We start from the raw sequence: 144,179 nt of genomic DNA, 5'->3' as shown, positions 1-144,179 counted from the left end.
AGGTGAGAAGGGGGTTTACACATAAAGGGGGAAGGAACTCTCAAGTCTCCAACTCGACCCCAAGTGGCATCATTGTCATCACCTTGTTCTGATTTCATTTCATCTCTCGGCGCCACCAGCCCAGCCAATATCTGCGTATCCAGTTACAGGAGGCCCAACTCTTTTTATTTTCATGGGAACTCAAGGACAGAGAGTCTTGTGCAAAGATGAGAGGATATTTATATGAATGCACATTATGTTGTGTTCTCAGTACTCATGGACATTTAGCGCCTATCTCTGAATAGCATCAGAGGCTTTCAGCTCGACAGAGTCATTAATATCAGGAGGGTTTATGTGTTTCATATTGCCTCCACGCCAGCAGGGACCGCATGCCTGATGAGATGGTTAGTGTGGAAGAGGATGTAACATTCATTTTCATAGCCTCATTCACAGTTTGAGCTCAGACCACAGTGGTGTCCAGATTTAATCACTTTCTCTCCATAAAGGTCAGGCCAGTGGCCAAAAGCCAGCATAGCTCCATCGTTTGATTAAATGTATTTTTAGAAGATTTGTTTATTTTTTAGGACTTTTCATCTCTGATGTTGCAGCTTTTTGTTACAAGGTTAAAAACTGTTTTTGGCAATTTTTTATGAACTCTACAAAAAAATTATATTAGTTCTGGAAAGGCCATCTTAGTTAAACGTGGAGAAATTTCATGCAAATTTTTCAAATGCTTCACATTCAAACAGGTGCATCCCAAATAGTGATTGTGCAATACTCACTTTGCAAAAACTGAATCTTATGAATGTAAAAAGACCCCTGTTTTATCTTATTTTGTGTCATGCAAGAAAAATAATCTAATCAAAAAAATGTTTCAATAGCAAAATAAGCTTAGTTTGAGAAAACATATCTTAGTGACAAGAATGTTTTAACTAAAATGACAATTCTTGCATGTTTCTGATCCCATTGGCAATCTTTTGTTTTTTTTGGCTTGGTTTTTTAAATGTATTTACTATTTTTTACTCACGTGGATCTTTCAATGTTTGCCTAAAGTTGAAACAAAATTCTGTTTGAAGTTGAAACTGAATTCTAAATTCTGAAACTTGCCAGATCAGTATCAAGCAACCTAGACGTTGTTTGTTAGTTGTCCTACAGAGCCCGTAAACCCATTGGTTTTGAACTGCAGTTTCCTGTGTTTGTTTCCCACAACCATTTCTTATCACAAACCCTAGTTTCAGACGTTTAGGCTTTGCTCAGCATGTCTTAAGATCTTTTTAGTAACATCATTTTGAAAAGGTATTTAGGAAAGAGTGGAGTGCCTCTTTATCCCTTGTGCTATCTTAGATGACCCCACCCTTACATTGACGTGTTCTCCCTACCATGACAAAGCTGGATAAAGGTGGAAAGATTTCATGTAATCCATGGACACCAGTGAAGATCACAAATCATTGAAGAAAAAAGGGTCAGAGCACTGTCTAGTGGGTCTAGATGACCCAACTCCCAATGTTAAAGTGCCTAGGATAGCACAAGCGTTACGTGGATGCAACATGGAAGCATAAATAAATCTTTATATGTGACTAAGAAACTAAAAGAATGCAATGTAATATATTTAAGACTATTTATGACGGAGGACATGCTATTGTAAGCAGTGGAAAAAGTTTTCGTTAGATTTCCTACTGAAAGATGGATAAGTAGATTAGTATGAATACATTTAGTTTTTGGAGATTTAGGTTTTGAAAAATGTAGCAGCACGTTTTTTTTTGTTTTTTTTACTTTCCGGTTGAATTCATACAACAAAGTGATTTGCAAGGACCAGAGTTGGCCAACCTTGCCTTTCACAGAGTGCTTCAGGGTTCATGCCATGGTGCTGTGTGGATTTGGAGAACATATCTGTGAAATCGGGGTCTGTGGCCCACTAAAGGGCCATCTGATCTCTAAAGCAGGAGCTTGGTTCTTATAGTCAGCAGTAAGTGAAACCTGTTCCCAGTGGATGTTGGATATCTGTCAGGGGTGTCTTGTTTAATTTAACCAGGACCTTGAATGTACACTGGGGCAGTTCGTATTTGAGTATAGGGTGACTGAAATGAGAATTATGACCTCAAAGTCAGAAGCCATGGTTCTCTACCAGTAAAAAGGTAGTCTGTCCTCTCCAGCCAGGTCGAGAGCTACAGTGGAGGAGTGTAACCCTTGTGCTATCCTTGGCACTTTAACGTTGGGAGTTGGGCCATCTAGACCCACTAGACAGTGTGTTGAACATTTTTTCTTCAATGATTTGTGATCTTCACTGGTGTCCATGGATTACATGAAATCTGTCCACCTTTATCCACCTTTGTCATGGTAGGAATAACATGTCAATGTAAGGGTGGGGTCATCTAAGATAGCACAAGGGTTAAGTATCTTGGAATTTTGTTTACAAGGGAGGGAAGGATGGAGTGTAAAATAATCAGGTGAGAAAATACTAAAGAAGGAAACAGGGGAAGATGAAGAGGAGAAAGATGAAGCTTTGTCCTGAAATAGACAAAAATAAAAGGAACTTAATCACCAATAGTAAAGGTTGGGTTCTCAAATATGTAATAATTACAGTAGTAATAATTTAACACAATTGCTTGAATGTGAACATCAGACTAATGTCAGTTTGTGATTTTCTCATCAGCAGAGGAGACAGGTTTCCAGAAAAAAGGAAGAATCCAGCAAAAAGATCCAGAACGAAGAAGATGAGGGTCACAACGTTTTTTCAAGCACAAAAAGGTCAAATGATTTGACACAATTTTTATCATAACTCAGTTTATAAGTAAAAATAGACATTTCCATAACAGAATAACTAAAACAGAATTTTGTTTCGTTTTTTTTCAGCTGAATTTCACACTTCAAATCACACTATGGCTAACACCAAAGAGCTGTCTAAGAAACGAGGCTGGGAGGACTAAATGTGCAGTAGGTAAGCAGTTCGGTGTGAAGAAATCATCTGTTGGAGCAATTATTAGGAAATGGAAGAGATACAAGACCACTGATAATCTCTCTCCATCTGGGGCTCCCCTCAAGATCTCACCCTGTGGGGTCAAAATGATCACAAGAACAGAGAGCAAAAATCCCAGAACCCCACGGGGGACCTAGTGAATGAGCTGAAAAGAGCTGGGACCAAAGAAAAAAGGTTACCATCAGTAAAACACTACGCTGCCAGGGACTCAAAACATGCAGTGCCCTGCTAAAACCAGTAGATTTAAAGTTTTCCAGAGAGCAACTTGGGGATCCTGAAAAGGATTGGGAGAATTTCCTATGGTCAGATAAAACCAAAATACAACTTTTGTTAAGAACTTGTCATGTCTGGAGGAGATAAGATGCTGAGTTGCATCCAAAGGACACCATACCTTCTGTAAAGCATGGGGGTGGAAATATCATGCTTTTGGGCTGCTTCTCAGCAAAAAGGACCAGGACGACTGATTTGTGTAAAAAAGAATGAATGGGCCCATGTATCGTCAGATTTTGAGTGAAAACCTCCTTTGATCAGCAAGGGCATGGATGATGAAACATGGCCGGGTCCTTCAGCATGGCAACGATCCCAAACACACTGACCGGGTACTGAAGAAGTGGCTTCGTAAGAGGCATTTCAAGGTCCTGGAGTGGCCAAGCCAGTCTTCAGATTTCAACCCCATAGAAAATCTTTGGAGGAAGCGACACCCCCAAAACACCACTGCTCTAGAGAAGATCTCCATGGAGGAATAGGCCAAAATACCAGCAACAGTTTGTAAAAACCATGTGAAGAAAACTGTTGAGTGCTGTCGTTGCCTACAAAGGGTATATATACTTCAAACACAAAATGTAACAAATAGAAATAATAAAAAAACAAAAAAACACAAAAGCACTCATCTGTTTGCTCAGTTGTTGATCAGAACAAGTTGAAAAAAAACAACAACAAAAAAACAAAGGGTATATGACAAAGTAATGAGTTAACTTTTGTCATGGACCAAATACTTTCTTTGTACCATGATTTAAAAATAAGACAATTTGATTTTCTCATTTTGTCCCGTAGTTGAGGTATACCTATGATGAAAATTACAGGCCTCTCTCATCTTTTGAAGTGAGAGAACTTGCCTAATTGGTGACTGACTAAATACTTTTTTGCCCCACTATATTTATCTCTGAGTCACATTGGTTGAACTTTTGGTTAAAAATGTCCTAAACCGGAACGGATAAGGTTGTTCCGAATGAACCAATGTCAACTATGAATTGGTTCCGCAACCACAAGTTATGATATGTTTTAAATCGTAGTTCAAATGAATTGTTCCACCCCAATACACATGTTAAACAAGGAAGGTGGAGCCACTGTTCTCAGACTCCTCTTTTTAAATTTTGGAAATAATTATTATTAAAAGACCAGTGGGAACTTTTTTAAAAAAGATCAAAATATGATCAGAGTAGGACTTTAAGCAAAAATAAAAGCCATGAGTGAACTCTGCCTTATTTATTAAAAATCATGGTGACAGGACTGGGGCTGGTTCAAGTTTAAGTAGCACGTTTGTTATGTCAGCTATTCAAATTTAAGGGGAAAAAAACTACAAAAAACAATTAGTAATTCACCTCCTGTAGAGGTTTGACCAGAACTAATCCCTCATAGGTTGGTAACAATGCAGAGTTGGAGCAGCTGCCAGCGTACCCTGGCAACTTCCAAAATCAACACCTCAAGGGCTGCAAGAGTCATAGCAAGAGTGACTCATAGTCCATGTTTCCCAGCATGCTTTGCCACAGTGGTGCCCTTCACCCTGCGACCTGCCATAATGGCAGCATAGGGAGATGAAAAGAACCATTTGACATGGGCAGACACAGTCGCGGCGGCCTCACGCTGCTTGCTGGCTTTTCAAAAACAGCCCACATGGAGGGAGCAAAGACACAGGGCAGCTTGAGCAACAAGAGTCAACACAATCACCCACCAAAGAAATCATGTTCTTTTCCCAGCAACTACAAAACGATTGTGCATGCTACTGACATACCTGCATCTTTTTATGGTGTTCACCTGATTATTAATTCAAATAGCTGTGTTCATTTTCCTCTCCAGTGGCGCAGAATATTGCTACTTTAGTCCTGCTTCCATTAATGACTCAGATTCCTGCAGATGTTTACTGACCAGAAGGAGCAAAATGACAGAAGCAAAGACTCCAATCTGTTGCACAACTTTTATCGTCCAAACACTTTAGTCAGTTAGCCTGAATGTGTGGAAAAGCACCATCTGTGCCTGGAGCCAGCAAACACCTCAGTCATCATTCCTGCAGTCTCTGGCATTGTGACGATAATGGGACTTTAAATCAGTGCTTTGCACCCCCAGGGTTCATTATAGGAGGACGACCCATTGTGGTTGCTCAGTGACAATATCAAATGGCAGCTGAAGGAGGAGGGGGGGTTCGGGAGAAAGTGAGGCAGATGGTACTGAGGGATGACAATGATGCCATTTCACAGCGTATGCTCCACCTGTGGCGTGACGGAGGCTGTTGTTAGGGGCTGTTGATGCCTGCGGAGATGAATGCGACGGATAAACATGTTTCTCCAATCATTGCTGATTGAGACGTCTGGACAAGCACAAGCGGAAACTAAAAAGAAAAAATCCTTTTTTTTTGTCCAATCCAGACATCAGTGGATTTCTTGCATCAGAAAAAAAAATGTTTTTGATTAATTTGTTTTCTAGTTTAGAATTTTGCCCTAAAAGTGTTGTAACTTATTTTTGGATTGTAATTGGGGAACAAGCAGCCTAATTGTTGAATGTCTGTAAATTTTAAAGTGAACTGGAAGTTTAAACAAAGAACACACGACTTTCTGCAAGGAAAATTCTTTAAAATATCCTCTGAGCAGCACATTAAGCACTTCTCCATGACAGCATATGTTAAACCAGAAAAAATGATTTTTAAAGAAAGCCAGACAAGATGTTTTAAGACAGAACAGGTGGTTCCCAGTTCAAAAAGTGCAGGGATGAGGTTGTGTTTTCCTTTTTCCAGCAGCTATATATATATATATATATTTTCCTTCTGCTTTTATTCGCCATGAGGCTCACGTTCTGAGAGTCTTCCTCCCCAGTCTGCCAGCTTAAGAGCAGCATTATTATCGGCAAAGTGCTTTTCAAATCCGCTCCTGCTCAACACCAGGATGTCTTCTGCATGCTAATCCGCAGGGATACGGATCCATCACTCCTCTGTCGTTCTCTCATGCCTGGCATGCCTGAGACAGCTGGGAAAACAGCTTAGGCCGACAGTCTGCTCATGAACTGGGAATTTTAGGCCACCACTGCCCCGCTTCACTGCAGACCACTTTACAGTAGTGCAAAAACACAACGCTGGCTTGTCTCTGCACTTCGAGGTTGCACGCTTGAGCAAACGTGGGGAGAAAGAATGAAATTGCCTCCTTGACCACCGGAAAATGTCATGTTTAACTGCTTTTATGAAACTGACAAAGCTTGTAGATGCTCTGGAAACTGAGGAAAAGAGAAATACTTTGACTGCAGGCAGTTGGGTTTATAATTTGTTCCTTGTGGCATGGAAATTCTCATTTTGTGGGTTTTTCTTTGTGTCAAACAGATGCATACGTACGGTCTGAATGCCGTTCATGCACTGCATTAGCTCCAGAATCTTCCTCTGCTGTCATCCTCCTCATTGCAAAATGTTTCCTTAGTTTTATCGTTGCAGCTCTCTGCTGGCAACTGCCTAATCTTTTAACTTCATATTTTGAGACAAAATCACTTTCTTTCTTTCTTTCTTGGGAGCTACTGCTGAGGCTGATAAAGTACATTCTCACAACCACCCGGTAATACATCAACGCAGGAACATTAACATCCGATTTCAGCTTGAAGGGTACACCTCTTTGCATCATTTTTTAACATGCAGCCTCCTCAGCATTTTACTCCCCCATGGTCTGTAAAAGCTGCACCGTTGAAGTCAAGAATTCCACACAAAGGTTTTATACAGTCAGAGCAGCAAAAGCATTCTTTGTGTTTAAGCAAGGTGGCAAAAAAGGGTAATTTGATAATCACAGAGTGTAAGCTCCCTTTTATGATTTTTGACATTATATAGGAATTGTTTTTTGTTAATTTCTACTAAGTTGTATTGACTAATTTCTGTTCTGGGAACCCCTATCAAATTTGTGTATTTAATGTTTGAACACTTGTTTAGATCAGAAACCTACGTGTAATATAAACACTAGAGGGCGCAGACCCGTTGTTTCTTGTTGATGTAATTCAAAGAAGGATTACATTAAGTTTTGTTGTTACCGATTTTGTTAGTAAAAATTAAAGATGGACAGAGTAATTGCTTCCCCATCCCTCTGGTTACTCCCTATTGCTCCAATTGTAGGGGCATTTGAAGCTACGATAATGTCCAAAAGTGTTTTTTAAGGAGCAGCTGTAGTGACTTAGGGCTCGCTATCCCTTCATCGGTAGGGTGATCCGTGTGGTGCTTGTTCCACGGTGGGTGTGTTCTGGAGCACAGAAGCTTACATCTAAATATAAGTAATACGTCTTTGTTTTTGCATGACTTATAAAGTTATAAAACCAATGTTGTTATGTATTTTTCATGCAGTGGCAGCTACATGCTAACGTAGATGACCTGCAATGACATCATTAAGCGGTAGTAATGTCCCCATTTAACAACAGCATTTTTTTCATATCTCTCCGCTTGGAGAGATAAATGTAGGAATATAAGAAAAAGCTGTAGGGGTAGAGAAGCAATTTGGATTTAGCCTTGTTGTCATCCATACGTCACTCATACATCCAAGTCCCTGATCTGTCAAAGTTCAACTTGGTTTAACTGGCAACGAGCTTTCAATGGCCTTGTGTTTTGTACGTAGAGACCCAAACAAGAAACTTGCCAGAAACTTGCATAACTAAGTGTGACCGTGATAGTTTTAAACACGGAAACCTGAAATACATGTTTACATGAGTTTACATAGACTTTTCAACAGAATTGGCTGCTTGGTAATGCGAGTTGCTGATGTCAGTGTGAAAACAATCCAGGCCTCAAACTCCAACTTCCAGCTGGTTTTCCAGAAACTCTTCCTTGCTGTTGATTAGCTAGATCTGGTATGTTTAGCTAATAAGGAGCTTCAATGGCAGGTTGGTTGAAAAACCTGTTGGAGGCTTGTAACTACACCTGTACAAGATATGGTCCAAGTGAACAGAGTATGTTAAATTAATTAGATCTGATATTGTGTAGAACAATACTGGCCCGCACAAATGATTATGATTTACAGTTAAAGTGATAAAGCAACACACCATTCTCCATTTGTTGGATTGTAAAATTACAACATGCTTTCTCAAGAAAAGGTTTGTTCTTTACTTGAAAAGTCATTTATTCATTCATCTTCTAAACCCATTTTTGTCCCTTTCAGTGTGATGGGGCTGCCAGAGCCTATCCTGGACAGGTTGCCAGTCTGACGAAGGACCACAACCACACACACTCGCATTCACACCTAGGAACAATTTAGAATTACCAATTAACCTATGACGCATATTATTGGATGGTAGGAGGAAACTGGAGTCCTTGGAGAAAACACACGCAGGCACAGGGAGAACTCCACACAGAGAATTCCCCTATTAGTGATTCTGTTACTGGTCCCCCAGCCAAGACTTGAGCTGGGGCCTTCTTTCTGTGAGGCTAGGGCGCTAAGCACTGCGCCACCATGCACCCCCACCTTAAAAGTCTTTAAATAAAACTTTTGAACACTTGGAAAATAGTTTTGATTCAAAATTAACCAATTCAACAAGAACAAGATGGTTTTTCTTCCATTTGCAGACATATTTGCCTCCTCTTTCTTGGTTGTCACAGTGATGATTCCGTAACCATCTTAAAACTATCAATTAACACAGTAAGGGACTTCTACTAAAGTCTGTTTGACGCCTCTAGCTTGCAGGCTAATGAGATAAAGGGGAAACTCTTACACTGCAAATAACAGGCCCCTTATAAAATGAGTCAAATATTTTACCCCATTGGCAGATTTTCTTTAAATAAGCAAAAAAAAAATTTTTTAAACTGCCAATGAGGTAAGAAAAATGATCTTACCAAGAATTCTTCTTTAAAGAAAATAATTAAATTCACTAAGACATGTTTTCTCAAAATAAGATTACTTTGCTATAGTAAAAATTGATTACTTTTAAAAAGAGAATTTTTTTGGAAACAAGGTTCTGATTGGAGTGGGGTTGGTCATCGCTTAAAAATAGAAGAAATCCATTTTGTGGCAACCATGGAGCAAACTGCAAACATTTTGCATCAACTTTTTTATATTTCATCTTAAATTGATGAATCTTTGGGATTTAGTATCAGATTAAATCTGTTGAGTTGCTGCAAAGTCCTCTTTTGACCTGAGATTTTACTCTTTGAATGACACGTTTTACCTCATGCACCTTTAAGATTAAAGAGATTGTTAGGGGGAAGCCAAAGTGCTAATCTTCAGAGGACATTTAAGAAGTGAGCAGTATCACCAAGACTATTGGGAGTGCAGAGACAGAGAGGTTCTTTAGAGAGGAAGAGAGTGGAGGGGATAAATACAGTGAACAGCGATAAAGAGGTAATCATCTCCTCTCAAAGCATATTTTATCCAGTGGGGTTATTAGGAGGATGGAGATGAGTCAAATCCACACAGACGCCTCTCCCCATCTCCCTGTATTTACCCGTTCCTGATCCGCTCTCCATGTCCGACCTGCTTTGGCTCAGCGCCCAGCTCACTCAGTCTCAGCCATTCACAGTACTTTAAATGTTTCAAAGATTCACGCTAATAACTCATGAAAAGCCAATGCAATATGCAACACAGAAATTGAAGCAACGAGTTTTAATTAAAAGTTTCACTTAAGCTTTCTCTATTTGCTGCTATCATTTCACTGGAAAGGGAAGGAGCTTTTCAAAGATAGGGGGCAGTGCTCTCAAAGGAAGAAAACTGCCAGAAAACAGCTGACAGCACTCAAAAGTACTATAAAATGTCATTGAAATAACCTAAAGATCATACATTTTTAAATTGACTTTAAATTAAACCTGCTAAAAAAACATCAATCCAAGACGACAAAGATTCAAATCCCATTTAGAAAAAAATGATTTCAAATAAAAATCCTCCTTTAGGATACATATTTACCTTCATTTCAGCAGGTGACAGTAATTCACTTAACCCTTTCTGCTGATTGGATTTGCAGACCTGTGTCTGGAACTCGGCTCCGTGCTGAGGATGAATCTGTTTGCCTTCTGCTTCATGACAGAATTAGCTCTTAATAATAAAAGATTGATGTGAAGTAATGTTGTCATTACATGCTGCACTAGACAATTAGGTGCCTCTCTGTATGTTGTTTTCCCTTTGTAATTTTCTCTGCCTTTTATTTTTTCAGTGATTTTACTCCCCCCCTTTTTTTAGTACCATCTATTTTTTTTTCTACATTGACAAAGTCACCTCCTTCTATTAGTTTGGCTTAAAATCTACAGTACACAATTGTATATAATTTAAGAAACACAAACAGATGCTGGATAAGCTTGTGCTTAAGCCTTATGGTCACAACAGGTGGACACGAGGTGTCTGGGTACAAAAGGTGGTCTGCATGAAAGATCAAGGTCATAGACTGCTTGGTAAACCCTTAGGGCGAAAATGTTCATGCAGATATTGTTTACAGGCATGCTGCAGGCAACAGGTTGTAGCGAACGCTTAAACAACACGTAAGTGGTGAAGTAGGTGAGACGCAGCTCTTTTGTACAGATTTTTCTTTATTGACAAAATCTTTCTTTTTAATCCCTCCCAAATCCTGCACACTGCGCAAGCGGCCCGTTACTGCTGTTCTGTTTGAGTAATAAGTGTGTACTCCTTGCATACAGCCTGTTGCTGTTTGAAATTCGGAAATTAGACAATCATAGTCTAGTTTGTGTAGGCATCCTTTAGGCTTTTACGTATTATGTACACACCCCATGTGTATGGCAATTGCATGGGGTCAGTAAGGGGCCAGTTCGAGCACTTAATGACTAGAGCAAAAGGGCACCTTACAAATGTTTCCCAATACACTTACCAAACACACAGCAATCTAAGTTCCATTTCAATTATGGCCCTAAATGTGGCTGTATGATCCTCAAAGGAACTACAGGATACAACTGTGCACCCCTTAAGATGCGCCTCTCTACGCCGCTCAAAGGGGCGGACAACCCAAAAATCCTCAGCACCCTTACAGGTCAAACCCGTACAGGGGCATGTGACTAAGACTTTACGTCAGGGGTGTCCAAACCTTTTGCAAAGAAGGGTAGATTTGGTCAGGTGACAATGAGTGAGGGGCAACAACCAGCCTGACATTCTATAAGCCTCTATTTAATAAAATGAAAAACGAATGAAATATTTTATGAAATTTCAATTGCTTTTTATTTCCTCATATAGAACAGAAATACATCTGAGTACATTTCCCCCCCAAAAACTTTGAATTTTGTATTTGAAGACAAAAAACATGAAGAAAAAGTCTGTCTGGAAAAAAATAAAAACGTCATCAACATTAAACCCGGGTTCATATAAAGTGTAACTTATTTTTCATTATTAAATGTTCACTGTAAACTTCTAAATTTAAATCAAGTGAACAAGAAAAAATAGTAATCTTATTCAAAAGCAGTAATCACAGACACAGTTATTTTGTATATCATAAAAAAAACTAAATTTAAACTTTTCCTGGTAGCTCTTGCTTCCAACTTTACAGCTGACATTCTAGAAATGAGCTAGAAAGTGTAACAGAAGGGTTTAGGGGCAGTGTTTCCACAGGTTTATAACCACTAATTATATAATCTAGCCAATGACAATCAAGAACTGGCACACAGTTTTTAGGAAGTGTGGCTGCTTCTCCTGTAAAAACAGTTAAAAGTGGTGTTTTTGTGTCCTTTTCTTAAACTATTTTCCACTCTCCATTTTCCAACCTATTACTGAGGAGGTAAATTCTACAGAGGGTCTTGCTTTGGAGAATTTGTTTGTTTGGTTCACTGAAATATTAAAGTCATGACTAAAACATGAATTGTTTGTTTCTTAATGAGAAATGAAATAGTAATGTTGTTGTAGTAACCTAGTTTTAACCAATAGACAGACTAAATACCGTAAAGCTCAGTCGTATTGTATAATCCACATGTTTGACCTTTAAGTTTGCTTCACTTGACTCCATTCCATGCACCTAGGTCAGTTCAGAGTCCCATGTTTTTGCCAGCTTGAATGGGGAGGGTGGGGGGTATTCAGTATTTGAATTAACACATTCAGACATAGCACATTCAAGGCAAAGAGGCAGGTGTAAGTACTCCCTACACGCTACATTTTACATGCTGGATGCTGAATTCCATGCACTTGCATAATGACCATATTTTGAATTTCGTTGCAGCATCAGGTACAGGTTTGTTTGCATTTTCTTGCAAAGGAAAGCGATCTTCATGCTAATCGTCACGATAGGTTAAATAGGCCACAGTTCAGAGAGAAAGTTCACCTTTTATTGCTTGTTTGGGTCCAGATGATGAAACAAAAGTTTGTTACAAAGGAGTCATCGCAGTGATATAGAACAATTGAGCTATGTGACCGGAACTTCTTTTTTAGGGGTGGTATATCACTGTGGAATATCATTATTTAATCCAGACCCAGCAGCCAATCAGAATCAAGCATTCACCCGTGCCATGGTATGTTAAAAATCTGTGGATCAAATTTGATTAAATCACCCATGGTTTCATAATTAATACCTGTATCTTGTAAAAAATATTATGTTGCAAAAATGTTTTTGTGGATTTCATCAAAGGGTTTAAAAAAACATCTCAATTCCAATTAAATTGAATTCTCTGTCAATACTTTTTATGTGGGCTTTACAGAGTTACTCATGAGTCAAAAATTAATCCAGTATCTTGAATGATTTGATTATTTTTTTATTTTTATATTTGTTGTGTTATTTTTTTATCTGTTTAAATCATGTTAGATTATCCTTTTTTCTCTGAAACAGCTCTGAATCTTCTAATAAAATCAAGCATCACTTTATTCTTTTATGCCCTAAACACAAATATATATTTAGGATTAAAACATTGAAGCTAAATTCTTTTTTTGGTAACCTAACACATTTGAAAAAACAATCAGAACACAGTTTATAAAAGATAGCAGCTGCAACATCATCCCCAACCAACACACAAACATCTCTCTGTTCAACCTGGTCCACCTCCAGGTGTTCCCATTAAAGTCCCAGTTGCCTTCCTAAACTCCATCAACCACCCTGCTGCCTAGGCTGTACCCATGACAGTGCCTGAATGCATTCATAAACACTGGCAGGACTGACGTCTCAATAGGCTCCTTCTTCCCGCACTATCAGCTTACAGTCTATAATTACGGACAATCATCTCGGATCAAGAGCGTCTGCATGAACAGGCCAACATAACATCTGCTGCTTTGGCTGCCAGACCAAGGAGGACATTTATACTGAAAGGTAAGCTAATAGTGGCTGAGCGAGAGAAAAAGGGGAGGGAAGGGAGGGTTAACATTAACAGGTAAGAGAAGCCATTCAGAGAGCCACACACAGTAGAGAGGCTTTACCTTTCAGAGCAGGTGCCCCAAGATATTTCTTATCTCCCTCATGCCAGTGAGGAGTTCTTATCTGCAAAAGAAAGTACTCCAGGGTGTTGTGACAGACCTCTGTGGAATCATATTTATGTGCAATAGGAAAAATATTGGGTCTCAAAGTTTCACTACACATAGTACAGGCGGCAAAAAACTAAATTTTGTCTGCTGCTTAACTCCTGAAAGATTAAATGCTTTGTTCGTCACATTTTGTTCAGTTTTCACTTAACTAAAACCAGTTTTTGGGTCTTGGCTTACGGAAGTTTTGCCACATCCTAAACCATGTGTTTTTTTTTTGCTTTTTTTTTTTTTTTGTGGGGCGTGACTTATACTCGCTCAGGTGTGACTTGTGTGGGTTTTTTAAATAAATAAATAGGTTCATATATTTGTTATTTTCCCACTAACAATCGCTAGAGGGCACTGTAGGTTTGTCTATCAGTATTTGCAGCAATGCAGAAGAAGAAGCGCCATCCAAAACAAACCGACAAAGGACAAACCAAATGTTCTACTCCTGAACTTGATATTTTTTCTTATTATTACATTATTATTCTTATTTTTAGTTTTTCCTTCCTTGGGCTAATGCGAGTTAGCAAGTCATCAAACGGGCCACAGAGAGATGGAAGTACTACTTAAATAAAAAAACCATCATCCAAGTCAATGCTTCCATGAAGCAATGAGGCTAAAAACCTATATGGTAGCTCCTATCTACACGGAAGGAGTGCGTAGTTTATGAACAAATTTTGGTAATAGTGTTGAGCATTCAATTTGATGCACGTCAAAAGAGAGACACAGACACAAATTTGACGCACATATTTCAGTTAGTATAAATGCAGCATTACATTGGGCTTTGCAGTGTTGCTCAGAAGTGTTGGACTTTTCTCCCAAAAGTGTGAGTTATACTTCAGTGTGACTTAAATATGGTTTTTCCTTCTTTATTATAGAATTTTTTTGGCTGCTGCAACTTATACTCTTGAGCAACGTTTAGTCTATAAAATGCAGACTTACAGCTTCTTCCGTTTTTAAAAGTCCCTCTCATTTTGGTCCTCCATCAATGCTCATGATACAAGGACCTGACCCCTTGGAAACGCATGCAAATCTGGATATGCCTAAGCTAACATGTTGCCAGGAAGAGCTTACCTACCTGTGCAGGGGGAGGTTGCCTACATACCCCTTACCCGGAATGGCTGCAATTCTCTGAGCTTGTTTTTCTTTAGTTTCAATCTCAATTTTGTTTCAAGCATCCCTCACTCTCATTATTTAGGGTGGGCTGGGGTTGTTATGGGCATCTGGGATTAGTTTTTTGAAGGGAAACGTTTTTTTTTTTTTGTTTTGTTTTTTTTAAGATCGGTGCCTTTTCACTTTAGTTACTATTAATTCTTTTTTAGTAATAATAATAATAATAATACATTTTATTTATAATGTACTTTTCATTAAATGAAACCTCAAAGTTTTTCTTTTTTTTAAATGTAGTTTCTGCCTTAGTTTTGTTTTCAAGCCATTGTCTGTCTTCTGGTTTTCTGTTTTGCCAACTAGCTTCTATCTTGATCCATATAATTAGTTCATCACTTTTTTGGGCCATATTTGAGTTCAGTCAAACATGCGTTTGCCACATATGATCCTCAAGCAACAGGTAAAGAGATAAAACATTAGTAGAGTGTAAAACTCTCTAAACAGTAATTGAAGAAAAGACAATTATAAATTTAAAGTTTGCCTTTTTAATTGTTAGAAAGAGTATCTTTAGTTTTACAGACACTTTGTGTCCAACTGTTCGTCCACCCAAACTGTCACCTCATCTGCCTTCCTCATCTATACTTCCATTACAATTCAGTCTGCATAAACAAAGTTAATCAGACTCAGATGGCTGTAGGCTGTGAAACAAACCACGGCCCTGTGTTGGACCTACAAAGACATGCATTACTTCATTTGGACTTTGGAGGTAACCCAAGTCCAAATGTAAAAAAAACAACAACACACCAAGTTGTTGGCTTTGTGCACTATACAGAGCTGGCAAAGACATCATCAATACTCACAGTAGAACAGACCCATGAAATGCACACACACCTCTGTGAGACAGGGTTCAAAGCAACCAACGCACACCACTGGGAAAAAGGTCAAGTAATGCCTCATGATTCTGTGTACATTTTTAATCACAACCTTCATTATTTGTGATAATCAATAAGGCAGTAATACATTTCATCTGAGGCTGTTCCTATAAACAACGAAATGTTAATGAAAGTTGAGGTATAGATGCAAGCCTACCTCCCTCAGCTACATGCGGATCTTCTTGGATTTCTTTTGCAAATCTCACTTTGTAATCAACGGGGACACTTGCGAAAAATATTAAAATTTATCCGTACAATAATTTGAGCTAAGAAATCCAAGACCAGTGTTGTTTTTGAGAAAACAATTATATTTGCAAAGGTTTTGCATTCCATTGTATTTTTTACTTGAAATGCAAAGGATTGTGTCATTTGGTTTACTTCCACTACTTGGTTCACAGACCTGTGTATGAATTCACAACTGCTATTAAGTTAACCTGTAACTGAATCAAGAAACAGACAGACCTTATTTCATTGAGGTTTTAAGCCTGCTGTTGCAGTTGTAAGAAATAGCTCACATTCCTCAAAGAAGGTATGTGAAGGCATTTGGTTTTGCTTTTTAAGTTGACACATTTTTTATTATGTAAACCACTTTGTGTTACAAATTTATAAAAAGTACTTTATGAATAAAGTTTTATTTGATTTGATTTGAAAGAAGGGATTCCACTCTTTGTGAAAGAGCTATAAAGCTAAAAAAGTGTCATATATTGATGTATGAGTATTCAAAAAATCAAAATACACCTTTTTTCCACTTTGTAAATCTTTAACAATATGATCTAAAGCTCAAAAACTTAAGAATTTTAGATAACTTAATAAAAAGTCATTAAAGGTCTCCTGTGCCTGACTTTGAAGCCTCTGTCATGCTTCTTGCTCGAGCAACACCCTGTTTGACCTCGTGTTTAGTCTCGGAAAGGGGTCATTAAAGGCTTAAGCTGCAAGGTAATGATAATGTTGTGACAACAGAACAGGGGTGAGGTAAAAACTGACTTCAGGAGACAGCTGAGACTTCACTCAGGGGACCTACAGGGCGGTTAGAAGGAGGGAAATGATGGTTATTTGCACACTCTTGAGACATGGATATTAGGCTTGAGACTGGTGGAGGGACTTGATGACAGCCTGTTCCAAATTAGAGCTTGAGATGTGCTAAAATGAGGACGTTGCATTCATTTTTTAAGTGTTCTGCTTCTAAAAAGGAAGTAAAATAGACAAAAATAAAAATGTTCAAAATGCAGTAAATTTGCCGACAATTTTAATTTACTCTTATAGGAAAAGTTTAGCTTGAATGGCTGCAATTCAGTATGACGTTCATCCATTTGTTCCATCCGCCTCCCCCTCCTGACAGCATTCATTTTCATTCTGTGGCTTGTTGATTTTCCACTGTATAGCTCCTGGCAAGTTGAATGTGACAAAAATGAAGAGTAATGGGCTTTGTCTCAGTTCTTTTATCTTTGTGCAAAGGCTGCTTTTGTCACTGCTCTGATATTTTTTTCCTCCCCAGGAAAAAAAAACAATCTTCTTTGAGCCAAAAGCACTTCCACATGCTGTACAAGAGCTCCAGAGCTTCGAGCCAAAAGGAGAGACAGCCTCAGCTTTGGACTCCAGCCTGCCTTAACCTCTTTGTGTTTTCATGCAGCTGCACCACCCTGTATTTTATAGTGAGAAAAAACACCGCAGGTATGCCGTTCTGTGCCCACTCCGCAACACTACACACCCAACACAAGCTACAAAAAGATTAAGTCATTGAAGAGATGCTTTAATTCAAGGCTATTTTCAAAATGAAGCTTGTAAAGTCTGCACAAAAGTTTGTTTTCTTAAAAAATCAGCTACATTTGGAAAATGTAAAACCTTACCTGAACCCTGTAGACCAAACTAGCAAATCCCGACAAGGGATACATCTTTGCAAGTGAATTTTGATCAGATTAACTACACACAACTCTTCAGTGGACTAAAGATAAAAAGAGCAAAAGCAAACAAAAAGATTCTAGATGCCTATTGTTTTGGGGGAAAAGACCTTTAGCTCCAATTAAAAGAATTGAGAAAATTTGGGAAGAGTAAAACATGGCACAGGAGTTTGCAGATGATTATTAAAATACTATAATTAGAAAACTAGATTGATTATTGAAGACCCACGCCACTTTTCTTTTGATCGATCTATTTTTCCGTTTTAGCCAAAATCTAAAACCTGTGTTGTTTTGTAGGACAGAGTTTCTGCAGAGCGGCAGTAGTTCATTCACACCTGAGTCGTGGGTGGGAACGTTGGCATGGACCAACCCTGCCCCCGCTTCCACTCCCCATTAATGAGACGTCTTTGTTTATATTCTCTCCCACTAGCTTACAGCCCCTCACACCCCCAACCTGACATTGTCAGTGCAAAGAAAATGGCGAGTGTTACACGATGTTACCAGGTGGTTAGATCTGCCTCCTTCCAATGGAAGGTCAGGGGATTCATTTGTAGGTTAGGGTGCCCAAAACGAGCACTAAAAGAGAAGAAACGACAAGCATGAAGAAGAAAAGCGGACTAGCTAGTCTCAAATTAAAGCTAGTGGTTGTCCTTAAGTTGATTTCAGGGCATTTGAAATACTAAATAGTAAATGAACCCATTATGCTGAGTGTCAAATGGAGTCGTTTTCCGTTCACTGAGCTCGTGCTCCTTTACCTGCTAAATACTTTTTGTGATGAATGGTGATTTAAAATTAAATCTGTGTTTACCTAACAATCTATCTACTTCTTGCAAAACCCATTTATGCATCTAAAGAGATCATAAGATTTTTTGATACTATCCTTTTGTTGTGTTTTGTTGTGTCCTCACTCATTTTTTTAAAGCAGGTGCAAAAGCATGTCAACTAAAGACTGTCATGGCAAAACGTTTATAGTGAGACTTCTCTATGCAACAATTTTGGAAATTTATTGGATCCATTCACATAAACAACACACAGGTTTAAACAGACAGCGGTTTGACTACAGTTGCCACAAACAGGTCATGAAAAACTTCCTCCAAATTGTCAGCACATGAATCAAGACAGTATGACAGTATGACTGTGCCCAAGGCCAGTATTTCAGCACTCCCGATCTCTTTATCCATCCCTCCACCCTGTCAGCCACCCTTCTGTCTCATAAATGGGACAGTACTGCTTGAGGAGCCACGGCGCCTGGAGGAGGGACAAAACTATTATCTTTCTTGCAGCAGAAGCAGCAGCTCGTACAGTATCACTAAACAGGAGATAGCAAGTCGCAGACAAGCTGCTGCCCTCTGTCAGGGTGTCACCAAGTCTGTTTTTCCACTGTCAAGCATGTCCCGTTGTTGTGTTTTTTCCTGCTGGACACGCATAAGCTGAAAACAATTTTCTGGGCCAATGCCTAAGTGTGTCTGAGAAATTCAGAAAGTCTAGCCAGGAAAAGACATTTGGAGGAAACGGGGAAGCAACCTGGCTGCTGTAGCAGCATGTGGATGACTTTTGAGGAATTTTACTTTACAACCCCACCCCTCTAAGCTAATCTGAAAGCTGTCTGTGAGCAAAGGCACCCATTAAAAAGCTTCAACAGGAGCACTAATGCAAATCCCTGCATTAGGGTGTGTGTGTTAAAGCTAAAAATATGGAAATACAGATCAGCTACACATTGAACTCAAGGTGGCAGATGAAGAAGAAAACAGGATTCTTTATGTTACTTCAATGTTGTATGTTAAGACATTCTGTATTGTTCGAACTAAATTGCACTGTATGTAGAAATGTATTTAACGAAGTACGGGAACAAGAATGGACCTTTTATATTGAAAGGCAGATCTTATTAACAGAATAAATAATAAATAATAGACTAAATATTTGCATGCATGATTTTTCTAAATGTAAACCCTCTTTCTTTTAATTTCCAGCAGGACAAATAAAAAGATTTTTTATGTCACAGTGCAACCATACTTGAAAGATGAAGTGCAGCAGCACTGCGTGTACTAAAAGTCTTTTCACTCATTTCTCTTCAGCAGTGAGCCAAATGTAGCCTCATCCTCTTCTTCTGAGCTCCCAGATGGCATAGTTTCCTGCTGCGGCCATTGTTTCTCCGTGCTTCTTAAAGTCCTTCTTGCTTTAGTTGAGATATTTTGATGAGCTTTGACTTACCTCTTGTTCTTTTTCGCTATTTTTACTGAGTGTAAAACATAAAAATGCAGCATGACTTCTCTAATTGTCTTGGTTGAAATGTTCAAACGTTCTGCAGATTTTTATTATATTATATTTTATTATATCATATGTTTCTTTGTTAAAGACACCCTTAAGGACAGTCTCTGGTGTCACTTTTAGGATTCTAGCTGCACAATGAAGCCTAAAGTGGATATGGTATATTGACTGGAGTTCACTCTGATGACATCAGCAACCTTCAAAAAGTGGGTGACTGGGAGGGACGAAGTGAAGTGAAAGTTTTCTTGGGTCCACCAACCTCGAATTTTAGCATGGAAACAGTAAAAATAAAAGCACGACTCAAAAAGACAATTTCAGAATAAAAGCGCAACTCAAAACGAGGATTTCAGAATGGTGAGAAAACAAATCGGCAGTTGAGAAATATGATTGTGCTTTGGGTTGTATCTTTTGGTCGCAAATTGTTGATCTGATTGTGGTTTATGTAAACAATTTATTCCAATTGTGGATTACTACTGCGCTGGCTTTTACGTCATGTGTAGGCAGGTGGTGCTCCAGAGGAGGCCTTGGAGCGGCAATAGGACCGTACGACCGACCACATTCATGTGTGCTAGCACTGGAGAGTGCTTTTTTTACGGTGTGGGCTCCGGAAGAGGCTTCAGACTGTAGTAGTGGCGTTTCAAAGAATGCAGACGCTGGTTTCACCATAAACTCCTCATTTATTTCGAACACTCGGTTACTGTTGGCCGTAACCACGCTGTACAAAACAGGGTCAGCCTTCCCAACTAAAAAAACGAGCTTCCCCCCAGTCTCGCGGCTTTTCCTCCCGTCCCCCGCCACGCCCACTGTTCTCTGTAATCAACAGAGCAATTAAGCATCTAATAGAACATTAACAAAGGAACAGAACACGGGGATGCTACACTGCCTCCCCCTAACAAAGGCCCTCGCCCCGAGGGGCCGCAGAAAAAGTCCTTGAGGTGGCCTGGAGGCTTTCTCTGTCTCTGAGGCCTCCTTGGAGTGAGAGTGTGGGGTTGTGCTCGTGTTTCTGGGACCTCCAGCTGAGGAGCAGGGGTAGAGTTCAGGGAGGGGGCAGAAAGACAAGGTTGTAGAAGGGGGCCAGAATGTACGTCGGATGGGGGTGTCACATTTCTTGGAGGATGCTTTGGGGGTCCAGAAAACTGCTGAGGTTGAGCATCACCTCTATAAGGGGCAAGCCGGTCCAGGTGGAGAACCACCCGTCTCCCCCTAGGTGAGAGTTGGACCCTATATACTACCTCACCCAGCACCTCAAACACTTCACAAGGCCCAACCCAGTGGCAGTCCAGTTTGGGGCACCTACCCTTCCTCCGTTTAGGATTGTACACCCACACCAGGTCCCCAGCTTTAAAGTCTCTTCCTCTGGCCCTCATGTCATAGTCCTGTTTCTGCCGTACACCCGCTTTCTGCAGCTGATCACGAGCAAATGCATGGGCAGAGTCCATCTGGTCCTGGAGTCTCCTGGCATATTCCGGTCCTGGTGGAGCTGCTGGTGTGTCTGGGGTTCTACCAAAAACCATCTCGGCTGGTGTCCGTAGCTCTCGTCCCAACATCAACAGAGCAGGAGTGCACAATGTGGAATCCTGCACAGCAGACCTGTAGGCCAAAAGAACAAGGGGTAAATGACTGTCCCAATCCCGTTGGTGTTCGGCTGTGAGGATGGCAAGTTGTTTTGCCAACGTTTTGTTGAACCGTTCGACCAATCCATCGCTCTGGGGATGCAAAGGTGTGGTCCGTGTCTTTTGTATGCCCAGCTGCTTACACATAGCACCAAATACTGCAGACTCAAAATTTCTGCCTTGATCGCTGTGGATGATCTCCGGTGTTCCAAATCTGGCAAACATCCCAGCTACCAAAGCATCTGCTACACTCTCTGCTTCCTGGTCTGGTATGGCGTATGCCTCGGGCCATTTTGTAAAATAGTCCATGGCTACCAGAACGTAGCGATTGCCGTGGTCTGTGCGGGGAAAGGGGCCCAGAATGTCCACAGCTACCCTCTCCATTAAGTGCCCACAGCCAGCTGCTGGAGCTGGGCACGTGACTGATCTGACGGGCCCTGTTATGCTGTATAGAGATCGCAGCGACGGCAAAAATCTTCGACATCCCTCCTCAACCAGCCCCAATAAAACCCTTGTCGGAGTCGTCGAAGAGTTTTTGAAATTCCGAAATGGCCAGCTCCTGTAGTTCCGTGACAGGATTTTAGAACAGATTCTTTCAGGGAACTGGGGACCACAATCTGCCACCTCTCCTCCCCGTTGCTGGTTCCTTCCAGGCTCTCTGAAGCACCCTATCCTTCACTCGTAGAGCCCCGAACTTGAACAGTCTTTTGGTGTTCGGTGAACACCCAGCCACCTCCTCCCACTTTGGTTTCGGCCCAGCCTCCACCTACCCCAGCACAGGTTTCAGGTCAACATCCTGTTCCTGTTGTGCTCTCCATTCAAGGGGGCTGACGAGTTGTATTGCCCTGCAGATCAGGTCATCACGGTTGTCCATGGGGCCCAACTCCTAAACGCAGAGCTCTGTTTCCCGGGCCTCCCTTTTTCACAGTATCCGCATCCAAGAGGGCCACAGGGCCGCCGGGACATGGCATCAGCGTTGGTATGGTGAGCTCTTGCTCTGTACTCCACTTTGAAGGTGTACGGTGCCAACTCCTCCAGCCAACGTGCAATCTGTCCTTCTGGCTCCTTGAAGGACATCAACCATTGAATTGCTGAGTGGTCAGTACGAACAGTGAACGGTAGTCCACACAGGTAATACTTGAAGTGGCTAACTGCTCTCACAATGGCAAGGAGTTCTCTGCGCGTCACGCAGTAGCGCCTCTCTGCTTTGTTGAAAGTACGACTGAAGTACGCCACCACTCTCTCCCCTTTTGATCCAACTCGGCTCAGCACTGCCCCCATTCCTACCTCGCTGGCATCTGTATCCAGAATGAATGGAAGGTTGGGGTCCGGGGGATTAAGAATAGGAGACTCTGTCAAGGCTTTCTTTAATGAGCCGAAGGCCTGCTCAGACTCTGGTGTCCAGGCAAAATCCTTGTCTTTTCTCTGTAGGCCAAACAAAGGTGCAGCTATACAAGAGAAACCCCGCACGAATCGTCTGTAGTAGGAAGCTAGGCTGATGAAACTCTTCAGTTCTCTTAGATTGGTGGGGGTTGGCCAGTCTCTCACTGCTTGCACTTTCTCCTCCAGTGTGCTGATCCCATCTCCACCAATCCTGTGCCCCAGAAACTCAAGCTCTCCCTTCATAAAGCAACATTTGTCAGGGTGGAGCTTCAGACCAGCTGCTGCTATTCTCCGTAGAACCCGCCGCAGAGACCCCAAAGCTGTCTCAAAGGCGCCCCCGTGGACCAGAATGTCATCCAAATAGATCAGACATTCCTGTCGAGGGGTGTCGGCCAGCACCTTTTCCATTAAACGTTCAAAGGTGGCCGGAGCATTGCACAGGCCAAACGGCAGAACACGAAACTGCCAAAGCCCCCTCCCTGTGCAAAAAGCAGTCTTTGGTTTGGCTTCAGGGCTGAGGGGCACCTGCCAGTATCCACTCCGTAAGTCCAAGGAGGAGAACCAGGAAGAACCGGACAACAAGTCCAAAGACTCATCAATGCGGGATAATGGATATGAGTCCTTTCTAGTCACACTGTTCCTTTCTAGTCACACACTAGTCACAGAACCTCATTTTTGAGCTCTTCTTTTTGCTAACCATCCCGACTCCCGAGGCCCAGGGACTGTCAGACGGCTCAATTATGCCAGCCCTCAGCATCTCACCAATTGCATCATCAGCAGCTACTTGGTGTGCCAATGGGAGGCGACGGGGGCGTTTCCTGATGGGCCGTGCAGGGCGTTTCCTGATGGGCCGTGCATCACCAGTGTGGATTTCATGTTGGACCAGGTGTGTCAAGCCAACTTCCTCTTCAGACAGAGCAAAAATGTCCTTGAATTCTAACACCTGCCACAGCTCCTCCTGTTGCCCAGGGTCTAAGTTTTCACAGCTGTGTTCCCATACCTTTCTTAATTTAGTCAACCTGTCCAACTTGTCAACAGAAGGCTGTCGGGTTGAGGCAGGAGGCTGTGCAACCGTCGGGGGCTGGGGATGGTGAGGAAGCGGAAAGGTTTGAAGTGGGGGGTCTAAACGATGGTGTGCTCCTCTCACCTTAGCAGCAGGCAGTTGCGGTCTGGGTACCTGTGAAGAATGCACTATTAAAACTGTGGGGCCCTGGGAAAGGCCAGCGTGTTATTTCCCAGATCCAGCACGCAGGTGGCACCCCGCAGAAAGTCCAGTCCCGATATGCAGGGGTGCTGCACTGCTGCAACCCACACCTTAAAGTCCACAGAAAATTCTCCGATCTGTATGGCCACTGTCCTTTTCCCCAGCATAGGGGCGAGCTCACCGGTTACAGCCCGCAGTTTCACGATTGTAGGTTCCACCTGTGTTCCCGCAGGAACCAGGTCAGGTCTCAAAAGTGTAGCTGTGGAGCCGCTGTCAATTAAAGCTATACAAGGGGTCCCGGCCAGGGCGACAGGTATGTGACAAAAATCTCCTTTACGAGTCCAGCCCACCACCCTCAGTGACTCTGTGTCGTCATCTGTCCTTGGCCACAGTGAAGCCCCGCTCCAGCTGTTCGGCTGAGTTTCAACCTGGGGAAGTGAGGCAGTGGGGGACACAGAGGTTGGGGCCTGTGTCGTCCCATCTACACAGGCCTGGAGACGTTTCCCTGAACACCAGCCCGTTTTGGGCACCGCACGCTGATATGGCCAGGTTGGCCGCACACCCAGCAAACGGGTGGGTCCCGGCGAGCGCCAGTGCGCGGTGGTTGTACGGCCACGGCTCAGATCAGTTCAGTCAATTCATCCGCCCATGCTGGCTTTTCTTGGCTTGAGTCTGCATGCACCACAGTCTTTACAACTGGACCGGTGCCAGCGAAGTCGTTTTCTGTTGCTGCTGCTCCAACCATCTCTCGTTCCAGGGCCAGTTCCAGAGCCTCCTGCAGGCTGGAGGGACGTGCCAGTTGTGTCTGAATCCGCAGCTCTCTGGGGCTTATGGCTCTGATGAACTGATCTCTGGCCAGTTCACTCTGCACATCAGCAGGCATGTGGGCACATGCTCTCCTTGTTAGGGTTTCAATGTCATTGGCCAATACACGGAGCGGCTCACCGTCATGTCTTAGTCTGTTTGCCAACGCCGAACGAAGGACACTGGGTCTGCAACACTGTCCAAACCGCTGCTGTAGAGCACTGACCAGAGCTTTATAATCACCCCTTTCTGCAGGGCTGAGCAGCAGCAGGCATGTTAATGCTTCATCTGTGAGGCACATGGCCAGCTGCAGAGCTTTAACATCTTCTGACCAGCCTGTAGCCCACGTTAAAAGTTCAAACTGGGAATGGAAAGCCTCCCAATCCGCTTTGCCGGAGTATTCCGGAGTTTTCACCTGGAGTTGGGCTGGCTGGGCACCGCCATCTTTGTTTACATTCGGCCAGACGTCACTATCCACTGGCTTTCTTGCGCCGGCTCTGGCTGCCTCGCTGAAGCCAGCATCAGCAGCCATCTCCCTGGCTGTTTGTCTCAGATGGGTTACGTGCTCCGCAGCTTGCCTCAATCCCACCAGATGCCAAGAAAGACCAGCGAGATCATCATGCGTCATCTCCTCCTTAATTTTGGGACGGGCGTTGGGTTTTCCTCGCGGCGTCGCCATCTTCCCCGCTGACTGAGTTGCAATGCACGGCAAGCCCTACCAGACTAGCGGTGAGGTGAGTCAGAACTCAGAATTTCTCCCTTTTTTCTTTGATTGCTTTTACTTCTGACACCAATGTGGCGTTTCAAAGAATGCAGACGCTGGTTTCACCATAAACTCCTCATTTATTTCGAACACTCCGTTACTGTCGGCCGTAACCACGTCGTACAAAACAGGGTCAGCCATCCCAACTAAAAAAACGAGATTCCCTCCTAGTCTCGCGGCTTTTCCTCCCGTCTCCCACAACGCCCACCGTTCTCCGTAATCAACAGAGCAATTTAGCATCTAATAGAACATTAACAAAGGAACAGAACACGGGGATGCTACAATATAAATGTGCAGCCAAGATGCTCTGCGGCACTGACCGCAAGGATTTTAAGTGCATCCAAGGCTAAATGTTGTTGGCACTAATCCTAAAACTTCTTCCGGGTTCATGCGGCCAGGAATAAAACACTGGCCGCACATATTTAGAAAAGGATGAGTGAACAGGCAATTAATAATAATAATAAAAGCATGTTGAGAAGATCATCTCGCTCTATGCCAAAGCTTTGTTTGTTTTATATATTCTTCTTTATTCTACGGCCACTTGCAGTATTTTAGACAGTTCTGCGCATGTCAACATGATTTATTCAGATTGAAAGTGTGGTGTATGTAAATGTTTGATATAATCAGATAAGGTTTTTTGAGCCCATGTACACAGTTCAATTTTAATCCAATCAAAGATATTTTGCACATGTAACTGCAGCTAGTGAGCAAGTGTGCTGCTTTAACATGCAAAGTAATGTTTAGGCTTTTGATGATCTCAGTTCTCACTTTGAAGGCAGATGGGTTCCAAGCAGCACTATAGTGACAAAAGCAATTTTTACTATTAGTTTTTCAGCAGTTTATTCATCCAAATTCTGTACTTCAGGACTTTTTTAAAACAATCATGCTGAGATAATTTAGCACTACAAATCATGATTTTATCGGAAATGTTACATTAGAGCAGTTTTTAAAAAGGTTTAAAAGTCTAAAAAAAGCTCGTTTTTAACTGCACAAAGCTGTAGGCTCTTTTTTTACTGTATTCTGAGATGTAAAAGCCACTCAGTGCAGGTATTATTTACAGTCCGGTTATTACATATTTTTATTAACTCATAAATTCTTCGTAATATGGATAAATGGGTCTGAGCACATTATGTTGCTCCTGTGCTAAATAAAGTTGAAGGAAATTATCACCTACTTTCTCCTTTCCTTTTATCAGTTTACACGCAGGATGCCTGAATGTATAATTCAGTTTTTTCCCTTGTACTGCTGCACTGTGTAAAGATCATTGTATTGGAAAAGAGTCAAATTTGTTTCCACCTCTTTAATACAGTAAAGTCTTGCAAAGTGGTAACAGGAAAGCGGAGGTGTGTGAATGTGTCAACTGGAATAATTTACCTCCAGCTCTGCCCCCTCTGTTGCTCTCATCATAGCCTTAAGGCCCGTACACACCGGGACGAATATTCGCCAGGCGTTATTCGCCAGCGTTTTTCGCCACGTTTTTTGTGTTCACACCCAGGCGATTTTCGCTGACGATGAGCCGAGTGAACATGCAATTTCATTCCCTGACATTAGATGGCGCTTAATGTAAAACAGAAATACTCCTGTACACAAGGTGGCGCTGCGCAACTTTACGCTTCTTAAAGTCGCTTTTCACTCAGAAGAAGAGAGCAAGTATTTATGCGCTTGTCAGAATCATACAAAGAAAAAATGAATATTTCAAGCACCATTTGCTCCAACTGGTGCTTGGTTTGGGGATATTTTAGAATGTCCGTCATTATTTCTTCGCGGCTGTGTAGATGCAACTCGGCGTCTATCTTCTTCGCTGGCATGTGTGCTCAGCAAGGCAGTTTTGTGTTCGAGCGCCCCGAAGTTGTGTTTTACTGTAACTTTAGAGGCTCCAGACACGTGTGCAAAAGCGCCATTCTCATTGGTCGAATAGATTTCGACCGGTGTGCACACTCTCATTGGTGCCCTTTGTTTAGTCACGAGGCGTTAAACGTCGGCGAAAATCGCGCGCGAAATTCGTCCCGGTGTGTACGGGCCTATACAGATTTCCTTTCATTTTTGATTCTTGTCACACATCACACCTGAAACCTTCCTTCACCATTCTAACCTGCTGCACACATTTCTTCACCTCTTTCCCACACTCTGTTGTTTTGGACTGTTACCCTAAGGATTCAAAGTCCTCCACCTTCTTTACCTCTTCTCCTTGTAACCCCACCTTTTTAAGAGTTCCTCTTATTTACACACAGATACTCTGTCTTGCTTTCTGCCCTTTTATTCCTCTCTTTTCTAAAGCAAGCCTCCACCTCTCTAAATTTTCCTCCACTACCTTTTCCCATAAATTCATTGTGTGACTCATCAGTTTGATTACCTTTTTTTATATTTAAACCGTGGTTTCTCTTCTTCTTAAAAAGACGGAACCAGGACACTTCTACTCCATTTCTTAGGCATCCTTTCACTCTTGTTAAACAGTCCAATCAGGAACTCTACTGTCACTTCTCCTAAAAACCCTAATATGCAGATTTGCTATAAGGACCAACTGCCTTCCTTCATCTTTTTTGCTATTTCCTGCTCCACTACAGCTTCCTCTTTTACTCTGTGCTCTCAAACTATGTCTTTATTCATAAGCTCTTCAAAGTACTATCATCAGATGTTTTTAGCCTGATTGCTACATGTTTGTGTACATCTCATTTACAATGCATGGAAGACATGTTGAAGAGCTTTACAAAAAAATCAGTAACAGATCTCCCTGTCTGGGTCCATGCAATCATTCAGAGACTCTCCCTGCACAGTGAGCTTCACTTCTGCTGAGGGAGCTGCATCTGAATGACGGCCGGCTTCCACTGTGTTCCATGTCTCTGCAACCCAGTTTGAAAATTTACTCTCACAGTAACCCAAGAGTACGGTGGCCCAGAAGGGTCACAACACAACACAACACATTAACTTTACACACAACACATTAACTTTACACACAATACATTAGCTTAACACACAACACATTAACTTTACACACAACACATTAACTTTACACACAACACATTAACTTTGGCCCAGAAGGGTCACAACACAACACATTAACTTTACACACAACACATTAACTTTACACACAACACATTAGCTTAACACACAACACATTAACTTTACACACAACACATTAACTTAACACACAACACATTAACTTTACACACAACACATTAACTTTACACACAACACATTAACTCAACACACAACACATTAACTCACAACACAACACAATAACTCACAACACAACACATTAACTCACAACACGACACATTAACTCACAACACAACACATTAACTCACAACACAACAAATTAACTCACAACACAATAACTCACAACACAACACATTAACTCACAACACAACACAATAACTCACAACACAACACATTAACTCACAACGGAAGTAAAGCTGCAATGGAAGTGCTTTTATTCTGAAATTTCCACTGGGCTGAGTGGCTAACTGCCTAACAGAAAGTAACGTCACAGTGAGCTGTGGAGGGAGCATGACTAAGCTCCTTATGAAGACAGGCACACAGGTGAATTAAATCAGGTGATTGCACTGCTGTGATGAGCTGCCAAGGTGGAGTGGCCTAGGATCATGACACATACCCCTACAAGCTGGCCATGCCCTGCTCAGCTATGACGTTCTGACAACATTTCTAACAGTATTTAGAGTCATTCCAAACAGCCATCCTCTGATCAGGCTCATTAGACCCACAGCATCCTATTAGTCTAGTAAGTTGCTCAGATGCTGTTTCTCCAATCTGTGAAGACATAAACCCCACAAGGAGATGTTAAAGAGCCAGTGGAAATAGGTTGATTTCCTCGCCAACAACTTCTGGTGCAGGCGTCTTCTGTCGACCATGTCTAAAAAGTCTCTACTTCTTCCATTCTAAGTTAATCCATTCAACATACCTACTATGTGTCCTTTACTCCTTCCTTTCTTGTCTCTTGCTACAACATGCCTTCCACCTCTCCTTTCTAGATCAGTTGTTGTTACCTCGGGCTACGATGGATCCCGTAAGAAAGTTCTGTTTATTAATTATTTTAGCTTTATTTTATATTGAATTATCTTTTTGACACTACCCTCTGCATTTACCCAGACTTGGGACTGTTACAACGAAGCACTGGATTGTGCCCCCTTGTGGTTGCATTACTATTTGTGGCTCCATAAAATTTTTTTATTTCTTAAAGATCATAAATGATTTTTCTTTACTTGTATGATATGTTTTGGCTGCATTAGTATTTGATTATAACCTTATATATATATATATATATATATATATATATAGAATTACATGTTTTGGTTCCATTTATGTTATGTTTGTTGATGAGATAGTTTGTTATATTTAACTAAATAATTTTTCCAAGGAATGGGAATAAGAGGCTTTTGTAACAATTTGTCAGCAGATTAACAACTTATAATATATGTCCGATATGTCGGAAGATTGCAGGTTCGATTCCTGCCTTGCCCGCCCATGTGTCAAAGTGTCCTTGGGCAAGACACTGAACCCCACCTTGCCTCTGGTGGAAGGTTGGTGCCAGAGTTCAGCAGTGGAGCCGCCTCCAATGGGAGCCCCAGCATAACTTCCGGTGCTCTGAATGGTGTTACTTGGATATTGGTTCCTTTTAGTAATGTCTTTAACTTTCTTGCAAAACCAAAATCTATTAGTTTTATCCTCAAAGATTCTTCTTCAGCAAACATAATGTTGTCCAATTTGATATCCCAGACGCCGGGTACACCTTAGACCAGGGGTCAGCAACCTGTGTGCGGCGCATGCGACTCTCTTTGCTGCAGCTCTCTGTGGTTTTGTAAAATAACTATTATGTTCTAAGATTGTCTTGGTGCCTTTAACACCATCAAAATGTGCAAGCGGGCAAAATAAACTTGCAGAGGGGGGTATCTGCCCACTCCACGTGTTTTATTTTTTTCCTCGTAGTTTCCGCGTAAAATCAATGATATTTGGGCGCCCTGACTATCGTGTCAACCTGCTGCACCGATGACTGTATTTTGCACCCTCTGTGTAGAGTACACTGAGGGATGTGAACAGGTGAACAGGTAGAGAGGAAAAGCAGGTGGTGAGGCTGGGGAGGGGCTTTGACTCACCGCTTATGATTGCAGAGGATGTTGCGGCTCCCTGTGTTTTCATTTCTGTGGGAAACTGAGCCAAATGACTCTTTGAGTGATAACGGTTACAGACCCCTGGCCTAGACGGTCTGTCGCAAATCTCATGGAGGGGGAGCAATTGCGATAAATACCCCGACTCCCTCCCGGGATGCGAGCTGGCGGCCAGACAGAGACCCCCTGCAGGATGGGGAGCCAGCCTGCTCGGGCCTCCTGAACCTTATGATATGTTTTTATTTTCATCGAGACAATAATTATGAATCAGGTCCCCTGGTTTTACTCTAACAGCCACACAACCTAACTTAGTCCGCTATTATATTTTCATGTGAAAAAAATCGCCTAAATTATGCCTAAAGCCATTTTTACCCATAAATTTAGAGCCAAATCCGCCAAATTGGGCGGAAAAACCGCCAATCTGGCAACACTGCCTTGGGCAATGGGGTCACCAATTTCATACCCAGCAAAAATTACTTGTCTCGCATGTGATGCTTGTTTCACTGAATGCGGGTTCTTGAATGCGCTTTATTCATATGGTGTTGTATGGTGGACTTGGTGTCATATAATTTCAGGTGGGCACAAACCACAATTATTAATTTCTTCTTCACTATCAACTGTCAAACAGTTGGCACTTGGATTAAAGAGGATGCCATCCAGATGTCACTACCAAATTTGAGTCCTTGATTGGCAAAAAATCAACCTGCTTGCTTTTTAACGCCCATTCAGTGGCCACACATTGTGTATATAGACCAAAAAATGGACTTACGAACTTGCATAGCAACACATGAATGCAAAAGTTTTGTATCCCGAAGCCCGGAACTCTCATTTACGCTCGTTTACATAGACTTTTTTACTGGAAGTGGTCGTGTGGTCGTGCGCATTGCTGAGTCCAGTGTGAAGTCAGCATTACACCTCAAGATTAACCACCATACAAAATCTTCTTAAAGACTTTTAACCAAACAAACAATCTCTCTTCAAACTTCTCAGCGAGTAACCTCGTAAGAAAACCTACTGACAACCAAAAACCCTCTTCTCTCTGAGTGCACCTCCGATTATACCTCTGCTAGATAAGTTGTTGAGCTGCGTTTGTGGCCAGACAAGCTGCACAGCAGACTTGGGTCAAGGGATGGCGTTCACTAGGCTGTGGAACGTATCAGGGCATAAAACTCTCTGCTCTCAACACTCTACCACTCACAAAGTTTTTATTTTTATTTTATTATTTCAAGTTCTCTACAAAACACCATTACACATACAAAATGTCTTTTTCTGGCAGCCCCTTAAGAATTGTAGATGTTTGGTTTGTAATTTTCTTTTCACTCTAAAATCAATATCTTCTGCCGCAGTCTTGACTGAACCCGCTGAAGCGTGTTTCTTAACCTAATGGACCCACAAGTCCCCATCTGTTAGTGAAAGAGATCTCAACCGGGACTTTTTCTGTCTGTCCAAACATGGTGTAGTAAACAGGAAAAATCTTGTTTTTTTTTTCCGATTGGATTTCCATGAAACAAGCAAACAACTATAAGACAAATATGTGGCCATTAAAGTGTACATATAAAGACCAAAAACAAAACAGAAGAAAGCTACAGCATCTCAGTAAAAGATGGATGGTAAACATAAAAAGAAAATGACCCGATCCCTACATAGACGTGTTATCCCTACCATGACAAAGGTGGATAAAGGTGAAGAGGATTTCATGTAATCCATAGACACCAGTGAAGATCACAAATCATTGAAGAAAAACGGTTTAGTGCACTGTCTAGTGGGTCTAGATGACCCCACTCCCAATGTTGCCAGTGCCTAGGATAGTACAAGCGTTACAAGCATAATTTTGTTTGTCATTTTTACTCTACATAAATTCAAATGAGGCTGTATGGTGGCGCAGTGGTTAGTGCTCTTGCCTCACAGCAAGAAGGTCCCTGGTTTAAGTCCCAGCTGGGGGACCTGAACCAGAACATCAATGAGGGACCTTTCTGTGTGGAGTCTGCATGTTTTTCCCGTGCATGTGTGGGTTTTCTCCAGGAACTCCGGCTTCCTCCCACCGTCCGAAAACATGCTTCATAGGTTCATTGGGTAATCTAAATTGTCCCTAGGTGTGAATGTGTGGCAGCCCCATGACCCTGAAAGGGAATAAACAGAAGAAGATGAATGAATTAATAAAGTCAAATAAATAATTGGACGTATTTTACTGAGATTGATGATTGGGTATAGTCACTGTACATTTTTGATCCATTTTTTTTCTGGAAGGATTAAATAAAAATCTTGAAGAACATCAGATCCAGTAATCCACCAACGGCGGGAAGGGTCTCAGACTCCCACACCTGGGGGAGCTTGTCATGTCTGACATGACGCTGCTTTGATATGAATTGCGAGTGAAGGTGTTCTAACTCTTTCCTCAGTTAGAATATGCTTTTTTGTTGATTTACATTAACAGAATATCTTTTAAAGTACCACATTTGCTCTGATTGTTTTGATTTATATCTTTAATCTCTCAAAGTCGTCAACATTATGATACAATGTCCATATATCCAAAAATGAAAAAAGCTTTATGGATGATCTCATTTTAGAGTGTGTTTTATTGCTTTTGCTGCTGCTTTCCTTTTTCTGGTTTATCCGCTAACTTTGCTTTGGGTCAAATGATGCATACCTTCTTGAATAGAACAACTTTTGAACTGTTAAATAAAACCTTTACAACATTTGCCAGACACATCGACCTTGGACCATCACTGACAGAGAAGGCTAGATTGAAGAGAAACAGGAAAGAGGAGGCAGGGTGGATAGAACAGGGATATATGTTGTGGTTACTCATAAAATGGTGAAAGCTGAAAAGAAAACACGTTTTTAAGCACACAAAACTGCGATGGGACTTGATGAACTTTGGTGTGTGGGGGTGGGATAGACAGAGACAACAAGAGAAAGATCTAACAAGGTTTTTAAACAAATTTGGCATGAACGCGATGCGCAATGGCTTTAGGTTGAATTCATTTGCTACTGTGCCTGTGGGTTTGCTTGGACAAATAGTCGAAGGGCCAATTGATGCAATAATTTAGGCTATGCCCGAATTAATTCCCTACTCTATAACTACTAAAAAAACTATACAGTGGAGGACTGTCTACAGCTCTGGATTTAAAAAATAATTTGTACACCATTCTCACTTTTTTTTTAAGCAGTAAATATGACATCACAGAGTTCCTTAAATAAAAACCTAATAGATGTGAACATTTATAAAGAGTATTTGTGAATTGACTGTGTTCTGATGATGGAAACTTGGATGATTTATACAAAAATAATTAAAATAGGATACTTTTCTTCACATAAAAAAATGTTCAAATGCATAGTGGTCTATTGGCAATCTAGTGAGCATCAATGCACATTGTTTTTTTTCGCAGAAATTTCCAGGGCACTTGATTTTGAAATTTTAGATTCAGATAGTTCTACTAAATGGTGAACAGAATTCTAACACAACCAATCAAGTGAATAGAAATAAAAAAGACTCACATCCGTCTGCAGTTATCTCTTATTTTTTTTACTTTAGTAACACATGTGGAACCAGAACAAGACCATAATTTGCTTTTTTCTGACATCCCTTGAAAGTTTTAAACACAACTTCTTTACTTCTAGTTTTTTGAAAAAGAGTTTATATGCTTATCCAACTTCTAAAATAAGCCATTAAGAGCTCTCATAATTTGAAATCTTGTCTTATTGTCCAGTAGCTGCAATAAGATATTCTATTGTCCCACTCTCTGACCTTTTCAAACAATCATAGAAAATATGAAGTTATTAGGTTTTCTTGAGCTTCAGCTGGGCCTCACTGAAGATTACCTGGAACTAAATTGTGTTAGAGTGATGTACTTATTCTCTGAGCTAATTAAAACTGGAAATGACCTCTAAAGTTCTGCAAGGCATTATTTAGCTAAAAAACGTCAGCCACCAGACAAATAAATGCAAGAACTAGCACGCACACAGCATCAAGTTTGTCAGTCTGTGAGAAGGATTTCCAGATCTTTAACCCCTGACAGGATAAGCAACACTGGAGATGTATTCACAGCCCTAATCCTACCTTGGTGTTCACTCCACTGGGTGCCTGCATTTTTTATTTTCACATATTTTTCTGCTTTTTATCACATCAACCTCAAATGGACCTGAATCCTTTTTATACCCTCAAACAGCATCAGGATAACATTGGCCTCAGCAATCTGATTTATGCAAGCTTTGGTTGAAACAATGCCCTTTATTTTTAAACCAGATCTGTCATAATAAATGGATTGTGTGTCACCACCAATGTTCATTCTCACAGTCTGATCTGACGCCAATGTCTGCATGGTTGGGTAGGGGCTTTAAAACAATGCTTCTAAATAACTGTAAAAGAAAAAATATTATTTTAATTCTATTGCTCTTATGAATTCCAGTTTACTGTCTAACTTTCGTCATGAGGAGTCAGTCATGAGATAAACACAGAATTGTCTGCCAGTTTACCTCCTAAAATCTCCCCTGCACCCTGATGCAGTAGTTCTTTGCTTATCTCAGTGTCACACAATCCCCCCTGCACCTCTCACAATGTGAAACTGCTGCTTTTTCACAGCGCTTGAAGAGGGAGTACGAGTGGAACGAGCCCTCCGAGATTCCAAGCACCATCAGCATTAATGCAGCCGTTCTCCATCTGCAGTTACATTGTGACTCACGCCAAGGTAACCTGCAGCATGGTGAATTACACAATGTTTGGTACTGGTTTTCCTCTTGATCCAGTTTTCAGCATGTTTTGCTTGTTATCAGCCGCACACATTCTCTTTATGTGAAGAATAGATGAGCTCAGATGTGTACCTTCCATGATTTTAGATAATTACTTTAGAGCAAACATACTTCAAACCTTTATCCAAGGTTCAAAATCCAACAGGTAATTATGCATTTGTGATAGGACATAGAAGACAAGAACTCAGCTGGGTAAAACAAGAAAACTTGCACTAGTGTCCATGTTCACTCATTAAGCTGTAATCTCATCTTCTGTTTTACTGTTTCTCTCAAGTTTTGCGGAACTAAAGTTTTGTATCTTATTTAACTTACAATGACTTTTTTTTTCTTTCACACTTGAATTTCTCAGAACAGTCAGTGGAATTATCTGACCCTGAAGGTGTTTTTTTGGGCTTCTGGTTTCCTTTAACTTTTGAGGGTAAGGTTTATCTTCATTCTCTGATACAATTTGATATTAATTTTCCCTTAGCCAATAACTGTCAAAGTGGATGCTAAAACATTTGTGCCAACTTCAGTCTCATCCAACTTATCCAAAGGATTCAGGTCCATATGAGTTGGATGTGGTGGGAAAGATCCAGCAATCTTAAAAAAACAAAACCCCTCCTTCGCAATCAGATTGCAAATAAAACAGAATCCCCCCCCACCCCCAACTAACTGTCCAGCCACACAAAAACCCCAGAAAGAAACATCAGTGTCATAATGAATCAGACCCCAGCTTTCAGATAAAAACCAGACCTTTTTGCAAGACTCATAGTGTCATGTTCTGACAAGATGCAGAAAAGTTAGTTCAGATTGGACAACTGTACACGTCTTATGCCTTGTCTTTCAGAGTAACAGATTCAATGGCCTCTGTTCGCAAGTGCCTGCCTTGGAACTAGTATGAAGCAAACCACTTCAAGCAGCGTTTACCTCCAACAGCACACACAGATAAAAACCAGATTACCTCAAATTTCAATTGAAATTTAAAATGTGACCTTTTTCTGGTGACTTTAAATAGAACTATGTGGAATATAAATGTTGCATTTTTTGTAACTCCTCTATTCTAAACCTTCCTTTGTATTCTTTTTTAGTTTTAATTTTTTAGCTATTTTACACAATAAAATTGCTGCCAAGAATGTCATAAAATATTTTTTTATAATAAGGCTTCTAAATTAATTAGTTTTAGGGCTTAAACATTTTCATTTGATAGTGAGCCATTTCTCAGGAAGCCGCAGAAAATGTTAAAATGAAGTAAAATTCTAAAACATTGGAAGTGCTGAGAGCAGCAGTGCATGCTGAAACACCACAAAATATGTTTAAAACAAAGGGGGCCCTTTCGTTAATATTTATGAGCCAGCGCTACAGACTTCTGATGTGTCCACTGGTCTCTGGTATTGATCACGAGGAAAGTTCCATTTGCAGAGGCCAGAGAAGTCAGATATGTGTAGTCCAGACCCACAAGGTCAGTGTTGACAAATTAGTTTGTTGATGGGTCAGTGAGAGGGGTTACATGCCCCCCCAGGGAGGAGTTCTGGGGTCAAGTTTGAGCTAATCCAAGCACTCTGTGTTGCAGCACATACATTGGAAAATGCTCCTTTGCAGTGTTGCATCACATTTTCGTTAAACAAAATATGAGAAAAAAAAGGTTTTAATAAAACTGTATCTACAATTTGAGTAAAGGTAATTCGTTTTTATTTTTTTCTTTATGTGCTGCTTTCTCCTGAAAATTATTTTGTAACAATGCAAAGCATGTGTGCTATACATGAAAATGTGTTGTACAGGATGCTGTGTGTGTGTGTGTGTGTGTGTGTCCTTATTTCACTCCATTACCTCCCGATTGATTGAAGGGTGGGATTGATGTGTTAATCCGTTCTCCCGGCAGAAACAGTCCTGTCTTTGGAGACGCAGAAGTTTTGCACTCTCTAGCGCTAACTGGAAAATGAAGTAATCAAGCTGAGAGCTTGACGAGGCTCGTCGTTCGCCTTGTAGTTTTCTCAAAGCCTTTGATCAAGGACTGCTTAGGTTTCGAATTAACGGCTGGTTACCTTTCAGAGACCACACTAAGCACACGGCTACTTTGGGGATTTAGGCCGCTTTAATGCCTGTTTTCCAAGCTTATCTGTGGTATTTGAACCAATACGTTAGCAGAGGTCCATGGTGTGTTGCCAACCACCACACAAGTAGACATTGCAAAGCTCAGTAATGGTGATCGTCATGAAGTTTTGATTAAACATAACTGTTTTTTTTTGCTAACAGGAAAGTTTGGTGAGTTCTCGCACTTTCTTCAGACTGTTTTAAAGGCCCTGTCCAATCATCTTTTGATTTATTTTAAAAGCGCTCACAGTTGTCTTTTAATTATGGTGATGCCATTTTTATTCACACAAAAAAAAACAACCTGTGTTGTTTTCGAGGACATAGTTTCTGCAAAGCTACAGTAGTTCATGAGAATTTCCCCTCTAAGTTGTGGGCGGAACCATTGACATGGACCATGTTGCTCTCCCTGTTGCTAAGAGCTCCCTGTTTACTCTCTCTCCAGCTAGTTTACAGCCCCTTACAATCTTAATCTAACATTACCGGTGTAGGTACCATAACCATTCGGCCTGCAACAACCGTTCGGGGTCCTTCGACTAGTGCTGACGTTGCATTATGTGATTGGCTGTCCGTTGGTCTGATAACGTGTCAGATAGTGATTGGTCTGGACAAATGACTATACTACCATAGAAGAAGATATTATGGGGTCTGTTGTAAACAAACAGCTCAGACACAGAGCGAGATTATCTTCTAAACGTGCTTTTATTATTATGATTATTTTTAATTGAATTTGCAGCCAAATGGACTGCGGTCTGAACCCTTCTCCGGACTGCACACTATAAAAAAGCACCTTCCCTGCCTGCGAACACGAAGCTACGAGACTCCAGCTGCTCTGATCAGAGACACTGTTCGCTTGTGTGGAGCAGAAGGTTCATTCTGACAGCCATAGATCTTTTAACAAAGTGGGTTGTGGCAAAATCTCTTTAAACGTTACAAAGAATAATCTCAGACATAACTTATGAAGGAAAAGGAAACGTGAAATGAAAATTTGAAGAGCCCGAGCAGATCTCCACGCTACGTAGTTTGTCCAAGTGGGGTTACCGTAGTGTGACGTTATCCTCAGTCGAAAGGACCCCGAACTGTAGTTGTAGGCCGAATGGTTGTTACCTACACCAGTGCAACAAAAATGGCGAGCAATCTTGGTGCTATCCAGGCATTCAGTTTTAAACCAGGAGTGGATGTATCAGAATGGAGCGGAGAAGATGTCACAAATAAGCTCTTTTTCAAATAGCATTTTTGTAAAATAGAATAAACTATTACATTATTTTAGGGAATACCTTTGTCTGCTGGAGAGCAGGGGTTAAGCTTACCTTGTAGCTCAAAAAAAGAAAAAACCTGGCTTCACATTTTCCAGTGACCAATGCAATACTTACAGAATCTCAACGGTCACACGAAAGTGCGGCTGCTCCCACGATTCAAAGAAAAGAGCAGAGAAAGGTTAAAAGCTCCTGGGGCCTGCAGACACATTTTTCAGGGAGGTGGGTAATAGGATCAGGGCTTCCATAACTCCCCGGAGCAGCCAATCCTCCCTCGTTTCTGCCCGTTTAGCCTTCAAAGAGAAAGTTTGTGTGTCTGTGACGGCTGGTCAGGGGGTTAAGAGGGAAAAGTGCATTTTTTTGGTCACAAACTCAATTTCCTTGGTGAGCTGAAAAGGCCATGCTTTAAAACCCGAAGCATAAAGCCTGTTTAATTTGCCTCACATACTGTATCCTCCTGACCTGCTCCCTCTGGTGAGGATGAAGCGGCTCAGGGTTGCATGGATTTAGGATCCAGTCCTCCTTGAAGTCATAAACTTATGTGAAGCCCAATATTGAGGTTTTACACGCTTTGTTTTATACAAATGAGAGCAAATTATGATCTAATCTCAAATCCAAAACACATTGTGTCTATTTGTTCTATCTGAAAGTATGCTTTTTGGGATTTTGCAAAAAAAAAAGATGGACATTTCCAATTAACCCTCAAAGGGTCAATGAATAACATTTTATTATGTCTTTAAAAATACTATATCCCTGCGATGTCCCCAGCCGTCACCCGCAAGTGGTGGGGATAGGCTCCGGCAGGCCCGTGACCCCGAAAGGGAATAAACGGATTAGAAAATAAATGAATGAATGAATGAATATCCCTGGGATAAATGTTTATATAATCCTGATCTAGATTAGTAATTGCATTAATTGCTTACACAATATTATGATTCTTGTGAAAGTACATGCTTGACCGCCAAGTTTCAACATTGAATCGATCACATTTGAACTGTCTTTGATAATTAGAGGAGCTCAATTGAGATGCAGTGGAGCTGCAGTTCCTGAGCACCCACCGATAAGATCAGATGACAATGACTGAGTAGGAGACAACAAGGGTGCAGGGTCCCCGAGAGTGACCTCGGCCAGGATTCGCTCACCAGCTGCTGCCTGAAACAGGAAACCCTTGCACCTCTTCTGCCATTCACCTAGAACGCTTACCTTACACACTGCCTGCTCACTCGGCATGTATGTGGATGCAAATACCAACAGTATCCTTTACTAAAGATTCCCCTGCAACCAGGAACTCATTTTAAGGAAAACTGTTTCTGAAAACAACACATTTTGATTTGAATGACACTCTTTTTAAGTTGCTCTTGAAAATTATTCATTCATTTTCTAATCCATTTGTCCCTTTTGGGGTTACAGGGCAGCCAGAGCCTATCCCAGCCACTTGCAGGGGGACATCCTAGACAGGTTGCCAGCCTGTCACAGGGTCACAATCACACACCCATGAGCAATTTAGGGTAACCAATAAACCTATGATGCACGTTTTTGGAGAGTGGGAGTAAGCCAGAGTCCCCAGAGAAAACCCACGAGGAGAACATGTAAACTCCACACAGAATGGTCCCCTTGATGTTCTGTTTCAGGTCCCTCGGCCGGGGCTTGAACCAGGGGCTTTATTACTGTGAGGCAAGAGTGCTGACCTCTGCGCCACCGTCTTACAAACTAATGCTTTGCAATTCTGTTTTACTGGATTTTTTACAAAGTGAAACTTTGTCTTGATGCTCAACTTTTTGAGCTGTAAACTGTTAGGCATGGGGGGATGTAATGATGATTAGGCAACTCTTGTCATGCATGAATTCACTGCTGCACAAAAGTATGGAGAGAAAAAAAAGCTATGCTCCTAAAGCTGTGTCAAGTTTACTGGTATAAAACCCCAATGTTCACGTCCAAAACGTTTACACTAAAGCCGAATAAACAAGGACATTCCATTTGTTTACCCTGATCTTTTATACTAAACTCAGAATATAATAAGAGACCAAAGACTCGATATACCTATGTGGGACAATTAAATTTAAGTGTTCTTAGCCATAAAGCTTTGCTGCTCAACTTTTTAAGATGTAAAGTGGCAGGGATGGTGGTGGTGGGTTGATGATTTGGTTATTCTTGCTGCAACAGAACATGGCACCTCACTGAGTCATGCAAGAACTCACATGTAGGCGAAATTATAAGATGGAGAAAATAAAGTCAAGTTGCCAAGGCTTTGTGAAATTTGCTGGTATAAAAACCCAGTGTTTTTATATATATACGGGGAATTCCTCTTTTTTTGTATAGCTATTGAATATATAACTTAGAATATGATGAGCTAAGAGACTATAAAGACTTGATTTTTATTTGACTTTGCTGAACTGAAAAGGATACCTCGACTTTTCTGGAACAATGAGATTTAAAGGCACTTAGCCTTGATGCTCAACTTTTTGAGCTGTAAACTGTTAGGCATGGTGAGGGAAGGATAATGATTAGGCTGCTCTTGTTGCAACAGGACATGGGCACCTCATAGAGTAATGCACAAACTCACAGATGAAGGAATAGTATGGAGAAAAAAAGTTATATCGCTAAAGTTTGGTCAAGTTTGCTGGTTTAAAAACACAATGTTAATGACCAACAATTTTTACAAAAGACTTGATAAAAGAGGTAGTCTTCTCTCTTAATCTTTTAAATAAAATGTAGAATATGATGGAAAAAGAGGCTGATACTGACAAATAAGGTCTATGACTGATTGTAAAGTATGTAGCCATAAATCGTACAGACAATTAGAAAAGTCATGAAGTCAAGAATGAAATGTGTTTATTAAAATCTATACAGCCTCAGTGACGGTTATGCCATCAGCAGAAACAGATCCATTCAAAGATTGAACTTTGTCCTCTATAGAAACACAATCCTTTAGAAAAGAGGGAGCTGTCATATTTGTAAGTAGAAGGTGCTGTGTTTGTACCAGACGAACATTAAACAATGACCCCACCACGACACCCTCATTTGTCAGAGTGAGACCTACTTTTAAATAAAACATCAAACGAGGACAGGAGGGAAGGAGCCTGTTTGGTTGAGTTGCGTTCCTCACCTCAAAGGTTCGCCAGATGTGGTGGAATAAAGTGACAAATGTACTAGAAACGTTCCTGCTGTAAATCTTTACATCAAAAAGACCTGCTCTACCTAAACAGATAGTCTTAAATCCATTGACAAGGCCTCATAAAGACTTCCATCAGGTTAGTTCATCATGTTAGCTCCCATAAGTAACACTCATTCAATAGCCTTGGGTGATAAATAATTGCTTCGTGGAACCTTGACTTTTATTCTGTTGTTTGCATGCTGTCCCTTCAGTAAGCACTGTGGCACTCTGACAGCTTTAATTATTAACAAACTCCTTTTGCCTCACTGTGTACTCTCCGAGCGAGGACTTGTGTGGCGGGTAAATATGACGCCTCAACAAAAGAAAGCTGTAAACCTACAGGTTTTTGTGTGTGACAGAAATTTTATACAACTCTGAGTATGTAATGATGGCTGTTTTGTGAAGACAGAAAAAAAGTGAAACATTGTTTTCTTTTTGTTTGTTTTGCATCCATTTACTTTTGAGGGCATTAAGACCTCCAAGTGTGATGGGCCAGTGCCTGTAATGAGGGAGGGAGTAAACAGGGAACAGCTCTTATTTATTCATGAGACAAACAAGACTGCACAAAATGGGAATAAGTGTGTGATAATTTATTTAGAGCTATTTGTTTTAGGCCACCTAGGCCAAACTGGCTATCTAACGAGGACTCTTTATCCCAGCTCTCAGTTTTGGGCTTGTTTGTTTTAGATAAACTTTCAGAGTTTATTTTACTTTTTGTTGCCTATAGGTTTGTATTTAGAAATGGGATATAAAAAAGGGTCAAAAGACAAATCTGGCACAAATTTAGAATAAAGTTTGCAAGAACAATAGGAAAACCAATTGTAGTAGGATAAATTCCCGCTCCAAACCTCTTTTGATTGATTGTAAAATTGTTCCCAGTGGTCTTTTAATTATGATTATGCCATTTTAAAGCAAAATAATAAATAAAAACATTGTCTTCTAGTTTCCACAGAGCAGCAGTAGTCATTAGAAACGGTCTGGCATCAACTCTCATCAGCGACTGGGCTTTGGGTTTTTTCACCATGGTCCGAGGGCGGCCGTGGTGCAGCGGTAGGGCGGTAGGGCGGTCGTCCCATGATCGTAAGGTTGCAGGTTCGATTCCCGCCTTGCACGCCCATGAGTCGAAGTGTCCTTGGGCAAGACACTGAACCCCACCTTGCCTCTGGTGGTAGGCGGGCGCCTGTGTTTGGCAGCGGAGCGACCACCAGTGTGTGACTGTGTGTGTGAATGTGTGTGTGACTGGGTGAATGGGTCTGTGACTGTAAAGCGCTTTGTCCTTGTAGGAAGAAAGGCGCTATATAAGTATACACCATTTATTCCATACATACAAGATGTCTTCGGAGGGCCTTACCGCCAATGATTTTAGACTTGTTTCATGCACATTTCCTGTTTCACAAATGCATCTTTTAATCGCATTATCAAGGTCTCCTTAGTGAAATCAAATATAGCTGTTTTCAACCAAGGTTACAAGAGTTGATGAGACATAAGTGTGGCTAGAAACATATTTAACCCTTGTGCTATCTTAGATGACCCCACACTTGCATTGACGTGTTCACCCTACCATGACAAAGGTGGATAAAGGTGGAAATATTTCATGTAATCCATGGACACCAGTGAAGATCACAAATCATTGAAGAAAAAAGGTTCAGAGCACTGTCTAGTGGGTCTAGATGACCCAACTCCCAATGTTAAAGTGCCTAGGACAGCACAATTGTTACTTTAGTAGAAATCACCAGATAAAGAGGTGGATTTGTTAATTGGGTGATCCAAAGTCAGCAAATGCAAGAGAGATTTTTCAGTTTATCTATGAAATAAAACTTTGATTCTAAATCATTTATTTGGATCTTAAACATTGTACTCCAGCGCAAGTTAATATCCAATCTTATGAAAAATGCTCAATACTTTCCAATACTAAGCATTAGGATGTAAAGCCTTAATCGCATACGTTTTTCAACAAACTAATAACAGATTATACCTTTTTATATTAGATTTGAGATATTTGTTTATTAAATAGACTGTAAAGTTCTCTGGATTATTTCTTAAGTAGTAAAAAAAAATTATCATAAAGAAAAGATGAGACCTGTAAATACTGCAAGCTGCAAACGCAGACTTTTTTTGTTTTTGCAAGGATATTATTGCGACACTTGTCCAAGTTTTCTTGGTTTAATCATGCTTTGTGTTCAAATCAGGTTCAGTATTTACCTTTCAGTTTCAGTCATAACAGACTTTAATTGAAAAATAACTCTAAGCTTATTTAAGGGTCTGGTTTTCAGAGTGTTTGTGTTAGCTCATCAGTTTTAACACTCTTCCATTCTATCTTGTTTGAGGTCATTTCACTGTTTCATTTTCTCATATTTAAGTTTAGTCCTTTTTTTCTTCTTTTTGGAGTTTTTTATTGTCTACCTATCCAGATTAATAGTGCCTAATGTTTTTAGTATCACAATTACCTTTAAAATAATCCTTTTTTGATATGCATCAGTACTAAAATCACAAATTCTAATTAGACATTCATATATTCATATTCATTCGTTATTGCCTGCTTTAATACAAAATTTATTTAAATCAATGGAAAAAAACCTTTGGATGGTTTGGGGAAATTATTTGCTCCTTTTTGCCTTCTAATGTTAGGCATTTGAGTTAACTTATTTTGAAAAGCCAACATAGTTTAATGTTAATGTTTAATGTTTAATGTTAATGTTTTATGTTGTTTTTTAGTTAATGTTTTTTCAGAGGCCGACAATTCATAGTTATAAGCTTATGACCACAGATTGAGGTAATACACACACACACACACACATATATATATATAATATATTTGGTGAAATCTCCAAGGAATGGAGGGAAATGTGTATTTTTGAGGACCAAAATTAAAAAAACAAACAAACATATATATATATATATATATATATATATATATATATATATATATATATATATATATATATATATATATATATATATATATATATATATATATATAGACACCTTTTATATATATATATTCTGTGAATTTATGACTTCTTTTTTACAGAGTAAGCATGTTTTCCACAATATATTTACTTCAAAGAGTGGACGCAGTTCTGCTCTGTGACTCTGTAACTACAGTATATGGTTCCAGTGTTGACTGGCAGGGCCGCTTTCTGCTATGAGCAACCAATCTTTTCTTGCATGAGGAAAGTTGGACTGTTTCCCTTTGACAATATAATCTGGTTTAGAGTCCTGGCACTCTGCTTTTCATCCAAACCAAGGAAACTTTGAGCTTGACATGAACACATCTTTAATCTTGTGTCACAATCAATCATCACTTTTTAAAAACCAGCAGCTCTTTTGCAGAAGAAGGATGCGTGAAAAGTGGAGTTAGAACATTTTATATGGGGGGCTGCAAGGGGGGGGGCAGAACACATTGGAAGGGTGGCCAATGAAATAGAAGTAGAAGTCCGTTACAAAAACAGGGTGAAAATCACGTAAAATAGATTTTTTTTATTGATTTCTTAATTTTCGTCAATAATGATACCAATATTGACTCAAAAATTGTGGGCTGCTCCACCAGTTTTTTGCTAGAGGAGCAGATGCCCCCCTTAAACCCTGCAGCAACAGAAACGATACCTGCTTCCATACAATCTTAGTTGTAAATTTTGTGTTGTCTGCTGTACATTGCAAAGAGTGGCTCTGTGATTTACAGCTGCCATGCAAAAGCAACAGTTAAATGGTTTTTCATAATAAAAGCTTTTTTCCGTGGACTTATTTAAAAGTAAAACTTAAAATTAACCCATTTTAAAAGTAAAAAGAGGAGTAATCCATTTTGTTAGAGAAGGAAAAAATTCCATTGTGACCAAAAAATAAAAGGAAAAAAAAAAATTCTTGTCATCTCCAGAGAAAGTTTGATGATAAATTGAGGACTTAAGTATGCCACACTCTGTTTTATGTATCTTAGATTGGATTACTTGCACGCCGAGTGAGAATCAAACCGAAAGTTTGCCACTCAGTTCTGAAGTATTAAAATCTTTCTTTGGAAAGAACCCCTGACTGATGAAGCAAACTTGAACCTGAATGAATGACTCAGTCACCCTTTTTGTTGTTTTGATAAGGGCTCTACACGGAGCGTGCCTGGTGAAGATATTTGCCCAGACTAGGTCAGGGATTAAAGGCTTTTCTTATAGGAAGAAGAGAAAACAGAGGTTTGATCCCTTCCTTGTCCTTCCGCGGGGCAGAAGTGGGTGGCATTCAGCATCAAAGCAGAGGGCAGTATTTGTGAAGGACTCTGTGACACAGTGTTGAGCCACGTCTGCAGTGAGTTTGTCTGCGTGCGAGGAGATGAAGAAGCAAACCAGTCTGGGTGTGTGCAAGAGCTCTCAGTACTTTTCTCCTCTTCAAAGAAATGTGTCTTTAATCCAGTGCCGTCATCGTTTTGCATGGACCAAAATGCTCTGGGCACTTTGCATGCATATGCACATGTGAGCTCTCTCCCTTGTTTTTTCTTGTTTCGATGCAGTTTGGCCATCGTGACTGGTGCTTCTACAATGAATATTTGTGCAAAACAAACTCAGACTGGCATGTCTGAGGAAAGGTGAGGTTGGATTGAGGTTTTTGGGTTCTACTTTGGTACAAAGTACAGTCAGTGCATAACAATGGGGCACCAGTGAGGCCCTCAAGAAAAACTGATGGACCACCCAAATAAGTAGCCCCCTCTTTTCTAAATCCTGTTAAATTCCAATAAACCGTATAGACACCTTCAATCAAGCCACAAATGTAAATACAAATACATTCAATATGAAAAGAAAAAAAAAGATGGAAAGCAAACCTGCAATTCCATTCTCAACTTGTGGGGGCAGCATAATACAAAAAAGTAAAATACACACCTTTATTAAGTTATGGTAACCCTAACCCAGAGAAGTAAACAAACAATGAGGGTTCAATTAAACCTATTTAAAGTCCTTTTTGAACTGATTTCCGTGTGGAAAATACAGTTAAGTGTTTGACACTTTGTAAAGTTTGAATCTGCAATCCCATCAAGGGTTAGCGCTTTGGAATGTGAGAGCAGGTTTTCAGGTGCTCACATTAGTAGAAGAAATGCTACAAAAGCCAATGATAGACAAGGTAGCAGAGTAACCCTTGTGCCATCCTAGGCAGTTTACCATTTGGAGTTGGGTCATGTAGACCCACTAGACAGTAAACTTCACTTTAACCCTTTGCTTGACAGTTTTTTTTAGACATTTAAAAACTCCAGCATAATCTGCACAAATTTACAAAATCTGCAATTTGTAAATATTTATTTCTTAAAAAATTAACTTTCACAATTGTAGGCTACTTTACCCCACCATGCCTTGCCAAAAGCCTTTATTTTTTTTTAATCTTTCTTTAAAAAGATTTTTAATTAATTGGTAGAAATAAGTGACAAGCACATATCTGAAGGAAAGATCCTAAAGATTTTATAAGCTAAACTCATAATTAATGTGACAAAAAGCACTTCCTTAAATTAAAATGTCCATGCTTTATAGCTGATGCCGCAACTGATTTTCTCTCCATCACAGACTCAGCAGGTTCTGGCAGTCCTGTAAATGTCTTTCAGTCCCTGACATATTCTGTTAAAGCACACGTGACAAGAAATGTTAACACACATTGACCGTTCATTGTTAATGCTTTCATTTGTTTACTATCAGATGGGTCAGAAAGGTGCTTTGTTAAGAGTTAAAAACGTTTTTGTTGAGTCACTTACAAAACATAAAACTTAAACACTATTAATTTAGTGGTATTTGAAAAAAAATACACATTTTTGTTTTCTATCTCATTTGTACACATCATCAGCAAAAGTTTTTTTTTAAATATTTATTTTTTTAAGCAAGATTTTCAAACACTAATAAAACATTACTCATAATAATAAGAAAAAATAGTTTTTCTATCGCTGCATAGCCAAAAAATGATCAGGGTTACTCTTGTGGTGTTAATGCTTTGAGAAAAACGTCAAGAATGATTTCTGCTGGGCTTCTGCATGCTTTTTTTTCAGATTTAAACGTACACAAAAACAAAATAGGGTGTTCTTTTTTTTTTTTTGTTAAAGAAAAGGTTCTGAGCCGAATCCATTCTGACAGGACCGGTCTGCAGGTCGTCCCACAGCAGATGTTGTTTTATCTGTTTCTCTTTCATAGGAAGCTGCCCTTCAGAGAGTCAAGATGAAAACTGTCTGTGTTTATTACTGCTAGGAACCATCACCAAGGGGGCCCCCGCCGACCCGCCAAGGGAGGAATAACAAGCAAACCCGAGGAGTCAACAAATGGACAGCAGTCTACAGTTCGCTTTATGCAGAAGTCCCACTTCCTTTCAGCACTGGCTGTCCACACAAGCTTCAGAAATCTGTCGACTTTCAACAGGTCTCCTCCACTCATCGGAGTTCATTTGCTAAGTGGCTGTCAGTGCAGTTTTCCAAATAAGCCGGCCGACTGCAGGAGGAAAAGGTCAAGAGCTAAGAAAACATGTAGCTTTAGGAAGGGGGGTGGTTAGACATGAGCAATTCAGCCTCAAGATGTTAGTAATCTACTGTTCCTACAATATTGTCGTCTAAAGTTACTCTGTGGAGGGGCATTGGGGGGGGGGGGGGGGGGGGGGGGGGGGGTTGTATGTTTTAAGCCAGATCATTATTTGAAACTTTTTGCTCTGAAATTCTGATGATGAAATCTCAATTCAAAAGTCTCATTTGTTTGCTTCAGGGAAATAAAGCTTCACTCTTTTTAGGCAAAAAAAGTTCAGTTAAGGTCATGTACTTTAGTGAAATATAGTTTTAGGGTTATATGAGTATTTAAATGACACAGATAAAAGATTTATTGACTATCATTTGAAAAACACAAATGTGACTACTTCTGCCTTTTTATGTAAATGCGGTGCAAACAAAAATACTGTCATGGCAAGCAAGACGAGGCAGACCCAGGCGCTGGAACCCGGAAGGAAAACACAAGGTGAGTAAGTTGGTTAGTCAAGTTTTAATGACATTTGGAGTTGCTTGAGATCTTGATGTGGCTGGAGGCTGGAGAGCAGCGGGTGAAGTTGCTGGAAGTAGCTTGGGCTTGAGGCGAGGCTGGTGGTCGGATTTGGCTCGTGGCGAGGCTGGAGGTCAGTGATGGCTCGAGGCGAGGCTGGAGGTTCTTGGTGTTCCGAGAGGTTCTGTGGTTCAGGTAATCCGGTGACTCAGGTGTCCACTCGTGGTCAGAATGTCCTGAAGGCAAGGCAATGCAAGTTAGCCATGAACATGAACACTTGGACTAAACTAGACGAGAGACCAGGTTAGGCACCATCAGGGGCAACGAACTGGCAATGAATGCTGGTTCTGGATCTCCTTAAGTAGGCCTGGTCGGTCATTAGGTGAGTGTACACAGCTGGGAATCATCAGGAGCCAAGCAGAGAGGGGATGGGGAGGAAGACTGTCAGAGGCACCATGACAAATACGTCCAATCACAAGCTAGCTTCTAACGAGTTGAGTCAATCTAAATTGGCTGAAGGTGAGTGCCCAGCCAGCTGGGCACTCTCCCTCCTTCTTTTCACGTTCCACCATCCATTTTAGAAGAACATAAACACTCACCTGAGCACAGGTGTTAGCTCAACAGACTGAATGACTGAAATATTTCACACTAGTTGGTTTTAAGGCATAAGTATGCGTGTGAACACTATCTGTTTTGTGTACATGTCGACAGGTGGACATTTTTGCAACTAACAGGTGTGTTTATAACATTTGAGTGTGTGTGTGGACAGGCTCCGCCCTTTTTTTTTGTTTTTTTTTTACATTTGAACCTTACCATAATGATTAACAACCAGTAAACTTGCTGCTTTATGCTGCTTCATGGTCTTATCCCCCTTCCCCTCCTATTATCACCCCCTACCCCCCCTCTCTCTAACGTCCCTCTCTCTTCTTCCCCTCTTTCCTTTTCCGTCCGGTCCAACACCAAAGATTTTCAGACATGTTTGAAATTAATAAAGTTTGGCCTCAATTACAAAAGGGGTTTATTCAGACATACCTTTGGTTTGTCTGAAGATTAATAACCCCTCTTGTTAAAGTAAAATATGTCCAACCCAAGAGGCCCTCAGCTCTCATCTGTCTGCCTAGCTGTTGGACAGGACAAGTTAAAAAAAAAAAAAATAAATAAAATAAATTGGCTGAAGGTGAACTACAACAAGAGATGTGTTCTATGTGCACTAAACATAACCTTTTTTCACAGCCCTTCAAACAACACCTGAATAAATTAATACAACACAGTTTTTATCCACAAAGAACAAAATTGTCTAAATACCCAAAATGGCAGGTTTTTATGTATGAAGCTGTTGTCAGACACTTTATTTTTGTTGCTTGAATTAAAATGTTCTAAACAGAAATAGAAAAAAAGTTTCTCTGTTGAAGGGCATTTTCATTTATAATCTTAAATACCAAATGAAAAATATGAATCCAGATTGGATCCATTTAGGTAAAAGTATTGGACAGGATCATAACACTTAACGTTAGATGAATTTTTGATGTTTCGATTTGTGGATCATGTATCAAAATGCCCACCGAATCATGTGAGAAGAAAAGTTACTCAACCATGATATTGTAAGACCAAATGCGGCTTCAAATCCATCTATAGTTACCCAAAATAATATCAAAATATAAAATAAAATACTTAAGGATGCATTTACCCTATTTTCAAGGAGGATCCCTGGATTATTAGGCACACCGTCAACAAATGGTCTGTTTTTGAACTAAACGCTACACATTAGTTTCATTATTATGTTAACATTGAAACCGAAATTTGTAGTGAATTCATTGCATCTTCGGTCAGTCCACCCTCCCCATGAATCCTGTTGGAGTGGTTTGTCCTGTCGCTCCCGTGTCAAGTAGTTCGTCCTGCTCTCTTCGCTCATCCAACACTTAAACGATCAAACCTCATGCCCTCTCCTTCCTAACGGAGTCATGGTAAAATACATGTTTTGTGTCATGAAAGATGCTATGTTTTTGAACCTCCACAATTAAACTTTCGTTGTCTGTGGTGGTGTTATCTGCATTTTTTTTTTATTCATAAGTCCAACAATAACAATGAGAATGCCAGGGGAATCTGTGGTGTTACTCTGACATCAGTAAAGACAACCAGAATTAATCTGTGTATAAAATGCTCTGGATTATAAGAAACCGCTGTTATTTTCTTTTTTTTTTTAAATGAAAATAAAAATTAAGGCTTTTTTAGTGCACCTTATAGTGCGGAAAATATAGTATTTTAAAAATTAATTGATATTCTACTTTTGCTAATTCAGTATTCCCTAAAAATAGTCTTTTTTAGGTTAGACTCAGCCTCGTTTTAGCCTGAAAAACGTTCTCAAGGGCTACATAAGCGTTTAATGTCCGGTCACATGTGGTGGACAAATTACTACATAAATGTTTATATTGTGGAGCATCTCTTCTTGTTTGTTTCGTCTTGAAAACTGACATAAATTTGAGGTTTTGTTTTTTTCTCCTCTATAACCTTCACCTTATGGACCTTTTATTGCTCAAAAAGTGTTACAAAATGTTTTGTTTTTTGAACACATGGATCTTATAAATGCTGAGAAGCTGTTCGCCCCACTGGATTTTTCAACCTGAAGCTTGCTGTAAAATCTTAGTTTCCTCTGGTTTCTCTGTCCTGCAGGCTGAGATAAGCAGAGACATTATGTTCAGGTGTAAGAGAGTAGATAGGACGCATGCAGCTGAGGATTGTTGATTCTGCAGGCAAATGAGCCTGTTAGCTACGTGAGCGGCACTGAAATGACTTCAATGTTTGCACCAACTTCCTAAAGCTGATTTTATTTATTTATTTTTAGGTGGACTGGATACCAATGAAAAATGAATGAGCCGATGTTTCCTTATTCTGTTTTATTTAATGGGTGCAGTAAAAACCCAACAGCTTGAATAATCAGCAATGGTTAGCCAAAATCTGAAGTGCTTTTTAGGATTTTTGCATAAAAAATTAGCTCAATCAATCATTTTAAACATACTGATAAATGGTACACAGTCATTGACTGTATATGAGAACTGGAATGAGTGACCCCCTCCCCCCTTGCGTTCCAAACAGGAAGTGCTCACTGGGCCCAGGAAGCCAAAATCCCATAGCTTTCTATTGATAAATTAACAGCTGGTAATCAGTCATTTTATTTGAAAGAAGACCAATTTTGCTCAGTTACGTTTTTTTTAACAGGTTCTTGACATTCCTATTTTTTTCTTTCTTTATTGCAAGTTATTCAAGTTCTGATCTGCCAATCAGATGCCTTAAAGAAAGGATGTGGTCTCACATTGAATGTTTCATTGATTCTCCAAAGCCTGCTTTTAAGTGGCAGGGGTATGGACTTCCAATAAGCTCACTTCTGATTGGCAAGTTTGTTGCCATAAAAACAATGACTCAGACTTAGACCGATCACTGCTAACTAATGTCATCTGGGTCCTCTATGGTGACATCTGTATCGCGAAAAAGCGGTACGTTACAATGCAAGAAATAAAAAAGATTAGAATTTATTAAGCTGGAGAGATGAAATTTGAATTCAAAAAGTTATTTTAAACAACTTTTTTTTTTACTGTGACCTTTAAACTTTGCATTTAAATATATTCAGGAATAAAACAAAAAACAAAACCAAGTCTGGTATAGAACTAAGCACAAAAAAAGCTAAGAAGTTATTCCAAACATACAATGCTTCTGCACTTTCTGAATAAATACATCTCAAAAATACATATATATTCTCATTTTTATTATATTCTTGCTAGAAACATGTTAGAAGATAAAAGCATCTATGCATGTTCAAAATACAGCATCAGCTCAGTTAGAACGCACCAAGATTCGTTTGAAACACAATCTTCTGCTTTTACTCTTTCAAACTCTTTTTCTTTTTCTGTTTTGAACAAGAACAGTCGTTCATAATGCAAACCCTTCAAGAATGTATCAAAAATAGAAATTTCCACTGATAACTGATTAGAAAAAGCTTTGATGACAGAAAAACAAAAACGTTGCATATCTGCTGTGGAGAAATTTTTCTCCTCAACCATAAAAGTAGAATATTGCTTTAAATTAGTGCAGAAACGGGAGGAGCAGAAACACAGTAGTTAAGACTTGGAGAATATCACTGAAAGTTTAAGAATAAACGATCAGATAGAAGGTTACTGGAATAAAGTTTGAAACATTTCTTTTTTCCTTAGTATAAAAATCAAAGTAAATCTCCCTGATAATTTGATTTTTACCCGATTAAAAATGTTCAACTAAAGATTTTGGAAATGTATTTATGCCAGTGATACAGAAACTTTCAACTTTATTCCCAAAGTCTCAGACTGATCTTTGACGGGACTCCATCTGGATATTTCTGACCTTCCTCAGTGTTAAATTTAAAGACATTCAGTCATCCCAGCCAAAAAAACGCCCCGTCATCTGATAGAACTTCATATTGAAGGGTCTGTAGAAGTCCCGCAGCCTCTGTACCACCTCCGGATCAATGTTCGGATGAGTCCGTCCTTTGGTCTTCCCCAAGCAGTGTGGCTTGCTGCTGCCTTCTGCTTTCTTGAGGCACGGGAAACCCTTGGTCTGGTTGAAGTAGAAGTGTTTGTCTGTGATGATCCTCTTGAGGCCTAAGAAGTCCTGAACGCGACCCAGCTCTCCAGCCGGGTCACTGATCAAACGCTCGCCGCTGACAAACAGGATCTGCTCCATGGGGAAATACTGCAGCCAGTTGTCCAGGTGCTTGGCGTAGATACCGATCTGGATGGCGCTCCAGGAAGTGTCAATGAGCCCTGTAGTCCTGTTTTTGAAGGTGAGGCTCTCAAAAGAGGGAATGTCAGGCTTCTTAGACAATGTCTGTGTGTAGTCAGAGATAGCCCTAGTGACGGGGTCCCGCACTACCACGATTAACTTGGTGTCCCTGGACATGGCTGATATCCGTGCTGGAGCCTCTCTGGTCACAAAGTAGCTGGGGGTTTTCTCCATTGTGATCTGGCCCTCCAGGGTCTTGGGCATCAACTCCCTAAACAGACAAACACAAAATTTATTCAACATGCCATTCTGTCTGATGTTATTTAAGTAACAGAACAAAATAAGAAACACAAACCTCCCTTTATTAATGCTACTAGTTGTAATCTAACAGGCAGCAATAGTTAAACACAAAACCAATAAAGTAGACAGTGAATTGTACAGTTTATCTGTACTTTATTTGGAGCAAATCTGATTACTACTACTATTTAGTGCTGAAAAAGTACCAAAACAACATTTGTGTAGAAGAAAAAAAGAAAAACCCAAAATATGGAAGAAAGGATTACAACACAAAGAGGGCATGGTGATGAACACAACAGTTTCTGAAGATTTATCAGAATTTCACAAAACAAAGGTGATGAGCGCACTAAGCTGTTGAAAAGGGGTTCAAATCCTTCAAGGTTATAAAAAGATTAATTTAATAAATGACCATAGTGAGTATTTAATGGGGATAGTGACCAAATTTAAAATTATTTCTAGCTTAGTTGTAACTTGATGTTCTTTGAGATAAATATGTTATAGCTAGAACTGGGAGATATGGCCAAAATAAAAATGAATCCCCATATTGATTACATAAAATAAACTGGATTTTAAATCAATTATCCACCAGAGTCTATTTGACCACAAAGTATGGATTATTTAGCAGCTGTGATGCTTTTTGATTCTCTTAGACCAGGGGTGTCAAACTCATTTTCACTGGGGGCCACATCAGCATAGTGGCTGTCCTCAAAGGGCCAGATATAACTTATTCATGTAACTAAATGTAATAAAAAATAAATTTAACTACTGTTAAATAACTCATTATTTATTTATTATTACTTTTTAAAGTGACAATTACAGTTGCATAGAAAACATATGTTTGCTTGTTACTTTAGCATAAATCCTTTTAAATTTGATTCTGTCAGGTTACGTTATATGGATGGTGTTTAGGTCCCAATGTATAGGTGCCCAATCTGAAATTTCAAGTCCGATTCCCCCTAGATATGAATAAATAAACACCATAAATTTTATTTTAAGAAATAAAATGACATGGAGGGCCACATTTGGCCCGCGGGCCTTGAGTTCGACACGTGTCTTAGATTGCTCAGCCCGCCTGCAGTGGTGCGCTATGGCAACGTCCTCTGAACCCAAACATAGCACTGCGCCCCGAATGTGAACGTGACATAAAGGATGTCAATGACTGTTTCTGTCAGTTATAGGTAGGTCAAAAAGAAATTACAGAAGAGCATTTGGACTTTAAACATGACAACAAAGGGTTAAAAAAAAAGTTAAGGTGTGCAGAAAAATTGGATGGACAGACAGTTCTGGAACTGCGCGACAACATGGACATAACTACACTCAAAAATGGGAATTGTCCAAAATCAAGGGTGGTATGAAATCTTGCAGAATTTAAAACCCAACCATAATATTTCTAAAAAGTTTCAAAGAGTTTTTGAGTAGAGTTTGCGAGGAATCAACCTCCTGTCATGCTAAGAACACCGAACACATGGTAAAATCTTTTTAACTTTTGGTCTTGCAGCTTCTTCTGCTTTTAGTAAATAATTGACAACTATTTTCAATTTTTCCATTACTTTTTTCTTACTTTCAACTGTTAATTTAAAACATTACATGAATAAAGCCCTTTTACAGAAATAAAACTACCTCAGAGCTAAACATTTGCCATACTGTTCTAATAAAACTAAATTAACCTAAAATAAGTCGGAAACATTTTCTTATTCTTTATTTGTTTTTTTCTTTCCTCCTTTGCTACTTAGAGTGTGTGTTCACCGTCAGGACAGTGACCTCAAGCAAAGCGGGTAAAAGCAGCCTATGAATGATTAACATGCCCTCCCTCCACCATTTAAAGTCTCTGCAGAATACAGCTTTAAAATTCACCAAAGTACAGAATGCGAGCGTCAATTATTCATCCACCTGGCTGGTGCTGCTTACAGCAGGAGGCGGAAGGAATTGGCACCAGCTAAGTGGCCCAGACTCCTCGTGTAAAAGAAAAGTTTGCCACCTGTGGAAAAACTGCTGAAGCCATGAAAAAAAGATGTCCTCTGAAACTTCTCATTTAAACTCATCTCTGTAGTCTGCTGTTCCTGTGCAGAGACAGAAGCAAAGCTTCAACCCGCCACTCAGGCTTTCTGTACCATCATGCTCCGTTTAACAAACATGGAAGCTGATGAGGCAAAGGGCACTGAGATGTTTGCGGTGGCTGAGCTGTACACAAACAGCAAAAGCCTGAGCTGTCATCGCAGACGTGATTCCACTCAGGGGTTTCAGACAGTGTCACAGGAAACCCTTTCCTTTTCTGACATTGCAGCTAACAAGACAGCATTTTACAAATCCCTGCTGCACAAATAATGTTACATCTAGCAAGGTGGTTGAGGTGTTGAGGTGGAGAAAAAAGGTTTTAGGTTCGGTGTGATGAAAGAGGAAGCAAGAAATCCTGTCCGGTGACATCCTCGAAAGGTTTTTCTTTTACAGTCAACCATCCCATATGCCGGATGGAAAGGTTGACTTACAATATTATGAAATTTATAATGCGTGCAGAAGACACTGATTGATATGCTCATGAATTTTACTACTGCTCCACAAAAAAAAGTTGATTTAAGTAGAAAAAAAAAACATCTCTAAGTCTACAGTAAAAAAGGTTTCTTTTTTTGCATATATTCATTTACATAAAATACTTCAAACATAGTAACTACTAAAATACATGTATTGTAAAAAACAATTATCTTTGAATATTTTCAAAGCACGCATATTCACTAAAGAACAAGGGTCAGTGTGTTTTCGGGCTTTGATTTTCAGACATCCTAAACTGGGTGAACCAAACGAGGGTGACAAAGCCCTAGCTTGTGTTCAAGCAATGTGCTACTCCATCCCCTCTAAATCTACAGGCCCCTAGAGGCTTTTTCAGCAGCCGGGGTGATGTTCCTGGAGGGTATTCTTTCCAGTAGTCCCTGTGGTTCAACCATTTTTAGGAGCATCCACTAAAATGGTTGAAGTTTTTATCTTGTCAGGTAAAGTCAAAAGTGTTATAAATCCATGCAGTGGAAGGAAGTTGGCCTTGACAGCTTTACTTATGTTTATTCAAGGTTCTGGCTTCTAGTTGAGCTCAATAAACAAAATGTAACAGATCTAAAAGCTGTAAGTCAATACCTTCAGGCTGCTGTCAGAGCGTATCTAGTCATGCGGCTGAACATGCTGAGCGCGTCTTTCCTTAGAGGAACAGATCATGATGTCAGCACAAAAGGAGCAAAGAGGAGGTGAATGGCGTGCTACAGCATCAAAACAGGCGACCCAGTGTCCTCTCACACTGACCATCACCCGACCTCTCCAGTCCTCTCAGTATCTGCTGGCAGCTGTGCATGGAGGATTGTGGACATAACTCCTTTCCTTTTACATGAACCCTGCCTCACTGCAGTAACAGTCCACAGGGAGACTGTAAGCTGCAGCTGTAAAACAAACCCACTGTTAGTACTGACGATTTAGATACCACCTCACCTGCAATCTACCCATGTCTCAACCCACTGCTGCTTTGATCATGTAGATCTGGGGGGGAAAAAACTGTTCCCTTCAAAATACCTTAACAGCAAAACACAAAAAATGAGCATTTTTTTCTAATAAAGAAAAGAGATGAGCCCGCACTGAAGGAAACATCCATATTTGATGACATGGATGAAGCTTTTTCTGCAGTGGATGCACTCAGAATGGTGGTGTTGATGTGAGGGACCAGCGTGGAGACTGTTGAATGTGAACCTTAAGCTTCTCGTGTTTTCTAGCTTTCATCCTTTATGGAGAAAAAAAGGTTAAACTTTCAATTTGTTTTGGAAGAAATGAAACCTAATTGATTGTTTCCTCAGATTGAGCACTATGAAACTGTGACTGACATTAAAAGAAAGAAAGAAAAATCATGTAATATTACTTATGATGTGAAACTCTTTGGTTTCTATCCAGTGTTTGTCACATATGTTTAATTTTTTGAGTCTGAAAAAGTCTTGGTGTGGGCTATCTTGTGATTAGATAACATTTTATGTTCAAAGCAAGTTTTTCTAGTGACTTTCTTTGCATACTTTTCCTTCTCTGCCATCACTTGAAGCGTAACAACCAGAGTCATGTACATTTAGGCCTGTCTTTCCTTTTCTTTTCTATTGTCAGAATGGAGCTGTACAAGCCCTCAGAAAATCCCTGTTGGAGTGGGAAAGTAAATGCAAAACAATAAATCATAAATACATTTGCTGTGTTTTTTTTTCTTTCTAAATAAATAATGTTATTTTGATTATAATTTAAGTCTAAAATTTCTTCTACTGCTTTGTGATCTCTTGACACATTTGGTGGATTTTTGTATATATAGTTAAAAAAATGAAAATGAGGGTGGGTAAGCAGAATGAGACAAAAATAAATAAATAATGATAAACAAAACTCAGTCGATTTTTAGAGAGTTTAAAGAGCTTTGTGATTCCCTGAAGTGAATGACAGATCATGGAGGAGTGACTTTAATCGCATTTCATGTAGTTCCTTTATTTTTGGATAATAAAAGTAATATAAATCAACAATGTGTGACAGTTTAACAACCTTTGCACTAAGTGGTCAAGAAATTCAATTCAATTAAAATAAATCAAAAGAAATTGAAGACAATTTCCAAAAGTAAGGACATTAAGGAAATGTCATTAAATGATGCCTCATTCCAGTTAAATTTGAAGCTGGAAAGTAAAACCAAACAATCAAACAAAAACAATGTCAACACAAATGTGCACACAACGCAAAACTCATTTTGGACTTTTTGCAATAGTTAAATTCCTAAAACAATACAATTTACCAAAAAAGATCTCAATTCATTTTCATAATTGTAGACTTTTAACATTATTAATGAAGAATACATGATTAACTCAAATATGAGGAAAAGACAACAGGTTCGATCCTTTCAGTGAATGATGAGTCCTGTTTGGTTTGCACCAAAATCGCATAGAAAAAACAAGCTAAAACTATTTTGATCTCAGTTTGCCATCTTAAGCAGATCCTTTGAAAGTCACTATTCATAGCAAGCAGACTGTTTTTGTTTGCTCCATTACCTCTCAACCGGAGCAGAGCAGCTGCATCCCACACGTGTGACGAGCTTGCGGACAAGGACAACCATTAAAAGATCATTTCATAGTAAATGAGCTTCAGCTAATCAGAAAGTAAGTTGTTAAAAAGACTTGGAAAAAAGTACATTTCCATGACACCATAAAAAGTTATTTATAAAAGTTGGCAATTTATAGCAAAAAGTTGGCTGCATTTCCAATTAGGTTTTTTACCGACCGAACTAACTGCAAATGAGGGACTGTTGTTGTTAAGGATGACATTCTTTCTGTTATGCTTGAATTCTTTTCAAATTTAAAATTTAAATGCAAAATGAGGAAACAATTAAAAGGCGACAGACTACCTCTGACATACTTTTTCCTTAGTCAATATTTTAATGGGAGAGCTTAAGTAAGTAAGTAAGTTTTATTTATATCTGTGCCTTTCATAGAGAAAATCACAAAACGCTGAACAAAAAAGCAACACAATACAATACAATAAAAACACAGAAACAATTATGATGTAAAACAAAACTAAACAGAATAAAATACACGTAGAACAGAGATAACAATAAAACCAGTCAGCTAAAAGCATTTTTGAATAACAGAGGGAGGGCATTCCAGAGTCTGGGGGCTATTGCCTGGAACTACTGGTCACCTCTGGTTTTAGATTTTTGCTTAGACCCATACTGGTGTGTTTCTTTTCCCCTCCTTAATAGGGGCATTAAACGAGAGGAGCAGCAGTACGGTAGGTGATGTAAGAGACGACAAAGCGTCCAAATGCCCCAGATTTACAGCGAGTCCAGCCTTTGCTTTGATGTCTCCATAGCACGGCTAAAATACAACTCCCAAGGCCCATTGAGGCAGGGAAACAGGCAGCAGGATCCACTCAAGCAACAAGAAGGATCTCAAAAACCAAGGCAGAAAGAGCGAACATGAACCCAGGTTTGTCCTTAAATCAAATTCACTGTTTTGGCTTCCTTTCAAGTGTTGGAGTGGAAAAAAAAAAGGATAGGATGTGTTGGACATAACAAATAGCTTCTGTACGCAAAATGAATGACATGTTGTAATTTGACTTCATCCCTCTCATATGGAACTGACTATGTGGAAAGAGATGCCAGAAGTTTGTCATGTTGCTTCATTCCTTTCTCTGAGGCTTACTCAGTAACATACAGTCCATCCCTAAATGGCTTCTTTGTGAAGTTGTCTATAAAGTAAGTGCGTTTTTAAGAGTTTGATGCATCAGTGCTTCCTAGCTGAACTTTTACTCACAACCAAGCCAACTCTGCCAACTTTTCCTGACTGAAAATTATGTCAGACCATAAAAGAGTCTGAGAACGCCTTATTTTAAACTGGAATCACTTGAAATAAACGTGAAATTATGAAATGAAAAAAGTGAACCAGGAGATTAAATTACCTCCAGCTTGACTGTTGTCTTTTTCTCCTGTTTGGATGGGTTGGTGGGCATTTGGATCTCCTCCAATTCAGTCAATTGGTGGGAGTTATAAAAACACAAAGGCAAGTGGGCATGAGTGCTGACCACTTTAACCCACCAGCCTTTGATTCGTTTCAACTTCTTCCAGCAGGAGACCTTGGCAAGCAACCACCCCAAGGCCCCACCACAACCAGTAGATCATAATCTTGTAATTGGCTCAATATTTGCACTGTTTGCATGCCATGTGAGCGCAAGCGAGGCTTTAGGTGGCTCAGACCCGCCAGATATTTTCCAGGTCAGTGGACGCCAGCGGAGGTCAGAGGAGAACAGTGAAAGAGGAAGTGAGGGGGTAATTTGGAGTAATGGTTGATGTGTGGCAGCTGACTGCTTTGTCAGTCTTGTGTGAAAACACAGTCCTGTACCTGCCCTGCAGCCTGCAAGTGCAATCATGTCTCCAGAAAATGGCTATGTATCAGCTGGGAAATTGATGTGTTACTAGCGATAGCTTTTTTTAATTTTTTGGATTATATTGAAATGCCACTGAAAGAGCGTCCGTTGACGGGTGAGAAAAAGTGTCTCTTCATCTAAAGATAAGCAGAGGGACGGACCTTTAATTCAGGGATTAACCTGTGGGCACTAGAGATTTAGCTCCAGAGTTTACATTCTTTTGACTGCAGTAACTCTTCAACTGAGAGACAGAGATGGGAAGGACGTGCAACAGATAAGGGTGATTAAGGACAGAGATGGAAAGGTGCTAACAACCCAAGAGAGTGTACAGAAAAGATGGAAGGAGTATTTTGAGGAGCTGATGAACGAGGAAAATGACAGGGAAAGAAGGGAGGAAGATGTGGCTGTTGTGGAGCAGGAAGTAGCAGAGATTGGAAAGGAGGAGGTTAGGAAGGCTCTGAAAAGGATGAAGAGCGGAAAGGCCGTTGGTCCTGATGACCTACCTGTGGAGGTATGGAAGTGCTTAGGAGAGGCAGCAGTGGAATTTCTAACAAGGTTGTTCAATAGGATTTTAGAGAGTGAGAAGATGCCTGAGGAATGGAGGAGAAGCGTTCTGGTTCCGATCTTTAAGAACAAGGGTGACACGCAGAACTGCAGCAACTATAGAGGAATCAAGTTGATGAGCCACACAATGAAGCTGTGGGAAAGAGTAGTGGAAGCCAGGCTTAGGAAGAAGGTGGAGATCTGTGAGCAGCAGTATGGTTTCATGCCCCGTAAGAGCACCACTGATGCCATTTTTGCTTTGAGAATGTTGATGGAAAAGTACAGAGAAGGTCAGAAGGAGCTGCATTGTGTGTTCGTAGATTTAGAGAAGGCGTATGACAGGGTGCCGAGGGAGGAGCTGTGGTACTGTATGAGGTCGTCTGGAGTGGCAGAGAAGTATGTCAGAGTAGTTCAGGACATGTATGAGAGAAGTATGACGGTGGTGAGATGTGCTGTAGGTCAGACAGAGGAGTTCAAGGTGGAGGTGGGACTACACCAAGGATCAGCTTTGAGTCCTTTTTTGTTTGCTATGCTGATGGACAGGCTGACAGACGAGGTAAGACAGGAATCTCCCTGGACAATGATGTTTGCGGATGACATTGTAATTTGCAGTGAGAGTAGAGAGCAGGTGGAGGAACAGCTAGAGAGCTGGAGGTTTGCTCTGGAAAGAAGAGGCATGAAGGTCAGTCGTAGTAAGACAGAATACATGTGTCTGAACGAGAGGGATCAAGGTAGAAGCGTTAGGTTACAGGGGGCTGAGGTGAAGAAGGTGCAGGAGTTTAAGTACTTGGGGTCAACAGTTCAGTGTGATGGGGATTGTGGAAAAGAGGTGAAGAGGCGAGTGCAGGCAGGTTGGAGCGGTTGGAGGAAAGTGTCAGGAGTGTTGTGTGACAGAAGAGTGTCAGCAAGACTCAAAGGAAAGGTGTACAAGACAGTGGTGAGACCAGCTCTGCTCTATGGGTTAGAGACGGTAGCAGTGAGACAGAGACAAGAGGCTGAGATGGAGGTAGCGGAGATGAAGATGTTGAGGTTCTCCTTAGGAGTGACCAGGTTAGACAGGATAAGGAACGAGTACATCAGAGGGACGGCTCATGTTGCCTGTGTTAGCGACAAAGTCAGAGAAGCCAGACTGAGATGGTTTGGACATGTTCAGAGGAGGGATAGTGGATATATTGGTAGAAGGATGTTGGAGATGGAGCTGCCTGGCAGGAGGGCAAGAGGACGGCCAAAGAGGAGATACATGGATGTCTTAACAGAGGACATGAAGTTGGCTAACGTTAGGGTAGAAGATGTTCATGATAGAGTGAGGTGGAAAAGGATGATTCGCTGTGGCGACCCCTGATGGGAAAAGCCGAAAGAGAAAGAAGAACTCTTCAACTGTTTATGCAATGATGTAATTCAAACAAATACAGGAGCGGAGAAAAGCAGCCTTGTGCTGATGTGTTAATAATGTGTTGCATAACGGGTCTGCAAAGTGTTTCATACTGTATATCGGTGCAGAGCCAATGAAATGAAAAGCCCCCTTTCCCCGTGTCAGAATCAGCTGATTCACATTGATCGCGTATCTGATCAAAGACCTATGGTGAGTCAAAGAGCGTGAGTTATTTAGGTGCTGCCGGCGACATCTCCGGTGTTAAAGTGTTAAAGCCATGTCTTTTCCTGTAACGCCCAGTCATGCTGCATCTTGATTTTTTTGCTGCAACTATGTGACACTTCCAGGTGTTTTAGGGAGGCTGAGTGAAAGCAAAACCAACCAGCTGAAAATATATTTTCTCTTGGCATTAATCACTCAATCAAATAAGTCCTAGTCATGCTATAGTGAAAGCACAAATATTTAGGTGTTATTGTTTGGCCTTATGACATGCCCCAAGCCATAGCGCTTTCTGGTGAACCAAACAATGTTTACATGAACTTCCTCCATTCAAATTCTAACTAAGAAAGACGACGTCTAACTGATATCACCATGGATTCCAAGAAAGAAATAATTTCTTTGATTTCAAGGTCAAAGGAACTTTCCAGGCTTTGCTTTTATTTGTTTTGTATTCAACAACACAGCCATGCTGGTGTGAAAGCACTATTGGAGAGTTAATTACTAGTTTAACACAAAGAAGCCTTCAACTCAACTCAACAATTTACAACTATCCAAGGTTTCTGTTATTTTGTGTACATTTTACACATGATGATTTTGATTTCTATTAGCTTTGTCTTCCTTGTTTTCTCAGTTTTTCTCATCATATTTTAAACGCTTGATTCTTTTATTTTTCCTTCCTATTACAAATTTTCCTTCTGAATAAAGTCATGGAAGCTCTGACGCTTTAAGCAGTTCAGGGACAAACTGTTTCCAGATAAGTGAATTATATATAGTTAGGAAACAAAATGAGAGGATGTGATTCACTGTTTTATCAGACAAGAGTTTGATAAACAGCAGGCAGGAAAGAAAAAAAAAAAGAAACAAATGTAAGAAAACAACATCAGGGTCAAGGTAAATACCACTCTGTCAGACTAAAGATTTATTTTATTTCAAATGTGAAAAACTGCCATGAATTATTTAAGGCGGTTTTCAAAGAAAAAGCAGGAAATTAGACTTCTGTTTTTTTTTACATTTAAACTTGATAATTGAATTGTTACAGCTTTTTGCTGTTAGCATTTTATTTGACCAAGGCAGATGGAAACATAAAAAAACATGAAATGTGTCCCTGTGTGTTTTTTTTTAACTCATGTGGGAAACATGTTACTGCCTTGTTGTCCTCTCAAGACATTTTAGTTACAGTTTTCAGGTGCACTTAGATATCTTTTTAAAAACAAAAGTTTTGAGGAGTTTAAAATAAAAAATAAATAGAAAAAAAAAAAAATATATATATATATATATATATATATATATATATATATATATATTACACATAGATAGATCAAAACCAAAACTTAGCCAAATAAAAGCAAAATCTTTACATATTTCTTTTCCCCTTTCCAACTTTTTAAGTTTACTGAGTAAGGAGACAAAATACGTTTTTTTCTTTTTTCTAACTTGCTTGTGAATTATTTCATTTTTGTTTTCTTTTCAAAACAGTGACTGAGAGCAGCTGTGGAGTGTAGAACGCATTTGGGTTCTTTTGAAAACTCTCAGAATTCCAGATGCAGACTGCAAACTCAGGTCTGGGGTAGGAACATTTTTTTAATAGTATTACTTTTACAACTCAGCACAATTGATGCTTTAGACTAAATTAACAAAGGTCATTCTGTCATTTTTTTATATTTGTAGATTTTGACAGTTTTGCAAGAAAGAAAAGCAATGAAAAAGACAGGAGTCTATTTATTTAATTTTACAAAAATTATATACCTAACGTCATTCTCCGATTGTTTTTTTTCCTATAGCAGTTCAGATCAGTTCAACTCACTCAACTGGCCTGTAAATACATCTTCTCATTGCCTATCTGCGTGACTTAGGTGAGACCTAAACTGAACCGAATCAGAATATTTCTCTTCGTACTCAAGCATTTTTACCATTGTTTTTGTGGTCAAAGTGTCATTTCTGGCATTCAAACATGAGATGCCTTTCAGTATGATGTGCCGTACAAGAGTTTAAAACCTGGTTACAACCAACACTATTACCGCACTAATGCACATGTGTATGTTAAATATTCACGTCACATCTTTCTCGAAAATGTAACGTGTTCTGCAAATGTTCAGCTAAGAGGAACTAACAAATTGTCTCGCACAAGCCTCCACTTTTTCATCACAACTACTCAACTGCTGCTGTTTTTTTCTTTTTCCAGTTTGCACCTTTTTTTTTTACATATTTGTACATGTCAGTGTTAAATTACTAGCTAGCTTATCCAATCCATTCGTAAAAAGTTCCGCCGCAGGTGCAGTTGTTAATAGGCACAGAAGAAGTCACAGTGTCACCACAGTTGGGAACTCTGCTCTAAGAAAACACTCAAGATTAGGAGAAAAGAAAAAGAGATTGAAAATCTTTCTTTGTTTTTTTTTAGCAAATGTTGAGCCCAGAGGTCATCAAGAGCCACAGAGTACATTTGAACACACATAAAAAGATGTTTTTCTGGATAGCAAATATAAAGCTTTGAACAAAATCTCCCACATTCCCAGACAATTTCTTTGAACCATTTGTTTAAAGTTAAAAAGTTTTTAACATTGCTTGTAGAGTAAGACCCTCGCAGGAAGTGACTTTTTAAGGATTTATCATGAAAATATTTGATCCCAAAATTGTTTTCAATGTACCATGTTTTCAAATGTTCCCCTCAGTTAAAGTTAGACATTCCTCCCCTTTTTCTTATGGCCCATAAAATTGAAATATGATAGCAAACAGATCAATCTCATGAGTTCCAGTGAACTCCTTTCAGCATTTCAATTCTCAACTTAAGCCAAATTTGAATACAAAAATGTAAAAGCTCTGTATCAAATCCACGAAAGCCAAACTAAATGAGAATTTACTTTGACCCAAATGGGAGGCTTTGAGGGGCCCACTCTGCGATAATTACCCATGACAAAAGGCTGAGGCTTTTGTCTTTGGGACCATTGCCACGGTGGTTTTCAAGCTGCCGAAACCTTCAATATAAACATTTCAGGCAGCAGAATATACTGTCTAAGAACATGTCTGTTATGAGAAACATCTCTCCTGGCACAGATCCTGCCTGCACTGTAGAAATGAGAGACACAATGACAAAAACTAAAAGAAAAAACTCTGATTTTTTTGAACATTTCATAACATTTTCTGGTAAAAAAAAAAAAAACTTTCAACTTCTTCTCTATAGACTTCCCCTTTATTTTTTAAAGATGATAATCATTTGGTCTTTCCATTAAAAATTATAGTTTAGTTACAGTAACCGACGGATAACATGATCGCAATCAAAACATGTCGACACAACTAAACTATTGTTTTTCAGTAAAATATGAAAATGTTTCTCTTAAACCATTTTATATGTGCTGCAAAATATACAGTATAATTAGCTGTAGATCACCAGCATTTTTTGACACACGTCTACGAATAAGTTTAAGCAAAAATGAAACGAGAGCCATTTTTTGACCACAGTTAGCATTGAGAAGGTTCCGTAGATGTGTATCATTCACAAGTAAAACTATGACGAAAGATACTTTATATTTTCTTATATACAAAGACGGAATGGAAGTTAATGAAATGGAAAAAAGCCAAACTTCCATCTTTTCACAACTTACATCATCTCTGTTTTGTGGTTTTTAACTTTAAGCCAAATGGTTTTCTCTAAAGATGTTTCGAAAAAATGTTAGATGGGTGGAGGGTTGTATTTTTGTTCTACAAAACATTGTTGTACTGCATGTGAATTATTGCAAAGGTTACAAACACTTTTGCAAAAGAATAATAAGATACATTGATTTCCAGGCTTTTTGAATGGAGTTTGAAAAAAAAGCTCAATATGTTTTCAATTAAAAAGAAACAAATATTGGAATTCATCCAAAGACCACTGAAGGCTGATGACTGAAGTGAAGAATTTCAGATTGACTCACGTGCTGAAGTCTGATTTTAAACACACACAAAAAACAAAATGGGCGGATGTGGATTTGTATTTTTATTTTTTATGTTTATGCTTCCATTTCTTCTACTGACAAGTGTGTCGGTTTTTTGGGGTTGTGTTTTTTTGATCAGCAGGTAGGTGGACCATAACGCCAAATGTTCGAAATGTCTGATTGACAGAATCTCCTGTTCCCGCTTTCAAATCACCGCTATTTTGAAAGTTTTGGTGAGAATGGTTGGCATACAATGACTTACACGACTGGGACCAATCACTGCTTACTAACAACGTCTGGCTCCAACATGGCACCATTCTAACTGCAAAAAAAGATCAACGCAATTTACTCCATTTGGTTGGAGCCGGAAGTAAACCATTTTCTATGGGGGACGTCCAGTTATCTTATACAGTCAATGGATAAACTCAAAAAAGCTTTAAACTTATCTCCCGCCCTATTTTGGCTGTTGAATAAACTCCAGGCAACAGCCTGTCCTCCTTCAGATTTTAATTTCATTTTGCAGAATTCAGCAGATAACATCAGAGATCTACGTTGTCCTGTGAATAGATGTCTACGGTTGTGATAAATGAGCAAATGTGATACAGTCCGATGTATTTTAAACTAGGATAAAAGGAGAATGAACTACTTTCAAAGGTTTTGCATGAACCTTTTTGGTGTCCAATCAAAGCTCTTTACACTTTGTTTAATATTCGCTGGATAATTTTAATTCACAATAAATGGCTATGTATTTCAAACATTCTAACATTATTAAACAAATACTGCAGTGGCCCGTTAAAATGACCTTAGAAAACAATTACAAAATTGAAATAATAAGTCTTCAGCAAAAACAACTGTCTAAAGCCCAAAATGCAAAACTCAAAGCATTTTGGCTGTAGTTACAAACCAATAATGGCTATTTCCATCTTTTAAAACCCAAGAAGTCGACTTGGGTGTGGTAGTGAATGAAGTACTGTGTGTGTGTGCAGCAACATTAGAGCGTTTATTCGTCCGCTTTAACCACACAATGCATATTTTAAAAAGATGAAAAAGCTTGTGGAGATGATGTCACGAGCATCCTTAGAGCCCACGTCGCCAGTATGTCTGCTTTCATCTTCAGTTGGGTTTTCATCTCACATCCAGAGCCCAGATAAGCACATCAATGCGCTGATCATAATTTAGTAGTATATCTGCGCTCAGAATCGCTCTATACTGTACCCCATGCAAAAGCACAGAAATAAAACTTGACAGGTTGAAAGTCTTAAGTGTTGTTGGCATTCTTCTGCGAGCCGAGACTATAAATCGCCAGGGATTTTCGAAAATAGAACAACTTCTAAAAAGAAGTCATTGTTCTGTTCAAGTACTGGCATAGAGCGAAGCCAAAATTAGTCAGGTAGCATCACAGCCAGCAAAGCCAGACCAGACAGGCTGGCAGTTTGATTCACTGTGGACTCAGAACATCGTTGCTCTCAGGGTTATCTCACAGCAGCAAGCCGCTTTAAGTTTCATCTGCAGCCGTGCCGTATTTCATTACAGTTCTCGCTTTCTAACAGTACTTTGTTTCAGGACTCTTGGGCAGAGGACGGAAAAACGCAGTAAAACAATTTTAATACTTGAAACTTGATAGATGTTAACATAAAAACTTCCAAGTATTTGACAGTTAACTTTAAACAGTTTGAGGGGCACATGAAGTTGAAGCTTGCCTAAAAACTTTAAAAGTCAGTAAAAGAACAGCAATCATATGCAGCAGATCCAAAACCGATCAGGTTTCTGTTTAGACTAAGCAAACGGAGGAGAAAAAGAGAAGGACAGTGTGGGATGTTGGGCAGGAGAGTAAAGGAAAAGCTTAGTATACGAGCTAAGTGTCTAGCAGACGAAAGTATCTAGAAGTGTGGAAAAAAATAAAAATCTTTCTGAGGTTTCCTTTTTTGTTAATTCATCTTTTGCCTCCTCCTGCCTGCCTCCATACTCTCAGGTTTAGAATACAAAGTGGCTGGCACATCCCATGGCATCACTCGTCTTTGTGCCAAACCACAGTGAAGATCACCCTGGAGGTGCTTGAACCTTCTGTGCAGCCAGCACACAAGAAGTAGATGAGCAAAGATTAGCATGCACAAATGGTCCAACCCTATCACTTCTTTTGGCATAAACTCATTACAAAAAGGCTTGCACAACCACCATACAACACTTTCATATTTTGGTGTCAGGCATACATACAGATCAACAACACAATCCAATGTGGTCCAGAAATTTTACATAACTTTGATGCTTGCTTCCCCTAAACTTTTCTGAAGACTAAAAAATCTATCTAGTTTAAGCAAGTTGCCGAATGATTTATGCTCTTTGAGGCTTAGAACTAATGCAGTTCAGTAAGGCACGCAGGAAGGTGCGAGGGTTAAAGACATGGTTGAATGTGCGATTTCCATTTTGCGTCCTCTGCATTATCCATTAAATAAATAGCCTGAGGAAAATGGAACTTTATGCAGCTCATTTCTGTCGAGGCAGCACTGCTATAACGAAGAGCTGATGCCGAGACCACTGTGCTATCAGCGAAAGTTGGACCAGCTCCTTCTTATTATACCAAGCTCCAGTGAGGTGGGGCAGGAGGGAAAACAGGTTGTCGCTGAAGGAAAAGGTGAAAAATGACCCACTGTGGAATGTCACAGCAGCTAAACGGTGTAGATGGGCTAAAGTGCAGCCAGCGGTTGCCTGGGGCTGGGCTGTGTTTCAGAATTCAACAGACCTCCACTGAGAATCCAGGAGGCCCTATCGTGGCTGAGCTAAACTAGTCATGTAATGGGAAAACACCTCCTCTTACTCTCTAGACTGTGGAGAGGTAACCTTATCTGGGAAGCTGAGTTGAGGGCACAAGATAATATAAAGTCTAACAAGGAACTGCAGTCTGAGGGGCCGCTGACAATGTGCTAATGTTTTAGCCTGTCAGCCCTCAGTGAGTAAAGACGGATGGCTTTAGAAATAGAAAGTAATCATAGAGTGAAACCTTACTGTTGGGTTTAGGACAATGGATGTAGCATAGAGACCATTTCATTTTTCTTCTTGATATAAAAAAGCTTTGCTAAAACTTCAAGCAATTCGAGAACAACAACAAAAAAAAGCATCAGCTCAAAAGTAGTGAGGTAATCAATATCCCTAAATTACATTCTATTTTGTATATTCCCAGCATTATACTCAAGTTTGGTTGGACCACATCAGCACATAGAATCACCCCCTTTCCCAAGATAGAGTTCTCCCAAGAGGCGTATGTTAAGATCCTGATCCTACCTACTTAGAGTGCAGTCACCCAGTCTAACTAATAAGTACTGCTGGTGCAGCAACAAGGTTGTGATCCCTTGCTTGCTTCCTCACAGCAATATGTCAATGTAGAACATTGGCTGTAAGGTGAAGTCGATTTGGATATACTTCGAGTTTTGATACACCCCTAACTCTGCTGAGATAGCGTGGATCCATCCATGATGATCAGCCCACCGACTTAACAGCCGGCCTCTGGGGGTTAACAATGCTAAATCATAGTCTGGCAGATTAAAGGCAAATACAGCTGTTAAATAATTTCCAGAGGGAAAGTATTATTGACAAAAAATATTTATGCTGGCATCATTTTCTTAAATTTGCAATGGTGTAGATCTTAATAGATAGATTTCTTCTCAACCTAGCTTCACACTGTGACGTTCAAAGTGAAGAAGTCTAAATTGAATCTTCTCAGATTTATTTTGAAAGGTATCAGAACATACTGTACAATGAACTTGGTGCCCTCAGTTCTTGTCTTTTACAAAATAAAATCAAGCCCGAGCTGTTGAACACTTAAACACCAGAGCTGTCGGCAGCAACACCTAAATAACACAGGCTCTTTGACATGCCGTAACTATTTGACTGTTTAAGTAATCAACATGAAGCAGCTTATTCTCATGCGGAGAACTAATATGCAACACATTAGTAACGTAAAATGTTACATAACGGCACAAAGCCACTTTTCTCCATGACAGAATCAGCTGATTAACGTTGATTGCTTAAACACTTCACTACTATAAAACATTGCATATTTATAAAAGAATGTCAAGATTGGAGCTCCAGTGTCAAAGGGTTAGACAAAGGGTTAAACCTTACAATAAAAAATATTTCTATTACATTTTATCATTGACAACTGTTTACAACAACTATCACTTAACACACGTGCATCAGGCTTAAAAAGCCAACATGTGTTCATAAATGTACCTACAAAGCTGTTTAAAAGAAATCTGCTCTGGTGTTCATTAGCTCAAGTCTGGAATCCCCTAAAGTGGCTTTAGAAGAGAGCAGTTCAAAAACATCTGTATCCTGGTTGTGATGAGCTCTTGTTGATGATCCCTGTTCTCTAAAGTATAATATACAAGTCCTGAAATGCAAGCAGCGTTGATCCAAATTTGTCTAACCCGATTGGAAACATCTTGTTAATTCCACATGTTAAATATTTATTGTTTTCTAATGCATAATTGGTATTTGTAACCTATGCAGTAAAGCAAAATCTAGCTGAGTTTAATGGTGCATTTAGACTGGACAACTTTGGTCGCTTAAAGTGAACCAGTGTTTGTTTCCCGCAGTAATCCAGAGCTAGTTTTCAGTCTGAATGCACCCAAGCAGACCCTGGTCCAAACCCTCTCTGACTCATCTTTCGAGGTAGTCTTGTTTCGTTTCCAATCAGACTGAGCTCTGGTTTGCTCCGAGTTTTTCTCAGTCTCAATAAAATCTGTGCTATGAGCAGAACAACTGGAATTAACGGCCATAGCTGGGCATTGTGGGATGTAAGGAAACAGCCATGAGCCGAGGAGAAACATGGAGCAATGATTAGACACAGCAAGTCATTGAAATTTGGTCAGATGCATGCAGTGTCATTAAAAAAACTTTTAACATGATACACATTTACACATTGCTTCGCACAATCTATATGTAATAAACATGTATCAGAGCACCTTCATACCCCGCAAAATATTTGACTGGCAGATTCTCCTAAGCCTGCTATAAGTGAAAGGGAAGTGGACTTCAAACATGCTCACTCCTTATTAGCAGCAGTGATTGCCATAAAAACGTAGACTCAGACAACTTCCTGTCATCTGGCTCCAAAGTGGCGAGGTCCGTCTCGTGGAGAAATGGGGAATGAATTGGCTTTATTTTGCTGGAGCTGGAAGTTAGGCATTTTCTATGGGTGACGTCACACGCGATCCATCCAGTCCTCTCTTATTCAGTCAATGGCAGCCTTTGAGCATACCTTCGCCGTACCAGGGTAGCAAGTAAAAAGGGCCTTGAATACACCTTAACTCAACAATCTCCACCCACCTCAAAGAATAATTTCCATTTAAATAAAATAACTTTACAGTCTACAACTTTAGTTTGCTGCGCAATCCTTGTGCTAGAGATCTAAAACTGTTCTTTTTTATGTCTTTGCAGGAGAGATCACTCCTGTTATTAGGATCATCTGAATAAAGCCAGCTGATTTTGTTTGGCTTGTTTGGCTAAGCAGGAAAAATTTAAAGGTCATGGACTGGTGCCAGACAACAGCACACATACTTGGCTAATATTACACTTAGGGTGTAATACTTTTCAGAACAAATCTTTCATCAAAGATGTCAAAGATGGATTGAGTATTACCAGGACTGAATGACTGAAGACATCTAAATAATGAACAAAATAAGTTGACCAATTCTTTGATGTACTGTATTTTTTGGACCATAAGGCTTACTTAAAAGGATTGAATTTTCTCATAAATAGACCATGCACCTTCTTATACAATGTGCCTAACGGTTCTGCTATCGGTACTGGAGAAGTCACATTTTTTTGTGTCCCACAAGATATAAACGTTATCTGCCATATCTAACTTACCAAGTGAGTCAATTTTCCGTTAATTATGATGATATTAATTTTGCTATTCCCGCTGAAGAGGAGAGGTCTGTCTGCCTATTAGTGTGGACGGGGGGCAGGGCTGTTGTTCAGACAGTACCCGGCACGCACACACAAGACAAGGAAGCGCACACACGAGTCGATAATCGAAATCGAAAAACATTATGTTGATTAAGGTACGTTAGGTTTGTTTTACTATAACATAAAACAATGAAGTGCATTATAGCGGACTACACGCGTGATGGCAGCAAAAAAGGATCACAGTCCGTGTGGAAACACTTGTGTTTCACATACGACCATACAGTGTGGTATAATCTTCTAATAATGTTTTCTTTGTATTATTTTGAGGTGGAAAAACAACAGTGGGCTGAACTTTATCAAACTAAAATGTAAGTAGATTTGGCATTAATTCTTGTTTACTTGTTTGTTTGTACACATATCTATTTTACACTTGCAAGAATAGAAAAAATATTCAGGAAAACTCCCTCTGCACTTTTCTGTCACACTGCTTGAATTTTTGGCTGAAGATGTGCTGGATCGATATTAGGTCAGTGCATTTGATCGAATCGGATCCTTCAAAAAGACCAGTTATCAAATATGAATGAGATCAACAACAAGAAATTATGATATGAATTGAACTGTTGTTAAAAAGAATCAATATACCCATTCTGTGCACCGTAGGGTCTGCAAAATACAGTATCAGTTTTTATAATGGTACCCAAAGAAGTCAGTGCTATTAAAAAATGCAAAATAATAATAGTATCAAAATTTGAATTAATGTTTAATTATTTAAAAAAACATTGTTTATGCTGTATTTTCTACTATCAAATTATTTAGGAATGTAGTTCAACTCATTATTATTATTATTATTTTGTATTCATGGGTAATAATATTAGCCTATTCCCTTTTTTCTGTAACAAATAATCAAAATGCTTGCCAAAGCTCACTTGATTATAAAGTCCACACCATAACCAAAGCTCTGTGAGCAGGTTATTGCTTGTAGGCAGTGCCCCTGCATTTCTCCATGGGGATGGTAAATGAGGTGTTTAAAAGGGAGGAGACACAAGCCTTATGATTCATGTTATCAATCAGTAACCTCCTTTCAATTTTTTCACAATGGTGCAATTGCCCGAAAAACACATTACCATTGAGAGAGTTCCACAGAGAGTAATAATGGGTGCATTTTGGCGTTATGACTGAGTAAAACCCTACCAGCTTTTAATGACAGAAGTTCCTTAAATGTAGATTGAGACAATTATAATAATAAATAATGCTATTCACGAGCACAACTAGAACATATCAAGTGCAAAAATGAAAACAAGGAGGGGCTGGGTGTGCACAATCAGTCAAAAATAAACGTTCACGACAAAAACAGGCAAAGCAAAACGAAAAGTATATTAATGCCATTTATATTCATGACAGTAAAAAGAGGTTATTAAATGCTCCTTTCGATCACATTTGCGTTTAAATTACACCAAAGCAGTGCAAATGAAAACCGATAAAACAAATGAGAGGGATAATGTAAAATTTTGAATACAGATTGTGTTCATCTCATCTCATTAAATAAATGTATTTGTTTGTAATAAAAATCAAATACATTGTACCTGTATGTCTGCAAACATGCCTCTTTTGATCGTATACATTTAAAAGCATAGCTATTTGCTACTAAGGGATTATTAGTTCACTTTCAGTCCCAACAGAACTTATCTCCAGGATGAACTTCTACCAAAAATGTTCATCAAGGAGATTTAGAATCATATGCCGGCAGACAGCTGCCAAAAGTTTTTGAGTGAGGGGGCGGGTTGGGGGTCCTTTCAGCTGGATTTACTGTACGGCGTGCAGAGCCAACCCTGAATTAAAGCTAGACGAATAAAAGAAAAAAGGAAACAGTTGAGTAAAAACAGGGCAGTGAAAAGGAATATTCACTGCTGCTGGGCTGAATGGAAAATAATATGATGTAATAAATGGTGTGTCAAAAACAGACCGGCCCACGGCAGCCGCTAAGTCTGTGCATTTGCGTGCGTGTTTAGGCCTTTCCATTAATGCTTTTGCACATTTGGTGGAACAAATGAAGCAGTGGATCATCAGTGAGGGCTGCTATGGCTGAGTGACGCCTTCGCAGAACAATCCACAATACACAGCTGTCCTTAAGATCTAATAAATCTATCATTGCAGTAAATCCTAAACAACAAGATCCATACTGTTGCATCTAAATGACTCAAGTTGGTGTCTTGTTTTTAAATTAATTTGGAAAAATATGGGTTAAGTCTATATGTTCTACAGGTGATTAACGCTTGTGTACTTCTGCTATCTTTAAATCACAGCAGACACTTCATTTTTACAAGATTGTGGGAGACAGTTCTGTGACTTTACAGGCAATGCAGCATTAGGCATTAGACTGTCAAGCCCGGGACTCTGACAGCCAACTGAACAATTAGCAGAAGGTTGCTCAATCCGCTTTGCCACAACCAACCAATTTAAATCTTCTGCTTTGTCAAGATTGCCAGACTGATGAAGCCACTTTAATGAGTGATGAAATGTTTCAAGGAAAAAGATTTTAAGTCCAGATGGCTAGAATCAACTTCAAGACAACATCACCTGAATGAATGAGATGATGAGTGAAAACCTTCATCAACGCTTTGCCAAGCTTGTCACATTGTTTCATGGTGGCAACGATTGGTCTGTCATGGACCACATTGACAACATTTGTAGCTTTGATGCATATAGATAAAAAATAGCAAACCACTGGAATATATCACAACTCTGATCTTTGTATTTTAAGTGTTGCCAAAAACAATTGAAGCTTTGAAATTTCAGTTGAACACAGAACGTGGATATCTGTGACCAACTGAAGACAAAGCAACCTCTGAAGTGTGCAACAAAACCCTTTCAACAGCATTTAAATCATTACAAGTTCATAAAAGACAATATTCAAGTACACTTTATATCAGATTTTGATATTTTAAATAAATACACACTTGTTAAAGGCATTTCTTCATTCACTTTATCATTTTGCAACCTTATTCGCTTGGCATTAACAGCAAAAGCTGAAAGTAAAGATGCCAAGGTCATTGTGACCAACTGATTTATTGAAGCATAGTCATTAGTTGCAGTCCTAATGCTGACTAACAGTACATTATTTTAAGTCTTTTTTTTTGCTCTTGTTTAGTGTGACAGAGTGGTTATTAATAATTCTGGTTGAGTCCATGTGAAGAAAAGGGGGATTCAAAACATGTAGAGCAGCAAATAAAGCAGCAGGGCCACTAAACCCTCATTTGTGTTAATCAAACTTCTCTAAATTGTTTGTGTAATGAAATTACAGCTGCCAGGGAGGCCTGGGGGACATCAATTAAGCAGATAAGCAAATGAAAATAAATTGCTTTTTATCATATGTGCGTCCGCCTGCTTGTGTGTCCAGTAAACACAGGAAAAACAGGAAAAAGATTTTTTCTCAGTGATTCAGAAACCCATAAATTGCTCTGACAGTCACTGAATGCAGCTCCTGTTTATAGAGCTGTGGGAAACCAGGAGTTACTTCCTCTTCAAAGCTAAATACCCTGTAATACAACTTTTTTTTTTTTTACATTAATGACCAATTTTATGAGCATTAACAGTTGATTTTAATTGATTTTTTTCCTCGTAAATACTTCAGATTTCCTGTGATTTAAGTTTTTAACCTAGTACATTGGTTTTTTTGAATATAATTGTATGGCTACAATACACGGAATAAGTTCTGTAACTGGATTTTTTTAAACTGTGTCAATGTTTTTCTATTGAATTTACCTGTCCCTTTAAAATCTTAATCAACTATGGATGTTAGAAAAATGAAGCAGATAAAAACAAATGTTATCTGTACTGGTTGTAAAAAAAAACATAAAAACAGTCCAAATGGCTCAGATAAACATTAATAATCCTAAAAAAAACAATTCTTAGGCTTTTTCAAACAGAAAATGTGTTTTGGGTCTTTATTCCTTCATCTTTCAGTGAATTTCTGTTAGGATTGAGCTCCTCCCACTCCTACCGGGGAATAATCGCCTCACCTGTTTCCAGTCTCCTCATCAACCTTCAGCCTATTTATGGACTCCTCACCTTCCAGCCGATGTCAGTCCGTCTGCTCTCAGCGGTAGAGTACTGACCTATGCTAAACTCTAGACCTTGTCAAAACCATTTCTATGCTTATGCTCATGCCTATGCCAAGAATCCTAATCTACTGTTAATCTGTTTCCTTCAGACATTGCCTCCAGCATCCTCCACACCTTTGGTCTCATCTGCCGTCCAGGATCCAGCCACCTAAGCCACCACCACTGGGACTGATTAAAAACTCTTTTCCACCAACCATCTCTGTTCTGTCCTGCTTCTGGGTCCAGCCTCGTAAACTCTAACAGAACGGACTGACCATCATGGACCCAGCAGGCTCAGACCCCATTAACCAGACTCTGTCTACCCATGCCTCCACCCTGGACCGACAAGGACAGATGATCGACGCTCTGTCTAACAATCAACAGACCATCTCGCAGCAACTAGCACAGCTCCAATCTCTGCTTCAGACCATCGCTGACGCGACGCACTTACCTTCGGCTTCAGCTGCTGCTCCTCCTCCTCAGCCGCCTCCTGTGAGTCCCTCGCCCGTACATGAAGCACGTATTCCTAACCCGGATCCATTTTCCGGAACCACCGATCACTGTCGTGGTTTTCTCCTGCAATGCACTCTAGTCTTCTCGCAACAGTCCGCCATGTATTCCTCGGATGAAGCAAAGATCGCCTTCGTCGTTGGTTTATTGCGAGGTCGGGCTCTGGAATGGGCAGAAGCCTTCCTGGCTAATCGCAGCTCCGCTCCATTATCTTTTCAAGCCTTTTTGGGGCATTTCAAACAAGTGTTTGAAACTCCAGAAAAGTACCACGACTCCTCCAGGAAACTGCTCAGTCTCCGACAGGAGAGACGCTCTGTGGCGGAGTACTCCGTTGACTTCCGCATCTTAGCCACGAAAGCAGGTTGGGACATGCGAGCCCTACAGGAAGTGTTCTATAACGGATTAACAGATTCGATCAAAGCTGAACTATTGCATTATGATAAACCGGACTCCCTTGAGTCTTTGATTACACTTTCCATTCGGATTGATAACCGCCTCCGCGAGCGCCGCGGCTCTCGAAACTACAAGTCCCAGCTGGCCTTCCCGAGACCCACGACACGTCCGGTCACGCCCCCTTCTGTTTTTTCTTCTGCCGATATTCCTGCTCACTCATTAACCCCTGAGGAACCGATGCAGCTTGGTAGGACGCGTTTAACACCAAAGGAAAAAGAGGAGCGTCGGACAAGAGGAGAATGTTTTTACTGTGGCAGTAAAGATCACCAAGTGGCAGTCTGCCCCCTCAGGCCAAAAGAGAGAGCCCTTCAGTGATCATGGGGACACTGAAGGGCACTGTCTCTGACTCTCAAACCCCAGCTAGAACTGAATTCCTGGTCCCGATCCATATCCGCCCTCATCGACTCTGGTGCTGAGGGCAACTTCATCAATAAGAACCTAGCCCTTGAAGCTGGATTAACTCTCCTCCACCTGGACCCCTGCTTAAAGGTCAGTGCAGCTAACGGACAGACTCTAACTCTGATTCATCACCAGACTACTCCTGTTAACCTATGTTTTTCTGGCAACCACTGTGAGTCTCTCCAGTTTTATGTTTTTCAGGCTACTTCCTGCCAAATCATTTTGGGACGTCCATGGCTTAGTTTGCATAATCCCCACATTGACTGGCAGACAAACTGCATTATAAGTTGGAGTCCTTACTGTCACTCCACCTGTCTTCGCTCTGCCCTGCCTGATTTACAGACTACTGATTTGCCACCTGTTTCCCCAGACCTGTCTGGCGTCCCTCCGGTGTATCATGACCTTGCAGCGGTGTTCAGTAAGCAAAGGGCTTCCACCCTTCCTCCTCACAGACCGTATGACATTGCCATAGATCTGCTCCCAGGTGTCACCTTACCTTCTTCTAAACTGTACAGTCTCTCCAGACCAGAACTCATGGCCATGGAACGATACATCAAGGAGTCCCTCGCTGCGGGCATAATCCGACCATCCTCTTCTCCCCTGGCGGCTGGCTTTTTCTTTGTGGAGAAGAAGGACAAGTCTCTGCGGCCCTGTATTGACTACCGTCATCTCAATAACATCACGGTAAAGAACAAATACCCCTTGCCGTTACTAAATTCAGCCTTTGAGTATCTCCAGGGAGCTTCGGTCTTTACCAAATTAGATCTCCGTAATGCTTACCATCTTGTGCGGGTGAGAGAGGGAGACGAATGGAAGACAGCATTCAACACACCTTTAGGCCACTTCGAGTACCTGGTGATGCCTTTTGGGTTAACCAATGCACCAGCAGTATTCCAGGCACTCGTAAATGACGTGCTCAGAGACTTTCTTAATCGGTTTGTGTTTGTCTACCTGGACGACATTCTTATCTACTCCCCCTCTCTCGATTCCCATGTCCAGCATGTGCATTTGGTCCTCCAAAGACTCCTCGAAAACAAACTGTACATCAAGGCGGAGAAATGTGAATTCCACGTCCCCAAGATCTCGTTCCTAGGTTTTGTTATAGAAAAGGGTCATGTTAACATGGATCCCACGAAGGTCGCTGCCATTAAGGAATGGCCCCGACCAACCTCCCGTAAAGACCTTCAGCGTTTCCTTGGTTTTTCTAATTTTTATCGTCGCTTCATGCGCAACTTCAGCAGCATTGCACGCCCCCTAACGTCTCTTACATCTCCCAAAACTCCTTTTTTGTGGAGCCAGGAAGCTGAGGATGCCTTCAACCTTCTCAAGACCCGGTTCACCACCGCCCCCGTGTTGGCCCAAGCCGATCCATCTCGACAGTTTATGGTGGAGGTGGATGCCTCTGATACCGGGGTGGGGGCGGTCCTCTCCCAACGCACTCCAGATGGGAAGCTTCACCCGTGTGCGTTCTTTTCCCGCAAACTGTCACCCTCCGAGCGCAATTACGACGTTGGTAATAGGGAATTGCTGGCCATTAAATTGGCTTTGGAAGAATGGCGCCATTGGCTGGAGGGTGCCGAACTTCCCTTTATAGTCTGGACAGATCACAAAAACCTCGAATACATAGTTTCTGCCAGAAGACTCAACCCTCGTCAGGCCCGTTGGGCTTTGTTTTTTAGCCGGTTTAATTTTACTGTCTCCTTTCGCCCTGGGTCACGCAACGTGAAGCCTGATGCGCTCTCCCGCCTGCATTCCCCTGAAGAACCAGAGACCTCCTCTAGTCCCATCCTCCCTCCGTCCTGTGTGCTTGCCAGTCTCTCCTGGGAGATCGAGACCGCCATCCAGCAAGCTCTGGCCACTGATCCAGACCCCGGAGGTGGACCACCCAATCGCCAGTATGTCCCAGCATCGGTCCGGTCTCGAGTGTTGACTTGGGTCCATGCGTCTCGGTTCTCCTGCCATCCGGGGTTCCGTCGGACTCTACTCCAAGTCCAGCGGCATTTCTGGTGGCCTTCCATCATCTCAGACACTAAGGCCTATGTGGCTGCTTGCACCATTTGCGCCACCAGCAAATCCTCCCATCAAGCTCCTGCTGGCCTTCTTAATCCACTTCCTGTCCCTTCCAGACCATGGTCACACATAGCAGTGGATTTCGTCACCGGACTCCCCGCCTCTCAAGGGAACACTGTCATCTTGACGATTGTGGACAGATTCTCCAAGGCTGCTCATTTTGTGGCGCTGCCCAAACTTCCCACTGCTACTGAGACCGCCAGGTGCCTCACTGACCATGTTTTTCGGCTCCATGGCATTCCCTGTGACATTGTTTCTGATCGTGGCCCCCAGTTTTCTTCCCAGGTCTGGAAGAACTTTTGCCAGGGACTGGGTGCCACGGCCAGCTTGTCCTCTGGTTTCCATCCCCAAACCAATGGCCAGACCGAACGCACGAACCAGGATTTGGAGTCTGCCCTTCGATGCGTTTGTTCCCAGAACCCCAGTTCATGGTCTAACCATCTGAGCTGGATAGAATATGCCCATAATAGTCTGGTCTCTTCCGCCACAGGAAGGTCCCCTTTTGAGGCCTATTTGGGCTACCAGCCCCCTCTGTTTCCCTCTGAAGAGGTTGACTTAACTGTTCCCTCTGTGGCAGATCACATCAGACGCTGTCGCAGGGTCTGGTCGGCGACTAGACAGTCGCTCCTACGTGCTACACAGCGTGCTAAGACCTCTGCTGACAGGCGCCGTTCTCCAGCTCCACCTTACGCTCCTGGATAGGAGGTTTGGCTGTCCACCAAGGACCTTCCCCTTCACACAGAGTCACGGAAGTTGTCACCTCGCTTCATCGGACCCTTCATTGTAGACTCTGTCATTAATCCTGCCAGTGTCAAGCTACGTCTCCCACGCTCCATGAAGGTTCATCCGGTCTTCCACGTCTCCCGCCTCAAACCTGTGGTCTCCAGTCCGCTGTGCCCTCCTTCCGGACCCCCTCCTCCCGCCCGTCTGGTGGACGGCCATCCGGTCTACACTGTCCGTCGCCTTCTGGATGTGCGTCGGCGGGGTCGTGGCCTCCAGTTCTTGGTGGACTGGGAGGGCTATGGCCCGGAGGAGCGCTGCTGGGTGCCTCGTTCGTTTATTGTGGACCCTGCTCTGGTGCGGGAGTTTCGCCGCCTGCACCCTGACCGTTTTCGTCCGCCGGGTGGCGTCCCTTGAGAGGGGGGTCCTGTTAGGATTGAGCTCCTCCCACTCCTACCGGGGAATAATCGCCTCACCTGTTTCCAGTCTCCTCATCAACCTTCAGCCTATTTATGGACTCCTCACCTTCCAGCCGATGTCAGTCCGTCTGCTCTCAGCGGTAGAGTACTGACCTATGCTAAACTCTAGACCTTGTCAAAACCATTTCTATGCTTATGCTCATGCCTATGCCAAGAATCCTAATCTACTGTTAATCTGTTTCCTTCAGACATTGCCTCCAGCATCCTCCACACCTTTGGTCTCATCTGCCGTCCAGGATCCAGCCACCTAAGCCACCACCACTGGGACTGATTAAAAACTCTTTTCCACCAACCATCTCTGTTCTGTCCTGCTTCTGGGTCCAGCCTCGTAAACTCTAACAATTTCATCATATTCTCAAGCATCATGCTCCAGACGGAGCTCAAATAATCTGTTCAGTCTTTGTTTCATGCATATTATTAAGGAAATGGAAGCTCCAAACATGTAAAATACATTATTATAACTGTTTTTTATTACAATAAGAAGCATCCTGAATGGAAAATTTTCTGGCAGATAACTGTTATCCACTTAAAAAGCCAGGAAATGTCCTTTTTCCCCCAGAGGCGCGCAGTAGATAGTCAATAGGCTCCTAGAATGTCATGAATGAGGAAAACTGACATCCAGCTTAGCATTAAATAAAAGAGACAAGTCCAATATGTCCAAAGACTGGAGCTTTGCTGGATGTGTGAGCATCACAGGCGAGGGCCACAATGAGGAAAGACAGCAAAGTTAATGGATGAGATCAGGGCTTCCTGGTGAATAATGCAGCCTGGCTAATTGGCTGAATTAATAATGGATGGGAGTCTGTTTGGGGAGACAAGGGTGGGAGCAGCAGTGGATAAGGAGCAACTACAATGTTATTAGAGAGGACTTTGACTGCTGTATCTTGTACATCAGTCTATGTTGGTGGCTAAATAACCAGCCTCCTCCTCCTCCTATTGATGCTTCGACAGTAAGGGAGAATGTGACCATGTAGGAAGAAGACGTCAGGGTAAACAATCGTCCTGACAACATAATTACATAATAAGCCATGGCCCCGCAACATTTTTGACAGATAAAATGATTTGGGCTAACGTTGAGTCCTACAGGCTTCACAGTGATGCTTTGTCCCTCTTGTAAACAGACCAAGAATAAGCCAGCTGAGAAATTAACACAAACAGCATTAATCTTACAAATGCTCACACTACGCAGTTCAGCTAGAATTTCCTGATTGGAACAAGTGAGAGAACGACACAAAAACTTATCGGATCCTAGTGAAAGGAATAAAATACTCGGAATATAAAGGGATGAGAAAATAGATTTCTCGGTAAACTTGATTTATATGCCACATTCAAGGTGTCCCATTTCCAGAGAGGTGCATTAAACCAACCCATAAAAAAGTCCTGTCTTTCCATCTCTGGGTCAACACCTTCAATTCCCTGCTGTGATCGTTCAGGAAACCCAAGAATCACTAGCTCAGGAATTCTTCAAAGGATTTTTGGCACTCAAGAAGCATTTGATGCAGCAGACATAGAAAAGATTTACTTTAGCTAAAATGTGTACACCTGCCGCATGTTTGATGAAGGTCCAGGAAGGCACGGCATGGCACCATAAATTTGGAAAAGGTCTTTTATATCTTTCCTATAAGCATTTATGCGGCTTTCCTGCTGAGTTTTATAAAGAATTCTGGGAACAACTGGCACCAACATTTTATAAAACGGTCACATCTATTAATGAGAGCCAATCAATGCCACCTAACATGAACTCAGCCAACATAATTCTTCTTCTAAAACCAGACAAAGATCCCACTAGTCCTTCAAGCTATCGCCCTATTTCTTTAATCAATGCAGATGTAAAAATTATCTGCAAAGCAGTAGCACAGAGAATAGAAATAATCACTCCTCACATAATTCACTTCGACCAGACTGGATTCATCAAAGGCAGACACTCGGATGATAATGTCCGTAGACTAGTTAATATAATAGACTTTGCCTCCATTGAAAACCAGGAAATGACGGTACTATCGCTGGATGCTGAAAAAGCCTTTGACAGAGTAAATTGGAAGTCCCTTATTGCTGCCCTCCATAAGTTTGGTTTTGGAAAAGCATTCATCAATTGGATCAAAATATTATATCACAACCCCAATGCATCAGTTAGAACTAATAAAAATACTTCAAACAGGTTTTTTCTTGGAAGAGGAACCAGACAGGGCTGCCCACTCTCTCCTTCTCTTTTTGCTATATTCATTGAGCCTTTAGCTGCAGCAATAAGACAGAATGAGAGCATTATAGGAATAAAAACCAAACACAGCCATCATAAAATTAGTCTTTATGCGGATGACATATTACTGTTTTTAAGGAATTTACATTCTGTAAATGAAACAGCAATGATCATAAATGAATTCTCCTCCATATCAGACTATTCCATTAATTGGAATAAGTCTGTTTTATTACCACTCAACAGGAATATGGAACAAAGACTCACAATTCCAGTTAAAACAGGAAATATCAAATATCTGGGTATCTACTTTTCCCCCAAACTATCAGAACTGGTGCAGCTAAACCACACCCCATTACTGAAAAGCATACAGGACGATCTAACACGCTGGACCAACCTGCCTCTGTCCCTTATGGGCAAGGTAGTCACGGTTAAAATGAAAATCTTACCCAAGGTTAATTATCTCTTCTCAATGATTCCCACACAACCGCCATTAAAATGGTTCAAAACATTAGACTCATCCATATCAAGCTTTCTATGGAACAACCAACCTGCAAGAATTAGTCTAAAAACTTTAAAATCTGCAAAAAGCTGTGGAGGATTAGAATTACCTAACTTCCACAAATACTTTCTTGCAAATAGATTACAATATATCTTAAAATGGTTAAAAAATAATCCAGAAACCAACTCATGGTTAGACTTGGAACAGGCGTTATGAGGAAAGATCAACCTGTCACAGCTACCATTTATTAGCCAAACAGCTAAAAAACAGGATTGTTTCAAAAGCATTAATATAAATGCCACTTTAACAGCCTGGTGGGAATTTCTCAAAATATCAAAATCATCAATTCAACCGTGCAAAATGACACCCATCTGGAACAACCCGGACATCCTTATTAACAAAAAAATGATTCACTTCCCAGCTTGGCAAGCAGGGGGCATAAAACAACTAGAGCACATAATTATTGATAGAAGATTCATAACTCCCAAAGAACTTCAAGACAAATATGGAATAAATAACTTCTTGGAATATCAGCAACTTAAATCAAGTATTACTAAAAAGTATACATTTAAAGACGATTTAAAGCTACCAGATGTAGTTACCACTCTGATTAATTTTTCAATGAATAGAACTCTCTCCAAAATATACAAACTTTTATGTAATTTAGATAACAATATTGCCCTTCCAACAAAAAAATGGAATGCAGATTTGAGCATCAGCACAGATGAAAGCTTCTGGTCAGAACTCTGTCTAAACACCTTTAAACTGACAAAAAGTCCAAATCTGCAGCTAATCCATCTCAAAACTCTTCACAGAATTTACTACACTGGACAGAGGATGTTCAAGATGGGTCTCAGTAACTCAGACATTTGCGAGCACTGTGATAATAATCTACCCGACAGCTACATGCACGCACTGTGGTTCTGCACTCCTGTCCAGGCTCTCTGGCAGCAGGTATGTGCCGATTTATCAGTCTGGCTTAAGGTTTCAATCACTGCCTCACCGTCACTTTGTGTGCTTGGTGACATGAGTGCCATCGATATAGAAGAAGGATTAGCATCTATCATTTTCATAACTCTTTGTATTGCCAAAAAAACTATTTTAATAAATTGGAAAAACAAGAAAAATATAAACATAAGTCAACACAGAAATCTGCTGTTTGATCATATCAGCTTGGAAAAAATGTCAGCCCAAAGCTCAAGTAACTTTGAAAGAATTCAGTCTCTCTGGTCTTGGGGAGACCAGAGAGACTGCCTGTGCTCTTGGGGAGCACAGGCAAAGGGGGTGGTCCCTTTGCCTGTGCTGGGGGGGGTTGGCGGGGGGCCCTGCTCGGGGGGGCCCAGCGGCGCCGGATGGGCTGCCCATCTGCACCTGGGGCTGGGATCGGCCCTTCCCTGGCTCTGGGACGGGACGGGACAACCCTCTCGGGGCCCCCGGTCGCTCTGGGTGTCACCCGCTTCGGCTGCGGGGTCTGGGGTGGGGTGGGGTGGGGGGCTTGTCGGCCCTGTCCTGTGGGGGGGCGTTCTGGGGGGGAGGGGGGGCCCATTATTGGTACGGGTCGGGGGGGCTAGCGGGTCGTGGTCTCCGCTGAGGCAATCAGTGGTTGCCTCGGCCGGTTGGCCTCCTCGGTCCCGTCGAGGCCTGACCAGAGCTCCTCTAGGGCCGGCGTCTGGGGGCCTGGGCTTGCTCCGGGGGGGGCGACGCTTTCTGGCTCCTCTCTCTCTGTGTGGGGTGGGTGGTGCAGGGCCTGGGGTGTCGGCGCCTCCGGGGGTGGGGCCCCTGGGCTGGGTGGCCCTGGCCCCTTTGCTGGGGGGGGGGGGGGGGGCTGGGGGACGGCTGTTTGACCACCGGGGCACAGTCTACCAGCTGTCCCCAACTTACCCCCTTCCTCATATAACCTCATATTAGGGTGAGGGGGTGGGGGGTCTAGCCTGCGCTGCGCCTTGGGGGGGGGCTACTTGGCAGTGGCCCCCCTCCTATGGTTGCCGTATGGAGTGGGCCCCCCCTCTTTCAGTTTTATTTGCACCTTAGACATGTAGGGTCCTTGGTAGGGGGGGTGCTTGGACATCACTGCAAGCAAGCAGCAGATGTCCTCCTGGCACCCTACCCGCCAATTTTAACCGCACCTTAGACATTTAGGGCCCCTTGGTGTGGAGGGTGAGGGGACATCACTGTGAGTAATCAGGAGATGTCCCCTTAGTGCCCTACTCGCCAATTTTAACTGCACCCCCCTTAGTACACACACCCCTCCCCCTTCAAAATATTCAAACATAAACACACACACATGCACACAAACACCCTCTCAAACACCCATACACGCACACACATTTTACAAGGAAGGTGGGACCTGGGTCCATCTGTCCCCTACCCCTTCCCTAGTGGGGGGTGCGGGCCCCTTGGCGATGGCGGCCGTGTCCCTTGGGTGCTGGCTCCCTGGGCCCGGCGGTGCTCTCTCCGCGCGGTGGGGGGGTTCACATTACACCTGAGCCGGGGGTGTCCGTGTCCCTGGGGGGTGGGTCCTGGTCCTTGCCCCTGGGCGCTGGGCCCCGCCAAACTTCCAACATGGCCGAGCCTGGTCGGGCCATATTTATAACACCCCTTGTGGGCCGCCCTTTTTTCCCCGGGGTTCCCCCCTCCTGGGCGGGGGCGGCGGGCCCCTGCCTTGCTCCTACCTGGACCAACCGTGGGCCGGGTGGGTGGCTGCCTGGAGTGCGGAGCGGGTCTCCCTTGGGGGGGTCCTGGCTCGTACCTGGGGTCGGGGCGCGGGGATGCCCGGAACTCCTGGGTGTTGGTGGGGTGCTCGTCTGGGGCTGTGGGTGTCCCTCTCCGGTGGGGCCCTGCGTTGGGCTCTTCCGGCGCGGCGGGGGGGCTGCTTTCCTGGCTGGGCTGGGGCGGCGCTCTCTTTCCCTCCGCGCCTCCCTGCTCTCTGGCTCTGGGGGCCTCGCGGCGGTCCTGCTGGACCTGGCCTGGGTGGCGGTCTTGGTCGCCCGGGGGGCGGTTGTTCCCTGCCTGTTCCCGTATGGCGTTGGGGGAATTCCGGCTGCCGCTGCTGCTGCGGCGGGGGTCTGGGTGTGGGGGTGGCTGGGCGCTCCTCCTCCTTCTTTTCACATTCCACCATCCATTTTAGAAGAACATAAACACTCACTTGAGCACAGGTGTTAGCTCACCTTTGCACTAATAGTTTGCATGATTGAATGAATGAAAGATTTCACACTAGTTGGTTTAAAGGCATAGGTATGCGTTCGTGAACACTATCTGTTTTGTGTACATGTTGACAAGTGGACATTCTTGCAGCTAGCAGGTGTGTTGATAATATTTGAGTGTGTGTGAACAGGCCCCGCCCTTTTTGTACTACATTTGAACCGTACCATAATGATTAACAACCAGTAAACTTGTTGCTTTATGCTGCTTCATGGTCTTACCCCCCTTTCCCTCCTATTATCACCCTCCTACCCCCCCCTCTCTCTAACGTCCCTCTCTTTTTTTCCCCTCTTTCCTTTTCCGTCCGGTCCAACACCAAAGATGTTCAAACATGATTGAAATTAATAAAGTTTGGCCTCAATTACAAAAGGGGTTTATTCAGACATACCTTTGGTTTGTCTGAAGATTAATAACCCCTCTTGTTAAAATAAAATATGTCCAACACAAGAGGCCCTCAGCTCTCATCTGTTTGCCTAGCTGTTGGACAGGACAAGTTCAAAAAAAAAAAAAAAAAAAAAAAAAAAAGCATTTATGCATCCAATACATTGCTTTACAAGGTATTTTAAATGACTTAAGCTTGAAAGACTGATTTTTTTTAAATACACAAATGGTAATACATCATTAGTCATCCCTTTAAATCACATCCAACAATTGTTTCTTTTATTTTGTCACAAAACATTGAAACTTTTGACATAATCCTCATCAAATTTGATATGATACTATTTTGTGAGCTGGTGTTTCACTAATACAGATACTGGTCTTAGCATACATCTTATTTTCCTCTGTGTAAGTCCCATTAGGTGAGCATCAAAGGCATGTTTGAGCAATGATGCATTGATAAAATTTGGGAGATGACGTTACGTTGAGGTCACGTGGCTCAGGTTTGAGATACAGTTTACACTTTGAATTCACAGATATTGTGGTTTGGCTTCAGCATCACATAACCATGCACTCAAAATTTGTCTATAGCGCAGCAGCAGTGCATAGTGCTGCCTCTGAGACATTATGCAATCACAATGGTACGTATTTTTTGTGGTCACTCTATAATAAGCACTACACACTGCTAACTACATTAGGCGCTGCCTGGTATATCCAAACCAAAGGGAGGTTAGGAAAATTTAAAGTAGCAACAGCAACTGAGGAAAAGGACAGGTGGGAAACAAGCAGGATAGCAGATCTAGAGGATCCAGGTTGCTGAGAATATCACTTTTCTGATTTAAGATGGCTTCAGTTTGTACACTTTATGACTTGTGTAAATGAGTATTTATTTTTGCCATGACTTTTAGCACACCTTGTATTACAAACAATCTCTTGGGTTTTCCAAAACACTTCTAAAAGTAATTTTTAAAAAATTGGATAAAGCTGCAAATTTAACATAAAAAAGTTAGAAACGCTGTGAACTTCTCTTCGAAATATGACTTTTAATAATTTAAAATAACTATTTTGGTTAAAGAGAATACATTTCTTGTTTAAGTTATTTTAACTGAAGTAACAGAATCTGCGGTAGCTATTTATTTCTTCCACACTTTGCTTTCTGATATTCACTGCTCCGATTTTTCACTTTGGTTCACCAGAACTCAAATTTCTCCCCTTTTATTTACTTAAAAAAACAACAACACTAAAGAGAAATAGACAGTAGAGGATGGTCCCACCTTCTGTGTCTATCTTCCTGTCTAAAGCAAAGACATATCTAGTTACAGTAAAGTTACCAGTGTTCCACCTAAGATTGATTGAATTATGGTGTGGCTTCTCTGCACCTCCCTGTGGGCACATCAATCACAGGGCTCCACGCCACACAGGCCCTTTATCACTCTCTTCAATCTTTATGTAAAAAGATTCTGGTTGGGTTGTTGCACACCATCTATCAATAAACAAGTCAAGGGTGGCAAGCTCATTTTCTAACACCTTCCTCTCTTTAATCAAGCTGCCACGCATACGTAGGTATTTAGTAAAGAACACTTTTTCAAATTAATGTTCGACAGAAAAGCTGGATTTAAACAAGTCCTGCTTGACTTGAGATGGACACATACTAACCCTGTGCTTGTAATAAATTTGATTTCATCATCTGTAGAGCAAAGCCCTACTATATAGCTCAATGAATGGTTCCTTTGTAGCATGCAACCATTCAAAGGTGAAACACAATAGATTTGATGTAAGGCGTTTGTTTGAACAGCTGGAATTCTCCTTAAAAAAACAGGTAGGTTTTCGAAATGCGCTGGATCAACAGCACTTCTGCATGAGAGAAAAAGCTTCTGCGGCAGATTAAATGCCACTCTGTCATTCAACCTCCATTCACCAGCTCCATTATTAGCTATTTTAAAAATTGCACTGGATTTCTGGTCACGGTCTATAGTCCTGCCAAACCCTAATCTTCTGCATGTTTTATTTCACTCATCACCACCACGCAACTCTTTGTTCACCATTTCGCTGAAGTGTACAGAATACACTGGATATGAAAGTGTTGAAAGCTTGAATATAACATCGAAAGGAGAGGATGTTGGATGTTGGTCCATTTTTGTCCTTTGCCAAAGCCATGCCAATCCTTGAAATGGACTGAGAGAGCCACACATGCAGGAGCTTTAGGCTGCGCTGCAGTGTAACTCAACGTTTTGCATGGAAACAGGTTGGGCAGACAATCTGAGGTTGAGCCTGAGGTGCCGTCTGCCAAAGTTTTTGCCCATGTTTGCTGGCGGACTCTGCCAAGGCAACTGGCACAGCCCAAGCCACCAGCGGAGCAGGACAAAAAGCATTGTTTGTTGCCTTGCTGTCGCCACAAGGGCAGCTGCAGATAAGCGCACATCACACATGTGCATCCATGTCTTTAAGCACAGACATAGAGAGGGAAAACAATCCCACGGCTACCAAAAAGCCCATAAAAGACTCTTGAAAAGGCTTTTTCTGCTGAGTGAACAAATGTAAAAGATTTAATAAATGAACTTCCTCAAGTAGCAGACACTTTAACTGGTTTTCGATTTACATGAAATATCCAACCGTGCCAGAAGAAAAATACACGTACAGCAAAAAGTGATCTAAAGGAAATAGTTCTACAATATTTTTGAAAGGAAAACGAAAGACCCAGGAGAAGAGAGCTTCCTTCTTTTTATTGGTTCCCAGGCTTTCCACAGTTTTTTGTCTTTGTGAGCGTCTGCTCGTCTCTGATGGAAAATATGGAGGAGATCCCTGTCCTGTGATAAAGCTGCAGCCTCAGATACAGGAAAGAGAGATCCATCATACTGAGACGTTGGTTTACTGCGCCAGTCCGCATCATTGAGGGCCATACATGTTCCATCTGTGCATAATTGAACCAATTCCCCCTGTGCAGAAATAGCATGTTCCCAGAAATGCTAAAGCTCTTGGCAAATCTTCTAAAAGGCTAGACATACATGACCTTTAAGGATTGTGTTGTGGCGTGACTGCTGTACTATGAAGACCCAAAGATTGTCTCATCACTATAACACAAATGATCGGGGCTATAGGCTGAATTTGTTTTTGGATGGATAACATTTAACCTATTGACCTTTAAATGCCTTGTAGGGAGAAATACAGATCTAAAAAAATCGCTAAACATTTGTTTTTGTTCCATTTCTTCCTCTACATTCGTGTAGTGCCTGAAAGTAAGCAAATAACTGTGATGTTAAAAAACAACTATATTGGGTAAAATTCAGGAACAATAAATGTAACTGACATTCGTGTTTTTTTTTTGCTTCAGAAGTGTGAAACTATCTAAGATTTTCAGGTACAGTATGCTGCCTGAAAATAGATCACTGAGCTTCAGATGTAGCATAGACTCTTTTAAAGGTCACCTTCAGAAACAATCCATTGTTTGCTCTGCACCGCACCATTGCAGAGCTGTGTGTTTTTCTGCAGTCGAGCTCAATAAAACGTGATCTCAAGTGCCCATTTTGAAATATAAAACCTAAAATAAACGCCTTGTATCGTAAGGTCTAGAAGCTTGTAAAACACCCAACAGCTGCTAAGCTGACTGGCCAGGGGATACAAGAGGTCAGACAGGTTGCTGACTTGTGTACACATAACTCCAAAAGTGAACCAACAACTGAATCCTAGAAACAATGTAAGTTGATCCTATTGTTACAGTACCATATGTTGGCATGGTGACTCTGAGGGTGGTAGGTTCTGTAAAAGCCCCGTGACAACCTTTGTGACTGTGATCAATCACATTTCCTTTCTGCACATGCTCATCAAGGCTCCAGGAGGTGCTGATCCCTAACACCTGGAATATTTGCATCAAAGCAGCCCTTCCAGTGTCTCTCTTTGTTTGAGGACAACAAACAGTCTTATTTTTGATGTCACGTGAATACTTCAGGTGTAAGATCCAGGTGCCGTCTGCAAAGCACCCCTGCACCTGCTGCCTGTCTTCACCCACACATTGGAGGGCAGATTCCCAGGATGCCTTAGGGCAGCTGCTGACAGGCACTACTTTGGAGACTTCCCTTGCTTCTATCCATCTCCCCTTCATCGGGCCTCCTCGGGTCAGCTGCCAAGATGGTGGTGGCGATGGCGAAGGTCAAGGAGTTGGCAAAAAGAGTGTGGTGAGGGGTGGAAGAGGGGGAAGGGTCTGTCTTGTGGGTTTCCATGCATTCAACAGGGGGTGAAGCATCCCGGCTGGACAGTGATACTCAACAATAATCACTTTCACAATCCAAAGGCAGCGCAGAGCTCATGCTCAGCAAGATCACGTTTCATCATCTGTATGTGTGCGTGCATGCGCCCTCTTTTGCCCCTACTAGTACTGCTCCACTTACCTCATCCACCTGAACAAACCTGCCTCTGTGTTACCGTTGCTCAGCCCTAAAAAATATTAGATCAACATCCAAATCAGTATTTTTTTGTTTTTAATCAGCAAGCGTTTTTTCTTCAGATGCAGTAGACAAGTTCCTCATTTACAACTCATAGCCCTTAAAATAAACATTTACACTTCAGTCTTCACAGATGGCTTACAATTTCTAAAAGGTAAGCTTTACCTAAAAGCTAAACATGGCACTTTAATAAAAAGTTTCTCTCAGGTAGATGCAGTAAAACATCTCTCAATAGAATTTCAGCTTATTCCAAAATCAACTTTAGAACTAAATGTGTCAGACTACATGAAAAAATGACCATCCTAAGTTGTTTCTAGGGAGAGTAAAGTATATTTTATTACTGTGCAGCATTTTCTGGTGTCAAAACAAGATAAATCAAACATGGAATCAATTACAGGAAATGGGGGAAGCGTGTTTCCTAAATATTGACTGAGCCTTGGAGACTTTGCCAACAAATTCTGCCTTTTAACAACTATATAGACACACATCTGTAGAAACTGCATATAATGAGATGCACAGTGCGACAAACGTAGGATTTTCACAAGATTTGGGAAAGAAATTGTTTATGTTTTAAAATTTAGTTTAGTACTTCATAAATATGAATGAATAATAAACCTGCATAAGCAGGCCTCTTTTAGACCTGTTTTTCCAGCTGCAGGGAGATTTTACCTTGACACCTCAAAACAGCCACTCGTTATTTAATTTCTACAAATTTCCTAGGTGTTTATGACCAGCTCAACAATAAAAATGTATGTACATGTGCTTTCACATACAACATTACTATGCTGAAAAACTATGTTGGTTCTTAAAAAAAAAAAAAAAATCAAACCTTTCCCACTTGGAGCTGTGCAATTCTTTCCAAACTTTTGGCCTTCAAACTTTTCCAAAGTCGCAGAGGAAGGTGAAATATCTAGCAGCTGCAAACAAGACCAAACTTTGAAACTCTGCCACCTAATAAATTGAGTTGGTACGAGAGAAACTTGTCGTTCTCTTATTTTACCATCAGCACCTGACACTCTTTACTGTATTCATTTATATATATAAAGCTTACTAAACAAACTTGAGAAGCCTCAAGTGCAGGGGAAAAAAATCCTAAACTTTACAAAATAACTTTCATCCATAAATTTCAAATGCTGATGGGACACTTATCACTTACACAGAACTGTGTTTGAAGCTGTGAATTATTCTTTCTTTGTTCTGTGTTTAATTACATTTCAAGCTATCTTACCGCACTGACCAAAGCGGGAGACTGGAACCGGATCGCTGTACAAACACAAGCAGTCTCAACACAATACCCAGATTTATGATTCAAACCCCGTTTTTTATCATCACTGTGGAATCCCACTAAAATTGTACATCTTTTACAAACGCGCCAGCCCATAATTCATAATTCAATATAAACGAGTTTTTCTGGCTAAGCCTATTGTTTTTCTATGCTCTGAATCAGGAAGTGAAGCATTTGTGTTAATAGTAAGATTAGTGTTTTCATCCCTGACCTCCACAATTTAAAAGATTAAGAGTCCTTGAGTGAGAAAGGGATTTTCACATGTGTGTTTAGAACAAGCAGACCTGTATAAATAGTAAGAAGTGGCATAAAAGCACTTTGAGTGACCACAAAGAGCAAAAAGTTAACCTATATGAACAAGAGAAAGAAGTTACATTATATTTGAACTTAAGCTTCACAAGCTTAAGCAAAGATTGGATCGGTTATTGCACACACACAAAAAAAAAAGTCATTCTTGCAGCACTAAATCTATTTACATCTTGTACAAATCTGCGTGTGGTCACACATGTTTGGAAGAATAATTAACACACTAAAGGATCAGGTGAGACCTAATCCAAACGGTCTTTGGGTGTTTGGGTCTAGACGGCTGAAAGCTTGGGTGTTCGGTAACTTAAGTAGGACAAAAACCATAATAATGAGTACTCTGTCGCACAGGACTCTGCCTTACTTCACAGCGCTTACGCTTGACCTCCTTGTTCCTTCTGAGTGTCCATTTCCATGACAAAAACAAAACAGGTTGTACGTGGTAAGACAGAATCAAGTGGTGTAATGTAACACTGACTTGTGTGGGTTTCCTGTGTAATTAGGGGATGGGGATTTAACAAAAGACAGGAAATGTTCCATTATTATTTCTGTTTGTGTGAAACTGTAAATACAAAATTAAATCCAATAACACACGAAAAATGTAATTTATTTTTTGAATTTGGGATTGACTAATTTAGGGGTTCTAAATGTATAGGAAGGTTAAAGGCAGCTTTTCTTTTTTTCTTTTTTTTTTTTTTGTACGGCGGCAACAACTAAATCAACACTCGAGCATAAAAGCTGAGAAAACAACATAAACATCTCAAATTCAAGGTTAATCTTCCTTGAAAAAAACCTGAGAACCCACTGTCCAACGGTATTTTACTAACATAAAATAAAATCTTTTAAAAAAAATTAATAAGAGAATGACTGTTCTAGAACCAATTAGGATAAAATGACGAGAGAGAAAAAACATACAGATTAGTGAATGTTTTTCTGAAATTAGCTTTCTTCAAACTACAAATTAACCAAATTTATGCAAGACGAAATTGAACACTTTGTTTGTAAAATTTTAGCCCAGCTTTTTAAAATTTACAGCAGAAGGTTCAACATATAAAAAAACAATTAAAAAAAAAAAAAAAGTAAAAAATCCTACATTTTGCAGGTCAAGGGCACATATATTGATCTTTTTCATCAGGCATCAGTGGTGCATTCAAGACTGATTTCCTTGTTTGGAAGAGAAATTTCAAAAACGCTCCAGTGCCTCCCCATGTCACCCACTTCAAATGAACTCAACTTCATCAAATCCATGGAGGAGGCACAAAAGCTATCAGCTGGAGGACTCTTAGATGTCGTTGAAGAGCTGGCAACTCTCGCAGAGTAGGCCATTTCGTTTTTAACTGTAATTTATCCCTCCTTTAAACTCGAGGGGTCTTTCTGTTTAAAATGAGCAGCGTTAAAGCCAAGCGGCACTTGGGTCTAGCAGCGGTGCTGCGATCCAAATTCCAGGGAATCTTGGCAGCTCCTCTGGATAGATGGGACCCTCATGGATATAAAACCCCACAATGGATGAATAGGTAAACAGAAGGGTGTGAAAGAGTGATGGCAAAAAGAGAATGTTCACTCAGAGAGGCACAAAGAGGGCGGTGTGTGAGTGGGAGATGGGAGAAAAAACCGCGAGTGAGTGTTTGAGAGGGGGAGGCAAAGATTCTGAAGGGAGTTGTCGCTGAGTTGAGAGTAAAAGTTTTGTCTCTGAGCTTTTAGAGGTTGCTGTTTGTAGTAGTTAACTCAATCAAAAGGAGAGTTATGCCTCCCGAGACACTCAGGTAACCTTTCATTATGGCTCTAATTCTTTTTAATAACAGAGCTGCGATGTGGGCAATGCCCCATTAGACAGAGCCACTGAGAAGAAACGCCATTATTCCCCACAGGCCTGTGGAAATGTGAACGCAAAACACTCAGTCAAGTCGCCCTCACGCAGACAGATAAAATCAATTATGACCTGAACTCCAGCGGAGACAAATTATATCACTTTTCTTAAAAAACAAAAAAACAAAAAACAAAGAAAGAGTCTGCAATTGCAGATGTGTCTGAAAATTTGGCTTTTACTTTCAGTTTTATAAAGTGCTCCTAACCTGCTCTTGACACCACAAACCCGATCAAAAAGTAGCTTTTTTATCTGACTTGTATTTAATTTTTTGATTTTTTTTTTAAATCAAGTCAGGCTAGTCTAGGGAAACAATAACTTCACATTTAAGTTTATAAACTTTTTGAAGCTTTAAATGTGAATTAAATATTTGAAATTCTGGTTTTACAGATAAAAAGAGTTACTTTTAAGGTGTTGACCAGAGTTGTTTTCTTCTACAAACTGGTGTAAAAAAAAACAAATCTAATTTTGATAGATCAGATTTAACAGGGGGAAAAAAAGAAAAGAAAAGAAACACGTTTTCACCTTTAAAAATGTTTTTTTTTTGTCTAAATCAAAAGTTGTTTAACTCTTTAATTTGAGTTATAGTGAGCCGACTGATAGAATCAAATGAAAGCAAAACTAATGCAGCTTTAATAAATCAACAGGCTGTCCACATTGCTTATAATACAGCAGCAATTAGGCTACTTCAGAAAGTTGAGATGTTAAATAAAGATAGTAGGTTTGTCCAGACAAGCTCTTATCAGTGATGTATAGGAGACTAAAAAAAGGTTGGAACAACATAATCTATCATCGTGGCAATTTAATGACTAAAATAATATACAGGGGGAAATCTAGAACTCATTTTTGATTTTTTTATATATCCCGTTTCTTTTAAAGATTGTTGAACTCACCAAAAAGCACATGTTAATATAATATACAGGCTTAAATTATTATTTGAAAATGATCTTAGCTAGATTTGAAATAAAGATTTTTCAAATATTCACCTGTACCACTCCAGTCCGTTTCCATAGTGGCGGTCGAAGAAGTGCGGCTCCGCTCCCACGGCTCTGACGTCGGGATGAACCCGGAGAAACTCCAGCAGAGCCCGGGTCCCTCCTTTCTTCACCCCGATGATTAGAGCCCGAGGCAGCTTTTTGCTCCCCTCCCCGAGCGGACTGACTTTACCTGCAAACCTAGGTGGCACTTTTCTGGCGGCTCCCAAGTCCGGAGGAGGCAGCTGGAGGAACTCCTCTGTCCCCGCGATCACCTCCTCCGCCGGAGCCCCTGACGTGCGCCGGTCGGTTCCGTGGCTCATCACTTCCGAGCCACCGGTCCATCCGTACAGAAGCCTCTTGGTCCTCTCCGCAGCGCGGCTGGCGGAGGCTTTCACCGGTGAGGGTAAGGTGCTGCGGTCGGCGAGGATGTGCAGAAGGATGAGGGGGCCGAGGAGAGAGCCAAGCATGACTGCCGCTTTCCTTGAGGTGCTTCGGGACGGGGGGTCCAGTTTGTGGATGCGGCTAAAAGCCATACCGGTCCCTGGGTGGTCGGTGGAGAAGCCACAGCCATACTAAGCGCACATCACTAAGTCTTTTTGCCATGAAAAAAATAAACCCCAACAAAAACTCAAAAATGAGTCTGCAAACACATTTTTTTCTGTGGAACACAACTCCTGCAATAAAAAGCCAAATGATGCTTCAGTGAAAATAAATTCGAAAAGTTGCAGTTTCAGGTTTGCTCTTCTCAGGAAAGAGTCCCTGCCTCTTCTCACTGGAAGTGGGATGCAACCAGCCCTCAGACACGTGGATAGAGTTGTAAACTTGTCTTTCACATCCAGTTAGTTGACGTAAACCCTTCTCGACCAATCAGATTCAGGGGAAAGAAAGCAGGAACCAAGGAATTACGAGGTGGGTGGGAACACTGGTCAGACAAATTTTACACAGTAAAATGAAAACTAAATGGAATTGCAAGGCATATAAAACAGCGAGTAATAAAATAAACAGTTAGATCATAGCTATATGCTTAGACACTTCTAAAAAAAAATTAAGTTTCCTTTTTATTGTATTCTTATGTATCTTTAATGTATTTTTCTGCCGACTGCTTTTGTAATTGTATGCTGTTTTTAATTTTAATCCTAATTTAAACTTTCTTCTGTCTGCCTTTTATTGTGAAGCACTTTGGTACCCTGAAGGTGTTGTTAAGTGCTATATAAAAAAAGCTTAATTTAAAAAACGAAAACATTTGGCTATAAGTATAATTAAGGTTGAATTTTTATCACTTTTTATCAGAATTAACTACTGAAGCCGAAAGCCTAACCTTTTTTTGTTACCCATTTTCGCGGATCACAAGAAAACTCTGGGTTTTTTTTTGTTCTTGTAAAATACCAAGTTTTGAGTGCCGTGCAGTCATCCCATCTTACCCCTGTCATGCATCATTCTGTAACCATTTGATCACTGATGAACTGGACAACAACCACAGGATCACTAAAGTGCAGCCGACTGCGCGGCTGCAGCCAACCTTCTCCTCTAATGACAAGGACTGATTTGAACGTTGTTTATGACTGACAACATCAGCACAATCTCCACCTGAGTTAGACTACGAATAAAATGATCAATTATAAATTGATCATCTTCTGGTATTTGACATTTTCTCTGACAATGAAAATGTTTTCCTGCGGATTGTAGAAAAATTAATAAAGTATTGTAGCTAAGTTGGGCTGGGTGACTGTTTGGATTTCGCTACTGTCTGGAGCTCAGTGATCGCACAAAGCAGTGACGTCTGTTGGCTCCGGGTTCTGTCATTCAACCTGTTCTTGGGGGTTTGGGCTGATGGGTTTAGTTATCGACTAAATGAGGGAAGTAAAGGGAGGGTGGCTGGTGCATGAGACGAATTAGGGCGTTTGAGGAGCATAGCTCCACTGTTAATTCAAAAACTTGACCAAAAAATACAATTTTTTGGGGAGCTTTCCTTTTGCTGTTGTTGAGAGTTGTTGGTGTGAGCTGTGCAGTGTTTGGTACGGCCTGCAGAAACCACAAAATAAAAAACTTAAAACAGATTTCAACTCGGCGTCTCAGTACGAGAGAAGGAGAGACGGATGCTACACCATATTCTTCATTATCTCGTCATCACTTATCCATCTAATTTGAATAAAAAACTCAACAACCCTATGAAGCCCACTACATCCAAGAATTGACAAGGGATTAAAACCCTTTGATGAAATCCAAATGTTTTAAATGAAATACAATTATAATGCACTGGGCCATTTGGTAAAATTTTGCTCACAGCAATGTTATTTTAGGAGGCAAAAATACGACATGAGTGTTTTTAAGTAAAGTAAACACCTTGTTTATCCGTTGTCTGAAATTTGATACAAACATTTTTAACATGGAGTAAAAGTATTATGAAGCATTCATGACCGACAAACTTTGCATTCTTTTAATACAGCATGTAGTCATTTAAAACATGAGTAACATTAGATGATTTAAAAATCACCAGGAAAAGCCCTTCTACTGCCCCTAATGGAACGATAATTCACTACAGAGCAGAAAACATGGACCAAGTTATGTACAATGTGTTTAAGGAAAGTTCGATCATATTACTGAGATAGGGGTCTGTGAAATGCCTGTATTAAATATGATGCAAATGGTCATAAAGGTTAATAGAAAGTCAACAAGCACCAAATATGCTTTTGTAGAATCTTAGCAACTAAAAAGTCCTAGGAACATTCAAAGTCCTTCTGAAGATCTTCTAAAATCCAACAGGTCAAACGTGGCTTAAATTGGGCCACCAAAGAAGATGGCCTCTGCAATGAGATGCTGTTTATGACACGCAGAAGAACAAAAAGGATAAATAATGACAACGGGACACATTATTTCTTTACAAGTGGGCAAGAACAGAGCCAAATGTTTCACATCTGCTTCGGTCTTTTGAGTATTAGCATGAGAATGTGTAGGCAGTGCTTCAGTGCTGCGGCATACTGCTGCAAGAGAAACTGACTGAGGCCTCAACATTGGACTGCATTGCCTGTGCCAGATGTCCCCCGGGTTGTCAGGACAATGCAGAGGGGACGTCCCGCATTTAACAAATCACACCCCGTGTCTTTTCTTCGTGTCAGTGAGAGCAGAGGCGTTCAGCCTCGTCAAACCAACCATGATGACACTCAGCATTCCCCCACATGGGTCAATTGGCTTCACTTCCCCACTTATACTCACCTAAAAATGCACAAAAGGTTCAACATGTTATTTCCACTTAAAATAAAGTCAGACATTTTAAAATGCCTTAATTTGTTGGCTAACCAATGAGTTCTTCATTTGTTATAGAATTAATATAGTTTTTAACCTTTTAAGGGGTCAAAATATGAGTCAGAGGGGTCAAACATGATAAATGGAAGTCTGCACGATGCTCAATAGCATGAACATGTGTCTTTGGTCAAATGTTTATAGAATTTCCTTCTCGGATGCAACACATTGAACAAATTTTTTTAAGGGAAAAATTACAGTGTGAAAGTGAAAAATCTGAAATAAAATAAGACATTTTTAAATGTTAACACTCCAAAAATCTTTCCAAACCATCTGTTTATAATATCTCATTTTTATTTTGAAAAATAAATAAATAAATTAATAGGAGACAGTTTATTTAAAGCTGTATTTTTTCTCAGTCAGTCTTGGCTTAGTTACGCCGTCTCAGATTACTCTTGTTACTCATTCATTAAAGTGGCATTTTTATGTTTCATTTGCGCCGTTTTTCATATTTCAATGCTTAGTTAAACACGAAAGCAACATATCACGTGAAATAATCAAAAGCATAGAAAGAATTTGAAAAAATACTAAATATATTGAAGTGAAACAGAATACTTTTCTTGAAATTGCACATAAAATGTAAATTCCCATGTGAACCTAAAAAGTGGGTACTCTCATAAAACTGTTAGGAACTATTCTTAGTTCCATCGTGATGTCGTTAAAGGTCACTTGAAAATAAAGCTTAAGAATGGAAAACTAAATTGGCTTGCCCCAATTAGGTCTGAGTAGTTTTTCCAAAAAAATTTAAATCAATCTCTGATTTAAAAAACTTTTGATTAGTTTAATACCAGCAGTTGTCATTACCAAGGTCTAAGAAGGGGCTCCAAACACTGCAGCTAGTCTGCACATTGTTTGTGCAGTGACACACTTCCCCCAGAAAAAACTAAATGTATTTAGTGTGTAATTACACACCCAGCCATGGGTTCCTTCAGAAAAATGTGCAGGCAGTCTGAAGGGCATGTAAAAACGCAATTCAGCTTTCATCTTCACCGTTTATCCAAATTGCTGCACTATGGTTTCACTGACGTAGCCGGTGTGGAATCTTGGACAAGGAGTTGGGGTTTTAGGTCTAAAAAGAACACAAACTGTTTATCATCCATAGGCAATATTCTTGCAAATTTTTGCTTTTACATAATGTGCAAACTTCTCCAGGAATGCCATGGGAAAAGGGAGAATGCTCCACAGCAAAGCCAAATACGGAGAGGCGGATTTATCTCGTTTCAAAGAAAAACCATCCCTGAAGTTGAAGATTTGTTTTCTCTCTGATGCACCATCAATAGTGAGAATATGCAGGAAATGTTTCCATTGCCTAGATGGCCAAGTTTGACTGTGTCTGAGCCGTGCACATAATCTCCAGACAGGTTTATGAACTGAGGTTTGGGAACTGTCAGTCTGGAGGAGACATCTTTACTGCTGATATTATGGTTTGACATTTCTCCACCTGAAACACAAGATGATAAAATTCCACAGTTTAAATCATATTTATTTTTCTTTGCAGACTAAAATTAGTTGATGGCACGGACGGTAGATGAGCTGCATAAAAAAAAACATATTTAATCAAAAGTGTCCCAGGCATAGATGTAGTTTCTTTCCTGAATTTTTACATAAACGCCGACTGCATATTGGCAAAAGATTCGTCCTGTTTTATTAAATAGAAAAAATAATTCCCACACAGGAGCATTTTTTCTACCAATCCTAGAAAACTATTTTTGTTGTTGTGGCTTGCTTCATTATAGCAAGATGATTTTTTAATATGACTTTTTTAATTAAAAAAAAAGCTATTTCCTAGTGCAGCAGCACGCACACACCTTTCTGTGGAACTGATGTGCAGAATCTCAGTTTTTAACTAAAACAAAGAAGATTTTTCTTTCCTGTCTTTGTCTTCCTCAAGAGGATATATACATGTTCTATATACACAGCTGTTCTCCATTCATCGGAGCTGGATGTATTGGCAGACTGTGAGCAGGAAGAGCTTCTATTGAGCACAGAAATCTAAATAAATGTAGCTCTTAATTAGATTAACCCTCATCTAAGGTGGGCTTGTTCTCAGAAAACAGTCTGTTAATTACAAGAGACTCACAGTACAATTCTGTAGCTTTGAGATTATCATACAAAATAATGAGCACACGAGACACAAGTGGTATAATCCTTTAAGTAAAATCGATAAAATACCCAAAAATATCTTTATGATGTAAAAATGAACCTGTCAGAATGCCTGCTCATGGATGTCGAGCCACATTTGTGCCACATTCCTTCCTGTGAGAGGCAGCAGGAGGCAACTGATTATTTGGGAGAAGAGCGGGGACAGGAGGGAAGGAGGTGCTCTGGGATGTCAGGCTGTGGGTTAATCTCTGCTAGTTTGAAGATGAGCAGGTGTGCGTGCAAGAAGGTTAATTGCACATATGGGTGGTCATGTGTGGTACAACTGTCCAAATTAATCTCAAATCCTCTGGGCAATTGTCTATTCGTTACATCCATTGGTGTTAAGTATGAAAAGCAGTTTTTACAAACTCCTTATGGGAATTTTGATCAAAAATTACAGTCTGGTTGGCTTTGTTCTGTGCTAGATTGAGGTCATTCATAGCTCGGTTGGTCACATTTTTAAATTAAAATGAAAAGAAAAGGTAAATTTACTCTCTATGGCTAACAATATTGGGATCAAATTTGTATATATTTTTCCTATGATCGTCTTTTTCGCACCATAGTGCTGAATTATAAGGTGTATGGTTTATTTTTTCAATAAGACACACGAAGCGAGACAAAAGAGTCAGAGATCAGTGCATCAGTCAGTCAGACTTAACTAACTCTAACTTGTTATTAACATGTTTCATTTTAGCCTGGTTAAAAGCATGTTCACAACACCTGTTACTCCCAACCTTGTTAGAAACACGTAAAAAAAACTAACGCTACACGTTAGTCACATTAGTGTATTCACAATCCCACTCAACCAAATATTTTGACAGAATGCCTTGTACCTCTCAAAATCGCTTCAACATCAGTAAGCCCAGTTAAAATGTATTCATATATGAAGCGCTCCAAATTTTAAGATGCATGTTTTCTGAAAAAAATGAAGGCTTTCAAATGTGCCTTATAGTGCAGAAATTACAGTAGCCTACTTCTTTTGTTGCATTTACGCAGAACGCGATTTGCGTATCAAATTTGCATCTCTACATTACAAAAATGTATTCATAAACTTTCTAACTTGTCCTGTCCAACAGCTGAGCAAATAGATGAGAGCTGTTGGAGTGTATATTGTTGTGGGGTAAAGTGTGTGTACTAATAAATGGTGTGTGTACTGAATGTATTCATCAAATTAACGCTCCAGACGCGCATGGGAGGAGCTACTGTCAAAAGTGTATAGCCTCATCGCTACAAAGCATTGACTGTGTACGTGTATGTAGCCTAGTTTGATGACTTGCTGTCCCATAATAGTCTGAGGAGAGAAAAAAATTTCTCTTTATTATTGTCTTGATACAAATAAGAAAACAATCATAAAAGATAAGAACTAATGGCAACAATCAGCTACTTCTCCATGGTGTTATTTTGACTCCGCCCACTAGTCACATGAACATGTTACAGACCAAAGCTGAGTTCCTGACTGGTTGATGCATAACAAATTCTTCAAAGTACAGTTACTTTAATTCTGGAAACATCGCAATGTGACACCAGACACGTGTTGTTTCTAGACTACTGTGCCCGACGTTCAAAACTGATCCCATCTGTACACTGACTTAACATTGAAACTGGATTCCCCGGCATGGGAATTACATTTCTCTGTAAACATATCTTAAGATTATGTATCAAATATTGCTGAAACCCATCCGGTCTTTCCCAAAGTAAAGCCATCCAACACGAAGGTGCGAAAAAAGATAAAAATGTAACTACACAAAGATTCACAAGACCATAGAGCCAGCACAAACCAGGTTGGCTTTCTGGATCTGTGTTGTTCTTAAAGATAAGCCAAAAGTGCAGAGATGGTGGAGGGGGCTCCTGGTGTCTAAATGACCAGCACAGATGATGCATCAAGTACTAATTAGAGCACCGGTGGACAGCACCCTTGCTGTGTTCATTAAAAAGTAATATGCGAATGTCTGAGCTGCCATTTCCTGCAGATAAGCATCAGCTCACACGTCCAAGAAATACTGCCAACCCACGGGTTGTTTTAGCCACCGCTGCGGGGAATAATCACAGGTTATATATCCGACAACTATGAGCTAGTATAACCCAAGCTGCTACATAAGAATGAAAATGTGAGAGTCAAACTAAGTCTGTGTATTTTCATGTGCAAAAAGAATGGGAAATAAACCATTACTGGGGCACATTAGTCTTTTGTCTGAAACTGAGCTTTGTGTGGTCTTCAGGCCACACTGAGGTGTGAGCATTCCCCCGTTCTCAACACTGACGGGACAAGAAGTTGGGATGACATCCAAGATAAACAAGGTGCTCGGTTCATGTGACTGTTGTGCATAGTTAGAATAATTCACTGTCAAAGCAAAGCTGGAGACGGCAGGATGCTGTCAAAGACAGGAAACTTGACAGTGTGCACCGTGATGTGTGGAATCAGGCTGTTCTTAGAGATCTGTACCCACCTTCCTTCACATTAACAAACCCTCCAGTCTGTGTATAACCAGAGATGCAATGAGAGACAAGACTGTGCTGCTGCAGATGACAGATGTTGCTTTACCTCAGCCGTAGACTGTCTAACAAACGAACAGTTGTGCAAAGTGATTGATCTTTTCCTGGACCATCCACAAAGTGTGTAATGATGATAATTTAAATTGTTTTTTGTTTGCATTTAGTTGAAACCAGACAGGAAACAAATTGCAGAAAAAAATACTTATCAGTCAAAAAGAGATAATTTGAAAGTAGTAGGTGTAGGTTTGAAACCCAAACAGGTCAGCTATGTTACTAAGAATTGACAGATTGTACAAGAGTCAGTCCTGAATTCTTCTCCTTTTGATCATTTGTTCACAAACAAGTTATTCCCACACAACAGCAATTTTTCCATCGGAGAAGATCATACTACTCAAACAGATAATTTAAATTTAAGGACAATCTTTTGTAGGTAATCAGCTCACGTATAACATTTACAATAATTCCAGTCTGTGGATGTGTTTCCAAACACCTGGAAAATCTAATTAGATTGTGGAGTTGAATGACAAGTTAATAGGCGCTGAAGCAATTCCAGTTAGATGTGGTTTCAAGAGCAGTTGGCTTTCAGCCATTTGACTACAAATCTTCCAAATCATTGTTTTGAAATAAAATGTGTTGAAGACTTAGTGTTGAATTTAAGTATATATCTTTAATTTAAGATATGGGACTCTTTCGACTCATACATTTATTTCATTAATACTTTGTTTAGAATGGTTTTGTGCCATTTCAGTGCTACTGGTCTCTGAACACCCTTTGAATTTTTGCAGCTATATTGGAATTGATGAAGCTTTGTTTGTGTACATATGTTCCTTTTACATGTGTTTTTGTGTAACTGGGTTGCAGTGACTAAAAATAAAGAAAAGACAAAAGTTCACATTTACCATTTTCATTGTAGTTTTCAGCTCAGACTTATATCTCTTTTTATGACACAGTTTAATTATGTTTTCCCAGAGTGCCTATTGGTCTAATATTTTCCTGCTTAGCATCTGGTGACATTAATATTGTAAATTTAGTTGAACTACACCTCAGCAAAGGCACTGCTTTAAGCACCATTTGGTTTAGGTCTAAAATTCCAATTGAACGTAATTTAAAAAACAAAAACAAAAAACATCCAAGTAGATCTAATACTCTTAGCTTTAATTGTATAAATAATCCCACATTGTGGAAATCTACAAACCTGCAGACTCATTTTATTACAAGCTCAATGGAAGATTGAAAACAACTTACCACATCATCAGAATCGATCTGGTTTGTGAAAAGTGCTTCAGGCGCTGCTTTGCTGTTATTTTACCAGTTCTAGCTAAGTCATTCAGGAAACCTACCTGAACAGGAAAAGCAGCCCCACCAGACCCAATTTGAAGAGATGTAAGTCTGTCTGGATCAATTTGAGAGATACATTTTAAAAAAGCAACAACAAAAAAATCAAAAGAAGTTAATGACAATTATGACATGAACAACTAATTGTCCATGGAGAGTTTCTGAGAAGTTTAAGACAATCACAACTAAATTAGGGTTTACTCACACAAGACAAATCAAGCAAATGTGCTTCACACAAGTTCATGTCACCAGTTTGATTTCTATTTTCTGCTCAGGAACTGTCAAGTGTACCATTTAATGGCTGGCTCAAAGAGGTGGTGTCTGCCTCAGTGCGCATCATTAAAAGTATCTTAGCATATTATTTCAAAGTGACAATATAAATGATGTAACGTTATGTGTCGCGTTTAAGCTTTTTCAGAAGGTCATCAAAGCTGGAACAGTTATAAATATGCTAGAACTGCACTTCTCCTAGAACTTTCCAGGAGCTTGACTCATAAATGCTTTAAGCTGCTAATGCTATTACAAGAAGAATCTATAAGTCTCTGTGCTGCAGAGAATATTTTGAGACTGATCAATGCCATTGAGCCACCAGACAAGTGCATAGATGCAGAAACAGTCTAAAATCCTAGCAAAGCAACACATGCAGGTATTGAAACACACACTGCCGCTAAGGCACCCACACATGTTGTCCACACAGTACAGACAGACGGACTACTCTGACACTTGAAACAGAAACACATCTGGCCCAGTGGTCAGGAATGTAGAGGTTCCCAGGAGTTTTCATCTTAGCCGCCTAGACACACACCTTCTTCCACACCAAACCGAGTGCTAAGAAGGTGGTATGAGTTTTCAAAATTCTTCCAATTCACAGCTTGAAAGGTACTGCATTCTTTCTACCCTTAACAGAAGCCTTCTTGGCATTAAGAGAAAATGAAAATATCCTTTCTTGTCAGTTCGCTAGAGAACTAAAAATAAGAATATAAAATTTTGGATCATCTTTCGTTGCATTCAGCAACGACAAGTAAAGATGTCTATACTAATAAAGCTCAAACACTGGATTTAGTTTAATCTTTAAACCCTTTTCTTATTGTCATTTGCAGAAACCCAGAAACCATAGCCCACAAATAGTTTTACAATTTTGTTTCCTTTTTTTCCTTTTTCACAAAAACTGAAAAAGATATAACTTCATGGAAAAGAAATGCAAAGCGGCAAGTCTCCCCCTATTGCAGCTGCACTGCATATCATTTCTGCCCCCGCCAATAATGTCAGTGCGAGCTCATTTCCAAGTATAGATAGAAAAGATAGGGCCAACACCTCTGCAACCACAATTTGACACAACTAATTTAGAGCTGGTCTTTGATGGAAGCCTGGAATACATTACATCACCCGCACATAATAATAACGGAGGAGCATCAATCAAACTGGTCCTGTGCATACATTGTAGAATAAATAAAGCTTATCACTGGGTGACACGGTCTGTCCAACTCTGCTTTCCTGGCAGAAGGAAAGTATGTGTAAGCTGTGCCATCAGGCGCTGGTTCACTCTGCATAAATATGTGGTGTGCGAGTCAATTACGTTTTAATAAGGTAAAGCTGACAGCTTTCTGCTCAAACTCCAACACCCACTTGTGTCCAGAATCCCTGAATCAAAAAAACACACAAGTCCATATCCCTGGAGTTGTGAGAAAGAATGTTATTTCTTTGAATATGTATGCCAACCCCCGGAGTTGTCATCACACAACTCCAAATCTTCACGCATCGATGCCCACCTTTGCTGTCTTCATAACTTTCGTTCATTTTTTTCCAAATGTTAACTGGAGGCAGGTGCGAGTGAGCAGCTTTGGCCCTCATCGCCACTTTCCATATTATTTAGAAGGGGCCTTTTTGTTGATATATGGGTTCTGAGCTTGTTTTGATTGCTGTTCTCACCGCCACTTCTCAAAGTCCTCATTGTGCTGAGGGTGAGGCAGCGCGATGTCATGCCCCCCAGACAACTGGGGAATCCCAGAGTTTATGTCAGAGCATTCAGTAGACGAGGCTTTTCAGAGGGGCCCTGCATGTGCAGTGCATTCTGGGCAACCCAGGCATTTGTTAGCTTATGATGGATGGCGATGATGGGTGGAATCAAGGACTTCAGACCTGATTTGTCAGAAATAACACCAGAGAATAACCTCAGCTATATATCTGTTCCTCCCAGAGATATTAATTAATGTTAAGTCGAATGACTAATAATACAGTCCAAGAAATTAGTAATTTTTCTCAAAACTTTCTCTTCACTTTGTCAGGCAAAGATAATACCAGCTGTCGCTGTTTCACAACAGAAGTCAACCAACAGAGCCATGACGGCTCTAGATAGGTTGAAAAAACTCCAGCTTCCATAAACACATGCATTTTTTCCATTCTTTAAACAAAAGCTGATAAAGTCCCTACCTTTTGGATCAATTAGGATCTCATTGCAGTTGGTGTTCCCTTTATCCACTTTTCCAAGAACCAAAAGGCCTTTCAATATCATGACGGAATCTATTAATTCAAGTCTTTATTTGGATCTTACACTGAACCAGATTGTAGTGATAACTAGGAACTGCTTTAATCCAGCTAAAAGCTAATGCAGCTTTTGTTTGACACTGTAGAGAGAAATGTGGGCAACTAAGGGTTAATAAGAAAAATCCCCTACAACATGAGCTGCCATGCCATTCACTGCCATAGTGGTTTGGGCATTCGTGCAATTAGAGCGATTGCGTGGGGGAGCTGTTGTTCTGCTCCTTTCCTTTTGAAAAGACACAACTCTGATAGAGTAAATGTCAACATGACAGATCTCAGTTGTTTCTTTGTGCAAGTAGTGACAGCAAAAAAGACAAATCTCACACAAAAAAAACACTGTAAGTCCATGTGCACATGTCCCTGTTCCAAAGCTTTAATCAACGAGGCAGCGATGCTAAATAGTCATAACCTGAAAATTGCTGTTGAGAGACTTTGAACTTGTTGGGCGAAAAAAAAAATCAATGGTTTTCCTACCGTCAAGCTGGCGTGCGTGTTTGCTGAGCTTCACGTTTTAAATGCAGGGTTGCAGATATCTCCAGTCAGTCTGGTGATAAGCTGCCGTCAGACGGGATAAGTCCTCGTCGCCTCTACAGGCCATAGTCCAAACAAAACCAAAGCAAATATGAACCTATGAGCAGATGCGTGTGGCACATAAATATACACATCTACAGGAACAAAGAACATCCTCAGCTGCCACTGTCTGCACAGCTGATCTTGTACCTTTGAAAACCGGGGCATCCTTACTTAATGATCCCTTTATTTTAAACTGCTATTTCTCTCCTCTAGATCTAAGAGTGACATTTAATTATTATTCTTACATGCAGAGGTGTTATTTCTCTTTAGCCAAGTATTTATTTCTTGAAATTTGATGGTATTCTCACTTAATTCTAGTGTCTAAGACGGCACTTGCCATTTATGAGCTTCCACATTGGACATGACCGCTCATTCACTCACAGGGCTGCGAGTTTGTCGCTTAAGAGCAGCTATGTATTTAATTATTTATTGTTCTTTTTTTTAAGCAATCCTGATAAGAAATGGCTGTATTTTCTGCACTATAAGGTGCTTTTAAATGCCTTATTTAAAAAACAACTTATAATAGTGAACCTTTTATTGGTTAGAAAAAATTAATTCTGGTTGTGCTTATTGATGTTGATGCGATTTTTGAGAGGTACACGTCGCTCTATCAAAATGTCAGTCTGTTTTGTTATACAAGTTTTAAAGAATTAAGGGTGTTATTGTGAATACACAAACATGGCTAACATGTGGCGGTGTTGGACTGTGCCTTATTACATGGTAACGTTTGTTTTAGTGGTATCAGTCTGTAATTTTGTATCAAACAAAGTTGGGAGTTACAGGTATTGTGAATACACTAATGTGGCTAATACTTCTAATCTGGCTGAAGTGTGGTGTGTGACAACGTGTTACTGTGAACACAGTTAATAAAGTCTGGCTGACAGACTAACTCTTGTCTCACTTAATGCGGTTTTATATTTCTGCGTCTTACATCTGACATCGTTTTCAAAAAAAGACCATTCATTGACAGGGCGCCTTAGAATTTGGTGCACCCTAAAGTGCCGAAAATACAATAATGCTTTTCATCACTTCTGGTGTGTTTAATGTGAAACTATGAATTTAGCAGCCGTGGTAACAGGAAGTACATAAAATGTGCTTAAATGGCAAAAAACATAGTTTGATTTTTAATCAGACAGAAAAAATACTCAAAATCCAACATTTTGTCAAATTTGACGTCTGAAAGTACATCTCAAAAGAATGAGCAAGGAAAGTCTGATTGAATCAGTTCATTTGGAGCAAAGACGACCAGAAATGTTCACACCACCAACAATAAAGAAAAAAAAAAGCATAAACATTTTTTTAAAGCATGAGAATAAATAATGATAGTCATGACATAACATCAAAGAGAGGCTGCACCTTTTTCAAATTCCACATTTGCCTCACAGACTTTGTTTTTTTTGTTCTGCACTTTATAATTTTTCTCTCAAAACGCATCAGTTTTTCTCTTCCTTTATTTATTACCTTTTGGTTTGGTGTGGTTTATGACATAAATATAAGCCTTTCTTTATTTTCCCTATACTGCTAATTTGGAACTGATGTTAAATTTTGAACACTGCTCTCTTTCCACAGCACCATTTACCTTATACTTGAATCCGATTTAATTACTTGAACAAGCGTGCAGGCAGATGGAACATCTCCAACTGCTGCAAATGTGGCAATTTCTACCGATGTCACTTTTCCTTAAACAATTCCGAAAGCTTTCCACAGCCGTGTGTCATGCACCGCTCTACACGCCAAAATTCCTCCCCAGCTGTTTTTTCCTTGTTTCCTCTGGACAACCTCATTACAAGACGCAAATTAAAACTCTGATCTGAAGGCTCGCCTTGGAAACCGCTATAGAGAGCCGACTAATCTCTAATGTGCTAAATAATTACCTGCTTTGCTAACCTTTGATCTGTTGTGGTTAGGATGTGCGCTGGTCCTAAAAACACTGGAACGTTTATGAGGGAGCAACAACGAAGCCTTTCAAGCCTGCTAGGGTTTAAGCTTTCCCTGTAATAATGTGAGGCTTGTTTCCCAGATAGCACCCTAAAGTATTAAGGATTAGACTTTACAGGCGAAAATTGAGTTGGCCGATTTTTATTAATGTAAAGCCACATTATAGCTTGGTTTAATTCTAAGCCCCGGTCCTTGTGGATCTTAAAACTCACCACAGCCACTGCTTGGATTTCAACCATATTGCTAGGAGTTGATTCCTTGGCAGAAGAGAATGGTTTGAACTCTAAAACTGCATTGTTAGAGGAAAAAGGTTATGTGTATATCAAAGGCATTTAAAACATTATTTTTCTGAACCATTTTAGTGCGGAAAATTATGTTAATAGTGCAAAAAGAATACAGAGCAGTAAATACTATTGAGTCTGGATCGTGACATGTATTTGTGCCTCTCTGCAGAAACAACAGCAGCAGTTTAGTCCTCCGCTTAGACTCCCCGTGGGAACACTGAGCTGTAATGAGCTGAAAACTGCAGAAACCACAGTTGCCTGACATGCCTATGTTTAGCCACTTTACTGTGTAGAGAAAGAGGCAAGTGGATGTTCTTTAAAGAAACCTTAACATTTGCTCTGTTGACTGTTTGGAGCTGCCACTTTCTAACAAGTCGTGTTGACTGTGTTTCAAAGGAGGAGAAGTGGAGGATCCAAAGGCCAATTTCATTTCAAAACTCGATCTGCCATGCCATGGCTGGGATTTGCATAGCTAATTAGAAGCTGTCTTAGCCCCTTTTTTTTCAGCCGCTCTCCTCCTCCTCAGAGTTTGGCTTTGTACTGACAGTAAAGGGAGTCTAAGCCCCACTCAAAGACCTTTGAACTGAGCTTATGGAGCTAAATGAAACACCATGTTTCCAATGTAAACTCCTGATCACTAAATCTCAGTGTCAGCTCAAGCTTGGTGGTTTAGTAAAGTTACTTCAGAGCAGTTATATTTGCCCTACTTTTACCGTATGGGAATATTTTTACTTTGCTTGTGCCCCATAAACTGTAATTATGTTGAGTGCTGTATGGATTAATTATCTAGATTACTCTATATCTTTTTTTTTAACTTGTCCTGTCCAACAGGTGGGCAAACAGATGAGAGTTGAAGGCCTCTCGTGTTGGACATATTTTACTTTAACAATAGGGGTTATGAAAACCAGAGGTATGTCTGAATAAACCCCTTTGTAATCTGGGGCCAAACTTCATTCGTTTTAATCGTATTTGAAAATCTTTCGTGTAGGACTGGACGGAAAAGGAAAGGAGGGAAGAAGAGAGAGGGATGATGTGGGGGGGGGGGGGGGGTAGAAGGGTGATTATAGAGGGGGGGGGGGCTAAAACCATGAAGCAGCATAAAGCAACAAATTTCTGGGTGGTTATACTCATGACAGTGAGGTTCAGATGTAATACAAGTCTATAAGGGCGGGGCCTGACCATACACACACTCAAATGTTATAAACACAGCTGTTGGCTCCAAAAATGTTCACGTCAACATGTACACAATACAAATAATGTTCACACACCTAAGCCAATGCCTTCAAACCAGCTAGTGTGAAATATTTCATTCGATCACGCCAACTATTTGTGCAAAGGTGAGCTAACACCTGTGCTCGAGTGAGTGTTAATGTTCTTCTAAAATCGATGATGGAATGTAAAAAGAAGGAGGGAGAGTGCCCAGTCATCTCCACACCAACACCATAGCAGCAGCGGCAGCTAGAACCCCCCAACACCTGCACAGTGGCAGATAAAGAACAACTGCCCCCCAGGCGATCACACCGTCACCCAGGCCAGGGCCAGCAGGACTGCCATGGGGGCCCCCAAAGCCAGAGAGCAGGGGGGCATGGGGGGACAGAGAGTGCAAGCTCCAGCCCAACCAGGAGAGCAGCCCCCCCACCACGCAGGGAGGGCCCAACGCAGGGCCCTGCCCCAGAAGAGCGCCCACAGCCCCAGACGAGCACCTCAGGAGTTCTGCCCCCCCCAACCCCAGGTATGAGCCAGGGAGACCCGTCCCACTATACCCGCCCCACGCTCCAGGGAGCCATCCACCCGGCCCACGGTTGGTCCAGGAGAGAGCAAGGCAGGGGCAAGCCATCCCCGCCCAGGAGGAGGACACCCAGGGGAAGAGGGGGCTCACAAGAAGTGTTGTAAACATTCCAAACACAGTTGGAAATTTGGCGAGACCCAGCGCTCAGGAGCAAGGACCAGAACCTACACCACAAGGACACGGACACCCCCAGGCTCAGATGTGATGTGATCCCCGGCTCTTGGTCTTGCCAGACAACTCAGGGATCCCTCTCCCTGAGTGGAGAGAGGACTGCCGGGCCCGGGAAGCCAGCACCCAAGAGACACGGCCGCCGTCGCCGAGGGACAGGGTAGAGGACACACCTTCCTTGTGAAATGCATGTGTGTGCGTGTGTTTGTGAGGCCGTGTGTGTGCATGTATGTGTGTTTGTGTTGGAGTGTATATTTTGAAGGGGCAAAGGGTGTAAGGGGGTGCAGTTAAAATTGGCGGGTAGGGTACTGAGAGGACATCTCCTGATTACTCACAGTGATGTTCAATCACCCTCCCCACCAAGGGGCCCTAAATGTCTAAGGTACATTTAAAATTGGAAGGTAGGGCGCTAAAGATTACTCTATATCTTGATATAAAGGGGGAATAGGAGACTTAAGGAACATCTTTACTTGGAATATGGAGCTCTTAAACTATTTACTTCACATATGTTATCTTTGAATGTGTTTACACTATAAGTTTTATAGTATGTGAATTTTGGGGTTTTTCTAAATCATTAAACTTTCTGTTTGGAGCTGTCTTGAAAATGAATGTATCTAAAGTTTATGGGGGTTCATCAGGGAGATTAAATAAACTAGGTTTTCTTTTTTTTTGCCTATAAGGTTAAATTTAAAATCTTAAGAATCTGTACTTGGACTATTTATACCAACCTATCTTGTTTTTTTTGTTTTTTTGCTTAAAAAATAAATTGCCACAATGTAACCATTGACCTTACAACAGCCCTAATGGGTGTGAGTCACTTCTACTTCATATGTGTTTTGGTGATCTCATACCTACGGTGGCCCTGAAGTGCAAACCATTCAACAAATCACTCGATACAAAAACATTTTTAAGATCACAGCAACAATTTAAAAAGCGTATTACATTTTAGAAAACAAAACAAAATTTCAGAAACCAAAACATAAAAAAGAAAAAAAGATTTCAGAAAAAAAAATTAATTTCCAGAAAAAAAAAAGAAATATTACAAAATGAAAACATTTCAGAAAAAAAATTAATTTCCAGAAAACAAAATGAAATAAAAAAAAATGAAAACATTTCAGAAAAACAAAATGAAATATTAAAAAATGAAAAACATTTCAGAAAAAAAATGAAATATTAAAAAATGAAAAACATTTCAGAACACAGAATGAATTTCCAGAAAACAAAACGAAATCTTCAAAAATGAAAAACATTTCCAAACCGGAAGAAGCAGGTACTATGGGACAACGCTGATTGGATGATGATGTTTGTCAATCATTTGAACTGAAAAGTATTTTAAATGAAGCGACGACGGATTTTATCGTCCAAACAACAATGTACCATGATAATTCCCGTATTTCCCATTTACATATTAAATCAAAAATGCAGCAAACAGATAATGAAGGTTTAAATTATTTTTTGAATATTTCGTCTGAAGCAGAACGGTCACCCGGAAGTAGTTTGTGTGGATGACGTCCGTTCTGCAGGTAAACAAAGAAAGGGACGGTAAAACGTTAACATAAACTTTAATCTTTGAATATTTAGCGGATGTGATGACAGAACGCACGCAGAAATATCAACACCAACCAGGTTTACAAATGTTTCAAAATGTCGTGAGAGGATTCTGTCTAAAGCAGCAGCTGCGAAGAAACGGGTGTTAAAGACGGCGCACATCAGGAAATGCAGTCCCGCCATCCACAGATAAGGTATGGAGGCACATTTGTTTGATCTAATAAATGTAGCGTTAAACGTGATTTCTAGGTGGGTGTTTACAGACAGATCCAAGATCCTTCAGTCATACGTTAATGACAGGTTACCTCATCAGCTGGAGAGGGGGGGTCACGTGGGCAGGATTCTCAGACAGGTGTACCAGCAGCATAAATCAGCAAAGCTGTCAGGTAAACTGCAGCAGTTTGTGTCTCAGAATAACATTTATGAATGCTTCTTATTCACACTATTAAGATCTGTGACTTTAGAGTGTGTCAGTGCACAGAAACATGACAGTAAATGACTGGATGTGCACATCATCAGACACGTCCAGGTGTGTAACTAAAGGTGGCAAAGTCTGTAGTGTAAAATAAATCTTTAAAAAAAACGTTTTAGTCTTTCAGGCAGAGGAGGAATACCAAATTGTTTTAGAATGTATTTTTTATAAGACTGAAATAATGTATTTTATTCTGAGTTTGGTGTTTTGACCCCTCCCTAATGAATTTCTGGTTTAACCCATTTTCTCCTCATTTTGATGAACTCAACTTTTTCCTGAATGAAAGATGAACGGCAGCCGATGTTTTTCTGTCAGGGATTTTTAATTTATTAATGTATCTCTGTCAGGGATTTCAAGAGCTGGAGCTGGAGTCCAGTGCAGAGGAAGCTGCAAGCATGTACGAGCAGGAACTGGGGTCCCTTACCTGTGCATCTTCCTCTGGATGTGATGCTGAGCAGCAATGTGGACAAAACTTCCCTGACATGACTCTTTTTGATATAGTTGTTAAGCACAAACAGACTTTTCCCAGATGCATTTTTTCCTCTAATAAATGTGACTGACAGGTACGCTGAGTAAATGCTGAATGTAAACGGAACATTTGATTGACTGCATGAAGAAGCCCATAAAGGAAAATCCACAATCGTTTCTTTGTTTCTGTTACTGAATAACGTATTCATGTTAAGTTTTCAATAAATATACTGCATTGCTATGAAACAAATTTGTTTATTTTCATATCCATTATTACAATCCTCACGTCAGCATCCAGTTTTTTCATTGACAAAAAAACATTTCTAAACAACAGCTTTGAAAATCAAACACCATCTTTGTTAATAAAGCTTTAAAACCTAAAATGGTAAACACGGAAAAACTCCTAAATGAAGCAAGCCTAATACGAACATTTTAAACTGGAGTTTTGCTTAAAGGAACATTAAGTTGTTTGGAGTTGTACAAGTGTTTGATGCGATTCCTCAGATATGATTTCCAGATCATCAGCCGGACACTAAAGCCAGGAATTGTGCTTCGTTTTTCACTCCCCACTGCATCATTTACAACTAAACAGGCTTATGCAGCAGGTTAAAGACGTTTTTTTAAAGGACCTGCAATTTAAAAAAAAAAATAGATATTAAGGTTAAATAATATTTATTGATTACATTTCACATAAATCATGGTGACTTGCCTGTACACTGCACAATGATATGAATGACTTTAGTCTTCTTGTATTCCCATGTAGAGCTGCCATCTGTTCTTCTGCAGCACAAACCTTTCTGGAACTTCGCTTTGAGAAACTTCACCTGCAGAAATATCACATGTTAATTCAATTAAGTATTTTATAAACTTTAAAGTTCATTTTTAAGTTTCAGTATATGTGTATATGCATGGTTCAAAAATATACAATGCACTTAAATATTATTTCCCATAAGAACTTGTTTACTGATTTCAGTCTTAAAGTCGATTTTTAGCAACACTGATGCCATATAATTACTGTAATTACTGTATAAATCACAGAATATGCTGGCTCGGAGCTTTTTCTCTCATGTTGTCACCGAAAACGGGAACGGCTATCATGTGAAGACGGTTCGTCTCCATCGGGTTCTTTTTGCGCATGCGCAAGATAAAAAGAAATTATCTTTTCAAAGCAGCACTTTAACATCCTAAAATTAACATCCTTAGAGACATGTGACTGACAAAAGAAAAGATCACAGAATTGATTCTTACCTAAAGATGATTGACAGCGTGAACCTCGCAGCCGTAGACATTAGTGCACAGCGTTCAAAGTAAAAGTGCTCACAAACTACTTCCGGGTGACCGTGTGTCAGGCGAAATGTTAAAAAAATAATTTTAAAGTTCATTAACAGTTTGCTGCATTTTTTATTTGATATATAAATGGGAAATACGTGGATTATTATAGTACATTGTTGTTTGGACGATAAAATCCGTCATCGCATCATTTAAAATACTTTTCAGTTCAAATGATTGACAAAAATCATCATCCAATCAGCGTTGTCCCATAGTACCTGCTTCTTCCAGTTTGGAAATGTTTTTCATTTTTGAAGATTTCGTTTTGTTTTCTGGAAATTCATTCTGTGTTCTGAAATGTTTTTCATTTTTTAATATTTCATTTTTTTTCTGAAATGTTTTTCATTTTTTAATATTTCATTTTTTTTCTGGAATTTTTTTTTCTGAAATGTTTTTCATTTTTTAATATTTCATTTTTTTCTGGAATTTTTTTTTTCTGAAATGTTTTCATTTTTTAATATTTCTTTTTTTCCTGGAAATTAATTTTGTTTTCTGAAATGTTTTTTTTTTGTCATTTTTGTTTTTCAAGTTTTGGTTTCTGAAATTTTGTTTTGTTTTCTAAAATGTAATGCTGCTTTAAAAAAATTTTTTTTTTTTTTTTTAATTGTTGTTGTGATCTTAAAAATGTTTTTGTATCGAGTGATTTGTTGAATGCTTTGCACTTCAGGGCCACCGTACATACCCAGCCATGATGACCTCAGAGCTAAAAACTGGCTTTAAATTAGCCTAATGCACAGATATGTAATATGTCACACAAATGGTCTGCAAGGAGGTTTAGTGGTTAGTACTCTCACCTCACTGCAAAAAGGCCCTGGTTTAAGTCTCTGCTTGGACAATCCTGTGTGGAGTTTGCATGTTCTCCCCATTCATGTGTCGGTTTTCCCTGGGCACAGGTATTCCCACTAAATTCCTAGTCCGAAAAACATGCTTCAAAGGTTCATTGGTGATTCCAAATTGTCCCAAGGTGTGGAAGTGATTGTGTGGTCCTAGAAAAACACTGATTGCCTGCCAAGAGTGTACCCCACCATAGCCCAGCTTAGATAGGATGAATGTCACCCAACCACTGCACGTCTATGTTCAGCCATTGGGTTTTCCCTATGCCAACAATGTTCTTTTTAGGGATATTAGGTTTGGAATATGGCAAGAAAACAGAGATGCACTCAAACTGACTGAGAAGTCAAATTTACTGAGTAACATATTTGCATACCATCTGTCTGCCATCAAAGCTCTGAAAGAAATCATTTTGACAGAGGTTTCTTGCATAACATTTGACAATATTGATGCAGATTGTATTTTCACTAACATATTAACAGACTTTTAAACTCTAAATGTAGCTAATTTTGGAAGGGCAAGTTTCATGGATATTACCCACATGTGGCCTTTCTTTTTGGAAAGCTTTACACCTAATTAGCTTTAAAGGCTTTTTGGAATGGATGTGAGTCTTGGGGTCTCAAAATTATAAAAGTAAAAAACAATTTGATGGATTTGTAAAGAAGAGGAACAATACATTGGTCTGAGCACTACTGACTAATGAGAGTCCAGGAGTTCATTTGAAGCATAAGATAACAAAAATGTCTGCATGCCCTCATTTTATGGATTTTCTTATGGATTTAAAATATTGCAATCTTGTCTCATAACATTTAATGACTCTAGAATTGAATAAAAATAAATACACAAGATAATTTTGTGTCTCGATGTAAGCAGAAATGAGGCTTAAAGAATCATGGCTGTCTGTGTCTCCATCACTCCAATAAATACAAGAATGTTGTCGTCTCCATGTCTGCCCCTGCTCTCCGTCTCCCATCTATTTCCACTGTCAGCCCTCTCCCATGCTTGAACACCCCGCTAAATCTCCTGTGTCACTGACACTTTACACTGTGTGTTTTCTTAATCATCTGCAAATTAGTCCCTTGTCGCCGATAAAATCCTCAAATCCCCTTGGCTTTGCCTCAGTCCAAACTCCTGCACAGGGCTTGAGTAAGTGGCGCTGGAAAACTCTGACTCCCAATCATCATTTATTTTCACTTTGCAAAAGGGAAAATATGCAGTGTTTGTGTTTGTGGATGTGTTAAAGGCCTGCAACACTTGGGTTGTAAACCTTTTTCTCTGGGCAGTTAATTCCAAGTCCAACATGGGCTGTTGTAGCCGAGCCTGTGTTTGTTTTGCTGCAAGCGTGTGCACTCTGCAGCTGCAGAATTTCCTCATGCCGATTGCTCATTTTTTCAGCCTCGCACATTACAACCAATATTTGTTTCACAACTGGGCTAGAGACTTCAGCAAGAGCACATTTTTTTAATCACAGGGAATCATGGGCAAAAGTTGGATCAACCTCTTTTCTCCTCCCTGTTTGTCTGCATTCTTTTTCATCCTCAATCTCTTTTAACAAGCCCTTGTCTATCGTGTTTCCCACCATCACTTTACCGCCTCCTCTTTCACTATCTTACTTTCCCTCTCACTATCACCCTGTGTCCTTGACTGTTGTGCTCCTCCTGTAAACAAGCAAAGGAATCACATCTTGGCATTCCTGAAACAACCCTGGATTTGATTTTACAACCCAATTAAACTTGAGCAGTAAATCAATGAGGCCAAAGAACATTTACTTTTTTTTCTCCGCGACTTCTTCCTTTCCTCACCACATGACAAAATGTAGGGCTCCCATGAGCCACAAACCTATATGGGATCCCTAGAAATAATGCACAGACCTATGCACTGTTTTTAAAGCCAAGACGCACTGTACGTATCCTATCACTACTAATGCCAACGCACATACTCATCCGCAACCTCACACGATTACTCATCCCTACTGTAGCTTCTTGTTTCCCCAATTTAAAGCTCTCAGACACAAAATGTGTCAAACCTGACTGCGTGTATCCTAAACCCCATCACTGAAACAGAGACATTTGATTCATCGAAAGGCATAAATAACGAATATTCTCCACTCTACTAGTGTCCCATTAATCTGCAAGTAGATTAAAATGTCACACAAAGTAGGGGCTAGGAGCCATGGCAGAGATGTTTGTCATGCAGTTCAGACAGTAATTGCGTGTGCTAATCAATCAAGACGATATGCACGTCGGTCATTTTCCATTACAAAGACAACAGGCTGTTGACTTAATGCTGGAAATGTTTCTTAACAGCTTATCAATAACTGGCTGCGGAACTTTGAGAGGATTTTAGGTTTGTGTAAAAAAAAAAAAGACCAACAAATTCACTTATTTTCTTTTAACATATTGATAAACTACTGTGAGACACAGAATGTAAAGTTTGTATCTCTGAAACTTAGTTATACAAACAGAAAAAAACAAAAGAAAAAACAAAGAGTGGTAGTTTTCTTGAAACCAAAAGACATTTTATTACAAAAATACTAAATGTTCATAGTAAAAAATATATTTAAGCAAGTCACAGTTGAATGACTAAATACAAAAAGCTTCTTTTGCCTCTTCTGTTAAATACTACGAAATGGTATGTAAATGTATAAAAACAAATGGATAAAACCTCTTTTAGCTGAGCACACCCTATAGGCCAATGAAGTTCCATATTTCTGCTTCTGCCTCACAAAGGCAGCACTTTACTGTGGTGAAACATTGTTCATCCACCAAACTGCCTCTAGAAGGCTCCCAGCTCCTCTATTAACTCAGAGAAACTCCTGCAGAGAAGCTGCAGACATTGCAAACACATGTGTGATACCAATCACAACCCAGTTGAACCTCTGGTGCCAAAAATCTGCCACAGCTCTTTGACAAATACAGGGCGCAGCCTTAAAAAGTCCACATGAGAAATGAACGGGCTTTCTCTTTTATTGCTTTGTTTGTAAGAACAGAAAGAAAAATTAGAAATGGTGATTAGCTTAGCAGAATGCTAAGACATTCATTCTGATGTGTCTCAGTTCATGGTGTTGGAGCACGTGTTAAGAAAGGAATTCCCTGTCAAGGTCAGTTTTATTTGGTCACTAAGCTGCGCTTTCATAGTACTTTACTTTAGAACCCAAACTGATTGCACTTTTAAGGCGGGACTCTGGATAAGCCAAAGGGAGTGAAGAGGATAACACAAAATGTTGCAGGTATCTCAGCTATGTGCCACTTTGTCTACAGTAATGAAGATAGAGGAATGGATGAGAAATTAAGAGTCAAAATAAGCTCCCTTTGATAGCATAAATGAAGCACTGAGTGTCCGTCAACGTTTATTTATTCAGCCAGCTGTCAGGAACCAGCTTCAGTCCTTCAGAGTTTGCCCTGCACCAGACAAGTTGCATTTTGTATTCTTTGCAAATCCGTCGCTGTCAGGCATTCATGAAGAACTCAGTCTGTCGTGTGTTTTTTCAGCTGTGACTACTGCAGCTTTTCACAAAGTAAACTTTACGGGGAAGAGGAATCCCACCTGTGAGAGTGAGAATGGAACTGTGACAATGAAGAATCAACTGCTGAAAGAGCGGTGCAGAAATAAACCAAAAACAAAATCAACAGCGTTGGTTTGAGTTGCATTTAACTGATTCAAACCAACATATAGAAATCTAGACTGATTTGTCTGAAAGTGTTGCCTTTCCAGAGCATTTGTAGCAGGAGATAAATATAATAGAATTAATGCTGGAAAATTAATTAGTTCATAGACTTTGGTTACCATAAATCACTCACTAAAGTACTCAAGTTCACTTTAATCACTTGACAAAAACAAACAAATGGAGCCACTCGTTTGTCATCATATCCTGTACATAAAATATTGCAGCTATAAAAACACATTTGTCTTGAACTACATTGTGATACATCTTATTACATAGGTCAACTGGAAAGGAATGAACTGAACCATGATTGCTTTTTTTGGGGGTGTGTGAATGTAAATTGCCAAAACATGTCAGTGTTATTGAGTTTCCAGTAAGTTCTCTAATTAAAGTATGTGAGTCTGTAACGTTTTCAGTTTATTAGCCTTTGTGTTTTGTTCTTTGTTGTTCTGTATAGGTTTGAGTTCATTTCCTGTTTTATTTTGTTAGGTTTCCTGTTTTGTTGTTATTTCGAGTTTTGCTTTTGGTCCCCATCTGTCCCGATTGAGTTCACCTGTGTCTCGTTTGTCTGCGTGTATTTAAGTCTTAAGCAAAACCAAACACAATGGCAAAGACACTAAAACTGTCACAGAGTCTGTTCATTTTTTTTCAGTGCCGATTTATTATTATAAATTTGTGCATGCGTAATTCTTGAATTGTGCGTAAATTAGGATTTGTGTATGCATATTCATGCTTTGTGCGTGCGTAAATTAGGATTTGTGCATAAATTTGGATTTGTGCGTGATTTGTTACTCACATAATACGTTTTGTGTATAAGTTAAAAAATATAAAATTAAAAAAATACAAAATGCAATTTAGGTATGCACAAATTAAGATTACAACAGCTTGAAAATACTTACACACACACATCTTTAAAAAACACGCACAAATCCCTTGTTACGCACACACGAAGCCAAAGTTACGCACGGGTCTACCGTGAGAATGTTTTCACTTCTCACAAATTCGTCCGTAAGTGCTGCGTTTAAATACCAGTGGAATGCTCGGTCATTAGAATTTTCCTATCAGCCTTCCCAGACAAGGACTCAATCAATACATGTAGACAGTAGATGTTGTAGTGTAGTAGTGTTGAACATAGAGGCTACTTACTTCGGGGCGCTGACCACCGAGATGGGCCGCCATTCTTCCCGTGTCTCAGTCTGACTGCCTTTGATTTTTCCAGAAGAAAAAAAACAGTGCCCCCTACTGGTCGCTCCTGTTACGCATTTTGTATCAATTCGGTGTCTCGGAGTATAATATACTTTTAATATATATATTAGCATTTAAAAGTGAACGTCATATTCCCAGATAATAATTGTTGTTTTCCTTTAAAGTTTTTTTAAGCCCTGCTACACCCACTGAAGGAAATACGTTTAGAAGGCAAGGCTGATAGGAAAAGTCTAATGACCGATCATTCCACTGGTATTTAAACACAGCACTTACGGACGAATTTGTGAGAAGTGAAAACAGTTTCACGGTAGACCCGTGCGTAACTTTGGCTTCGTGTGTGCGTTACAAGGTATTCGTGCGTGTTTTTTAAAGATGTGTGTGTGTAAGTATTTTCAAGCTGTTGTAATCTTGATTTGTGCAAACGTAAATTGCATTTTGTATTTTTTTAATTTTATATTTTTTTAACTTATACACAAAACGTATTATGCGAGTAACAAATCACGCACAAATCCAAATTTATGCAAAAATCCTAATTTACGCACGCACAAAGCAAGAATATGCATACACAAATCTTAATTTACGCACAAATCAAGAATTACGCACGCACAAATCCGACTGAGTCTAATTTCTCTCCATAAGAAACTCATCAAGAGCTCCAACCAGCAGCCAAGAAGACCTATGGGATACTGGTCATTATGGATTCCTGATGTTTTGTTCCTGTTTTCAGTAAAAAGACTTGTGAAGTCAACCCAGGGGATCAAGAACCAAGCAGGTCTCAATCAAGCATCAGAACTTTTTATTCAGTGAAGAGAATTTGCCAAATGAAATTTTACTGTGGTGAATAAAAATAAACGGTAGATTCTCCTAACATCTCAGGTTTGAGTGGCCTTGAAGTTCTTACTTCTCACACTAAAGATCTTTGTCGATAATGCTATGCTTTAACATGTCTGCTAAAAGCCAGCATTTTTGTGCAAATAGGTCTTATTGAACTGAATCAATCAACTGTATTCTCTTGGAAACTGTTACAGTATGCATTTTAGCTTTAAAAACACCAAACCTCAAGACCTGCTATCAAAACAATGTTGCCCTCACAAATGAGATGCTCTTCTTACAGCTATCTTGGGTGAGTTTGGTAGCATGTGATCCATGGTAGGTTTACAACAGCTGCTAAGTGGTTGCCCTTTTCCAAACATTTTTCTGTATTATGATTCCAGATGGAGCCACGCAACAAACCATCTGTTGTGTCTTCCCATGCCCATTCAGAAATTGCAAGTGCTTTTCATTAAATAATGCATTGAAGGTGGTGACTCATGAAAGTGTGAATGGTTGTCCTTCACTCAGAAGGTAGTTGGTTTGGTCCTCATATTTGCATTCCACAGGGCAAAATGTCCTTGGGCAAGGTACTAAACTCCCCAATACCCATCAGCGTACTTCTCACTTTTAAGATGCTTTGGATTAATGTAATGATTAAGTGTAATGTATACTGCCGTCAGTATTATGGTGGCTCACTCATTTGAGTGAGTGAGATTTGAGCTGTCTTCCATCACTCTAGAGCAGCATTACGTCCATGTAATGGAAGATTGTGGGCAATCTAAACAAAAAAAGCTAAAATATATGTATTTTTTAATCTGTCAGTGAATCATCATCCTCAGCGTGGAATATGTCACTCGATTGACTTGGAGAACGGCCAATCGAACATGCTCTGAGACATATGTCACTGTGTTTAACTACACTGTGCACTTTCCATTTTTCTTCTATCTGCAGCAGGGCTTCTGCCTATGGTGATGGGTTCCCTGGTGTAGGACTGCTCCAGCCCGCAGCAGCGTTTATTGAGGCTGGTTCGCAAGCCTCCTCAATCGGACGTGAGTACAAGGCTCCTGCTGCTGGGTCCGCGTTTCCTGCCCGAGAGAATCCGAGCCCATTCAGGCAGCAGCGTTGCCCAAAGCAAGCGCTTTTCGTGCCCACGTTCTAATTGAATCGGTTAGTTCAAAAGGGGCGCCAAGTCCAAGACGTTTGTTTTTCCAGGAAATTGTTTTAATTGCATAGCTTTTTTTTTTTTTTTTTTTTTTTTTTTTTAACTTGTCCTGTCCAACAGCTGGGCAGACAGACGAGAGCTGAGGGCCTCTTGTGTTGGACATATTTTGCTTTAACAAGAGGGGTTATTAATCTTCTGACAAACCAAAGGTATGTCTGAATAAACCCCTTTTGTAATTGAGGCCAAACTTTATTAATTTCAATCATGTCTGAAAATCTTTGGTGTTGGACCGGACGGAAAAGGAAAGAGGGGAAGAAGAGAGAGGGACGCTAGAGAGAGGGGGGGGGGGTAGGGGGTGATAATAGGAGGGGAAGGGGGATAAGACCAACGCCACACGGGAACCGGCAGGGAACAACCGCCGCCCGGGCGACCAAGCCCGCCACCCAGGCCAGGGCCAGCAGGGCCGCCGCAAGGCCCCCAGAGCCAGAGGCCAGGGAAGCACGGAGGGAAAGAGAGCGCCGCCCCAGCCCAACCAGGAGAGCAGCCCCCCCGCCGCGCCGGGAGAACCCAACGCAGAGCCCCACCGGAGAAGGACGCCCACAGCCCCAAACGAGCACCCCACCACCACCCAGGAGTTCCGGGCATCCCCCCGCCCCAACCCCAGGTACGAGCCAGGACCCCCCAAGGGAGACCCGCTCCGCACTCCAGGCAGCCATCCGCCCGGCCCACGGTTGGTCCAGGGAGGAGCGAAGCAGGGGGCCCGCCGCCGCCGCCCAGGAGGGGGGAACCTCGGGGAAAAAAAGAGGGCCCACAAGGGGTGTTATAAATATGGCCCGACCAGGCTCGGCCACAGTTGGAAATTTGGCGGGGCCCAGCACTCAGGAGCAAGGACCAGAACCCACCCGCCAGGGACCAGACACCCCCGGCTCAGATGTAATGTGAACTCCCCCACCGCGCGGAGAGAGCACCGCCGGGCCCAGGAAGCCGGCACCCCGGGGACACGGCCGCCGTTGCAAAGGGGCCCGCACCCCCCACCAGGGAAGAGGCAGGGGACAGACGGACCCAGGTCCCACCTTCCTTGCAAAATGTGTGTGCGTGTATGTGTGTTTGAGATGGTGTGTGTGTGCATGTGTGTGTGTTTATGTTGGGATGTATATATTGAGGGGGGAGGGGTGTGTGTACTAAGGGGGGTGCAGTTAAAATTGGCGAGTAGGGCACTAAGGGGACATCTCCTGATTACTCACAGTGACGTCCCCTCACCCTCCCCACCAAGGGGCCCTAAATGTCTAAGGTGCGGTTAAAATTGGCGGGTAGGGTGCTAGGAGGACATCCGCTGCTTGCTGGCAGTGATGTCCAAGCACCCCCCCTAATTGCATAGCTTAAAGGGAGGCTACACCAAATGATTAATACTTTACCCAGTTTTAGCACCAGTTCATAGCTTACAAATGCTAGAATATGAAGCACCTCACTTTTATAATTTCCGAGGACTAGCAAACTAAAGTCTCTGGACTTGGGCCCTTCTTGAATTAAACAGGGGCGCTGCCATATTGGATTACTAGTGCTGCCATCTATGGGACAAATCAAAACCCCTGCAAGAGAGGCCAATGTCAAATGTCAAGCATAGTCAATACATTACAACCGAATTGTGACTTTTTTTTGCACATGAACAGATAGCTTTTCCCTTGAAGACCATAGAACATATAATGTCTCTATTTTGAACAATTGTGGACTTGGGCCCCCTTTGAACCAACTGATTCAATTATGTTTTACTTGAATTGACAAAGCCTCTTGGATAAGAGGTGAAACCTCATCTAACTTTAAAAACCAAGTCCAGATGACATCCCCTAAACCTACTACAATGGAACCAACCTGGATGAATGAGAGTCTTCATAGAGATGTTTTACTACAAAAATAATATTGCGGCGACCTGGGGGTTAGCCCCGCCTATAGCCACTAAGACTCATGGGAAGTGTAAAATCTTACCATAAGTGAGGAAGCTGTGAAGAGAAGTGACCTTCATGTTGTTACACTGTGTACCAGCTAGGTTGTTGTAGTATTAATTCTTATGACAAAGCCTTCTACTCACAAATATTTTATACTCGTATTGTACAGTTTTAGAAATATTAGTACATAAAAAAGTATTTTTGATTGATGATACATTAGAAGTTGTCAACTTTGAAGTTGAATAAAGTGACTTTGGGTCTTTTGGTGGTGTAGTGTTTGTAAAAAGAAACTAAAGGGATCCATGGGAGATGTTTCTGGCATGGAAAAGTTGATATTAAACTAGAAGAGTGTATCAAAACCAAAGCAATAAAGAAATTGCTTTGAAAATAATCATAATCCAAGTAAATACATTTTATTTGCCTTTTTTGCTCAGAAAGTAAGTAGAATTAAAAGCACAATTTAAAAAATAAATGCGGAAGTGTTTAATTCTTCTTTTTCTTAATTTTGATCCTTGCTTAGTTTGTGTCTGTGGAGTTCTTGGTTAACAAACATGGGATTGATTTGTATGTGAAGCTGCCAAATCCAATGGATTACTAGCTAAACCAATCCACTGCTTTCAAAAGAAAAAACATGGTGAGCACTAGTGGACGTGACATTTAATGCGTCTGTTTAACAGCAAGCAAGTACAGAAAAAATATCCCCTTGTAATTTTACATTTTCTATTTTTGTACAACCTGTCTCTGCTGACATCTCTTTGTACTCTAGTAGGGATTATTTTCATCTTTCAATATGTATTTTTAAAATGCATTTATGCCTTTTTTTCTCTTTTTTTCCTGTCATCAACAACAGAAGAGGATTGTTTTTAGAGCTTGAAGAATGATCTGCAGACTGAAAAGTCTTCTGCACTGTTGTCAAAAAATGAAAGAAATCTAAAGCAATACAAAAATATAAACAGAAAAAAATATTAAAGACATTTTTAAAATTCAATGATTTGAAAAATAGTAAGACACATATTTTTAAGCGAAAGTCATTTTTGCTGCGTTAAGTCTTAATAGTCTTAATTTGACAATGTAAGTATGGAGCAATATGAGCTAGTAGGGTTTTCTTGGTTATGTTTGGTCATTGTGGTCAGTGCTTGATTTGGAAGGGACTGGTGATGTTAGAGCTAAAATGCAGGAGACCAGGCTCGGTGACAGAAACCTAAAACATTTGATAAAAAAACGGAAACATGACAAAACCATGGGAGCAACAAAAAGGCTACCACAGAAGAACAGAACTGAGCAGATGACCTGACACTGAGGAACTGAAAACCGGACACATGAACTAAATGAAGATAGCTGTGGATGAACATCCTGAACCTGGTGTGACAGACAGGGCAACTCAGAACATGACTGAAACATTTAAAAATCAAACTAAACACTACAGCCCTTACAAATATTGCATTTAGGTAAGTATCTTTGTCTGTTCTTGATATTTTCTTTAGTCCATTTTTAAATCTTATTTTAAACAGTGTACAGTTTTTCTGTATTTTCTATCCAATCAAACCAAATCCTCTGGAATATCCTGATTTGAGCACACAGTTTTCCCACATTTCTAGATATTTAACTTTGGGACTACATTAATAAGGTTGTTCATGATTAACAGACAGATGTTGTTCATGGATCAACGTTCAGAAATCAAAAAACTTTTTGTTACTACCGAAAATGGTATTTTCTCACATCTGACTGTCACGTTTGTTTCTGACTCAAATCCAAATCAAGTATTTGAGGTCAAAATGAGCATTATCAGTGACACAGGTTCAGTTTTAAATTCATTGCTGCCTTAATTGTATCTTGACACACTTCCCTTTCTCTGGTCACTTGCTCTAACTCCTCTGGAGGAATCCCGAGGCATTCCCAGGCCAGACGAGAAACGTAGTGTCTCCAGAGTGTCCTGGGTCTACCTCAGGCCCTATACCTAGTGGGACATGCCCAGAACATCTCCCAAGACAAGATACCCGAGCCGTCTCAATTGGCTCCATTCAATGTGGAGGAGAAGCGGCTCTACTCTGAGCTCCCTCTGAGTGATTGACCATCTCACCCTATCTTTATGGGAGCGCCTAGACACCTTATGGAGGAAGCTTATTTTTTGCCGCTTGAATTTGGGATCTTCTTTAGGCCATGACCTAGAGCTCATAACCATAGGTAAGTGTTTGAACGAAGATCCACCGATAAATTGAGAGCTTTGTTTGCTGACTGGTAGGTTGAGGGTTCAAATCTACGGTTTGGTCAAACCATAGACTCTAAAAAATTGACCAAATCCCTCCAGGCTTGACACTTATGTCAAGCCTGGAGGGTTGACAGCACGACCTTTTTATTATTCCCACAAAATTTGCTATTGTCAATATTTATGTTGGACATACAAGAGATTTAAATGTGCAGTAATAACTATAGCCATAAAAAGCATGAAAAAGTCAGGTACCTTAAGGTTTTACATTAAAAACCAAATTTAAAATTGCAAAGCAAAAACACCCACACAGTCATGTTCAATGTTCCTGCTCCCTTAGGTGTGATGCACCATGACAAAATAGCCAATAATTGAACAACCCCTCAACACTTCAGTGAAAAGAGGGAACATCTGAAACGCCCTTTTTCCATGTCCCTCTGTTTTCTGTTCATCCTGCTGTCTGCTCTTGAAAAAGAACAGAATGATGATTAATGTCTTCGCTCTAATTAATATACAGCTGTGGAGTTGAAACAGCAGACTAACCCCTCCACAGGGATTTGGAGAGTGTGTGCGTGGATGCAGTGGTGAGCTGTGTGAGCAGACAGGTGGTGCTGATGGGGCGACGGGATTCACTTTGCTCCTTATTTGCATACATATGACAACCATCTGTGCTAATAGGCTTCTGTGATGTCTCTATTAGGCTCCACGCCACACTGTTTTGCCTGAGGACCATGCTGTTGTACCAACACTGTGTCCACGCCTGCCGCCTTTATGTGGCACGCCAGCTGAAGCCATCTAGTCACTGGAATAGAAAACGACATTGCTAGTCGATGTAATACAACTGTCCTTGTTGGAATAAAACCAAATGTGTCTATTTCTAGTTTAAAGGAAAAGTTACGAAATTGCGAGAGTTTCATTTACTGTAGGTTTCCCTGACTGCTTAGGAATATTTAGATAGTTTTGTTTACTGATTTTGTTAGCCTTTTGTTCTTTTTAAAATCAACCAAAACACACAGAAATTCATGTAAAAATGGTTCTCCATTGGGGCTGCACAGAGGTTACTTAAAAACTAAAGTAGTTAGCACTCTTGCTTCACAGCCAGAAGTCCCTGGTTCAAATCCTGACTGGGTTTTTTCTATGCAGAGTTTGCATGTTCTTTTTACGCATACATGGGTTTTCCCTGGGGACACTGGTTTCCTCTCACAGTCCCAAGACATGCTTCATAGATTAGTTGAAGATTCTAAATTGCACCTGAAGTGTGAATATGCACAGTATATATATATGTGGAAGAGATGCTGATTATTTTGCTGTTGCTTGTGTTGTTTTTGGACCACAGACAGGATTCAAGAATTCAAATGAACCTTCAGTTGTCAAGTAAGAATATCTCGTTAAGGTCATTTCAATTCACTGAGCTTTTCTTGAATATATCTAATCTTTTGGTTTAGAACCAAAAGATAAAACAATTTTATTAAAAATGTTAAATCAATAAAAACTTAACAAAACCATACATTTTCTTAAAAGACATTTAAGTCCTATGTGTGTTATATTTTAAAACTTTTCCAAAAGCCCAATATGTGAGGCAATTTCACAGTATTAGAACATTCTGTTCAAATCCTTATGCTTCATTCTAATGAAGAGAGATTACAGCAGATTCCAAAAAGTCATGCAGCAAGCACTCCATAATAAGAGGTGGAAATCACAAAATTGTGGGGCAGCCTGATGGTCCCTGTGCAGATTCCACCCGCATTACCAGTAATACATTTGTTGTGCTTTCAGTTCGAAGCAATTTATTTTATTGGATAAAATGACAAAAAGGAATTCAGTAAAATTTATTTCACAAAAAGGGGAATGGTTGGAAGAAATGCCAAAAAGGTAAGAAAATAAATGGTGCTGCTACCCTCAAACTGTGTATTTGGACCACTGGGCCGAGTGATCCTCTTACACTGAAACCTAATCTTGACAGAGAACGTATTACGCAGAGAACCAGATCAGTAAGGAGGAACAGCAGACAGTTGGGGAAAAAGAGAGACAGAGTACTCTATAAAGGAAGGATGCCAGCATCAGCACTTTGTTCCACTGTACAAATCAAGCTATTTTTCTTCCTTCCTGCTCTCTGTAAAGAATAAAAAACATTTAAACTGTCTCGGAAACTTAGCTTTCTGTCAACCACTCTTGTTAGCTCTTTATGTTTTTTACATGTTCATACCAATAAAAACAACCTTTTTTTCCCCCTTGATGTTCACCACATTGGCAAAAAATTATTTGAAATTTTTTTTTACAATGAGTGGCTGTGTGCTACTTAAACCTCCCCATTATTTTGTTTTCTATCCTTCAACTAAATACTCTTTTATGACCTTCAACTTTTCTTTCCCCTATATTTTTTCTTTTCCTGATTTGTTTATATAATTCTGACACAATGACCATGGAAAAACATAAACTATTAACACTGTAAGTCATAAAGTTGGAACTTATTTTAACTTATTTTTATACAGATCTCTTTTCTGTTTCTCCATACAAAGAAAAAGTAATGTACTGAGGTTTTGTGTACGAAAATAGTTATTTAGGTTTTGGCATTGATGATTATTTACACAAATTTGAAAAATATTTTGGCTTGACATAAAAATTGAAAAGAAAATCTGACAGAAAAGGATTTTGATAATGGAGATACACAATGAAAGTTAATCATACAACTGAATTAATTAAAACATTTTTTTTATAAAGTTTCTTTTGATAAAAAAAAATACCAACTTCATATTTTATGATTAAAAAAAAGTATATTTTCTGAAGTGTTCTTGTTCTCTGCTGCTATACATTTCGCCAACCTGTAACCACCAGGAGCAATGTGTTGTTCAGTGCCTTTAGTGACACTTATACTCACGGGTGGGCCAAATCTGTGATCCTATGATCAATAGTCATAATGGACATTGTACAGACAGAGATAAACAAAGATTCACCAATCACACCACAAGAAGACATCAGCCAACCCCGTCACAAACTCATAGTATATACCTTTTTTGCTTATTCCTATAAGAAGTTATACTTTTAGCCAAAATTGATGATAAAGGAATAAATTTCCTGAGATCGTTCCATTCATTTTCAGAACCTACTGAATCCCTTTTGGGGTCAGGACATTGCTGGAGCCAACTCAGCTTCTGTTGGTCGACGGTGGGGTACACCCTGAACTGGTTGCCAGTGTGGCAACCAGTTCAGGGTGTTGTCAGTGTGGCCCTGCAACAGCGCCACACTTACAACACCATTACAACAACATTGAAAGTTGAACCAGTTGAACTTTGACCAATCAGGGACTCTGTGACCTATGGATGGCATCCCTTTTCATTCACAGACATGTGTTTACAAAACTGATCGTTAAGGAGAAATTAATAATTGTGATCTCTGCCCGGCTTGAATCACGACAAGACGAATCAAGTCTTTCATATATCGGGACAGAGCTGTAAAAGAAAAATCCAGGAGCAAGATTCACGATATTTGCACCACTTCAACAAGTCGCACCAAGCTAGTTATATGCGCTAATATCGGGTAGCGACAGTTGGGTGTGAACACCATGGGCTAAACGTGTATTTAGCACATTCTTGAACATGCATCACACACCTGGTGTGAACATAACATTACGTGGATCTAGCAGCAGGCAAAAAGTGAGTTCGATACCTCCGCCAAGAATTCCTTTTCCAATCATCTCCTTCCCACTAAATATCTTTCCCCCTCTGCAAGTCTGCCGCACCCCCCCTTGTTTTTCAGTAAAGGCTTGTGTAGGTGTAATGAGTTTTGCCGCTCCGGAGCCATGCCTTCATGTAGATGTCTGTCTTGCAGTTCCTCCCTCTCTCCCACCATCCCTCCTGAATGTTCTCATTAGCCGTCGCTTGTGTTTTGCACTTTCATTTTACCCTCCTCTGCCTTTGCTCTACGCTAATGTTTATTGCTCACGTAGGTGTGATGGGTGATTGAACCTGCGCTGTTCTGTTTAACGGCTTCCCTTCTCCTGTCCATAAGTGACAGCTTGCTGAGGCGGGATGAGCTTTGTCTGCAGTCACAACACCTTCCAAACCTTCCATCAGCCGTTTGGTCCAGACAGCAGACTCCCAAGGCAGTAATGACCTCTGAATAGATGATGATAATAGCAGCCAGGTTAAAGACATCTCATAGCTCATCCTCTTCCCCTCCCTTCATTGCTTCAGTTTCTCCCTCCACCCAAACATCCAGCATGTTTACGGCTCAGAGGTGTGAAAAGTACCTCATAGTGCTGCATTTTTGCCTCGCAAGTTGTTTGTGTACCTGTTATTCGTATGACAAAACAAGACAAATTATAATTAACAACACCCGCCAAACTCCTCACTGCCAAGAAGCGATTTCCCACTGCAGCTGCAAGTGCCCCGGGCTTCTTATTGGCCCCTATCCTGTTGCGTAATGCTTTCTTAACATTGTGCCTGACTGAAAATCAATTAGCAACCTCTGTAATCACAGGAAGTGCAGGAAGACTCCTGGAAAACATCCAAGCTTGTTAATCTGTTCCTGAACAAACCATATTGTGCACTGCTCATTTCTCAGTTCTTACAGTACACCCACTAAACTAACCAGCTTTCACTCTTTCACTCAACGCTTGCTTGCTCCTCTTTCACCTGTCCACTCTTTTCCTCTTGTGCGTTGTCTAGTTTCACCTCTGAAACAATGTCAAATTGAAGGAGGAAGAAAAACCGGTGTCTGAGGAAAAAATAAAGCATCATGAGGCCCCTCCTCAGTCCCCTGTGCTGTTGAATCACTGCAGTCAGAAGGACAGACAGAAAATAAATCACATCAACCAATGGATCCGTGTGGATCTTAGTAGATGACAGCCACAGACAGGATATGCAAGCATTACATATATTGAGAAAACCCTTGTTTTTTTTATATCAAGAAAATGAGAATGTTCTGTAAGATGGGCAAATAAAGGACCGCCATTGGGAAGTTCTTGTCCGACTGGCAGACCAAACACCGTCAGCGATGATGTGAACGACCTCTCTGACACGACTGTTGCTTATCTTGGAAGCCTCGTCTTTATGAGACAGGCGACACGGCCATTACTAAAGCCAAGTGCCGGCGTCTCATTAGACTCGTAACTTCAGTGCCAGCTCGGCAGAGCAAGGGCACAAGAACTGACAGGGTCATCAAACTGCAGGAAGACACCAGCCTGACATGGAGGCCCAACGGCTGTAATAACGCCCACTGCCAGGCTCACAAGCAGCAGCCTGGCTTCCACAGCTGTTCCCTCACTCAATTTCCTCTGCAGAACATTTGCTTCTGATGACAGCCGATTGTTCTTATAACAGTACATGCAACTTTTAACATTTTCACCTTCTTGAAAGTAGGATTTTGAAACATTTCAAATGGGAAGTTTCTAAATAGTTGAAGGCATAATTGAATCTTTGCTTTTCAGATATGGTACCAGATTGACTTGTCTAGATGTGAGGAATAGCAGTTTAGCTTGGTTTTTCAGTGATGTTTTTGGTCATGTTTTGAGGGTTAACACCAGGTTAATGTTCATCAACAGCTGTCTTCATTTAGGTGATTAACCTCACTGTATGTAATTGTTTGGTTTTCAGTTCTTCATTGTCGGGTTTCATTGCTTTGTCATGTTTTTGTTTCTTCATGGTTTTGTCAAGTCTAAGTTTATTTATTGAATTTCTTTGAGTTTCTGCCTTTAGGATTACGACATTAGGATTTAAAATGTGTATTGGAACACCTGGAACCATTTACAAAGTATTATCACCATGTTTTTTCTATTTTTAAGAACCAAATTAGGTTTACATCTTTACCTATACATAAACAGCCCTGTGCTGTGTGTTTTTTTAATTAATTTTGCATACCTTTAGAAATTTTTTGTGTTTCTGTTCTTTTTTCTCCTGTTTTCCTTGGTGTTTTTTCCAATACTTCACATTTTAGAAATAATTTTTACAGTTTGGTTGTGTTTATATGTTTTCTATTTTTAATTTAAATATTCCACAGATAAGCGTTAACAATCATTATTGTCGTTGTTATTTATTTTTTTATATTTTTGTATTCTCTGGCTCTTTTGTTCTATTACAGCAATTTCCTATGCCTCAGGGTAAAAAAAAAAGAAATCCATGAAGATTTTGACTTTTTTTATTCAATTCTGTAATGTATTTGTCTTGGTTTACATTAGCCTACTGACATTTGTATCAATTGAATCAATTTAGATTTGTTCAAACTCAATATTTGATTTTTATTCATTTAGATGTTTATTTTTCACTATTTTGATTTTCAGTTCTTGAGTTTTTCTCTTCTCTCTCTTTGTTCCTCTGTGTTTTGGGTCCACCCTGCCTGTATGCTACCAAGCCTTATGCATTAATGCAACAAAACTGCACAAAGTAAATACATAAACCTCCTTCATTCAGTAGACCATGCAAACTATGTTTATTAAACTTTTTAAACCTAATATTCACTGGTGTAAAAAAAAAACATACGCTCACAATGAAAAAGAAAACTGATAATTTAACAGTACTGCAATGCATATCGACCAGGCATCGGGGTGGATGACGCCATCATCTACCTGCAGCATCGGGCCCTGTCTTACCTGGAGGCCCCTGGGAGCACTGTGAGAGTCATGTTTTTTGATTTCTCCAGTGCTTTCAACACAATTCAGCCATCACTGCTGAGGAGGAAGCTGGAGGTTGCAGGTGTGGACCAACATCTGGTTGCTTGGACCATCAACTATCTCACAGACAGGCCACAGTTTGTGAGGCTGCATGACTGTGTGTCTGATGTGGTGGTCTGCAGCACGGGGGCACCTCAAGGGACTGTGCTCTCCCCATACCTGTTTACCCTGTACACATCAGACTTCACCTACGACTCCCACCACTGTCATCTGCAGAAGTTCTCAGATGACAGTGCCATTGTGGGCTGTGTATCAGGGGGGGATGAGCAGGAGTACAGGGGGGTCATCACTGACTTTGTTAGCTGGTGTGAAGTTAACCACCTGCTGCTTAACACCAGCAAGACAAAGGAGCTGATACTGGACTTCAAGAGGTCCTCACCATCACAGTCACTGGTGAACATCCAGGGTTCAGACATTGAGGTCGTGGACACATTTAAATATCTGGGTGTTCACCTGAACAACAGACTGGACTGGTCCAACAACACGGATGCTCTGTACAGGAGGGGTCAGAGTCGCCTTCACCTGCTGAGGAGACTGAGGTCCTTTGGCGTGTGCAGACAGCTGCTGAGGACCTTTTACGACACTGTGGTGGCCTCAGTGGTCCTTTATGGAGTTGTGTGCTGGGCGGGGGGCAGTGCAGGCAGAGACTTGAAGAGGCTTAACAAACTGGTTAGGAGGGCCGGCTCTGTCCTGGGCTGCACACTTGAGTCCATCGAGGAGGTGGTGGACAGGAGGATGTTAGCTAAGCTGACATCCATCATGGATAACCCCTCCCACCCCCTGCACAAAACTGTAGAGGCACTGACCAGCTCCTTCAGCACCAGACTGTTGCACCCTCAGTGTAAGAAGGAGCGCTACCGCAGGTCATTCCTCCCCACAGCCATCAGACTGTACAACAGCGTGTCAAAGTGACACTCCACGGTCCCAGGGGTGTTTTTCTGTTTAGTTTAGTCATTGATTCATTTACTTTTGTTGTAGTTGTTGTTTTTCAATTTTAAATTGTTTTTTGTTCCTGAACAGTTGTTTGTTTTTGTTTTTGGTGTGAACTTCATTAATTATTTCTGTATTTTGAAAAAATTTGTAATGTTTTTTTACAGTTTACATGTTTTGCAGACTGCATGTTTTTTACACTTTTGCAGTTGTATTTATTCAATATTTAATATTTATTTCTTTATTTAATAAGAATCTAATTTTTGATAATAATTTTTCATAATAATTTTAGTAATATTTTTAATTATCTAATATAAATGTCATTTGTGATGTCCTTTATTGATGTTATATTATATAGATTATTTCTGAATGTCGTGTTGCTGCCACAGAAATGAAATTTCCCCATTGTGGGATTAATAAAGTCATCTATCTATCTATCTATCTATCTATCTATCTATGTGCTGCCAGAGATTATTCACACCCTGTAAATTTTGTGCGTGTCATTTTTTGTTAAAATGTATGCAAATATGTTTGTGTACATAGTTCCTTTTTGGATTAATGTCTCCTGTTCATCATGCTGTTACCTAGGAAATGCTAGTGTTATTTTAAATCAAGGAAAAAAAAGGCTTTAAACCCAAATTTGGTAGAAGTATAAACCATTTCTGGTATTACTGTATTTGATTATTGTTTTTAATTCAGTACCAAAACAATCATTTATTTTTACTCTATTTCTAGGGTTAGAAATATAATAGAAAATCATATTTGCACAGAAACATAAGCAGAAATGTTCTGTTAAATGTGATCAATGTTTCTAAAGCATATTTAGTTTGAATAAAAAACCATACATCTATACTGATGTCTTTTTTCCTTTTACATCTTGTTCCTCAAACGTCAGGGTACCACGTCACATTCAAATGTCTCTTTTCCTTTTGATCATCCCCAAACAAAAGCTGTGTGACACTAAACAGTCCATCTGTCGGGCTTGTGCTGCCATAAGTTCTCCTGTGGTGACAATTCTGTCTCTGTTTAAGTTGACAGCTCAACTTGAGCTCATCTATGTTCCACCTGTTTTGAATGTTCATAGCAGCCTCTTTTGTTCTGATGCTGCTTTTTTTCCCTTCAGTAATTTTTTCTCTTCATAATTCAAAAATGGACACCATGAAAAAAGCATTTCCTTTTCTCCTCCACCTTCAGTATGTATCTTTGTTCCTTTCAATGCCATGTCTGTTTAGTTGTTGTCCAAAAGCAATTTCTATGTCATGATTTCACAAGGATGAGGAACCCAGATGCTGCAACCCAGAAGGAAGACAGGTAAGTGGAGGATGAGAATGGATTTATTGTTTGCTCCAGATGTGAAGATGGCTGATTTGAGGAGTGTCCAGGTTAGACGTGGCTGTGGCGTGGCTGGAGGGTCTTGAAGCGGTTAGCGGCTGCCGAGAGTTTCCGTGCTCCTGAGGCGTAGAATGGAAGGTCCGTGCTGCCGTCACTCGTGAGCGGTAGGATCCTGAGACAGGGAGCAAAGAATTAGTTAGAGCCAGAGACTTGGAACAAAGCTGTAACGAGGCTAGAACCAGAGCAGTCACCATAAGGGGTAACAAACTGGCGTCGAGTAGTGGCGTTGATCTCCTTTTGAATCCACAGAAGATGATGAGGAGAGTGATGGCAGCTGGTGGCAATCAGGAACATTAGGGCAGAGCTGGAGGGGGGAGGAGACCGCCAGGCACCGTGACAGTACCCCCCCCTCAACGACCGCCTCCAGGCGGTCCGGGACGCCGATCCGGGTGGGCACGGAAAAAGTCAGCAAGGAGGGCACGGTCCAGGATCAGGGAACGGGAGACCCAAGAGCGTTCCTCCGGACCGTAACCCTCCCAATCCACGAGGAACTGGTGGCCGCGACCCCGGCGGCGGACATCCAAAATCCGACTGACCGTATAAGCCGGGGCACCATCGATGAGCCGGGCGGGTGGAGGGGAGGCGGATGGCGGGCAAAGCGCGCTGTCAACGACAGGCTTGACCTGAGAGACATGAAAGGTGGGATGGACTTTGAGAGCCGCTGGGAGGCGGAGGCGGACACAGGTGGGATTGATGACCTTTTCCACAGTATAGGGACCGATGAAGCGGGGGGCGAGCTTGCGGGAGGTGGCCTGAAGAGGAATATTACGGGATGACAACCAGACTTTCTGACCAGGGTGATATGTAGGACCCACCACACGATGACGGTTGGCCGTACGGCGATTGGTCTCCTTAGTCTGGAGCAGAGCAGCCTTGGTCTGATGCCAGATGCTCTGGCATCGGCGGAGATGGTCCTGAACAGAGGGGACAGCGAGGTCTAACTCGTGGGAAGGAAACAGCGGAGGCGGGAACCCCAGAGCAGCCTCGAACGGGGACAGGCCTGTGGCAGAAGAGGGGTGAGTGTTGTGCGCATATTCGGCCCAAACCAGATACCTGGACCAGTCAGAGGAGTTCCGGTCGGCGAGACAACGCAGTGATGTTTCGAGCTCCTGGTTAGCTCTTTCAGCTTGGCCGTTAGATTGGGGATGATAGCCTGAGGACAGGCTGACTGTGGCCCCCAAGGCCCCACAGAAAGCCTTCCAAACCTGGGAGACAAACTGGGGGCCCCGATCCGAGACAATGTCCACAGGAATACCATGGTGACGGAATACATGCTGGACCAGGATCTCCGTGGTTTCGGTGGCCGTGGGCAACTGTGGGAGCGGGATGAAAAGGACAAATTTAGAGAAGCGGTCTATGACGGTGAGGACGACCGTGTTTCCCTGAGAAGGAGGGAGACCGGTTACAAAGTCCAGGGCAATGTGGGACCAAGGACGCCCGGGAGTGGACAGCGGATGGAGGAGACCAGACGGTGGTGAGTTGGAGGTCTTGGAGCGGGCGCAGGTGGTACAGGCAGCCACATACTCCTTAACGTCCTTAGTCATGGAGGGCCAGAAAAAACGCCGACGGAGGAGGCAGAGAGTCCTGGTGACCCCGCCGTGACAGGCAAGACGTGAGGCGTGGGCCCACGTGATGACGTCGGACCTGAGAGATCGGGGTACATAAAGTGTTCCGTCAGGAGGTTCTGGGTGATTGGGTTCCTCACCTTGAGCTTGCATCACTTTATTCTCAATGTCCCAGGTAACGTTTCCAACGATGCAGGTGGAGGGAATGATGGGGTTCGTGGTGCCGTCCTGGTCATCAGAGGAGCAGTACTTCCGTGAGAGGGCGTCGGGCTTAATATTGCGGCTTCCTGGTCTGTAGGTTATGGTGAAATTGAAACGGTCAAAGAACAGGCACCAGCGGGCTTGACGGGAATTCAGTCTCTTGGCGGAGCGAAGATATGAAAGGTTCCTGTGATCAGTCCAGACAATAAATGGATGAACCGCACCCTCCAGCCAGTGTCGCCATTCTTCCAATGCTAATTTAATAGCGAGAAGTTCACGGTTGCCCACATCATAGTTGCGCTCAGCAGGGGTCAGTTTCTTAGAAAAGAAAGTGCAGGGCTTCAATTTGTTGGAGGACTCTTCCCGCTGAGATAATACTGCCCCGACGCCTGAGTCGGAGGCGTCAACCTCGACCACGAATTGTCTAGCTGGGTCGGGTTGTATTAGTATGGGGGCTGTAACGAAGAGGTTCTTGAGTGTGTCAAAAGCTTCTTGGGCATCCGAGTTCCATTGGTAGGCCCGAACAGTGGAAGTGAGTCGCGTGAGGGGAGCCGCGATGGAGCTGTAATTTCTAATAAACCGCCTATAGAAATTAGCGAACCCTAAAAATTGCTGAAGTTTCTTACGCGTGGTAGGGGGTTCCCACTTGGAGACAGCCTCGATTTTAGCGGGGTCGGGTCGAATGCTACCTGCCTCGAAGATGTACCCTAAGAAGGGGACGACGGTGGAATGAAACAGACATTTTTCGGCTTTGACAAAAAGCTGATTTTCAGACAATCGTTGGAGTACCAGACGAACGTGGTTTCTGTGCTGATCAGGATGTTTAGAGTAGATCAGTATGTCGTCAAGGTAGACAAAAACGAAGCGGTCGATAAAGTCCCGTAGAACGTCGTTTATGAGGCGCTGGAACACGGCAGGAGCGTTTGTTAACCCGAATGGCATGACGAGATACTCATAATGACCGAGAGGAGTTTTGAAAGCGGTTTTCCATTCATCACCCTCCTTGACCCGTACGAGATGATAAGCATTTCGTAGGTCAAGCTTGGAAAAGATACGGGCCTCCTGAATCGAGTCAAAGACAGAGCTGATGAGCGGAAGGGAATACTTGTCTTTTACCGTGATCTGATTTAGTTCTCGATAATCTACGCACGGTCGGAGGGTTTTGTCCTTCTTCTCGACAAAAAAAAACCCTGCACCGACAGGGGAGGAAGAAGGACGAATGTGCCCCGAGGAAAGTGCCTCTTGAATGTAAACCTCCATAGCGGCTTTCTCGGGGCCAGAGAGATTGAACAGCCTACTTTTAGGGAGAGGAGCGCCGTCCAATAAAGTGATTGAACAGTCGTAAGGCCGGTGGGGAGGTAAGGCACCAGCCTTAACTTTGCTGAAAACGGTATGAAGATCGTGGTAGCAACTAGGCACGTTAGACAGATCGATCTCCTCAGGAGATTTAACGGAGGCAGAATTAGCGGGTGGAACAGCGGATTGCAAACAGTTAGCGAGGCAGAACTCGCTCCAACCAATAATACGACGATGGACCCAATCAAATTGCGGGTTGTGGTGACGAAGCCAAGAGTACCCCAGAATAATGGGGTTCTGGGGGGTTTGAGTTACGAAGAACCGGGCGAGTTCTCTATGATTACCAGAAGTAATTAATAACACCGGTTCCGTACGGTGAGTAATCACCGAAAGGTGTTGACCCCCCAACCCAGCGGCTCTAATAGGGGAAGGAAGGGACTCTGTAGGCAGGGACAGGCGAGTAACTAGGCTGTGATCTATAAGATTCTGTTCAGCGCCGGAGTCAAAGCGTGGAGATCCAGAGTTTCAGAAACATGACTTAACTTGACAGGAATACGGAGAAAATCTTTAGAAGATGACAAGACTTGACCCGCCTGCGGCCTGTCCTCTAGCGGGGGGTTTTGGAGTTTAAACGCAGGCTACATTGGTGTACCTGGTGTCCTGGTTTTCCGCAGTAAAAGCATGCCCCTTCGATCCGGCGTCGCTGCCTCTCCTCTGCGGAAAGCTTGGAGTGTCCAATCTGCATGGGCTCGTCGGTCTGACTGCGAGAGGTTTCAGACTGGGTTATAGGAGAAATGTGTGCCGCCGTACCTTGTGGTGGATTAGCAGAACTTCTGCGTGGAGGCTGAGGTCTTTCATGCTGTCGTTCACGTAAGCGGGTGTCCGAACGGAGAGCCGCCGTCACGAGCTCCTCAAAAGAGTGGGTTTCTGGTTGCGAACACAGGTGGTCCTTAATGACTTCATTTAAAGACTGATAGAAGACCCCTCTCAATGCTGGATCCGTCCAGCCGGCTTCCACCGCCAGGATTCTGAAGTCTATGACGTGGTCGCTCACTGAGCGACTTCGCTGCTTAAGAGCCAGAAGCTTTCGTGAGGCTTCCTCCCGCTTACGGGGTTGGTCAAAAACCAGCCTGAATTCATTAATGAAGTGCTCGTACGATAGGTGGGTGACAGGATTGGCGGCCAGGAAAGCCTGAGCCCACTGCAGCGCTTTATTGCGGAGTGAGTTTATGATCAGGGTAATCTTGCTGAGGTCGGAGTCATAATACCTCGGGGCTTGCTGGAACAGGAGACTACATTGCAGCAGGAACCCTCCACAAGCTTCGACGTCGCCGAAGAATGGTTCCGGCTGCAGTCGGTAGTTTTCAGGTGACGGACCGGAAGCGGAAACTGCGGCGATGCTGGAAGCGGGAGGTGATGGTGCGGGGGTAGCCCCCTGGACAGTTAAATTCATCAAAGTTTGCGTTAGACCATCCAGGCGCCGAAAAAGTTCCTGTTGGGCAGAGGATACTTGCGACAGAGCGTCGGCTTGGCGGCCCAGGGCGATGCCTTGCTGGCTGACGGCAAAACGAAGTCCCTCTGGATCAGCTGGGTCCGGAAGTTGGCCAGTTTGTTCTGTCATGATTTCACAAGGATGAGGAACCCAGATGCTGCTCCAGATGTGAAGATGGCTGATTTGAGGAGTGTCCAGGTTAGACGTGGCTGTGGCGTGGCTGGAGGGTCTTGAAGCGGTTAGCGGCTGCCGAGAGTTTCCGTGCTCCTGAGGCGTAGAATGGAAGGTCCGTGCTGCCGTCACTCGTGAGCGGTAGGATCCTGAGACAGGGAGCAAAGAATTAGTTAGAGCCAGAGACTTGGAACAAAGCTGTAACGAGGCTAGAACCAGAGCAGTCACCATAAGGGGTAACAAACTGGCGTCGAGTAGTGGCGTTGATCTCCTTTTGAATCCACAGAAGATGATGAGGAGAGTGATGGCAGCTGGTGGCAATCAGGAACATTAGGGCAGAGCTGGAGGGGGGAGGAGACCGCCAGGCACCGTGACATTCTAACTTTTAAATAAAGTTGCATTTGAATAAGTGGGATAATTGTGACATTATTCAGATTTGACAAAGTAAACCACATGTTCTGATTTGTTTCTGTGTGTAAACTACAACACATTTAATTGCAGGTGTCAAAACGAACAGGAGGAGACAATTGTAAATAAAAAAGTTAGATTCAGGGGCAAAGATGGTTTAAAAAAAATGTAGAAGCTTAAATTTAACTAATTTTCCTTTTGTCTTTTAGGCAAATAAAATACATTTTTAGCATTTTCTCTAATTCTCATATAAATTTTTTGTTAATTATTTTATTTTCTTAGACCCAATAATTCACATTTTTTGGACACGATCAAAATCTGTTTTAAGCTCATTTATGTAAGTAAAACATATGGGTTTTTTTGCTCAGTATTTTCATAATTAAAGATCTAGAATATGAAAATGCATAATAAGAAAAAAAGTTTACTTTGAAAATAATAATGCTATTTTACTGGGTAAAGATACATGGTGTGTTGTTTTTTAAAGTGTTTTAGAAGACTTTGACTGAGCATTTGGAAAGCCCCCGCTCAGCTAATGTTTGGATTAATTAGGGAATCTCAGACCTTGACATCCTTCAGGAGGATACACTTTATCACTCCAGGCATTGTGTGTTTACTAAGAAGAGACGGAACGGTCCTAGCTGAAAAAAAAAAAAAACTCCTTCTCCTTCTCTCCTTCCTAGGCTTCTTGCTAGAGTAATCACGCAATTAGGAATGATTGATTGATCAGGGAGAGTGGGAAGAAGGAAATCCTCCCAGGGAAAGGGAAGGAATCTGTACAGTAGCTTTGAATCAGTTGGAAAATGGTCAGAATGATGAAGGCATCACAATGTCTAAAGGCAGAGTGACTAAGGAGGTGAAATTGCTTCACCTTAAAAAGCAGATAAGAAAAAGGATGTGTAGCGTGACGTGGATGCGTGTGGACTCCTGCATATGACGCCACACGAGAAAGATGGTTTTAATATGATTTGATTTTGATTTTATTGATTTATTTCAAGCATTGCAGTCAAAGCAATAAAGAATTTACACATATTTATCAAACTCATTACAGAAATGATGAAATGCATTACAGAAATGATGAAATGCATAGATTAAAAAGACAGAAAACAAAACAAAAATGTCACTTAAATATGGTTTGGAACAGAGAGGCTCTGGAAAGGCAGAGGAAAGCTGAACGTATTTTTCGCCTGTG

General features: G+C 40.8%; 1 protein-coding gene and 1 long non-coding RNA gene across 2 annotated transcripts; one reads left to right on the top strand and one right to left on the bottom strand.

Annotated features, from left to right (window-relative positions):
* The first annotated feature begins 48,567 nt into the window (after nucleotides 1-48,567).
* On the top strand, nucleotides 48,568-50,924 carry LOC111946414. The gene is made up of 2 exons (XR_002872134.1): nucleotides 48,568-49,407; nucleotides 50,066-50,924. It is a non-coding gene; the product is annotated as an uncharacterized LOC111946414 (long non-coding RNA).
* An 843-nt stretch (nucleotides 50,925-51,767) lies between these two features.
* LOC101161678 (heparan sulfate glucosamine 3-O-sulfotransferase 3A1) lies at nucleotides 51,768-97,472 on the bottom strand. Its single transcript, XM_004080593.4, has 2 exons — nucleotides 96,673-97,472; nucleotides 51,768-53,908 (listed from the first exon to the last, which is right to left on the bottom strand). The coding sequence occupies exons 1-2, from the start codon at nucleotides 97,194-97,196 to the stop codon at nucleotides 53,287-53,289; spliced, it is 1,146 nt and encodes a 381-aa protein (XP_004080641.1). The 5' UTR covers nucleotides 97,197-97,472; the 3' UTR covers nucleotides 51,768-53,286.
* Between the last annotated feature and the right edge of the window lie 46,707 nt (nucleotides 97,473-144,179).

The sequence above is a fragment of the Oryzias latipes genome, chromosome 19, assembly GCF_002234675.1.
Source record: "Oryzias latipes chromosome 19, ASM223467v1".
NCBI lineage: Eukaryota > Metazoa > Chordata > Actinopteri > Beloniformes > Adrianichthyidae > Oryzias > Oryzias latipes.
The sequence above is the reverse complement of the archived record's forward strand: the minus strand, read 5'-3'. Positions and strand labels throughout refer to the sequence as shown.

What these genes read in the sequence shown, in the direction of transcription:
- LOC101161678 (XM_004080593.4), bottom strand. Translation starts at nt 97,196, where the DNA reads ATGGCTTTTAGCCGCATCCACAAACTGGACCCCCCGTCCCGAAGCACC. An exon ending in AACGGACTGGAGTGGTACAG is followed by an intron (nt 53,909 to 96,672) that starts GTGAATATTTGA and finishes TTGTCTGTTTAG; the next exon opens with GGAGTTGATGCCCAAGACCC.